Source organism: Tachyglossus aculeatus, chromosome 8 (genome assembly GCF_015852505.1).
Source record: "Tachyglossus aculeatus isolate mTacAcu1 chromosome 8, mTacAcu1.pri, whole genome shotgun sequence".
Classification (NCBI taxonomy): Eukaryota; Metazoa; Chordata; class Mammalia; order Monotremata; family Tachyglossidae; genus Tachyglossus; species Tachyglossus aculeatus.
In genome coordinates, this window is record NC_052073.1 from 28,109,442 (window position 1) to 28,231,337 (window position 121,896).

Consider the following 121,896-nt stretch of genomic DNA (forward strand, 5'->3'; position numbering starts at 1 on the left):
ACAGTAAGTGCTCAAAAAATTGATTGATTGAGGAGGTCAGTAGGGGGCTGAGCATGCCGACGGAGGATTCTAGATAGTCCCAAGGACAAGATTTGCCTGTTCACCTGGGTCCCAATGTAACCTGTCTAGGGTCAGAAGGTCTTAGAGATTCTTGGGGAGCACTTGCTCTCTCCCTGCCCCTTTTCTCTCTGCTGCTAACCAAGGGCATCATGCACAGTGTGACATCATTATTATTATTATTATTATTATTATTATTATTATTATCATCACTATTATTAGTATTAAGCATTTACTGTTTGTCAAGCGCTGGGGTAGATACAAGATAATCAAGTCAGACACTGTCCCTTATCTTCAATGGCTCAGAGTCTAAGTAGGACAGAGAACGGGCATTTTTCTTTTCTTTTAAGGGCATTTCTTAAGCACTTTCAATGTGCCAAGCACTGTATGAAGCAATGGGGTAGATACAAGCTAATCAGGTTGGACACAATCCATGCCCCACACGGAGCTCATGGTCTTAATCCCCATTTTACAGATGAGGTAACTGAGGCACAAAGAAGTGAAGTGACTTGCCCCAGGTCACACAAAAGACAAGTGGTGGAGTTGGGATTAGAATCCAGGTCTTTCTGACTTCAGACCAGTGCTCAATCTACTAGGTCATCGAGAAGCAGCGTGGCTCAGTGGAAAGAGCCCGGGCTTTGAAGTCAGAGGTCATGGGTTCAAACCCCGGCTCCACCAATTGTCAGCTGTGTGACTTTGGGCAAGAAACTTCACTTCTCTGTGCCTCAGTTACCTCATCTGTAAAATGGGGATGAAGACTGTGATTCCCACGTGGGACAATCTTATCACCTTGTATCCTCCCCAGCACTTAGAACAGTGCTTTGCACATAGTAAGCGCTTAACAAATGCCATTATTATGAGCAGCAAGCCATGATTTTACAGATCAGGAAACTAAGGCAAAGAGAAATTAAGTTAGAGAAGTAGCATTCTAATCCCAGCTCTGCTAATCATCTGCTGGGTGTCACTGGGCGAGTCACTTAACTTCTCTGTTACCTTGTCATGTAAAATGGGAAAAAATGCAAGCCCCATTTGGAACATGGCCTGTGTCCTGATTAGCTTGTATCTACCCCAGCACTTAGAACAGCACACAGTGAGTATTTAAGTACCATTTTTTTAAAAAGTGACTTGCCCAAGATCTCAAATAGGCCTGTGTTCTTTCCACTTGGCTCTGCTGCTCCCATGATGATATCAAGTCCCAGACAAGAGGCCCTGCAAAATCTGCCAGCGTAAGGCCCACTTGTGGGGTGATATGACTGGCCCAAGTTCCATCTCACAAATGGGAATCTCACAGTCTCTAGACTGTAAATTCAATGTGGGCAGGGAATGTGTCTATTGCTACATAGTGCTCTCCCAACCACATAGTATAGTTCTCTGCACACAGTAAGCACTCAATAAGAAGCAGTGTGGCTCAGTGGAAAGAGCACGGGCTTTGGAGTCAGAGGTCATGGGTTCAAATCCCGGCTCCGCTAATTGTCAGCTATGTGACTTTGGACAAGTCACAACTTCTCTGGGCTTCAGTTACCTCATCTGCAAAATGGGGATTAAGACTGTGAGCCCCCCATGGGACAACCTGATCACTTTGTAACCTCCCCAGTGCTTAGAACAGTGCTTTGCACATAGAAAGCGCTTAATAAATGCCATCATTATTCATTTATTATTATTAAATAGGATTAGCAGGCAGTGACAAAGGGAAATAAAACAGTGTGATATTTACATAATACAGGACTAGCTTCTCCCCAAACCTAAGGTTCTCCATGATTCTAAGTGAGTTTTTAGAAGGCTGCAAGTGGCCTAACCAGCCCTTAGGCTGGGATATGCTGATACCGAGATTGTTTAAGAAGGAGTGAATTCAGCTTCCCAAGGACTAGGCCTATGGCAAAGATTAATTCTGAGGGCCCCCTCTAATTTCTGTGAATGCTCATAGAGCTGGGAAATCCAGAATTCCATTCTCCTGGATCTTCCCTCGACTTCTGCCTCTGCTCCAAACTAAGAAGGGCTAAGGATTAATGCAAATCATCGTATGAGTACTTAAGTGATTTTACTTACAATTGGTAAAAATCTAATTTCCAAAACCTTATATTACTGCAATAAACTAGCATTTCATTTATGTTAGCAGAATTGGGGACGGATATAGTCATTTCTAAACAGTTTTGTCAGCAATATCAGAAAGCATGTCTGTATTGTAATTAACAAGTGCTCTCTTTAATGCTTTACTAATAGCATGAATGAGCTAGATTTTCCCAGTGCTAAGCTACTCCCTGGATCTGACCTGATTAACTTGTATCTACCCCAGCCCTGAGAACAACAGTATGGCCTAGTGAAAAAGCCCAGGCTTGGGAGTCAGAGGACCTGGGTTCTAATCCAGGCTCTGCCTCTTGTCTTTTGTGTGACCTTGGGCAAGTCACTTCACTTTTCTGTGCCTCAGTAACCTCATCTATAAAATGGGGATTAAGACTGAGCCCCACATAGGACATGGACTTTGTCCAAACTAACATATCTATCCCAGGGTTTAACATAGTGCCTGGTATATAGTAAGTGCTTAACAAATATCATTAAAAAAAACAGTGCTTGACTTATAGTAAGTGCTAAACAAATCTAATAAGAAGAAGAAGAAGAAGAAGAATACTACATAAGGGAAGACCCTTTGGAAATGGTATGAACTTGACCAGATCTCCAGGACTCCAGTGAGGGCTCTTGGTTAACCCCACTTTACAGATGAAAGTACCAAGGCACAGAGAGGTTAAATAATTATTCCAAGATAAAACAACAAATAGATGGCCAAGTCAGAATGATAAATCCTAATCTAACTCCCAAGCTTCACTGTCTCTCCCAGAGAAAGGAATCAATGCCATTTACAAAGCCCTTTGAAGTTCTTGGATGAAAGTCTGTTTCTGGACTGTTTGAGGGAATCATCCTAGGTCTGCTAGAACATGATGTGGCTCTCATCACAGGACCCTTCTCCTATTACCTCAGAAACTGTAACGTTTCTCAGAGCTTTGTATAGTGTGTTGCATGCAGTAAGCGCTTTAATACTATTACTACTACCCCAATGACCCAAGCCTATAATTTTAGGTCTCCTCTCGGTGGTTTTCCCATTAGTTCACATAAAGTGGGAAGAGGCCTCTGATTTGGCTCCAACTAATCTGCCCTTTCTTTTCTAAAATAAAACCAATTCTCAGCCTCATTGTCACCCTCTCACCTAGCTCACGATTAAGGGCAATCTGAACAACTATCATTAAAGTTGTGGAGGGGCTATCACAGCCTACATTTGCCTTAATAAATAAGTAATGGACAATAAGCTGAGAGATAATTATGTCTAAATGCTGAGCAAAGAAGAAGATAACATGGAAACAGGGAAAAGTGCCTAGGAGTATGGAAAGAGGGAAAGGAGTGGCTCACACTTTCTCTCAGGTCAGTCAGGGGAGGCATTTTGGTTAATTTTCCTGGAACACTGGAGTATAGTGGCTGCCCATTCACTAATCCAAACCAATTTGTAAAAGGGCTGAGGAGAAACTGGACAGAGAAGGGGGCAGAGGGCCAAGAGTCAAAATAACTATTCAGGAGGGATCTTGGTTTTCAAACTAAAAGAAAACAGAGCTTCTATTACAGTGACGCCCAGGCATGCGAAGCTGGAGGGTCTGGAGGGTTCAAACCTGGGGAGATCTGACCTCAGTGGAACATTTAGCATCAAAGGGGCTGGATGCAGACTTGGAGAAACTGACTCCATGGGGATTTTCCAGTTTCACTTGAGCCCTTGAGAGATATTAGCCGAGGCTCACGCACGACAAACTTGTAAGGTCAGGAAGGGGGGAATAACAGTGCCAACCGCCAATCCAAACAGCAATCCCGGGAAGCAGCATGGCCTAGCAGAAAGAGCACGGGCCAAGGTGTCAAGGGACCCAGGTTCTTAATCCACCTCTGCCACTTGCCTGCTGTGTGACTTTGGACAAGTCATTTAACTTCTCTATGCTTCAGTTCCTCATCTCTAAAGTAGAGATTAAGACTGAAGCTCCATATGGGACAGGGACTGTGTCCAACCTGATTAGCTTGTACCTACCCCAACTCTTAGTACAGTGCCAGGCACATAGTAAGTGCTGAACAAATGCAAAAATAACAATACTAACAACATTGGGGATTCCCTTCCACTTAGACCATGAGCACCAAGAGGGACAAAGACTGTACTCAACCTGATTATTTTATATCAGTGCTTAGTACAGTGTGTGGCACATGGTAAGTGCTTAACAAATACCATCTAGAAACCAGACATACACACATAAAAAAGATATTTGGATCAAACAATGTGTCAGGGTCATGATAAGTCAGTAGTTGTGTCATGTAACATGGTCACGCTGGGTTGAAAAGCAGCATGGCCTACTGGATAGACCTTGGGCTTGGGAGGCAGAAGACCTGATTCTAATCCCAGCTCTGCCACTTGTCAGCTGTGTGACCTTGGACAAGTCACTTCAGTTCCCTGTGCCTCCATTTCCTCATCTGTAAAATGGTGATTAAATCCTACTCCATCCTAGATTGTGAGCCCCATGTGGGACAGGGACTGGGTCCAACCCAGTGCTTAGCACACAGTGAGTGCTTAACAAGTACCATAATAAAAAAAAAAACTAAAAAAATCTGCCAACCTTCCTAATCTCAGTCTCCTGCTTCATTTGCCATACTTAGTTTTCCTCCTTAAACACTCTGAGTGATAGAAATTTAGCCCAATTACATCCAATCTGTCACACCAACTCAGGGCAGGACCCACCTGTTACTAACCTCCAATAAATCCAAATTGCTGATGCTAAAATCATCTGCTTTGCCTGACCCCTCAATCACATCATTCCTCTCCTTAAGAGCCTTCCATTGCCACTCTTCTATAACTCCCTAGCATAGCCAAATCCATCATTTCTTCAAGACTCCCTATCCATCTTTGCCATCTCTCAACCCTTTGCTCACCTCCTCTTACTCTTCTCACCTTTCCCTCCACTAATGCCGGGCTATTTGTCTCTCTGCCAAAGTCAATCTCAACCCCATTTCCAAGTCTTCGCCTTAGAACAGAAGCACAGCCCCATCCACACCCACTGACCTGGTTAATAATAATGCTGTTGTTAAACGCTTACCATGTGACAAGCACTGGGGTCAGACACAGTCCCTGTCCCACAAGGAGCTCGCAGTCTAAGTAGAAAGGAGAACAGGTATTTCATCCCCATACTGAACATTCATTTTTAATGTCATTTGTTCTGGGCTTACTATGTAGCAGGCACTGTACTAAGCACTGGTGTAGATACAAGATAATAAGGTTGGACACAGTCTCTGTCCCATATGGGGTTCACAATCAATCTCCATTTTAAAGATAAACTGAGGCACAGATAAATTAAGAGACTCGCCGAAGGTCACACAGCAGACAGGTGACAGAGCTGGGATTAAAACCCAGTTCTTTCTGATTCCCAGGCTTATGCTCTTTCCACTAAACCATGCTGCTTCTCAAGCTGCACATGAGGGAACAGAGGCACAGAGAAGTGAAGTGACTTGCCTAAGGTCACACAGCAGGCAAGTGGGGAAGCCGGGATTAGAACTCAATTCCTCTGACTCGCAGGCCCATTCTCAATGTTCTTTTCATTAGGACGCACTGCTTCTCACAATGCTGGCTGTTGCTACTACTACAACTATTACTACTGCAGCTATTATTACAACTACTACTACTACTTCCACTTTGATTGACTGATTCCAAGAAATAAAAAATAAATAGCAAAAACCTCTCCCCCCTCTAACACCAACCAAGGATGTGTTTCCCAGCCTTTCTTCTCTGTCCTCCAAAAGAGTTCCCAGCTCTGAGGTCTAGGGATGTATGAGGTGAGCTAGATTCAACAGTACAGTACTAAGTGTGGCTAGAGAAGCAGCGTGGCTCAGTGGAAAGAGCACGGGCTTTGGAGTCAGATGTCATGGGTTCAAATCCCGGCTCCACCAATTGTCAGCTGTGTGACTTTGGGCAAGTCACTTAACTTCTCTGGGCCTCAGTTCCCTCATGTGTAAAATGGGGATGAAGACTGTGAGCCCCACTTGGGACAACCTGATCACCTTGTAACCTCCCCAGTGCTTAGAACAGTGCTTGTAAGCACTTAAAAAATGCCATCATTATTATTATTGTTATTATTATTATTGAGTAATCGCTAAAGAAACGGAGGCACCATTATGACAGGCATTCCAGTCGCCCATAGGGAACAAAGATGGCAGAGACTCTGCTGATCCCCCTCCCATTAAAGCCCATCTCTTCCTCTCTTCTTTTACGGTATTAGTCAAGCGCTTACTATGTGTCAAAACACAGGGATAGGTACAAGTTAATTAGGTCAGACACAGTGCCTGTCCCTTATAGGGCTCACAGCCTAAATAGGAGGGAGAACAGGTATTTAATCCTCATTTTACAGTTGAGGAAACTGAGGCATAGAGAAGTGAAGTGACCTGCCCAAGGTCACACAGCAAGCAATTGGCAGAGTTGGGATTAGAACCCAGGTCCTCTGACCCTCAGGCCTGTAGTCTTTCCACTAAGCCACTCAAGCTTCTGCTCTCCAGATTCCTCAACCCCTGGAAATTCCTAGCAAGGATAAAAAGATCCCAAAGCAAGAACTTCAGTGCCAGACCTCAATTCCTCTCTCCCCCTGTGCTTCCCCTCCCAAAATTCCTGGCCAGGCTGCATGCGTCCCACCCTCGGGCCCAGCCAGGTTGCGAGAGACACAAAGAAGATGGTGAAGAGGAGCTTCCAGGGAAATGTCCTTTTTCTTTTTTAAAGCCCTTCGCCAGCCCAGCTCATCTGAGCTCATCGGCTTCTTGCTGATACGTCTCACTTTATTAGTGAGTTTGGCCTTCAGCGTCTTGGCTGTTTGATCAATACAGCAGGGGGTCAGTGATATTTTCTCACTTTTAGTGTCTCGCAGCCTTTAACTTTGTCACCTGATGAACAGCGATACCGGGAACGCTTATCTCGTATTGATTTTTCTGCTCTCCTACACTCTTTCCAGCTGTCCCGCCATTTCCTCCCCTGTCACTGGGTACCCATTTAATGCTAACTTATCCGCTCTGTCCCAGGTTCCTCATTTTTACAGGACAACTCCCCCCACCAGGTCCCCTCTACTGCACAGCACAGTGTCAAAAAAACAATTTCCTTTTTCTCCAGCCTGACTCATTGTCGCCCTTCTGTCATTTGTTGTGTGTCATCTGGACCGTTTCTTTGTGTCCCCCTCCACCTTTTCACCCACCTGCAGGGTAAAGAGGCTGACCTGGAGAGAATGGAGAGCTTTTCTTCTTACTTTATCCTAATAATAATAACAACTGTGGCATTTGTTAAGCGCTTACTACACGCCAGGCATTGTACAAAGTGCTAGGATGGATGCAAATAAAACCCTGTCCCACGTGGGACTCACAGTCTCCAGATGAGGGTGCTGAGGCCCAGAGAAGTGAAGTGACTGTCCAAGGTCACACAGTAGAAAAGTGGCAGAGCCGGGATTAGAACACATGTCCTTCTGACTCCTGGGCCCGAGCTGTAGCCATTAGGCAAGACTGCTTCTCCTCTTCCCTGGCCCCAAAGCCGTTGTGTCTCTGCTTAGGTGTCCGGCTCCTCCTGGGATCAGACGCCAGACAAATTCATATTATTCTGAGTGTATTTGGGTATATTCCCCCAACTCTTATTTAGGCACTCTAAGGATCATATTCAATGACAGCTTGCAAACCAAACAACCAGTTCATCAGTAGGATTTATGGAGCATTTACTTTTTTTTCTTTTTTTGGTATTTGTTAAGCACTTACTATGTGTCACACACTGTTCTAAGTGCTAGGATAGACACAACCCAATCAGAACGGACACAGTCCTGTCCCAAACTGGGCTCAGAGTCTAAGAGGGAGAACAGATATCGAATCCCCATTGTGCAATGACTTGTCCGAGGTCAAATTCAGGGAAGTTCAGTGACTTGCCCAAGGTCACACATCAGGCAAGTGGCAGAGCCGGGATTAGGACTCAAGTCTTCTGGATCCCAGGCCCGTGCTCTGTCTACTAGGCCACGTTGCTTCCCTATGATAATCACCTGGGAGAATGCAATAGAATTAGTGGATACAATTCCTGCCATCAAGGAGCTTACAAAATGGATAAGAACAGAGTGGAGTATGATGTAGAAGCCTCAGAGATGGTCCGTTTTGAGGCTGGAGAACACAAACCATTCTTCCTTCCAGCCGCCTCATAACAGGAGCCACTGGGCCAATTCATTCAATGATTCGTCATATTTACTGAGCGCTTACTGTGTGCATGGCACTGTACTAAGCACTTAGGAAAGTTCAATATAACAATCCACAGACACATTCCCTGCCTTAGTTAATGGGGACCAGGCAAGAGAGTACTCATGGTGAGCATGGCCAAGTGGATAGAGAAGGACCTGGGTTCTAATCCCAGCTCAGCCACTTGTCTGCTGTGTGACCTCGGGTAAGTCACTTCACTTCTCAGGGCTTCAGTCACCTCATCTGTAAAATGAGGATCAAGATTGTGAGCCCTAAGTGGGACAGGGATCGTGTCCAACCTGATTAGCTTGTATCTACCCCAGGCACACAGAAAGAGCTTAACAAATACCATTTTTAAAAAAGGTGCAAGCCATCACTAATACTGTCAAAACAACTCAAAAGTGCATCCTCCCTGGCAGTTGGATAGACTCTTCCTCCCTCAATAAATGGTGCCAGTACTTTGCTCACCCAGAACAGCAGAGGGGCCGAAAAGTTTATTTTCTTGAGCACAGGGTGCTTGGCTATAAAGAGGTTCTCACCCCCAGACTTTGTGTCATCTTCAAGCCAAAGGACAATGCTACTGTGGCTGCATGGGGCTGCCCTCTATTTTAATAATAATAATCGTGGTGTTCGTTAAGCACTCACTATGTGCTAGGCACTGTACTAAGCCCTGGGAGGAATACAAGCAAATCGGATTGGACACAGTCCCTGTCTACAGTCTTGGACAGTTTTAATTCCCATCGGGCTCACAGTCTTAATCCCCATTTTGCAGATGACGTAACTGAGAAACAGAGAAGTGAAGTGACTTACCCAAGGTCACATAGTGAAGTGGCCTGCCTGCTTCAGTCTCTCCAGATTCCACTTTTCAGCTCTTTTCCCATGCCTTTAAATCATTTGTTTAGCCCTTCTGGCATGGGTGTGCCCCCTTCCAGTTCTCCAAACAGGAACTGCTAGGAGATGTTATTAAACTCCAGTTTTCTCACAGGGACACCGCGTTGCCGTGATTTAATACCGCGGCTCCGAGAACAACCCTAACCAGAATGCGGTCCCTTGGGAGACTGGGAAGCCTAAGTGGGAGGTCAGCTTCTGATCAGGAGCCCTCTAAACCATAAGCTCCCTGTGGGCAGCGACCGTTTGTACCAACTGTATTGCAAGAAAGTTTCCCAAGTGCTTAGTACAGTGCAGCATTCAGCAAATACCATCGAGGCTGTAAGCTCATTATGGGCAGGGAATGGGTCTGCTAATTTGGTTGTATCGTACTATCCCAAGTGCTTAGTACAGTACTTGGCACATAGTAAGTGCTCAATAAATGCCACTTATTGACCGACGTGGTAACTCGGCCCTCCGCAACCTGAAAGTTGCCAATTTGAGGTTGTAGCAAAGTAAGAACTGACCCTTAAAGTCAGTAAGATTTCCTCCCAAAGCAGTGTGGTCTAGTGGATTAGAGTATGGGTCCGGGAATCAGAAGAACCTGGGTTCCAATCCCAGTTCTACCACTTGTCTGGCTCTTTGGCAAGTCACTTACCTTCTCTATGCCTCAGTTACCTCCTCTGTAAAATGAGAACTAAGTATCTGTTTTCCCTCCCTCTTAGAATGTGAGATAGGAACTGTGTCTGATCTTCTTGTATGTACACCAGAGCTTAATGCAGTGCTTGGCACATAGTAAGTGCTTAATACTATTATTATCATCCCCCAACCCCAAGCCAAAGCAAGCTGCAAAATTAATGGTGTGCAATCTTTTGTCTTGTCTGGAATGATCTCTGCTAACATTCCAAAACAGTGCCTGGCACAGACCAGAAGCAAAACTTGATTTTATTTGTGAATTTGAAATTTGCTTGAAAAATCATTCTTGTTCCTCGTAGACAAGGCCATTGTCCCCTAATGGTCTGGGCTAACCACTAGACCAAAGAATTTTGCCATTTAATTAATGTAATTAATTCTTCTCTGTAAGTCATTTTGATGCCTCCAAGGAGAGCATACTCTGCAGTGATGTGAACTGCTAGGCACTTTATATTCCCTTAAATATAGAGAGACTGAAGAATTATGGACCTTAAAATGAATACCGTTTTAAAAGTAAAGCAGTGGTTTTGATTTTTAGTATCTGCCAAAGATCCTCTCCCTCCTGCAACATCCTATTGGATTTATATGTATGTCCACCAGTCCCACAGCATGTATGTACATACCCATAATTAATTTGAATATGCTTCCCCCTGTAGATGCTAAGGTCCCTGTGAACAGGATTCATACGTACCAACCCTACTGTACTCTCAGTGATCCGCACATAGCAAGCGCTTAATAAGCATCATTGATCGATTAACTGGTCTGTATACACCAATGGCAGCAGCTGAAAAGAGGTAGACATTTTTCCATTTGTCTGGGGTAGAGGTTGACCTGGGCTGAGACAGGACTGATCTGAAGCCCAGATGATTCTCTTTGATGCATAAACTCTCCTTTCTCCTATCCCCCGGCTCACACTCTTTGCTCTTTCCAATTAGAAGTCTCCATATCTTGCTCACAACTCTTTCTCATCTCTGACACAATCTGCTCATTTTCCACCTGCATAGAACTCCCTTCTCCCATCACCAGGACACAATTCTTCCTCAGAAAGAATGACCACCTTCCCCCAACTACTTGGCCACTCCACCTCATCAGCCATCCATGTTTCTATTTATTTAATGACTTGTCCTTTTTATTCAAAGGAACCTGTGTTCACCCAACAACCACGCCTAACACTTATTATATATATATATATATATATATATATATATATATATATATATATATATATATATATATATGTACTGCATGTACATCCTAATCCTCCTCTACCTCTCAGCTGCTTTTGACACTGCGGACCATCCCGTTCTCCTGGATACATTATCCAACCTTGGCTTCACTGACTCTGTCCTCTCCTGGTTCTCCTCTTGTCTCAATAGCTGTTCATTCTCAGCCTCTTTCGTGGGCTCTTTCTCCCCCTCCCATCCTCTAACTGTAGGGGTCCCTCAGAGTTCGGTTCTTGGTCCCCTTCTATACTCCATCAACACTCCCTTGGAGAACCCATTGGTTCCCAAGGCTTCAACTAGCATCTCTATGCAGATGACACCCAAATCTACATCTCCTCCCCTGTTCTCTCTCCTTCTCTCCAGGATCAAATCTCCTTCTGTATTCAGGACATCTCTGTTTGGATGTCCTCCCGCCACCTCAAATTCAACATGTCCAAAACAGAGCTCCTTATCTTCCTTCCCAAACCCTATCCTCTCCCAAACTTTCCTGTCACTGTAGACAGCACAACCATCCTTCCCGTCCCACAGGCCCGTAACCTTGCTGTCATCTTTGACACCACTCAACCCACATATCCAATCTGTCGCCAAATCCTGTTGGTCTCACCTTCATTCATTGTCATATTTATTGCGCACTTACTGTGTGCAGAGCTCTGTAATAAGTGATTGAGCACTGTACTAAGCACTTGCCTTCACAACATCACCACATCCACTCCAGCCAAACTGCTACCACATTAGTACAATCACTCATCCTATCCCACCTAGATTACTGCATCAGCCTCCTTTCTGACCTCCCAATGTCCTGCCTCTCCTTCTCTCTAGTTTTTGTCTACTGGCTCCGGTAATAGATTGTAAGCTTCTTGAGAATAGTAGCTGGCAATTCAATCAGTGGTGAACACAGCAGCCATGTAGTTGGCTCGCTATTTTTTTTCTAAATGGTATTTGTTAAATACTTACTATGTGCCAGACACTGTTATAAGCACCAGCAAGCTAATCAGGTTGGATTACGGATAAGGCTCACAGTCATAATCCGCATTTCACAGATGAAGGAAGTGAGGCACAGAGAAGTGAAGTGACTTGCCCAGAATCACACAGAGACAAGTGGCGGAGCAGGGATTAGAACTCAAATCCTTCCAACTCCCAGGCCCTTGCTCTGTCCACTAGGCCGTGCTGCTTCTCTGTGGTCCCAAGTGCTTAGTACAATGTTGTGCTCTCATAGGAACTCACTAAATGTAGTTCCAGTGATGGGCACTAAGACAGTAGACACTGTGAATGTCATCCGCTGGGATATGGCAGGCTCTACTTCTTGCACTCCCCTCTCAGGGTCGCACCTGGAGAGTTTCCAGTACTCTACCAGTCTCGACTAGGGGAGGGAGAGTCAAGCAGAGGCATATCCATTCCATTCCCAGCTTGGGTAATGGCTAGCGAGTGGAAGGCAATCTGCTACAAGTCAAAACTCACCTGTGCTGGGCAGCGGCAGCATGGGAGAGAGTCAAAGGCGGAGACTCGAGTTTACTGCAGGGTAAGAGGCAATGGTAAACCACTCCCTATTTTTGCCAAGAAAACTATGGGTACACTACCAGAACAATTTCAGATCGAGGTGGGGCATTCTAGGAGTCGCTACGGGTCAGAGACGATTTGACAGCATAAAACAAGACAAAACTTCCTACACACCCTCCCCATAACCTTGTGAGAACCTCAATCCCAGGCATCTATTACACTCGCTCTGGTGTTCTCGGCCAGCCAGTGAGGTGCTCAGCACCATGTTCTCTGATTTAATGCGGAGAGACTCTTGTATTTCTCTAACATGTTCATTCCTTTGTCAGATACAGGCTCATCTCACCGGGTTTCACGGAGACAAGCGGACGAGGAATTTATTGCTGTACCGGGTTTATTCTTACAACAGCTATTCATTTATACATTCTCCCCTTTATTGGCAACTCTGTGCATAAATGGGCCAAGGCAGGCTCCCGGGCTCTGTCTTCGGAACAGAGCGTGAACCTCCAGTGCTCTCTACTGGTCAGGCTCCACACTTGGAATCACGAACATTAATCATAGCAGCAGGAGTGTAAAATTCAATTTTACCTCTCCATTCATTCTGAGATGAGTTGAAGGCCAGCCTTGTACATAGAAACCACACTTTACTTCATCAGAGTCCTGGTAACAAATGGAGTGTCTTCTTTGGGGAGTTTAACCATCAAAAAATACCGCGCCATTTAATTCCACCCATGCCTAGGGTCAGAACTAGAGCTCTGAGCATCAGCAAATGCCTCAGCTCTCAACTACGCAGTAAACTATGTTTTAGAGATTGTTCCTCAATATGAAATGATCAGTCCATTTATCTACTAAAGCAGCCTGTCTCTTTGCTCAGCCTTCCAATATTTTTTCCGCTGACCTGATCTGGACAATAAACCAGAGTCTTCTTAAGGTATTCGCCGTTCAATTTGTTACTTTCGTGCCTCTGAGTCCGGCTGTCATCCTGGAGGGTGCAGTCATCTGTGTGGGACTGGACTGCTGAGCTTTTCTTTTATGGTGTTTGTTAAGCACTTACTGTTCTAAGCGCTGGGGTAGATACAAGCTAATCAGATTGGACACAGTCCATGTCCCACATGGGGCTCACAGTCTTAATCCACATTTTACAGATGAGGTAATTGAGGTCTAGAGAAGTGAAGCGACTTGCCCAAGGTCACACAGCAGACAACCGGCAGAGCTGGCACTAGAACCCAGATCCTTTTGATTCCCAGGCCCATGCTCTATAATAATAATAGTGGTATTTATTAACTGTTGGAGTAGATAGAAGATAATTAAATTGGACTCAGTCCATGTTCCACATGGGGCTCACAGTCTTAATCCCCATTTTACAGATGAAGCAGCTGAGGCACAGAGAAGTTGTGACTTGCCCAAGATCACACTACAGACATATGGCAGAGCCAGGAGTAGAACCCAGGTCCTTCTGAGTCCCAGACCTGTGCTCTATCCACTAGACCACACTGCTTCTCCAAGAGACTGAATGCTGCTGGAGAAAATAAGTAGCCAGGGAGATCAGGGCCAGGTGGACTGGCAACATTTGGGGTTGGGAGCTGGGGGCTTCTGAAAAACAAATCTGCAAATGTGACTTTTTTTTTATTATGGCATTTGTTAAGCGTTTACTATGTGTCAAGCACTGTTCTAAGCTCCGGGGTAAGTACAATTAATTAGTTCAGACACAGTCCCTGTCCCTCCTGGGGCTCATGGTTTAAGTAGGAGGGAGAAAAGGTATTTATTCTCCATTTTACAGTTGAGGGAACTGAGGCCCAGAGAAGTGAAGTGGCTCACCAAAGATCACAGAGCAGGCAAGTGGGTATTAGAACCCAGGTCATCTGGCTCCCAGGCCTGTGCTCTTTCCACTAGGCCATGCTGCTTCTTGTACTCTCCCAAATGCTTAGCACAGTGTTCTGCACACAGTAAGTACTCAATAATAATAATGATGATGGTATTCATTAAGCTCTTACTATGTGCCAGGCACCATATTAAGCAGTGGGTGAGATGGATAGAAGTAAATCAGGCTGCATACAGTCCCAATCCCCACTTGCCAGATGAGGTAACTGAGGCCCAGAGAAATGAAATGACTTGCTCAAAGTCACACGGCAAAGTGGGGGGACTGGGATTAGAACCCATGACCTTCTTACTCCCTGGCCTGTGCTCTATCCACTACGCCATGTTGCTTCTCATAATAATTATGGTAATTGTTAAGCACTTGCCATATGCCAGGCACTGTACTAAGTACTGGGGTGGACACAAGCAAATTGGGTTGGAAACAGTCCCTGTCTCACATGGGGCTCACAATCTCAATCCCCATTTTACAGGTGAGGTAACTAAGGCCCTGAGAAGTGACGTGACTTCCCCAAGGTCACACAGCAGTTGATTGGTTGATACTACTTTGGATTATTGGTTGATTAATTGATCAATTAGCTGAGAACCAGATTATTTTATATTTCCCCCAGTGCTTAGAGCAATGCTTGACACATAGTAAGCGCTTAACAAATTCTATCATCATCATCGTTGATTGATTGGGTAGTGGGAGTTGTCCAGAATTTTTGTTCCCCTCCCCGAAACCTCTCCAGTTAGTGGATTCACTTCAGATCAGGTGACAATGTGGACGATGGAAGCGGGAGAGAAGGATTAGGAGGAAGAAAAGGGCATTACTTCTACTCCTTTTTTTTCCTGTGGTTTTTGTTTACTGCTTACTATGTGCCAGGCACTGTACTAAGCACTGGAGTAGTTACGAGTTAATCAGGTTGGACATAGTCCCTATCCCACTTAGGGCTCACAGTCTTAATCCCATTTTACAGATGAGGGAACAGAGAAGTCAAGTGACTTGTTCAAGGTCACACAGCAGACAAGAGGCAGAACCAAGATTAGAACCCAGGTCTTTCTGACTTCCAGGCCTGTGCTCTAGCTACTAGTCCACTTTGCTTCTCAATCCTTCCGAGCAGAGGAGCCGGGGTCCCAGCCTTAGTCGTTTTTCTAGACCGGCCAAAGGCCTTATCAAGTCTTCTCCCGATCACCCCCTTAAAGGAAGTGTTAAATGATCAATACCTGCAATTTCCTTGAAACTGAAAACATTTCGAGGAAGACAAGTTCCTCCAAGACCCACTTTACAGCTCTCAGCTCTGTGTAATTTAACTCTGATCTACATCCTAGGTTCTCCTCCTCGCCAGACTCTCCCCCTGGGAGCAATGAAGAAGCCCTTTCAGCATTGAAACCAATTGGATGGCTAACAGAAGCTGTCAGCCCCACTCTTTTATACTGTCTCTGCCGGTATTTACATTTCAGGCCTGCTGGGGTGATCAATGCACCACGGAAACACTACACCTAATCTATGACCACTTCATAATGCCAGAGGACCAAGGACTTCTGTCCCCTGATTCAACTCCCAACCAAGAGCCCTTTCGTAAAGCACGGACACCTTTCCCACCCTGGGAGATGGATCTGCCGACGGTCCCGATTTCTGATCATTCATTCTCAAGGTTCGGATTGTTTCATGGCACCTGTGGCTGTGAAATCCTCGACGCACACATTTCTCTATCACTCTCCCATCACCTCCTTCAAAATGTTCTACCCAGTTCCTAGGAAGTCAGGAATCTGGCAGTATCTCCTAAGAATGCCCTGGCTTGGTATCAATCAACTAATCAATTTATTGATCAATGGTACCTATTGAGAGCTCAATCAATCAGTGGTAATTACTGAGCCTTTACTGTGTGCAGAGCTCTCTACATCTGAGTACATATTTGTAATTTATTTATTAATATTGATGTCTGTCTCCCCCCTAGCCTATAAGCTCCTTGTGGGTAGCCACTTGCAGTCCAGGGGGGTAGACAAACATTAATATAAATAAATTAGGAAGGTGTACGTAAGTGCTGTGGGGCTGAGGGTGAGTGAATATCAAATGCCCAAAGGGTTTAGAACCAAGTCCATAGACAACACCGGGAAAAGTAGTAGTAGGGGGAAACAGTAGTAGGGGAAAAGAGGGCTTAATTGGGGAAGGCCTCTTGGAGAAGATGTGACTTTAATAAGACTTTGAATGTGGGGAGAGGGGTGGTCTGTTGTATATGACTGGGGAGGGAGGTCCAGACCAGAAAGAGCATGTGGGAAAGGGTTGGTGGCAAGACGGATGAATCAAACAGTTAATCATGGTATTTATTGGGTGCTGACTGTGTGCAGAGCACTATACTAAACACCTGGGAGAGAATACAAGACATAGTGTTGGTAGACACAGTCCCTACCCATTAGGAGCTTACAGTCTAGATGGCGAAAAAGGCTCTGATAGGATGGGGGACTCAGAGCAGAGAACCAGCGAGCCCGGGCTTGGGAGTCAGAGGTCATGGGTTCTAATCCCGACTCTGCCTCTTGTCAGCTGTGTGACCTTGGGCAAGTCACTAACTTCTCTGTGCCTCAGTTACCTCATCTGTAAAATGGGGATGAAGACCGTGAGCCCTACGTGGGACAGCCTGATTACCTTGTATCTACCCCAGGGCTTGGCACATAGTCAGCACTTAACAAATACCAACATTATTATTGTCAGATTTCATTCAGGAGAGGCCCCTCCACCTGCCTCGACTGCTTTCGACTATGGGATAATCGCCCACCTCCCTCCTGACATTTTAGTGGAAAGTAGAAATGAGGGCCATAGGCATCTGACAAAGGGTTGTGTATGACATGGTCACATTTCAGTGCATAATCTGCATGACATTCGGAATACTGCGTAAATTTGATACTCCAAGATCAGCAAAGTAGCCTCCTGTATCTTTGAGTCCTGTCAGTGGCCACCCTAGGACCCACTGAAGGACTTAGGGCCAGAGGTCCTCCCTTCCTCCCAACCCCCGGACCATCAGAACATGAAGTTCTAAAATGCAATGCTCACACCCACCCATTAGCGTAACTGACACTGAGGCTGGGGCGTATGCAATCGATATATATACACACAATATTCGGGGGATTCAACCTGATCATACCGGGGAATGAAGACAGTCAGTCAGTCAATCATATTTACAGAGTGCTTACTCTGTGCTGAGCACTGTATTAGGTGCTTGGGAGAGTACAAAGTGATGTCATGTTCCCTGCCCATAATGAGCTTACAGTCAAGAGTTGGGGAGACAGACATTAATATTAATAAATAAAATTACAGATATGTACATAAGTGCTGTGGGGCTGAGAAGGGAAATGAATAAAGGGAGCAATTCGGTTAGATGGGGTGGGGCAGTTTGTCACTGGCAGTGACACAACAACAAATAAAACCCAAGTAGGATGGGATTAAGACATTTACAGGGAAAAAGGAGACAGGCAATCAATCAATCAATTGTATTGAGTGCTTACTGTGTGCAGAGCACTGTACTAAGCCCACAACAATAGATAATCTCACCATCTCTTGGAGGAGTATTGAAAATAGGCAAACACCTCCAAGTCCTCCTCTGCTACTTGGGCAAATCACTTTACTTCTCTGGGCCTCAGTTCCCTCCTCTGTAAAATGGGGATTGAGACCGTGAGCCCCATTTGGGGCAGAGACTGTATCTAACCCGGTTTTCTTTTATCCATCCCAGTGCTTAGTACAGTGTCTAGCACATAGTAAATGCTTCACAAATACCATTATTATTATTACTATTATTATTTTGTCCCAGACTGCCCATGGAAGAGGAAGTCCACCTTTGGGATGGAACCAGAGAGCGACAAGTGATGTTCAAGGTGAAAAAAGCAGGAATCAGAGGGCAATAATTTTTGGACTGCAGGGCCCAAGCCCCCTGGTCTGTGCACTAGTATGGGGCGAGCCAGGAAACATCATGGCTTGGGGTCTTTTTTTTGCATCAGCTGGTTCTTGGATTGGTAGCTCTATGCTGGGGTGATGGGTAGATTCTTTCCATTTTTAGGGGGACAGTCCATTGATGAGGGAGGGATTTGTTAGAATTACCTCCCTCTGCAATAAATTGCTGTTGGCCCTGCCAGTAGCCTGCTCTGTGACCTTGGATCAGTCACAACTTCTCCGTGTTCAGCTTCTTCACCTGTAAAATGGAGATTCTATACAGGTTCTTCCTCCTATTAAGACCGTGAGCCCCATGTGGGACAGGGACTGTGTCTGACCTGATTATCTTGTATTTGCCCCAGAGCTTTGTGTTTGACATATTGGAAGCTTTTAATAAACATCATTACTATTATTAACAGTAGCATTAATAATGGTGGCATTTATTAAGCACTTACTATGTGCAAAGCACTGTTCTAAGAGCTGGGGAGGTTACAAGGTGATCAGGTTGTCCCACAGTCTTAATCCCCATTTTAGAGATGAGGTAACTGAGGCCCAGAGAAGTTAAGTGACTTGCCCAAAGTCACACAGCTGACAATTGGCGGAGCCGGGATTTGAACCCATGACCTCTGACTCCAAAGTCTGTGCTCTTTCCACTGAGCCATGCTGCTTCTCTAGTAGTAGTGGTAGTCCCGGAGCAAGGATTATATCCTAAAGTATTAGACAACTGTCTTCCCACTCTTGACCAATCTGTCCAGGAAAACAGGGCATGAAACAGGGATTGGGATTGGGTCTCACTTGATTATCTTGTCACCCTTTCAGCACTTAATACAGTGCTGGGGGCATAGTAAATGCTTAACATGTATCACAATTATTATAATTGGCTATGAAATAAAAGATAACCCGGTACATTTGAAACATCTGACTACCTAGATCGTCTTTCTCCTCCACAGTCCTTGCATCAACGATTGCTTGTTGGGTCTTTTGATAGACATGTTCTTTAGTTCAGCTATTAGAAACTCATTAGATGGTCAGGGATCATCTACTGATCAGTAGGGAAGCAGCGTGGCTCAGTGGAAAGAGCCCGGGCTCGAGAGCCAGTTGTCATGGGTTCTAATCCTGGCTCCGCCGCTTGTCAGCTGTGTGACTTTGGGCAAGTCACTTAACTTCTCTGTGTCTCGGTTACCTCATCTGTAAAGTGGCGATTAAGACTGTGAGCCCCAAGTGGGACAACCTAATCACCTTGTATCCTCCCCAGCGCTTAGAACAGTGCTTTGCACATAGTAAGCGCTTAACAAATGCCATCATCATTATCCACCCAACAGACAGCAAGAGTTCCCACGATTCTCTGGTCTACTGAAGTCGGGTCCAAAAAATGTCCACACCAAGGCACTTACCGACAGAGTTTTAAACATCGCTTATGAACAGGGAACACATAAACGTTATGGATTGAAGCAGCAGTCATTTTCCTGCATCTTTAATAAGTACAATGTGTTTTATACGGTTCCATAAAACTTTCCTGCCTCCAGGTGCCTATCCCTTATCTAACAGAATCACTTACCATAATCATCCAATTGTTTTTTTTCCCCCACCCCCCAGCAGAAGCGTGTGTATTCCTGCTGCTATTCAATTAAATATGTAAGCAAACTGGATCGCAGACAGTATCAAATCCTGAGGAAGCCCAGTGGAGTTGGACAAAGTCCGAACCCAAAAACTGGATCGTGATTCTCCTGGCACAAGCCAAACGACTTTAGATTGAATCACTGGGTTAGCAGACGGTTTTCAGCTCCTGCTTAATCCTCTGTGCTGCCTGAGTATTTAAGGCACTGCATCTTACCTGGCATAGCTGTGATTGTTACATTAAGGCTCTAGGTTCCTAAAAGGCGCATGCTTCATTCATTCAATTCAATTGTATTTATTGAGCACTGTGTGCAGAGACCGTACTAAGCGATTGAAAAGCACAAACTTGGACGTGGGTTCTAATCCCAGCTACACCTCTTGTCTGCTGTGTGACCTTGAGCAAGTCACGTCACTTCTCTGGGCCGCAGTTACCTCATCTGTAAAATGGGGATGAAGACTGTGAACCCCAAGTGGGACAATCGTGTATCTACCCCAGTTCTTAGAACAGAGCTTGGCACATACTATAATTATTATTATTATTAAAATTTGGCAAATTCATGCTTCCCTCTGGAAAAGGCAATGGAAAGAGCACAGGTCTAGAAGACAGAGGACCTGGGTTCAAATCCTTGCTCCACCACTTGTCTGCTGTAAGACCTGAGGCAAGTCACTTCACTTCTCTGTGCCTCGGTTTCCTCATCTGCAAAATGGGGATTAAATCCTACTCCTTCCTATTTCGACTGTGAGTTCCATGTGAGACAAGGACTATGTCCAACCTGATTATCTTGTATCTAACCCAGTGTTGGCACAAAGTAAGCACTTAAGTACCTTTAAAAACAAAAAAAAAAGGAAAGAGAGAAGGCCCCATCTGCTTCAGGCATGTTTTGAACCCACGCCACTCCTGGGCATGAGAGCTGGGTGGCAACTTGAAAGACGTCTCCTTTCCCAGAATCAAATGGATCAATACCAAGGGGGTGTCACAACCCAAGGGTGAGGCTGATAAATTTCAGGCTCTTCAAGCTGGCTCAGTCTTCAGCCCTCAGACATAAATTGGCCAATGGGTTGACCGCTTTGTTGAGTCGGGGGCCCCAGGACATCCAGTACATTCCCTTGAAGATCAGCCATGGGTCACGCTGGACTTTATTTTATTTTTTAATAGTATTTGTTAAGTGCTTACTATATACTAAGCACTCTACTAAGCGCTGGGGTAGATACAAGATAATCAGGTTGGACACGGGCCACATCCCACATGGGGCTCACAGTTTAAATCCCCGTTTTACAGATGAGGTAACAGGTACAGAGAAGTGAAGCGACTTGCCCATGGTCACAGAGCAGACAAGTAGTGGAGGTAGAATTAGAACCCATCTCCTCTGACTCCCGGGCCCCAGGTTCTTTCCACTAGGCCACGCTGCTTCTTAACTAGACTTCAGACAAATTCTTTGGCCTTGTTGGGTCTCAGTTTCTCTATCAGCAAAATGGGAGAATATCGGAATACCAACAAGCTTTTAAGTGCAATGATGTTGCACCTTCCATTTCAGTCTCTAAAAGTAAATTATCCTAGGTCACTGGCTGTCTTACAAGGACAAAAGTGTGGCCCTGACTTGGGAAAGTACTGATTCTGCTTTCTCCACTAATATCCTGCTAATCTCTGCCAAGTTTTTTGGTATCTTTGTGCCTTTATGAGTGAAATTTTAGACTGTGAGCCCACTGTTGGGTAGGGACTGTCTCTATATGTTGCCAACTTGTACTTCCCAAGCGCTTAGTACAGTGCTCTGCACAAAGTAAGCGCTCAATAAATACGATTGATTGATTGATTGATTGATTGAAATAAGATCATCTAGTATCCAGAGGTCACGGGGCCAGGTGCTTTAGAAAGAGAGCAAACTCAGAGTTGACTGAGCTCCAAACAATCCCCAAGAAATAACAATAATAATAAGAATTGGTGTACTTGTTAGGTGCTTACTCTGTACCAAGCACTGCACTAAGCACTGGGGTAGATGATACAAGTTAATCAGCTCCCACACGGAGCTCAAAGTCTAAGTTAAGAGGGAGAACAGGAATTGAATTACCCATTTTTCACAGATGGGGGAACTGAGGCACAGAAAAGTCAAGTGACTTGCTTAAGGTCACACAGCAGACAGGAGATGGAGATGGGGCTGGAATCCAAGTCTTCTGATTCCCAGTCCCATGTTTTTTCCACTAGGCCACGCTGCTTCACTAGTACCTTCACATAAGCAAGGGAGCAGGGTTGCATTAGTGATTAATGTAATAGGATCATCGAGGGGAAAACTCCAAGTTGTAAATCTCCAGGGCTCCGTCATGGAAGCAGACACTGACAGATCCAGAATTTATCTGCTTGCTAAATCTTTATTCCTTTCCAGGACATCATCCCAAGCGTAATTTCCAAACATGTCTCTTCACTTCGGCTGAAAGACCAGCATCAAGGATCCCCTGATGGAGAGGTAGATTTAAGTTAGTTTCCAAGACAGTAGCTATCTACTGCGACGAAGCAGTGGGAAGAGCACAGGCCTAGGAAGTAGAGGACCCAGTTTCTAATATGGTTCTGCCACTTATCTGCTGCGGGACTTTAGGCAAGTTACTTAACCTCTCTGTACCTCAATTCCCTCATTTGAAAAATTGTAGATTCAATACCTGTTCATGCCCCTACGTAGACTGTGAGTCCCATGCGGGGGCTGATTATTTTGAATATACCCCACTGCTCAGTTCAGTGCCTCGCCTATAATAAGCATTTAACAAACAACACAATTATTATCTATTTAAAAGAGGAATCTGGGGGTTTAGTGGGGTTTTTTGTTTGTTTTTCCTGTAAAACCCAGACTAGCTTTCATTCACTCATTCAATCATATTTTTTGAGCAATTAGTGTGTGAAGAGCACTGTACTAAGCACTTGGGAAGTACAAGTTGGCAACATACAGAGACAGTCCCTACCCAACAACGGGCTTACAGTCTAGAAGGGGGAGACGGACAACAAAACAAAACATGTGGACAGGTTTCAAGTCATCAGAATAAATAGAAATAAAGCTAGATGCACATCATTAACAAAATAAATAGAATAGTAAATTTGTACAAGTAAAATAATAGCTTGCCCCCTCTGCTTCCATCCCATCACTCCTCCCTGTTAATTATGTTGTTTGCAGCGCTGGCTCGGTGGAAAGAGCACGGGCTTTGGAGTCAGAGGTCATGGGTTTGAATCCCAGCTCAATCAATCAATCAATCGTATTTATTGAGCGCTTACTATGTGCAGAGCACTGTACTAAGCGCTTGGGAAGTACAAATTGGCATCACATAGAGACAGTCCCTACCCAACAGTGGGCTCACAGTCTAAAAGGGGGAGACAGAGAACTGAACCAAACATACCAACAAAATAAAATAAGTAGGATAGAAATGTACAAGTAAAATAAATAAATAAATAGAGTAATAAATATGTACAACCATATATACATATATACAGGTAAGCTCCACCACATGTCTGCTGTGTGACCTTGAGCAAGTCACTTAACTTCTCTGGGCCTCAGTTACCTCATCTGTAAAACGGGGATTAAGACTGTGAGCCCCAAGAGGGACAACCTGATCACCCTGTATCCCCCCGGTGCTTAGAACAGTGCTTTGCATATAGTAAGCGCTTAACAAATGCCATCAGCATCATTATTATTATTATTATACTCTCCAAAGCACTTAGTAAAGTGCTCTGCAAGAAGCAGCATGGCTCCTCTAGTGCTTACCTTCTCAATGTGCCTCGTTTTCGTCTAGCTCGCCTCCGACCCCTAGCCACATCCTGACTCTGGCCTGAAACACCCTCCTTCCTCAAATCAGACAGACAATTACTCTGCCCCCATTCAAAGTCTAATTGAAGGCACATCTCCTCCTAGGCCTTCTCATCCTAAGCCCCACCTTTCCTCTTCTATCACTCCCTTCTGCATTGTCCTGACTTTCTCCCTTTGTTCTTTCCCTCTCCGGGCCCCACAGCACTTATGTCCATATCTGTAATTTATTTATTTGTACTGATGTCTGTCTCCCCAGCTCTACACTGTAAGCTCATTCTTGGCAGGGAATGTGTCTGTTTATTGTTGTATTGTACTCTTCCAAGCTTAGTACATTGCTCTGCACACAGTAAGGGCTCAATAAGTACAAATGAATGAATGAATTATTAATGGAAAGAGCATGGGCCTGGGAGTTGGAAGGATGTAGAAGCAGCGTGGCTCAGTGGAAAGAGCCCGGGCTTTGGAGTCAGAGGTCATGGGTTCAAATCCCAGCTCTGCCAATTTTCAGCTGTGTGACTTTGGGCCGGTCACTTAACTTCTCTGTGCCTCAGTTCCCTCATCTGTAAAGTGGGGATTAAGACTGTGAGCCCCCCGTGGGACAACCTGATCACCTTGTAACTTCCCCAGCGCTTAGAACAGTGCAATGCACATACTACGTGCTTAATAAATGCCATTATTATTATTATTATTATTATGAAGGTTCTTATCTTGGCTCCACCACTTGTATGTTTTGTGTGGATCTTGGGTAAATCACTTAACTTCTCTGTTCCTCTGTTCGCTCATCTGCAAAATGGAGATTAAGACTGAGCCCTGTGTGGGACAGAGAATGTGTCCAACACAATTATCTTATTGGATTACCCCAGAGCTTAGAACGGTGTCTGGCACATAGTATGCGCTTAACAAACGCAAGAATTATAATAATAAAAATAATAATTACGGCATTTGTTAATTATTATAGTAAGCGCTCAATAAGTATCTTCGATTGATTGATTCTTCCCTTGCACAATCTGGGGTGAATCACAGGCAGTCAGGGATCCCTGCCCACCTCACTACATTGGGGACAGAGAAACACTCTCTCTGATAACATGGAAAAGGTCCAGCTGGCAACAGCGATGTGATCTGAAACGTGGGCAGAAGTCCTGTGCCAGGTTTGGCGAGTCACAGAGTGGCTCCCCGACAAGTCATCTCCACGGACTCAATGCTCTCCCAGCTGCCAGGATCTAGTCGGCACTGAGATGGGAAGGAAAGGCAGCAACGAGGGAAGGGAAACTGACTGGCAATTTTAGGGGGGGTGAAGAAATAAAAGACAAAAAGGGATCCCTAGGGAAGTTTAGAAACCTAGAATGGCTGGGGACTTGATCTGGACACCTTGCAGATCAGGTGACTAGATATTTTTGTTGGATCTCAGAAAATAATAGACTCTTACAGTGAGATGGGACCTCAAAAGGCCAAAATAATGATAATTGTGGCATTTGTTGAAGACTTACTATATGCCAGATACTGTACTGAACACTTGGGTAGATACAAGGTAATTGGCTTGGACACAGTCCTTGTCCCACATAGGATTTACAGTCTTAATCCCCATTTTTCAGATGGGTTAACTAAGGCACAGAGAAGTTAAGTGACTTGCCCAGGGCCATGCAGCAGACGTGGGATTAGAACCCAGGAACTTCCAACTCCCAGGTTTATGCTCTAGCCACTAAGCAATGCTCCTCTCATATGTGAGCAGGGAATGTGTCTGTTGTTGTACTGTACTCTTCCAAGCCCTCAGTACAGTGCTTTGCACATAGTGAGCACTCAAATAAATGCATGAAACCCACTGTCCTGACTACAGATGGGAGAATGACTAACCCATCCAAGACAGATGATTACAGATTTTTTTTATTAAGTCCCCATTTATGTAGGTCCCATTGCTTTCCTTAGTAGCCAGTCCTAAGGTGTTCTTCCTTAGGCTGAAAAATGAGTGTTTCAAATGAAAAATGAGAAAGACTGTTATTTGGACAATTCAGGCTTAAAAATGCACTTTGGCTTCGAGATCCAACAGTTTAAGGTGCCACCGTCGTTCCCTCCCCACCCCCAACCAAAAAGATCCCTGAAATAGATAGATAATAATTTCTGGTGTCTGTAATTTACTCGTGTAGATTTAGCCACTACATTAGGAAGAACAACAATAACAAAAAAACTTGTTCTAATTCTTAACATGTTTCTGGAAAAACATTTTGGAAAAAAAACAAAAAAGTCCATTCTAACTCCGATCTGGCTAGTAAAATTCATACTAATAATGAAAATTGTGGTATCTGTTTAGCAGTTACTCTGCACCAAGCACTGTACTATGTGCTAGGGTAGATTGAAAATGATCAGGTTAGACACAGTCCCCGTTCCAGTCAGTAGGAGGGAGAACAGAAACTGAATCCCCAGTTTGCAGGTGAGGGAATTGAGGCATAAAGGACTTGAGTCAACTTGACTAAGGTCACTCAATAGGTAAGTGACAGAGTCAGAATTTGAATCCAGGTCCTCTTGACTGTAAGCTCTTTGTGGATGGGGAATGTAACTGTTATATTGTTATATTATACTCTCCCAAGAGCTTAGTACAGTGCTCTGCACACAGTCAGTGCTCAGTATATATGATTGATTGGCTGACCAACTGTCATCCCAAGATAGGTGCTCTTTCCACTAAGCCATGCTGCTCCTTACTAAACACAGGTCTGACATTATTGGGAATTTGGTCAATTGCACAGGTTCAGTTCTCATGGTTCCACATACTCCTAGTCTTGCCATCCAAGCCTTCCTTACCATCCCAGACATCACCTGGATAAGAGGAAAACTTTTCAGTTTAGCCTTCTCCTGGGTGCCCAGGGATTTTATCAGGATGGGGATTAGAGGGGAAGAAGGTGGGGTCAGGAGAAGAAGAGAACCTTAGGCGCCCTTGGGCAGCAGCTATCAATCAGGAAGACTTCCCAGCCAGGGAGACACATAATGATGCAATCCCATCATTGTCCATACTTATCGCTTTTAAGCCCTTTGATGCTGAATTGCAACAAAAAATGCTAGTCAGAAGGCCTCCTTTGTTACCTAACGAGTGTGGTCATGTCCATACCTTATGAAACAGATGGGTTCTATGACCTTTTTTTTTTTTCCACCTGACACTGCCAGGTGTGCCCGGGCAAACCCAAGCAATCTGCTTCCCCAGGGTGTCCTCGAGAAGGAACAGAAATACACGGCAGAGAGTAGGCTTAGGCAGTTTGCTGCCATAAGGAGTTGTGCAGGCAGAAAGAAAATATCAGCAAGTTCAAAGGGGCTTGGATTGATACTTGGGCCAGGAAGTCCTTAATGGGTTGCTAGAGGAAAAAGTAGGGAAATTAGATGGTCCATTTAAAAAGGACATCCCAGATCCACCACTTGCCTGCTGTGGTGGATGGCCTTTAGTGTGCTAGGCCTCAGTTTTCTCAGCTGTAAAATGGGGGTTAAATACCTGTTCTCCCTTCCCCTTAGATTGTGAGCCCCATGTGGGACAGGGACTGTGTCTGACATAATAATCGTTTTTCTACCCAGCACTTAAATACAATGTCAATTCTACCTAGAGAAGCAGCGTGGCTCGGTGAAAAGAGCCCAGGCTTTGGAATCAGAGGTTGTGGGTTTAAATCCTGGCTCCGCCAATTGTCAGTTGTGTGACTTTGGGCAAGTCACTTAACTTCTCTGTGCCTCAGTTCCCTCATCTGTATAACGGGGATTAAGACTGTGAGCCCCCGTGACACAACCTGATCACCTTGTATCTCCCCAGCACTTAGAATAGTGCTTTGCACATAGTAAGTGCTTAAATACCATCATTATTATTATTTTTACCTTCACAATGTCCCTAGAATCCACATCTTCCTCTCCATCCAAACTGCTACTGCGCAGATACAAGCACTTAGGATATCCCACCTCAACCACTGCATCAGTCTCCTCATTGACCTCCTTTCTGCCTGTCTCTCCCCACTCCAGTCCACACTTCACTCTGCTGCCCAGGTGGTTTCTCTAAAAAAGTCTACTGTGCACATCTCCCTATTCTTCAAGAACCTCCAGTGGTTGCCTGTACTTTGATGCATCAAACATAAACTCTTTACCATCAGCTTTCAGGCACTCAATCAGCTCTCCCCCTCCTACCCAATCTTGCTAATCTCCGTCTTCAACCCAGTCCTCACACTTTGTTTTTATGGTATTTGCTAAGCACTTACTAAGTGCCAGGCACTGTACTAAGTGCTAGGGTAGATACAAGATTATCAGAGTGGCCACAGTCCATGTCCCACATGGGGCTCAGTGTCTTAATCCCCATGTTATAGATGAGGTAACTGAGGCCCAGAGAAGTTACGTGACTTGCCCAAGTTCACACAGCAGACAAATGGAGGAGCGGGGATTCAAACCCAGGTCCTTCTGACTCCCAGTCCTGGACTCTATCCACTAGGCCATGCTGCTTCCCTTGACACCACTAAACCCAGGCTCTTTCCACTGAGCCACGCTGCTTACTATGTGCAGAGCACTGTACTAAGCGCTTGGGAGAGCATAATGCAAATTAGCAGACACGTTCCCTGACCAGAACAAGCTTTCAGTTTAGAAAGGCAGACAGGCATTAATGTGAATAAATAATTTATAATATATAACATAATGCGGTCCCTGTGGATGAACCCACAGAGACCAGCTGATTTGTTCAAGTGCATATGAATGGAAAAAGTACAGCACTGAGTCGGGGGCGCAGGTTCTAATCCCAGCTCCACCATTCATTCATTCATTCAATCATATTTATTGAGCGCTTACTGTGTGGAGAGCACTGTACTAAGCGCTTGGGAAGTACAAGTTGTCAACATATAGAGACGGTCCCTACCCAACAAAGGGCTCACAGTCTAGAAGGGTCACACACCTGCTGTGTGACTTTGGTGAGTCACTTCACTTTCCTGTGCCTCCAACTCTGCAACTGTACTTGTCTTATGCTGTCAAGTCATCGCCGACCCATAGCAACGCCATGGACACGTCTCCTAGAACACCCCACCTCCATCTGCAATCATTCTGATAGCTGATCCATAGAGTTTTCTTAATAAAAATACGGAAGTGGTCTACCATTGTCTCCTTCTGCAGTAAACTTGAGTCTCCACCCCAATTCTCTCCCGTGCCGCTGCTGCCCAGCATGGGTGAGTTTTGATTTATAGCAGATTTCCTTCCACTCGCTAGACACTGCCCAAGCCAGGAATGGAATGGGTATGCCTCCGTTTGACCCATATTGCCGAGATTGGTGGAGTACTGGAAACTCTAGGTATGACCCTGAGAAGGGTGCATTTATACAGTGGGGATTAAATATCTGTTCTTTCTCCCTTACAGGCCCCATGTGGAATGGGGACTGTGTCCAGCCTGCTTATCTTGCACTTAGTCTGTGCTTGTCTCATATTTAATACTTAATAATGTTGTGCTGTAATAATAATAATAACGGCATTTATTAAGCACTTACTGTGTGCAAAGCACTGTTCTAAGCGCTAGGGAAACTACAAGGTGATCAGGTTGTCCCACAGGGGGCTCACAGTCTTAATCCCCATTTTACAGATGAGGTAACTGAGGCACAGAGAAGTGAAGTGAACTTGCCCAAAGTCACACAGCTGACATCTGGCAGAGCCGGGATTTGAACCCATGACCTCTGACTCCAAAGCCCGGGCTCTTTCCACCGAGCCACGCTGCTTCACCCAAATGCTTAGTACAGTGCTCTGCACATAGTAAACACTCAATAAATACGATAGCGACTGATTCCTTCTATCTCAGACAGGCACAGGATACCCTTCACTCCATTTCCCCCCAGATTCTTTTTATTTGATGGCGTTTTTTAAGCAGTTACCTTGGGCCAAGCACTGCCACCCATGCCCTGACTCAGCTGACCAGTTGAAAAATAAATAAAAAATAAACCAACAAACTAAAGGGATGGGTGGGATGATACCCAAATTGGAGAATGTGTCTCACCCAAATTGGGCTGTCTTGTCGCCTCTCTCGGAAATTATTCTTGGAGCCTGGAGGGTAAAGTCTCCAGAACTTTCAGGATCACCTGTGCCCTCTGGACATCCCCTCAGACCCTCCAGAGCTGAAGACCAAACCACTTGGTGGACAGAGAGCCTCCTATTTGATGAATGCCAACCTTCAAAACATTGCTAGGGTCACATCTCCTCCAAGAGACCTTCCCCGATTAATCCCTCTTTTCCCCTGTTTGCTGTCCCTTCTGTGTCGGCTGTGTGATTCGATCTGTGACCTTTGGACGTTTGATATTCAGCCCACCCACAACTCTACAGCACTTATGTCTGTAGCTTTAAATTATAGATTATAAATTATTCATTCGTTATTAATGTCCGTCGCTCCCTCTATACTGTAAATTTGATATGGGCAGGGAATGTGTCTGCCAATTCTGCTGTATTGAGCTCTCCCAAGCTCTGCACATAGTAAGCGTTCAATAACTACAAGATTGTCAGATTGTCCCTCTTCTCATCCAGGGATGCTAACCGATTCTCTTCGCCCAACCCCACCTCCTTCCACCGTACAACTGGAGCAGAAAAGCTGACAATTTGAAGCAATCAAAGTGGCAGCATCAGCCGGGTGACATAACCCTCCAAGGAGGAGCCACCTTCGAAGATATCATTTAAGCCGGCAGGTGCTCGGGAGATAAAGAAGCTCCAAAAATCAGTGTTTTACTGTCATCTAGAGACCACTTTCTGGAACTGCCAGCATAGCTCAAAATAACAGGGAGGGGGCTCAAAAAGGAAAGATGATTTGCTGCCAAAACTCTTTCATTCATTCATTCGATCGTATTTATTGAGCGCTTACTGTGTGCAGAGCACTGTACTAAGCGCTTGGGAAGCGCTGAACTCCTCTTCAGCGACTGCCAAGTTGTTTGATCCAGAGTCCCCTGATTCTGGTTTTCCTTTATCCTCCCCCACTTAAAAGCATATCTCCTAAGCCTTTCCTTACCATTTCTCCTGCTCCCTTCTGCATCACCAGGACGTGTTCCCTTTGTTCTTCCCCCCTCCCAGCCCCACTGAATTTATGCACATATCTGTAATTTATCCCAGCGCTTAAACAGTGCTCCCAGTGATTAGAACAGTGCTTGGTGCATAGTAAGTGCTAAACAAATATCATAATTAACATTATTTATTTATATTCATGTCTGTCTCCCACCCGCTAGACTGTAAGCTCATTGTAGGCAGGGAATGGGTCTGTTTATTGCTGTATTGTACTTTCCCAAGCACTTAGTGCAGTGCTCTGCAAACAGTAGCACTCAGTAAATGCCACTGAATGAATTTTTTGAGGGAAGGAAAGGCCCCGGGACATTTCCAGTCTTGGATATTGGGGTGATGTGAGAATTTTAGGAGCCAGGTTATAAGTACGGCCCACGACTCTGCCACCAGGAGAAATAATAATAATGATGGTATTTGTTAAGCACTTACTATGAGCAAGGTACAGTTCTAAGCTCTGGTGTGACTACAAGCAAATCAAGTTGGACATCGTCCCCGGGAAAAGTGGTCTAAGCCTGTATGGGAGTTGGCCAAGAACTTTTTGGGTCCTTCAAAAGCCTCACACTTAGGCCTGCTCAAAAAAAACACATCAGAAAACCTCAAAAGAAATCAGCATCAACTATCCTCCAGGAAAGGCACACCCTATTTTCTTGTCCAACTGAAAAACAAAGCTACACATGGAACACAAACTTTCCTGAGCCCAGTTCACGACATGAAGGGAAACTGACAAGCAGTATTGTCTAGTGGAAAGAGCGCGGGTTTATGAGTCAGAGAAACTGAGTTCTAATTCCGGCTCCACTCTGAAACCTCAGACAAGTCACTTATATTCTCTGTGCCTCCGTTTCAGCCTTTGTAAAATGAGAAGTAAATAACTGTACTTCCTATTAGACTGTGAGCCCCGTCTGGAATAGTGCTTGACACATAAGTGAGCATTTAGTTACCTCATCTGTCTCTCAACTCATCTGTAAAATGGGGATTGAGCCTGTGAGTCCCATGCAGATTATTGACTGTACAACTAATTATCTTGTATCTACCCTAGCACCCAATATAGTGCCTGATACATAGAAAGTTCTTAACAAATACCTTCTTTTTAAAAAAAAAACACACCCATTTGTGTATTCTTTACCAGTGTTTAGTAAAGTGGCTCAGTGGAAGGAACACTGCTTTGGGAGGCAGAGGTCATGGGTTCTAATCCTAGCTCTTCCACTTATCAGCTGTGTGACTTTGGGCAAGTCACTTCACTTCTCTGTGTCTCAGTTGCCTCATTTGGAAAATGGGGATTAAAGACTGTGAGCCCCACATGGGACAACCTGATTACCTTATATCTCCCCCGGTGCTTAGAACAGTGCTTGGCACATAGTAAATGTTTAACAAATGTTTAAGCGCTTAGTACAGTGCTCTGCACTCAGTAAGCACTCAATAAATATGATTGAATGACCAAATACGAAAATTAGTATTACTCTTACCACAATTATTATTAAACTGAGACCACTGTAGATCCAGAAATGGTAACTCTCCTTCTGCTCCTTTCGGCATTCTCCCGTCTCTGGGCTGAAGATACTGTAACTTCTAAGCATCTGCCCTCTTCAATTTAGGGAGCCAGAATACATTTTTCTTGCAGTTGATTCCAAACAAGGTCTGTTAGTGCCTCTCACTGTGGAATGCTCTAGAAGCTTCCCCCTTGCACGTGAGTCATTATCTGAAGGAGAAAAAGGTGGACACCCTGGGACGTATGATTAGTTAATTATGCTTCTCTCAGGTGTACTTCCTGAATCACCAGTCCCTCTTTACTCCCAGATGACCTCAGGTAAATTGACTTTTCATTCCAATTTTTCTACGCAGGAACCCTTCCTGCCTCAACAAAGACGACACAGCAGCTTTTGTTTCAAAAGTGTAACGGATTCTCCAGACCCCACCTTCAAACCTCTCTCAATTCTCAGAAGAGATTTTTCCTCTCCCCATAGCCCAAGGGATAAGCATCCTGGCAGTGAGGAAAAAAACAACCCTTGACGATGGGCAGATCCTTTGACTATGTAGCAGGGTTTACCTCAGCCTTTCTCATGCTGCCCCAGGCCACCGCAGAGGGTGTGTGGATCAGAGGAATCTGGGGAACAAAGTTTTCATTTATGTTTAAGTTCTTCTCTTTTAGGAGTCTGAGCTCCTAATTTCTTTCCTTCGAGCTTGCGCTAGTCTGCTTGAATGGTTTATTTCCTCCTCTGCAGGACTACATGTCCCTTCTGTGACTAAGCTTTCAGCCAGATTAAATGATTTCGCTTTCCTTCAAGCCTCTGCTCTGCTTTCTTATGTTTCTGCGGGATCTTTAGTGGACCGGAACCTCCCGGGGTGTAAGTAATACGGTGGAAGCCACTGACCTTGTGGAGTCAAATGAATCATAAAATGGCCTAGGGCAGTGATTTCCTAAATGAGCCCCCACGGACCTGAAAGGTCAATTTCTCTCCCAGAGATCAGCAGTTCATTCCCCAGTCCCCTGGAGAATGAGCTTAGCCTGAAGAAACTTGATAATAAAAATAATGATGGCATTGGTTAAGTGCTTACTATGTGCAAAGCACTGTTTTAAGTGCTGATGAGTTCTCTGTAGCATCATGTGAAAATGACCTAATAAGAATAATAATTGTGGCAGGTGTTCAGCACTTGACAATGAGCCAAGCACTGTGGTAAGTACAACATGAGCAAATCGGAGCCAGCTCCCATCCCACTTTGGGCTCATAATCTAAGAAGGAAGGAGGTCAGGTATTTTATCCCCATTTTACAGATGAGGAAACTGAGGGACAGAGAAGTGAAGGGGCTTGCCCAGGATCACCCAGCAGGCAACTGGTCTAGCAAGGATTAGAACCCAGGTCCTCTGATTCCCAGAGGCCCATGCTCTTTTCACTAGGCCAAGCTACTTTCATTCATTCAATCGTATTTATTGAGTGCTTACTGCGGGCAGAGCACTGTATTAAGTGCTTGGGAAGTACAAGTCGGCAACATATAGAGACGGTCCCTACCCGACAATGGGTTCACAGTCTAGAAGGGGGAGACAGACAACAAAACACGTAGACAGGTGTCAAAATCGTCAGAACAAATAGAATTATAGCTCTATGCACATCATGCTGCTGCTCATATGGTCTGTTCATAGGCCAACTGGACCATGAACCTCATTCGTTATGCAGAAAACAAGAAACAGCCAGTAGGCAAGAAGCAGCCAAGGTGGCGATCAGCTTCTTTACGTTTTTTAATGGTATTTGTTAAGTATTTACTATGAGTCAAGCACTGCTCTAAGCGCTGCGATAGATACAAATCAATCAGGTCAGAAACAGCCCCGTCTCACATATAAGTAGAAGGAAGAACAGGTGTGGAATCCCCATTTTATGGTTGAGGAAACTGAGGTACAGAAAAGTAAGGTGACTTGCCTGAGGTCATCATCATCATCATCATTATCAATCGTATTTATTGAGCGCTTACTATGTGCAGAGCACTGTACTAAGCGCTTGGGAAATACAAATTGGCAACACATAGAGACAGTCCCTACCAACAGACAAGCGGTGGAGCTGGAATTAGAACCCAGGTCCTCTGATTCCCAGGCCCAAGGTCTTTCCCCTGGGCCACACATACACAATCTGTGCTGCAATCAATTCATTCATTCAGCACTATTTATTGAGCACTTACTCTGTGCAGAGCACTGTACTAAGTGCTTGGGAAAGTACAATGCAGCAATAAACTATGCATAGAGAAGCAGCGTGGTTTAGTGGAAAGAGCACGGGCTTGGGTGTCAGGAGATGTGGGTTTTAATCCCAGCTCCACCACTTGTCTGCTCTGTGACCCTGGGCAAGCCACTTAACTTCTCTATGCCTCAGTTACCTCATCTGCAAAATGGGGATGAAGACTGTGAGCCCCCCAAGGGACAACCTGATTACTCTGTATCTACCCCAGCGCTTAGAACAGTACTTGGCACATAAGAAGCACTTAACAAGTACCATCATCACCATTCCTGGCAGTTGTCTGGGAACAGGCAGAGGGAGGAGGAGAAGGGGGTGGAAGTCTCTCAGATGCTGGATCTGGACTGGCCATAGCTTCACTTGGCAAAATGGAGATGCCCCAGAAAAAAAAGATAAAGACTGGTCCTGCAGATATGTTGTAACTATCATCCAGGGTTGGACTTGGCAAACAGTGCCTGAAGAGAAGGGAATATGTTTTGTAGAACTCACTCCATCATGAGAACTCCCGTGGGACAACCTGATCACCTTGTGACCTCCCCAGCGCTTAGAACAGTGCTTTGCACATAGTAAGCGCTTAACAAATACCGTCATTATTATTATTATTATTGTTATGAGAAGCAGCGAGCCTCAGTGGAAAGAGCACGGGCTTTGGAGTCAGTGATCATGGGTTCAAATCCCGACTCTGCCAGTTGTCAGCTGTGTGACTTCGGGCAAGTCATTTAATTTCTCTGTGCCTGTTACCTCATGTGTAAAATGAAGTTTGACTGTGAGCCCCCCATGGGACAACCTGATCATCTTGTAGCCTCCCCAACAGTTACAGTAGTGCTTTAAACAGAGTAAGTGCTTAATAAATGGCATCATTATTATTAGTATTATCACCTCACCCTCTCCTACTTCGCCTTGCTACTCTCCGACAACAACCCAGCCCGCACACTTTGCTCCTCTAAATGCCAAGCTTCTCACTGTTCCTTCATCTTGTCTATCTTGCCACCGACCTCTCGCCCACCATGCTTCTGCCCTGAAACCCCCTTCCTCCTCATATCTGACAGACTCTCCCCTCCTTCAAAGCCTCACTGAAGGCACGTCTCCTCCAAGAGGCCTTCCCTGACTAAGCCCTCTTTTCCTTTCCTTCCACTCCCTTCTGCCTCACCCTGAGTTGCTCTCTTTATTCATCTCCCACTCCCAGCTCCACAACACTTAAGCACAAATCTGTGATTTTTCTACTTATATCAACGTCTGTCTCTCCCTCTAGACTGCAAACTCATTGCAGGCAGGGAATGTATCTGTTATATTGTACTCTGCCAAGCGCTTAGTACAGTACTCTGCACACGGTAAACACTCAGTAAGTACAATTGACTGAGTGGAAAGAACACAAGCCTAGCAGTCAGAAGACGTGGGTCCTGGGTCCTGTCTCTGCCACGTGCCTGCTGTGTGACCATGGGCAAGTCGCTTCAGTTTTCTGTGCCTCAGTTTCCTCATCTGTAAAATGAGGATTAAAAGCCCGTTCTTGTGAGCCCAATGTGGGACAGGGACTGTGTCCAACCTGTTTATCTAGCATCTACTCCAGCACTTGGTGCAGTGCTTGGTGCATAGTACTTGCTTAACAAATACCATTGTTATTATTGGTTTGGACACTTTCCTAGCAGGGAGGGGCGGGGAAAGAGGATCAACAGCTTCTCCAATCTGCCATGAAACTGTTCTTTGGGATGCCATGGATCCCCCAAAGCCTCACCCATGGAAGTGCCACCCAGTGGCCTAGTATCCCTGGAATCTGCCCTGCCTGCCTGCTTAGGAGGAGGTAAACTGACCCTACTTTCAATCCCATAGCCTCTTGAGCAGTATCAATGCCATTATTTTTGCACCTACTTGATGCAGAACACTGTCCTGAGGCACATATCAAAGGAGCAAAGAGAGAAGCAGTGTGGTCTAGTGGAAAGAGCAGAGACCTGGGAGTTGGAGGACCTGGGTTCTAATTCTGATTCTACCACGTACCTTCTGTGCGACCTTGGGCTCGTCACTTAACTTCTCTGAGCCTCCGTTCCCTCATCTGTAAAATGGGGATTCGCTACCTGTTCTCCTTCTTACTTAGACTGAGCCCCATTATCTTGTTTCTACCCTTGCACTTAGTGGCACATAGTAAGTGCTTAACCAATACTACAACTATTATTATCATTATTGTTATTAATATTACCACTATTAAACAAAGGGTACAAAGAGGAAAGAGCACAGGACTGGAAGTCGGGAGACCTGGGTTGTAGTCCCCACCTGCCTGCTACGTGACCTTGGTTCAGTCACATAAATTTTCTGTGACTCAGTTTCCTCATCTGTAAAATAGAAATAAAATTCCTGCTCTCCCTTCCTCTTAGACCATGAGCCCTTTGGGGGCCAGAGTCTGTGTCAGTTTTGATTTCCTTCCAGTGCTTAGAAGAGCACTTGGCACATGGTGAGGACTTAATCAATGCTATCGTCATTATTATTATTACAAGTTAATGGAAGAGGCAGTAGAAAGAATCAATGACAATTATCTGCTAGCTTGGAAGTTAGGGCTTCCTGCTGCTTGGTGATCCCAGTCCCATCTCAGCAGGGATGAAACACTACGTCCGAAGTGTTAAAACATCAGCGGTGCTTGCAAATGATAGAGGGAACTGTGAGTCGGAAGAAATATATCAAGCAGGAATCTGCTGCTCCAGAACATTTTATCTGCCTCTAGATTCATTAAACCCCGAATGCAGTCTGAAATCTACCAATCAATCAATCGTATTTATTGAGCGCTTACTGTGTGCAGAGCACTGTACTAAGCACTTGGGAGGTACAAGTTGGCAACATATAGAGACGGTCCTTACCCAACAGTGGGCTCACAGTCTAGAAGGGGGAGACGGAGAACAAAACAAAACATATTAACAAAATAAAATAAATAGACTAGATACATACAAGTAAAATAAATAAATAAATGGAGTAATAAATGCATACAAACGTATATACATATATACAGCAACTTGACTGGCTCCACCCAAAAGCCTTTTGTAGGAAGAGATCTGTGGGCCCACAAGACCAGTTTATTTTCCACTCTGATTCACTGGAACGTTATTCTTATGTCCGGTTTTCCCCCTTCCCCTATCGGATCCACCGTGGCTCAACCTTGCTGGAATTCCAGGTCCCGCTGGGACGGGATAAGGGTTGGGGCCCGGGGCCTGGCTCTGCTCCTGTTTGTCTTTCAGCGGGGCCCATCGGAGCCTGGCCGGCTCTGGGCGTGGTGGACACGCTGAGGCCTCCCTCTGCAAGGTCGACTGGGTACCCTGCTGGCATCTCATGACACGTTTGAGGCATAGAGCACATATGAAGGAGGCGTGGTGGGAGCCAATCCTAATTAATCAATCAATGGAATGGTGCTGAGTTGAGAAGCAGCATGACCTAATGAATAGAGCACTGGCCTGGGAGTCTAAAGGTCATGAGTTCTAATCCCGACTCAGCCACTTGTCTGCTGTGTGAGTTTGGGCAAGTCACCTCTCTTCTCTATGCCTCAGTTACCTCCTCTGTAAAATGGGGATTAAGACTGTGAGTCTAATGTGGGACAGGGACTGGGTCCAGCCTGATTTGCTTGTATTCCCCCCACAGAGCTTAGTACAGTACTCGGCACATAGTAAGCATTTAAAAAATACCACAATTATTATTATTATTTCTGTTTGCAAAGCGCTACACTAAGCACTTGTATGGAGTATATCACAACAGAGATGATACACCTGACCCATGTCATACAGTGTAGAGAGAGAAACAGACATTAAAATAAATTATGAATTAAGTGCTGTGGGGCTGAGGTTGGAGTGAATATCAAGTGCTTAAAGAGAACCGATAATAATAATAATAATCATGATGTTTGTTCAGTGCTTACTACGTGCCAGGCACCATTTTAAGCCCTGGGGCAAATACAAGCAAATTGGTTTGAACACAGTCCTTCTAGACTGTCCAAGCGCTTAGTACAGTGCTCTGCACAGTAAGCGCTCAATAAATACGATTGATTGATTGATTGATTGTCCCACAAGGGGCTCACAGTCTTAATCTCCATTTTCCAGATGAGATAACTGAGGCACAGAGAAGTGACTTGCTGAAAGTTGCACAGCAGACAAATGGTGGAGCCAGGATTAGAACCCAGGACCTTCCGTCTCCCAGGCCCATGATCTATCCACGAGGCTACACTGCTTCAGATCCAAGTGCATAAGCGACACAGAAGGGGAAGGGAGTAGAGGAAGTGAGGGCTTAGTCAGGGAAGGCCTCTTGGAGGAGACGTGATTTTAATACAGGCTTGAAGGTGGGGAGATTGGCGGTTCTGTCAGATCTGCATGGGCAGGGAGTTCCAGGATGTGGGCGAGGGCCAGTTCATGCCTTCAGGTGAGGCATGAAGTAGGTCAACAGAGAGGCTTGGGCATCGGAGGAGCAGCGTGGCTTAATGGCCAGAGCACGGACCTGGGCGTCAGAAGGACCTGGGGTCTAAACCCGTTTCTGCCACACGTCTATGAGAAGCAGCGTGGCTCCGTGGAAAGAGCCCGGACTTGGGACTCAGAGGTCATTAATGCTGGCTCTGTAACTTGTCAGCTGTGTGACTTGGCCAAGTCACTTAACTTCTTTGTGCCTCAGTTACCTCATCTTTAAAATGGGGATTAAGAGTGTGAGCCCCACGTGGGACAACCCGATTACCTGGTTATCTCCCCCAGTGCTTAGAACAGTGCTTGGCACATAGTAAGCGCTTAACAAGCACCCTTATTATTATCATTATTTAGTCACTTCACTTCTCTGTGCCTCAATTAACTCATCTATAAATTGGGGATTAAGAGTGGGAGCCTTTTGTGGGACAGGAACTGTGTCCAACCAGATTAATTTATATTTACCTCAGAGTTTAGAATAGTTCTTGGCACACAGTAAGGGCTTAACCAAAACCATTACAATTCCTCCTCTAGACTGTGAGTTCGTTGTGGGCACGGACTGTCTCTCTTTATTGATATAGTGTACCTTCCCAAGTGCTTAGTGCAGTGCTGTGCACACAGTAAGCGCTTAATAAACATGACTGCATGAATGAATGAAACCAACCCAGCCAGGAGGGCAGTTCAGGCCTTGTTTTTGGAATCACTGTTGGATGGTGAACCCGGGAGGGCTGTGAACGCCAACAGAATGGACAAGGCATTTAAAAAGGAGAATTACGGGGCCGCTCCTGTGATGGAAGAGGAGCAGAGCTATGCATGGGCCCAGGCCTGGCTCACAGGTACAGACCAGGCCTGGCTGGTGAGCCAGGCTACAGCAGGAAGCAGCATGGCCTAACGGGAAGAGCAATGGACTGGGAGTTAAGAAGCCCGGCTCTAGTCCTGCCACTTCCACCACTGGCCTGCTGTGTGACCTTGATCAGGTTAGTTAACCTCTCTGAGCCTCAGTTTCCTCATCAGTAAAGTGGGCATAAAATACCTGTCCAACTTCCCTCTTAGACCATGAGCCCCAGGTAGGGCAGAGTCTGTGTGTAACCAGATTATCTGGTATCTACCCCAGTGTTTCTTGTATTTGTTCATTCAATCGTATTTATTGAGTGCTTACTGTGTGCAGAGCACTGTACTAAGCACTTGGGAAGTACAAGTTGGTAACATATAGAGACAGTCCCTACCCAATAGCGGGCTCACCGTCTAGAAGGCTCACAGTCTAGATTGTATATTAAATGCTTAATAAATGGCCATCACCATCATTATTATTCCTAGGCCAAGATTGGGGAAGGGGAGTTGTGGCTTGTGGGCAGCTCGGTGACTCTGTCTCCATGGTGCAGTTCAGTATGAGGAAGTCCCTGGGGGCTCCTAAGGACTGCTTCGGAGAAGTCCCACAGGAAAACCACACACGTGTGATGCATAGCACACGTCTTACCCTGATCTCCTCCCTCCGCCCTCCAAAATTTGGGTCAGGTTTGGCCCTGGATCCAGGTTCCACCCTCAGGGGGTCAGCTCGGGCCCAGTGTGGTGTGGTGATGTGATCCAGAGGGGCTGTCTGAGAGCGAGAGGCGAATCCGCAAAACACCGGATGGACGACGTCCTATTCTCCGGCCTCTGGCTCTCTGGCTTCGACCCCACCTGGGCCCAGGGCAGGAGTTTGCCGGTGGTTTCACTACAGACCATTAATCCTACCAGTTACAATCCAGTTTTGCACAGTCTCCAAAGGCCCAGTACAACAATGGGCAGTGGGACTCCATGCCAGATCAGCTACTTTTTAAATGATATTTGTTAATAATAATTGGGGTATTTGTTAAGTGCTTACTATGTGTCAAGCACTGCCCTAAACTCTGGGGTGGATACAAGCCAATTGGGTTGGACACAGTCCCTGTCATTCATTCATTCAATCGTATTTATTGAGCGCTTACTGTGTGCAGAGCGCTGTCCCCCATGGGGCTCACAGTCTCAATCCCTATTTTATAGATGAGGTAACTGAAGCCCAGAGAAGTGAAGTGACTTGCCCAAGGTCACGCAGCAGACATGTGGAGGAAGCAGGATTAGAACCCATGACTTCCTGGCTCCCAGGCCTGTGCTCTATCTACTAGGCCATGCTGCTTCTCACTGAGCCTTTATCCCAGTGATTTACCCAGGTGCACTTAAGCACTTACTATGTGCCAGGCATGGTTCTAATAACAATGATGATGATGATAATAATAATAATAACTGTGATATTTGTTAAGCACTATGTGCCAGGCATTGTACTAAGCTCTGAGGTGGATACAAACAAATTGGATTAGACACATTCCCTGTCCCAAGTGGGGCTCACAATCTCAATCCCCATTTTACAGAAGAGGTAACTAAGGCCCAGAGAAGTGCCCAAACTTGCCCAAGGTCACACCATAGACAAGTGACAGAGCCGGGATTAGAACCAATGACCTTTCACAGAATAATCAAGTTGGACACAGCCCATGTCCCACATTCATTCATTCAATCATATTCATTCATTCAATCATATTTACTGAACACTTACTGGGTACAGAGCACTGTACTAAGTGCTTGGGAGAGTACAAAATAACAATAAACAGACACATTCCCTGTCATCATCAATCGTATTTATTGAGCGCTTACTGTGTGCAGAGCACTGTACTAAGCACTTGGGAAGTACAAGTTGGTAACATATAGAGACAGTCCCTACCCAGCAGTGGGCTCACAGTCTTAATTCCCATTTTACAGATGAGATAACTGGGGCCCAGGAAAGTGAATTGACTGGTCCCAGGTCACACAGCAAATGAGTGGTGGAATCAGGACTAGAACCCAGATCCTTCTGACTCTCGGGTCCGTGCTCTATCCATTCGGCCAGGTTGCGTCTCATTGAGCTTCTTTCTCAGTGACTTACCCAAGTGCAGAGTGGTGCTCCCTATGCCCCTGGACTCCATGGTGGCCCAGGCCTGCCAAAGGGACTCGGGATAGCCCCCTCTGATCCAGGCACTCCCAGGAACAGGCCAGGGGAAGACTCGACTGGGAAAATCACCTCTGTTGAAGATTGAACCACGAGGAAATGTCTTAAACTGCAGTAAGAAGGATTGAGGTTAAACCTAAAGAGGAATACCCAGGCAGTGAGAGTTGGATGACTTTGGAACAGGTTATGGAAGGAGGCCGTGGATCCCTAAAAAGTAGGCTTCCCATTTTTCCGGAGGCGGGGGATGGACTATCCAAGCTCTCCCAGTCATCCCAGCCAAAGGATTCAGAGGAACTGGGGTTCCAAGAGTAGAGTCTGAGGCTAACGAGGAATTTTAAGGGAGGAATTTCAGCAGGAAAGTGAATCTATCAATCAATGCTATTTATTGATCTCTCACTGTACCAAAAGCTTGCAGCATGGCCTTAGAGGTTAGAGCCCCGGCTTGGGAGTCAGTGGACCTGTGTTCTAATCCCGGCTCCGCCACTTGTCTGCTGTGTGACATCGACAGATCATTTCACTTTTCTGACCCTCAATTCCCTCTTCTGTAAAATAAGAATTAAGACTGTGAGCCCCATGTCAGACGTGGATTATATCCAACCTGATTAGCTTGTATCCACCCCAGAGCTTAGAACAGTGCCTGGCATATAGTAAGTGCTTAACAAATGCCATAAGAAAGAAGAAAGAAAGGAACTGATTAACAAATACCATCATCATTATTACTAGTTTATTCCTGGGACCTGGTCTCCCACACCATCAGAGTCTGAAGGCAAGAATCTCAAGGAGAAAAAGAATTCTTGCCGATGAGCTTCTGAGGAGAGCTCTAGGCTCTAAGCTGGTTGTGGGCAGGGAATATGTCAGTTTATTGTTATATTGTACTCTCCCAAGAGCTAGGTACAGTGAGAAGCAGCGTGGCTCAGTGGAAAGAGGCCGGGCTTTGGAGTCAGAGGTCGTGGGTTCGAATCCCGGCTCCGCCAATTGTCAGCTGTGTGACTTTGGGCAAGTCACTTAACTTCTCTGTGCCTCAGTTCCCTCATCTGTAAAATGGGGATTGATTGTGAGCCCCACGTGGGGCAACTTGATCACCTTGTATCCCCCCCAGCGCTTAGAACAGTGCTCTGCACATAGTAAGCGCTTAACAAATGACATCATTACTCTGCACACAGTAAGCTCTCAATAAATACAATTCATTCAATCATATTTATTGAGCGCTTACTGTGTGCAGAGCACTGTACTAAGCACTTGAGAAGTACAAGTCGGTAACATATAGAGACAGTCCCTACTTAACAACGGGCTCACAGTCTTGAACGGGGAGACAGACAACAAAACAAAACATGTAGACAGGTGTCCAAATCGTCAGAACAAATAGAATTAAAGCTAGATGCACATCATTAACAAAATAAATAGTAAATATGTACAAGTAATAAGTAGAGTAATAAATCTGTACAAATATATATACAGGTGCTGTGGGGAGGGGAAGGAGGTAGGGCGGGGGGGGTGGGGAGAAGGAGAGGAAGGAGGGGGCTCAGTCTGGGAAGGCCTCCTGGAGGAAGTGAGCTCTCAGTAGGGCTTTGAAGAGAGGAAGAGAGCTAGCTTGGTGGATGAGTGGAGGGAGGGCAATCCAGGACATGGGCAGTACGTGGGGACTGAATGAATGGATGAATGAATGAAATGAAGCTTTATCTCTGGCTGAGAATGAAGGAGTCTCAAGGATAGTCCTCCTGAGCTGGAAACTACCCTGAAAATGAGTTAAGTGACCACTCCTCCCTCCTCATATCTGACAATTACTCTCCCCTGCTTCAAAGCCTTACTGAAGGCATGTCTCCTCCAAGAGGCCTTCCCTGACTAAGCCCTCTTCTCCTCTTCCACTCCCCTCTGCATCGCCCTTACTCCCTTTATTCATCTCCACTCCCAGCTCCACAGCACTTCTGCCCATATCTGCTAACTTATTTATTTATATTGATGTCTGTCTCCCCACCTGTAAACTGTGAGCTACTTGAGGGCAGGGAATGTGTCTGTTTATTGTTCTCTCCCAAGTGCTTAGTATAGCACTCCGCACACCGTAAGCGCTCAATAAATCCGATTGAATGCATGAATGATGCACAACAGGTCAGCTGCCACATGCCTGGGGTGGGTAGGGCCAAGGTTCACACCCACAGACACGGCTCTGATAATTAAGACTTCAAGAAGATGGAAAAGAATCGAAACAACCCAACGCAAACACAAACCAGGGAAGTTGACAGGACGGAGAGAGTGAGTGGGGCCAGGGTGAATCACACGATCTCATCACTGATCTCATCTGCCATTTGGAAGTAACACATTTTTTGTGGTATTTGTTAAGTGCTTATTATGTGCCAGGCACTCTAATAAGCGCTGGGCAGATACAAGCTAATCTGGTTGGACCTGGTCCCGGTCCCGCATAGAGCTCACGATCTTAATCCCCATTTTACAGATGAGGTAACAAGCACCGAGAAGTTAAGTGACTTGCCCAAGGTCACACAGCTGACAAATGGCAGAGACAGGGTGAGTACCCAAGTCCTTCTGACTCCCAAGCCCGTGCTCTATCCACTAGGCCATGCTGCTTCTCCATCACTCTGCCTGATGGTACTGTTTAAGGAAATGGGGGATACTGAGGCTGACGGATAACGGCTTATAAATGGAACCAAGGGAAGCCATCTCTGAAGTCCAAACTCAGTCCACGAGGCATTCTGGGTCCGACTGATGAGCAACTCCTGAAAACCAATCAGCTGAACGGCAAACACACTTGACAACGCTTTTCCATTTCCAAAATCAAGGTTCAGTCATTAACCAAATCGCTCCCCCAAACTATGTTGGAATTAAGACAGGTTAAGAATTGGGCTGGAACCATTAAAAGCGGTGATTTGATTGTACTTCCTGGTAGAAGTTGGATTTTCTTTATTTTTAAAAAATGTGCTATGAGCTTACTATGTGCCAGGCTTTGTAGTAAGCACTGGGAAAGATACAAGCTAACCGGGTTGGACACAATCTGTGTCCCATATGGGTCTGCCAGTATTAATTCCTATTTGACAGATGAGGTGGCTGAGGCACAGAGAAGTTAAGTGATTCCCCAGGACACACAGCAGACAAGTGGCAAAGCCGGAATTAGAACCCATGCCCCCCGACTCCCAGGAAAATGCTCTTTCCACTAGACCATGCTACTTTTCCTTCTGTGATAGGATTTTTCCAGCTGTTTGCACAATTATCGGCACTAAGTGAGCCTCTACTTTGGGCAGAGTACTGGTATTAATCACTTGGGGAACATGAAGGAGAAATAAGAGAGAGGGTCCTTGCTCTCCTGGAGCTCACTGTATAATAAAGAGACAAGTGGACCCCATTATACAATAGGTTAATCAAAAGAAGAGCTACAATTGCTGCAAATTGCAAGCGATACATAGACCCACATATATTCATTCAATTGTATTTATTGAGCGCTTACTGTGTGCAGAGCACTGTATTAGCGCTTGGAAAGTACGATTCGGCAACAGATAGAAACAATCCCTACCCAACAACGGGCTCACAGTCAGGAAGGGGAGTTAACCAATCAATCAATTGTATTTATTGAGCACTTACTGTGTGCAGAACACTGTACTAAGCGCTTGGGAGAGTACAACCACCGCAGCGTGGCCCAGTGGATAGAGCATGGCCTGGGCGTCAGAAGGACCTGGATTCTAATCCTGTCTCCGCTACTGTCTGTTGTATGACCCTGAGCAGGTCACTTAACTTCTCTGCGCCTCACTTGCCTCTTCTGTAAAATGGGAATTAAGACTGTGCGCCCCATGTGAGACAGAGACTCTGTTCAACCCAAATTGCTATCTACCCCAGCTCTTAGTATACTGTATCTAGCACATAGTAAGCGCTTAAATACCACAATTACTATTATTGTTATTATTACAACACAACAGTATAGTAGGTACATTCCCTGCCTACCATGAGCTTACAGTCTAGAGTGAGTTAGTTAAGGTTTTGTCTCCCTCTCACTCTTGCAATCAACTCATGTCCTCCCTCCTGTGTGGAACTCCCTCATATTTGACAGACCACCATTCCCTCATTCGTTCATTCAGTTGTATTTATTGAGCACTTACTGTGTGCAGAGCACTGTACTAAGTGCCTGGAAAATGCAATCCAGCAATAGAGACAATCCCTGTCCACACCAGGCTTACAGTCTAGAAGGGGGGAGACAGACATCAAAACAAGTAAACAGGCACGAATATAAATAAATAGAATTACAGGTTTATACATATATACAAGCCACCACCATTCTCCCCAACTTCAAAGTCCTATTACAATCTTACCTCTTCCAAGAAGCCTTCCCAAAGGAAACTCTCATTTCCCTTCCCTATTCACCCTCTCTCCTGCTTTTCCTATTCCCTTTAGGTTTGTGCTTCGGAAACACTTCAATCCTCACTCCACTCCCAGTTCCATAGCACTTAGGGAACCAGTGCACCCAATGGAGAGAGCAAGGACTTGGGAGTCAAATGAACTGAGTTTTAATCTTGGCTGCAGGCAAGCTACATAACTTCTCTGTGCCCCTCACCTGTAAAATGGGGAATAAATTCCCATTCTCTCTCCTTCTTCACTGTAAGTCCCATGTGGGACAGGGATTGTGTCCAAATTGATCATCTTGTATCTACCCCAGTGCTTAGATCAGTGCTTAGCACATAGTAAATGCTTAACAAATGCCACAATTATCATTATTTTCTCCTTGTACTCCACTGCTTCCCTAAATCTAATTTATTTTACTATTTCCCACAATAGACTGCAAGCTCCTTTAGAGCAAGGAGTGTGTTTACCAATTCTATCATATTATACTTGCTCAGATGCTTAGAATACTGCCTGTGCAGAATAAGCACTCAATAGTCAGTCAATTGTATTTTTTGAGCACTTTCTGTGTGCAAAGCATTGTACTAAACGCTAGGGAGAGTAGAATATAACAGACACATTCCCTGACCACAACGAACCTCCAGTCTAGAGTGGGAGAAAGGACATTCATATAAATAAATAAAGTACACATATATACACAAGTGTTTTGGGGCTGGGAGAAGGGAATGAGGAGATGGGCCTTCAATAAGACTTTGAAATGGGATGGGGTGATGTTGGGGAGATTCCCTGGAATGGGTGGCTTCAAAGGAGGGAGCCTAATACTAATAATAATAATTTGGCATTTGTTAAGCACTTACTATGTGCAAAGCACTGTACTAAAGTGCTGCAATAGAGATATAAGATAATCAGGGCCAACACAGTCCCTGTGCTACATGGGGCTCACATCTGAATAAGAAAGAGAACAGGCATTGAAACCCCATTTTATGGAAGAGGAAACTGAGTCCCAGAGAAGTTAAATGATTGGCCCAAGATCACACAACAGACAAGTGGCAGAGTCAGAATTGGAATTCAATTCAATTCAATCGTATTTATTGAGCACTAACTGTGTGCAGAGCACTGTACTAAGCGCTTGGGAAGTACAAGTTGGCAACATATAGAGACGGTCCCTACCCAACAGCAGGCAGGTTGTCTGACTCCCTGATCTGCGATTCTCCAGAAAGTTGGAGAGAAGAGGGGCCCAGCACAAGGAGTGTCTTTAGACACCTCCCCAAATTCGCTGTGGGACATTGAGATAAAGGGTGCAAGCCCACGCAAGAGAGGAGGTGGCTCAGGGGAGAGCAGGAGGAGGATGGGGGCTGAGCCCACAAGAAACAAGAAGCCCTGCAAGGACCTAGAGGATGGGGGGACGGGACCAACCACCTGGACCATGGCCCCAAGAATCATAGATGTTGGCCTGGTCCTGAAGGGTGATTTTAAGGAGGAGTTGGAGGTCATCCTGGCAAGGAGTCAAGGCTCAGGGCTGTGGGGAGAGGAAGGGCTGAGAGGAAAAGGAAAAGACAACAGCTAGCAGTAGCCATCCTCCCACCCCTGTTCCCTCTTTGCCATCACTTTTCTAGCTCAACAACAGCTGTGGGGAGATACCAGCCCTGGTCAGAGCTTAGGGCACGGGAATGGAAGCCCAAGAAGGAGGGAGAGGGAGACAGAGAGGGAGAGATGTATACAGATAGAGGGAAGGGAAGGGAAAGAGAAAGGAAGAGGTAGAGAAAGACTGAAAGGGAGGGATGGGAGAAAGACAGATGGGGGAGAGAAAGGCAGAGAGAGACTGAGAGGGAGAGAGACAGAGAGGGAAAAGGAGGGACAGAGAGAGAGACAAAGTGGGAGAGGAAGAGAAGGGGAGACACCGAGAGGGAAAAAGAAGGACAGACAGAGACTAAGGGGGAGAGACAGAGGTTGGAGGAGGAGAGGTGGGAAAGGGAGATAAGGGAGAGAGAGATGGAGAGGGAGAAATAGGGGGGGGGGGAGATAGAGACAGAGAAGTCCAAGTAGGTGGTGGTGAGCTTCTAGCAGAGTCACGGAAGGCCACCTCAAATAGGTCCCCAGCATCATCATCATCATCAATCGTATTTATTGAGCGCTTACTGTGTGCAGAGCACTGTACTAAGCGCTTGGGAAGTACAAGTTGGCAACATATAGAGACAGTCCCTACCCAATAGTGGGCTCACAGTCTAAAAGGGGGAGACAGAGCACAAAACCAAAAAACCCCAGCATCATGTGTGCCTCCCACCCCTAAGACTGAGGCTCGATAAATGGGGGATGCAGGGGACACTGGTAGGTTGGCTTCCATTCTACTCAGCTAGAAATAAGGCCAACCTCTCCACTGCCTGGGAGTTCCCTGGGGCTCAATATACCCATTCTTCTCTAGAACAAAGTCCTGTCAGCAGTCATCCAACTCACCCAAGAAACACCACCGAGACATGTCTGGAATCTTCATTTGGGGGTGCTCTAGGGAAAACAGCACAGCTTTGGGAGTTGGGGGGCTTAAGTTCTTTGCCTAGCTCTGCCACTGGCTTGCAGTGTAGCCTCAGTAAATTAGCTTACATTTCTTCATCTGTAAAATGGGGATAGCGATACTCTCCTTTCTCTTCCTCCAAGGGATGGGTCGTAAGCATCAGATGTGAACTGAAAGTGCTTTGGAAAACCTAAGGCACTAGGCTAAACGAGGGTTACTCTCCTTTCTGTGAGCTTGTTGTGGGCAGAAATGTGTCTGTTATATTTTATTCTCCCAAGAGCTTAGTACAGTGCTTTGCACACAGTAAGCACTCAATAAATACAACTGAGTGAATGAATGAATTTCTGCTCCTGGGTTGGGGAAGGAAGAATCAATGACAGAAAGAACTGAGTAATTGGAGAGCTAAGGATGTGTCTCTCTGAAGACTACTTATAGCTCCCATGAGATCTGAATCAGCTGGGACCATTTTGTTTTCCCTTCTAGACTGTGAGCCTGTTGTTGGATAGGCACCGTCTCTATATGTTGCCGACTTGTACTTCCCAAGCGCTTAGTACAATGCTCTGCACACAGTAAACGCTCAATAAATACTATTGAATGAATGAATGGTAGTGAATCAGTCAGTGGCATTTCTTGAGAGCTTACTGTGTATACTGTTTAAAAGGGTTATTAATAATAATGGTATTTGTTAAGCATTTACTATGTGCCAAACACTGTTCTAAGCACTGGGGTAGATACAAGTTAATCAGGTTGATCACAGTTCCTGTCCCACATGGGGCTCACAGTCTTAATCCCCATTTTAGAGATGAGGTAACTGAGGCTCAGAGAAGGTAAATAACTTTCCCAAGGTCACACAGCAGACGTGTGGTCTTCTAGACTGTGAGCCCACTGTTGGGTAGGGACTGTCTCTATATATTGCCAATTTGTACTTCCCAAGTGCTTAGTACAGTGCTCTGCACACAGTAAGCGCTCAATAAATACGATTGATGATGATGATGATGACCATCTCTATATGTTGCCAACTTGTACTTCCCAAGTGCTTAGTACAGTGCTCTGCACACAGTAAATGCTCAATAAATACGATTGATTGATTTATTGATTGATGTGGTGGAGGTGGAATTAGAACCCAGATCCTTCTGACTCCCAAGTCCATGCTCTACCCACCAAGCCACGCTTTTGGAATAGAAACAAAAGCCACTGAACACGCCTTTGGAAACAGCACAGGCTTTGGAGTCAGAGGTCATGGGTTCAAATTCCAGCTCCACCAGCTGTGTGACTTTGGGTAAGTCATTTAACTTCTCTGTGCCTCACTTACCTCATCCGTAAAATGGGGATTAAGACTGTGAGCCCCCCTTGGGACAATCTGATCACCTTGTAACCTCCCCAGGGCTTAGCCAGTGCTTTGCACATAGTAAGTGCTCAATAATTGCTATCATTATTCTTATTAAATTGATTAGGATTTTTAAACTATTTATTAAGTGTCAAACACTGTTCTAAGCACTGGGATAGGCACAAGTTAGGTGGGGCACAGTCCCTGTCTCACAAGGGGCTCGGTATAAGTAGGAGGGAGAACAGGGAATGAATCTCCATTTTATAGTTGAGGAAACTGAGGAACAGAGAAATTGACTTGCCTGAGGTCATACAGAAAGCAACTGACAGAGGCAGGAATGGAAACCAGCTCCTCTGAATCCCAGCCCCATGCTCTTTCAATCAATCAATCAATCAATCGTATTTATTGAGCGCTTACTGTGTGCAGAGCACTGTACTAAGCGCTTGGGAAGTACGAGTTGGCAACATATAGAGACAGTCCCTACCCAACGGTGGGCTCACAGTTTCCAGGCTGCTTCTCAAGAATTAGTCAGTTATGGGCCCAATGTCAAACTCCCCACACTTTGTCTTTCCTCTTCGCTCAGCCCAGTATCTTCTCCCATTTCCTAATCTAGCCACGCACCACTCAGTCCCCACTCCATGAGCTCAATTCCCCATCTGCCTGCTCTCACCCTTTCATCCCGCTTTGGATTCTAACCCTTTTTTCCTTGAACCCTCCGGCACTTCTTCCCCTGCAAAAACTCCTCTCTTTGTTACTTCCCACCGCCTTCTGCCATATTCTCGTCTCCAGGGAAGCAGTGTGGCCTAGTGGAAAGAGCACAGGCCTGAAAGTCTAATCCCTCTGCCACTCGTCTGCTGTGTGACTCTGAGCAAGTCACTTAACTTCTCTGTGCCTTAATTTGCTCATCTGCAAAATAAGGGTTCAATACCTCTTATTCCCTCCTACTTAGACTGTGAGCCCCATGTGAGACCTGATTACCTTTTATCTACTCCGGCACTTAGTACAGTGCTTGGCACATAGTAAGTGCAAAACAAATACCATTATTATTACTATTATTATTATTCATTCAGTCAGTCAGTCATATTTATTGAGCGCTTACTGTGTGCAGAGCACTGTACTAAGCACTTGGGAAGTGCAAGTTGGCAACAATATAGAGACGGTAGAGCACAGGCCTGAGAGTCAGAAGGTCCTGGGTTCTAATCCCATCTCTGCCACTTGTCTGCTGTGTGACCTTGGGCAAATCCCTTCACCTCTCTATGCCTCAGACACCTCATCTGTAAAAAGGGAATTGAGATTGTGAGCCCCACGTCGGACAGGGACGGTGTCCAACCCGATTTGCTTGTATCCACCCCTGCGCTTAGTATAGTGCCTGGCGCATACTAAGGTCTTAACAAATACCATAATTATGATTGTTATTATTATCAGTATCTGTAAAATGGGGATTAAATCCTACTCAGTCCCATTTAGATGGTGAGCCCCTCGTGGGACAAGGACTACATCCTACTTGATTATCTTGTATCTACCCCAGCACTTGATACAGTGCTTGGCACATATTAAGCACCTAAAAAATATCAAAATTGTTACTATTATGATTACAAACACATATCCACCCTCCTTCAGCCTGCTTCTGACCCTCATTCCACCCTTCATATGCTTAGCCCCTCCTTGCTTTTAATAATAATAATAATAATTGTGGTATTTGTTAAGCGCTTACTATGTGCCAGACACTGTACTAAGCACTGGGTAGATACAAGACAATCAGGTTGGACACCACCCTGTCCCACATAGGGTCAATCCCCATTTTACAGATGAGGTAACTGAGGCACAGAGAAGTGAAGTCACTTGCCCAAGTTCACCTGGCACACAATAATAATAATAATAATAATAATCTTGGTATTTGTTAAGCGCTTACTATGTGTGAAGCACTGTTCTAAGCGCTGGGGAGATTACAAGGTGATCAGGTTGTCCCACGGGGAGCTCAAAATCTTAATCCCCATTTTACAGATGAGGTAACAAGCACAGAGAAGTTAAGGGACTTGCCCGAAGTCACACAGCTGACAAGTGGTGGAGCCGGGATTTGAACCCATGACCTCTGACTCCAAAGCCCATGCTCTTTCCACTGAGCCACGCTGCTTCTCTAGACAGGAGGTGGAGCTGGGATTAGAATCCAGATCCTTCTGACTCCGGGGCCCATACTCTATCCCAGCTCTGCCAAATGTCAGCTTTGTGACTTTGGGCAAGTCACTTAACTTCCCTGAGCCTCAGTTCCCTCATCTGTCAAATGGGGATGAAGACTGTGAGCCCCCTGTGGGACAACCTGATCACTCTGTAACCTCCCCAGTGCTTAGAACAGTGCTTTGCACATAGTAAGCGCTTAATAAATGCCATTATTATTATTATTATTAGGTCATGCTGCTTCTCTGTGCCTTTGTGATTACAAAACCACATTAGGAGGATAAAAATTAGGAGGATAAGTGCTTGTCCCCACAGCACTTATGTATATATCTATAATTCTATTTATTTATAGTAATACCTATTTACTTGTTTTGATGTCTGTCACCCCACACTTTAGACTGTAAACCCGTTGTGGGCAGGGACTGTCTCTCTTTATTGCTGTATAGTACTTTCCAAGCACTTAGTACAGTGCTCTGCACCCAGTAAGCACTCAATAAATACAATTGAATGAATAAATAAATAAATAATGCCCCAACATCCTTTTCCATGCCTCCAAGTCAAGCCAGTCCCTCAATCCCAATTTTACTCCTCTGGTTAATAACTCAAAAGGAGGCTACCTTGGGGGTGCTCCTTCATCAGCATGTCTTCTAGAGGGCAAAGGGATGGGAAGGTGAGGTGGTGATGCTTTAAAAGGGAATCATCAAGGAAGGCCTTATGGATTGTAGTTCGAGACTCTGTAGGAATTTTTATAAGAGGAACGAACCATGGAAATGATTAAAGTAAATATTTGGCTAATGCTCAGGGCCTTCATTCCTTCAAACTTCCCTGAAGAACCATAAAAATGTCTTTCTCTTATCTGGTAAAAGGCACCACCGCCTTGGCTCTGCGCTTTGCTGGGAATTAATTACAAGAAGGTTTTTAGCCTCAGGGGCCACGCTGAACATCAGCTCCTCTCAGTCAGTGTCTCACTTTACTGATTATTTCTCTCATCCATTGTTGAACTCTTAGTTCTATCCAAGCCTATTATTTCTGGGAACTGCCGACACAGAACATCCCAGCTGTGAGATTGCAATGCGGAATTATTTTTAAAAATAAGCTCACCAGCCTGGTCTGGATTCACAATCGTAACCAATTAACTCCAAATCCTAATCAATAAATCAGATGTTATTCACTTATTTTTTTTAATGGTATTTAAGCACTTCCTGCACGCTAGGCACCGTACTAAGAGCTGGGGTAGATACAAGCTGATCATCATCATCATCATCAATCGTATGTATTGAACACTTACTATGTGCAGAGCACTGTACTAAGCGCTTGGGAAGTACAAATTGGCAACATATAGAGACAGTCCCTACCCAACAGTGGGCTCACAGTCTAAAAGGGGGAGACGGAGAACAAAACCAAACATACCAACAAAATAAAATAAAAGTGACTTGCTCAGGTTGGACACACTCCCTATCCCATATGGGGCTCACAGTCTTAATCCCCATTTTGCAGCTGCGGTAACTGAGGCACAGAGAAGTTAAGCAACCTGCCCAAGGTTACACAGCAGATTAGCTGGGATCAGAACGCAGCTCGTTGTAAACAGGGAAGGTGTCTGTTTATTGTTATATTGTACACTCCCATGCCTTTAGCAAAAGTGCTTTGCACACAGTAAGTGCTCAATAAATACAATTGAATGAATGAATCAAGCTTCTTCGCACTCCCAGGCCTGTGCTGTACCTACTGGGCCAAAGCGCTTCCCCTGAGCACTATATTGAGCACTTACCGTGTGCCCGGCACTGTACTCATCAAAATGGACTAATTCAAAATGTTTGCCTTGGCCCTGTGATTTAAAGGGAGTTACCCAACCTCCAACCCACACCCCTAACTCTCCAGGGCCTCAAAGATAGGGGCCTCCTGACTCCAGCTACTGCAACTGTCTTTCAGGGAGGACCAGTGTCCTCTGTGACTCCGTTGCCCAATTCTAGGGCCTGGAGCCAGAATCCCATGGAAGCAGCCAGAATCCGCATGGAGGCGGGTGCCAGTCTTACCAGATAAGGGAGAGCTTGTAAAGCGCTTTCCCAACACAAAGTGCATACTGTTGGCTCAGGAGCACATACACCAGCTAACAATCAAAATCTGTTCAGAGGGATGTTCCCAGACCTATGAGAGCATGGGACTAGGGTTTTATGGTGCCTGCCCAGGGCATCTTCTTCCTGTAAGTTTCTTGAGTCTGCAAAAAGGCTCCAGGCAAAGAACTGCTTAATTGGAAGAGAAAAAGAACTGTGTTTTGTTTTGTTCCACTCCTAGTACAGTTCAATCAGTAAGGGCTCAATAAATACGATTGAATGAATGAATGAATAAGCAGGTGGGAAATTTGTGAATTTATTCATTCGTTCGTTCAATTATATTTATTGAGTGCTTACCGTGTGCAGAGCACTGTACTAAGCGCTTCAGAGAGTACAGAAACGTTCCCTGCCAACAATGAGCTTTCAGTCTAGTGAATGCTTTTGGATGAAACTGCCACTTGCGCGTTTCTGTCTATGGTTATCTTTCACCTCCATCTCCATATGTTGCCAACTTGCACTTCCCAAGAGCTTAGTACAGTGCTCTGCACGTAGTAAGCGCTCAATAAATACGATTGAATGAACGACATGTTACACGTGCATCCGTGTGAAGGGATAACGTTTTTGACTCGTAGCAAGACATGGCAGAAATCCAAAAGAATCTGCACCAGCCATGCCAGCTCCATAAACTGGCTTGGGGGCTCACAACTGAAAGCAGGGCATGCGGTGATTGAAATACTGAAATACTGAATCCTGAAGTCAAACCCCTTCCCCTGTCTTTTTCTTAGACATTCAGTTCTTAAGCAATACAGGGCTTAGGGGTAGGACCAGGCTAGGTCTGGTAATTAGTGCTAGATGACTTAACTGCTCTGCCTCCCTCTGACAGGGTCATGCTAATGGAAATTTCCCCCAAAAAGGCTGACAGGAGCCAGAGTGAGAGGGAGGACAACATTTATTCTATGTATAAAGTTTTACTATTATTTACACATTTAAAAAATGAAAACCAAAACAAGAATACATGTCGATGCCAAAAGCGGCATATTCCCCAAACAAATGTCTATACAAAAATAAGTTTTCAAGCTACATGTTTTTAAAACAAATCTTACTGCAACGGTAAGAAAAATAAATACGCCTACGTCAACTGCAGTATTTAACCCACACTCTGGTATGGTTGAGGAGCTCTGGGGTATCAGTGCGTGAAAAGGAAGTGTACCCTTCCTATTTCACAAAGATTCTTTCTCTCCCTTGCCCCCCCTTGCCCCAAAACCCCAAAAAGCAAACCTTTTAGAATCCTAATCGCCAGAAGAACAGAGCACCTGCTTTTTGGTTCGGTCTCACTCCAAGGAGTACTCCCACGAGATTTTTTCATGAGATTTCACTAGTGTTAAGCCGGTTGTACCGAGTCTAAGATTTCTTATTCCAAAATAAGAAGCTAAGCCCACTTGTGAAAGCGCATAAATCCTGTGCTACAGGGAATGTGTACGCATATGTCACGTGTGTCAATCACAAATCATCCCTAACTCTCTCAAAAGTTAGGGCGAAAGGGTCAGAGAAGGACCCAGTGATCAAAGAGAGTTCTCTGGTGTAGATAAATTATTCATCCTCCCTTTAAATTCAAGGCCATCTAAAAGTCCTCCCTGGGGCCAAAGAAGGACAAAGGGCCTAGGAGAAGGTGGGTAACTATTACTTTTAAAGCTCTCGGCCAATTAGGCATGCTCGGTGTGTGTTTTCCTCACCCTGAATCCATCCTTGCCAGGCAAGATGAAAGTTTATCTGGGACCCAATAGGTGGGAACTACAGTATATAAAAAAATCCCTTTCCCTCTTCTGCAGGGAACTAGAAGACGAAGGTTTTCTTTCCTTCCCGGACTCCCTAGTGATTATAAATTTGTGGCCCTGTTTTCCGATTGTCTATCTATTTAAAAGGAGCGACATGCCCCGGTTAACAAGCCCAGTTAACCAGTGTGGCGAATTCAGCCAGGGAGGAAAACATCCCCAATGCAAGCTCTACTTAGTTTTGCGATGTACTGCTCATGCGTAAATTCCTAAAGGATCCCGGCAGGCATTTAAACATCGAGGTGAGCAGGGAGCGGGTTAATGGTTCATGACTGTGCAGGGGGACAGCAGAAGGCTCAGAGATGACATCTGTGGATCGTGGCACGTAAGGGGCATCAAGGAGGGCAGGGCCGGGTCCTTTCAGCTGCAGCTGGCCAGCTGTCACTGGTCATCTACCTTGACCCTTTTGGCTTTCAGGGAAAGATGCTACAAAGGCAAAAGAAAAAAAGAGGATTTTAGGTACGGGAAATAGCATTTCATAATTACTCAGCTATCACAATCACTTCTTTTTTTCGATGCTATTTGTTAAGCACTTACTATGTGCCAAGCACTGTTCTAAGCACTGGGGAGGATACAAAGTAATCAAGTTGTCCCACGGGGGCTCACGGTCTTAACCCCCATTTTACAGATGAGGTAGCTGAGGCACAGAGAAGTTAAGTGACTTGCCCAAAGTCACACAGCTGACAAATGGCGGAGCCAGGATTAGAACCCATGACCTCTGACTCCCAAGCCCATGCTCTTTTCACTGAGCCACACTGCTTCTGCTTTGCACACAGTAAACACTTAAATGCCATTATTGTTATTAAGCATTTACCATATGCCAGGCACTGCTCTAAGCACTGGGGTAGATACAAGATAATCAGATTGGGTACAGTCCATGTCCCCCCATGGGGCTCGCAATCTGAATCCCCATTTTACAGACGAGGTAACTGAGGCACAGAAGTGAAGTGACTTGCCCAGAGTCACGCAGCGGCTAAGTGGCGGAGCTGGGATTAGAACCCGCGACCTTCTGAATCCCAGGCCCCTGCTCTACCCACTAGGCCACGCTGCTTCTCATGGGCCACCTGAGGGAAGAGCATGTGCCCCCGTTGTCTTCTTCCAGTTCCATAATGGTGCACTCCGTGGTGGCCCATGATGTGAACCTCTCCTTCCGATAATTATGATAATCGTTGTGGCAATTGATAAGTGCTTGCTGGGTGCCAAGCACTGTGCTAAGCGCTGAGGCTTGGGAGTCAGAGGTTATGGGTTCTAATCCTGGCTCCGCCATTTGTCAGCTGTGTGACTTTGGGCAAGTCACTTAACTTCTCTGTGCCTCAGTTACCTCATCTGTAAAATGGACATGGGGCTAATACTCTCTCTCATGAGCAGGTTTAAACCTCACTAGCTACCAGTGGGGAATTATTTCCGAGCGGTGAAAGACTTGGCAACTGTCCCCGAAGCTCTCACCTAAGCGCTTCTAGGTGCTCGGGGAAGATGTCGAGGGAGGTAGGTGGGAGAGCGGCAGCAGCAACTGAACCCCTGAGAAGCAAGAGGCATCTTATCTTCGGCCCCGTGTAACCTGGGCCCAGGTAGACACTGATAAATGCCATCATTACTATTATTATTATTATGCTGAGCCTACGAATCACTGAGTTCTAGCACCAGTTCTGACTGGCCAGCTGTGTGACCATAGGCTAATCACTTAATCCCTCTGCACCTCAGTTTCCGCATCTGCAAAATGGGATGAGATACCTGCTGTCCTTATTTCTTATTCTGTGAGCTCCATGTGAAACAGAAACTAGGTCAGATTAGGCTATGTCTCTAGCCTAATTTTCAGCCAATTCTAAGGTAAGGTCACCTAAATGCTGGACTGAGAAAGCCAATGTTTGGCACTTAACCAGTTTCACCACATTATTATTATTATTACTATTATTATTATTATGGATTTGGGAATATTATGAAGGTTAAGAAGCAGAGACTGAGATAGGAGGTTGACAGAAAAATGGAGGAGCTTACTTAAACAACAAAGTAGTCTTTGGGTAGATATCAATATCCAGTGTTAGCAATGGCTTTAAATTGAGGAATGGGGGAAAGACATTACACATCTTAGCGAAACCATTGTTCTCTGAATAAGCAGCCACTGCTTCAGAACTGTTTCAACTCTCTTTGTAGAGTAAAAACTGACATTCTGAACAGTGAGGGTCAGGCAAGGACAAGTCACTCATTCCCTGATGTTCTTCAAACATCTAGGACAGTTCAGCTAATTTGTTTGCTCAATTTGTGAAATTTTCCAATTCCTTTTTTAAAACATGTGCCTCTTCCACATTACCAACTAGTGAGTTAAAAATAGACCTGACCTTTGCCAAAGTAAACCAATTTGAAATCTGCATGGATTTGGAGTCCGTTAGTTCAAGTGCGCTCAGAGAGTGGTCAAAAAAAAAACCCAACATTTAGGGACCTTGAGAGTATCAGTGAGATCTATAACCCTCATCAAAGCGTTGATTTGTGTCAAGAATCACTGAGTCTGAAATTTCTAAAATAATTGGGTTTAAAATCCCAAACCAAAGAGGATTTTTTAAAAAAGCAGTTCTAGATAGAGAGAAGCTCAAGTATCTTCTTTGCCTCAGGTGTCGGCTGGGCTGGGACAGTTTCTGTCCCTGGGTTCTGACGAGGCCATTGCAGTCAGCCCCAGGACCGGCCTGCCCACCAATTCCATTCAATCAATCAATCAATCGTACTTATTGAGCGCTTCCTGTGTGCAGAGCACTGTACTAAGCGCTTGGGAAGTACAAGTTGGCAACATATAGAGACGGTCCCTACCCAACAGTGGGCTCACAGTCTAGAAGACAACAGTCATCTCCTAGTTGGGACCGTAAGCTCCTGTGTCTACCAACTCTGTTACACTGTACTCTCCCAAGTAACGTGGAAAGAGCACAGGCCTGCGAGGCAGAAGACCTGGGTTCTAATCTCAGTTCGGCTCCATCCCTGCTGTGTGACTTCAGGAGAGTCACTTCACATCTCTGTGCCTCAGATCCCTCATCTGCAAAATGGGGATTCAATCCCCGGTCTCCCTCCTACTTAGGCTGTGAGCCCGCTATGGGACCTGATTATCGTGCATCCACCCCAGCGCTTTTGGCACATAGTAAGCACTTAAACACCACAATTATTATTATTATTACAGTGCTCTGCACATGGTAGGTGCTTGATAAATATCACTGGTTGACTGGTTTCAGCTGAGCACTCACCCAGGAGCTACCTTTGCCACAGCTGAAGCTCTGGTTGCAGGGAGCAGATCAAATTGCTGTTCCACCCTCAAAACTGGAAGGAACAGTCACTTCTGAATGGCTGGCCAAGTGCTGACAAGAGGCATGTCAAGTTGAGATGAAGGTCAGCTCCCCAGTGGTCCCTCTTCTCCCTCTCTACCACTTTGGCAATCAGATCCAATTGCCAAGTTCTCAAATCCCGTTGTCAGGAACGCATCTGCCGTGGGGAAGCGGTACGCCAGTGGGAGCCCAAGACCATCTTTCTAAATTGGACTTCCCTCGGAGCTGGGAGTTAGGGGAAAAGGCATTTTAAAGAAGATCGGCTAATACGGTGGGAAGGTGGGAAGCAGTATGACCTAGTGGAAAAAGCACGGGCCTGGGACCTGGAGGATATGGGTTCTAATTCCAGCTCTGCCATTTACCCGCCGTGTGACCTTGGGCAAGCCACTTCACGTATCTGTGCCTCGGTTCTTTCGCCAGCAAAATGGGGGCTTAAGACCTGTTCTCCCTCCCACTTAGAGAAGCAGCGTGGCTCAGTGGAAAAGAGTCAGAGTTAAAATCCCAGCTCTGCAACTTTGGGTAGGTCACTTAACTTCTCTGTGCCTCAGTTACCTCATCTATAAAATGGGGATTAAGACTGTGAGCCCCCGTGGGACAACCTGATCACCTTTTAACCTCCCCAGCGCTTAGAACAGTGCTTTGCACATAGTAAGCGCTTAATAAGTGCCATCACTATTATTATTATTACTTAAGGGACCTACTCCAGGACTTCGTACAGTACTTGGCATATAGTAAGTGCTCAACAAATACCGCAAGTACTATAAATGCCGTTTCAATGGCTGCTGATCTATCGCATGCTTATTAATAGGAAAGGTTTAACTTTTGTGGTGGGGAACTAATCAGGGATCTCCAAACGAAGATGACAAACCGAAAGCTGGATACTGCACAGAAGTGCTGTGAGAAGAAACTCTGGCTCCAGTTCATGGCCCTCTGCCGTGAGCTAATCATCAGAGTGCTGAGGGGGGAGAAAGCTCAACCAACAGCAATAATGAAAACCAGACAATAGCTTGGCCCCAAGCTTCCAGCTGGATCTAAAATAGATGAATGCAGCTGTTAATAGGCACAGCTACACTCCACTCTGGTGGAGACTTGTCATGCTCGCTCAGATCCTCGGAATATCATCATCATCATCATCAATCGCATTTATTGAGCGCTCACTGTGTGCAGAGCACTGTACTAAGCGCTTGGGAAGTACAAGTTGGCAACATATAGAGATGGTCCCTACCCAACAGTGGTCTCAGAGTCTAAAAGGGGGAGACAGAGAACAAAACCAAACATACTAACAAAATAAAATAAATAGAATAGATATGTACAAGTAAAATAAAGAGTAATAAATATGTACAAACATATATACATATATACAGGTGCTGTGGGGAAGGGAAGGAGGTAAGATGGGGGGATGGAAGAGGAAGGAAGGGGAGGGAAGGAAGGAAGGAAGGAAGGAAGGAAGGAAGGGAGGGAGGGAGGGAGGGAGGGAGGGAGGAAGGAAGGAAGGAAGGAAGGAACACTGTGGGAAGCAGTGTGGCCTAGTAGAGAGAGAACGGGCCTGGGAGCCAAGGGACCTAGGTTCTAACCACAGCTCTGTCACTTGCCTGCTGTGGGACCTTGACTTACTGACTGACTCAGTTTCCTCAACTGCAAGGTGGGGTTCAATACCTGTTCTCCTACCTACTTAAGCTGTGAGCCCCTTACGGGACAGGGACTGCGTCCGGCCTGATTAACCAGTATCTATCCCAGCGTTCAGAACAGTGCTTGACACATACTGAGCACTTAACAAATACCATCAAAAAATAAAATAAAATAAGCATCACAATCCTATGCACTGAAAATTCCTTTGCCCGACGATCTCCAAGTACATGATGGGAATATATAGAGCTATATATAAATCTGAGAAAGCATTTTGCCCATGCAACTCTCTGGGGCGAAAAAAGGAATTAGCAATTCTTTCTAAGAGTACTTATACATAATAATAATAATAATGGTATTTTTGAAGGGTTTACTATGTGCCAGGGACTGTACTAATACATATATACTCAATCTCCATTTTACAGATAATATATATACATATGTGTATATTCCTATATATAGGAATGGATAATTCCTTTATTTTCCCAGGGAGTACCATGAGTACTACAGATGTACTTATAGTACTTACAGATGTACTTCATCTGTACTTCGTATGTGTGTGTGTGTCTTCCCCTTTTAGACTGTGAGCCCACTGTTGGGTAGGGACTGTCTCTATATGTCACCAACTTGTACTTCCCAAGCGCTTAGTACAATGCTTTGCACACAATAAGTGTTCAATAAATATGATTGATTGATTGATTGATTATGTATACTCTTAGAAACAACTGCTAATTCCTTTGTTACCACAAGGAATAGGGTGGGCATAATGCTTTCCCCGGTTTATCTGTAAATATATACATGGAATTAAAAGACCTATAGTTCAAACGGGAATTAGAGTCCCTGATTCCTATTTGAATTGCTTGTTCTTTCTTGCCTCCATATATTTCATCAGTTTTACTTCAAGAGAAGCCACCTGTTCACTTTGGAGGATCTTATTTCTTTCGCCAACTCAAAAGTTAACTTCCCCAACCGGTTGAAAATACAAACTTTAGTGAACAAGACCAGTAAAAGTGGAAATTTCTGCGATGGATGGGCTCTGGGGATTCGTACCGTTCCTTGTTGGTAGAAGTGAGGGGCCAATTCCAGGAGCCATGAAGATTCAATAGCAGTCACATCTCTCATATAATATTTTGAAGTCTGAATCACCTCATTGTAGACCACCCTGAAATCAGAGAGCAGCACCACGGTGTTTTAAGCAGTAGATACTGAGAAGCAGCATGGCCTAGTGGATACAGCACAGTCCTGGGAGTCAGAAGGACCTGGGTTCTAATCCCGGCTCAGTCACTTGTTTGCTGTGTGACCTTGGGCAATTTATCTGTCCCTCAGTTACTTAATCCCCAGTAAAATGGGGATTAACACTGTGAGCCCCATCTGGGACATGGACTGTGTCAAACCTGATAAGCTTGTATCTACCCCACCACTAAGTACAGTGCTTGGCACATAGTAAGCACTTAACAATACCATAAAAAAATTCTTAAAAGCCATGATTCACCAAAAATTTTACATTTCTTGGGGCCTTCAATCTACAATTGCTGTGAGATAGGAAGGACAATTACTGCACTTTGAATGGAAAGGTAATATTCTAATTCAATCAATATGGGAACAATCACAATTTTTTATTATTAATCTGTCCCACCTACCCTTTGGCTAATAAGGTGACTTAGATTGGTTCTGCATTCGGTAAATCACTGTTTTCAAAACAAATCCTGCAATTCCTGCAACCACCCTGTTGTGATCGGAAAATTGAACCAAACTCCATTTGAAAATTTCATATGAAAAATCCTCCCTCATCATTCCATGAGATTATATGACCGGGATGGGGTTTTCCATGAAATCTGAAGTTTTGTGATTTTTCTGAATGCCTCCAAAATACTTTAAAACTATTACACTCTTGCATAAATCCACATCACGAAGAGACCAATCTGTGAATCGGAGCCTTTTGGGTGGGATTAAAATGAATCACCCTTACTAGTGGGAATGTCTGGCCAAGCACTTAGTTTAGTGTCTGCACACAGTAAGCGATCAATAAAAACTACTGATTGATTCTCAGTAGGTAGGTAAATCCCGAGTGTCACAATCTGATGTTTTGTATTTAAAGTGCCTTTTACAAAGATATAATCTCAACTGCGATTCTCCTTAAAATAATCAGTCCAGTCTTCCTGTTGTAGAAATGGAGCTATAATAATAATGATGGCATTTATTAAGCGCTTACTATGTGCAAAGCACTGTTCTGAGCGCTGGGAAGGTTACACGGTGATCAGGTTGTCCCACGGGGGGCTCACAGTCTTAATCCCCATTTTACAGATGAGGTAACTGAGGCACAGAGCAGTTAAGTGACTTGCCCAAAGTCACACAGCTGACAGTTGGCAGAGCTGGGATTTGAACCCATGACCTCTGACTCCAAAGCCCGTGCTCTTTTCCACTGAGCCACGCTGCTTCTCTAAATTGTTAATGATTGAGCATCAGAGATTAACCAGTGCAGCACATCTTACCAGCGAGGTGGTTTCTCTGCATACAGCACTGAAGTGGGATGGATGTGCAATTCATGGTCATCTCGAATGGTCCTTGAAAATAAAAGAATGTTATGCAATTTACATTTAAGACTCGTTTAGCGGCGCAAGAGGTCTTTTGGCAAATGTCTGCAACCACACAAAATATGTAAATGATATGAATTACCTAGATATACGATGAAATAGACACAATTTGGGCAAATATTTCTTCCCCACCTTCGATTCCCTCAGCCTATCACTGGGGTTGCTTTCTTTATTCCGCCCCCAACCAAAGGCCAAGAATATTTACTGAAGGAAGGAGGGTAAAAAAAAGAAAAAAAAAAGATTAACTTGTGGATAACTCCTTTTTCTTCTAATTATCTAACAATACAGGTCTCACTACTTGAGCCTAGACTTCTGAGTTTGTTATTGACCTAACACTGTAAGATGGTACATTCCCAGAATCCCAGAACTGAGCTATGTCCAATCTTCCACCTTCCAAGTGCAGAAGATTTATCATTTATCTCAGAAACAATCAAAAACCCCTGGCAGAATGCCTTTCCTAGACTTCTGAGAATCAGTTTTCAAAACAGAAAAATAATTAGCTTAATCCAATATATGGAATGGCAACTCTATAATCATCTGCCTGCGGTAGACCCTGCCTTTGAAAGGAACAAAAACCTTTAACATTTCTCGACAGCACTTATATATCCATAGATTTATCTGCTCTCTTTCAGACACATATTCATTTTTCCATTCCCTTGTTAGTTCGGTCCTTTTTCACTCTTGTTCCCACTGTTTGTAAATGATTTATGTCTCCCAGACTCCCACGTTAAGACTGTAAATTCCTCCATGACAGGAGCTGGAGGAATTCCTCCCATACTCACTCAGTACAGTGTTGTCTGCATTCACTGGGTGTTCACCCAATAAATGCAATTACTGATTGATTAAGAGAACAATGGTACCTATAGGCTCCAGTGGAGTGGAACTTGGCCGCATTGGCAAAGAATCCGGAGACGATACACCTCAGAACAGGATCTGGGTCACCTGAATTAAGAGAACCCATACGTGAGTCTGGGAAAAGATGTACTCCTTTTTATGTGCTAAGTGATCAAGAACTTTTCCCTTCACAGAGAAATGGCATGGGGGAGGACACTCGTATGAAGTTGAAAAGGACGGAATTTTTAAGCACAAACTTATCCATTCAAGCATACCAAATCACTTACATTCTTCCAGTTTCCAAAGTAGCTCAGCCCAGGATGGGGCAAAAACTGACTCTGGGAGAATAACTTAAACAGAACTTGCATCTATCATTTAATTTGCCTGCTTCAATTATTCAATTAGGATGACCCCGAATCTTATGGAGAGAACTATAGGCTTTAGTGGGCCCTAAGTCTGGCAAATATATTTGAGTGTGCGCAAATTTATGTACACATTCTCACGCTTACCCTACTGACTCATATACTTAAAAGAGACACTAAGCACAAAACCAATGAACCACAGAAAGCAGGAGTTCTGCAGCTAATATACTCTTACCTTCACTGGATTTCTTTGGTACTTTAAACTTGACAAGAAGCTTTTTCAGTTGTTCCCTCACTGTAGTGGCCCTGACCAGCCCCTTGTAATTAAGGAAATGCTCTTGACACCACTGTGAATTCCTACTATGCTGGAAGGCAAACAAGACAATGGTAAAATTACAAACTGAGAGAAATGCTTTTGCCACCCAGGGATTGCAGCATTTGAGAGGGCTATTTTCTCTTCCCTCTAATTTTGCTTGCCCAATGGACTTCAGATTTCCTGGTCGGGTTAGCAATTGGGCGCTTCCCATTTCCACTGATTCCCAATACACACAGTACTTTCTTAATCATGCTTTTGTAGCAGAACTGTCAATCAGGAGGATTCTGTTCTTCCATAAGTAACTCGGGTATATATGAAAGAACATTGACAAAACATTTAATTTTTTTCTACACCTCCACTTATCCAAACTGGAACTGTAGTCATATATGTTCTAAGGGCGCAATAACATCTTTGTAAAGAGTGTTTAAGAAGAAAAGAAATGCAGAACTGTAGAGTACCATTACTTCCAAACTCAGTCAGAGGGAAGACAGGTGGAAAGCACAGTGCAACAGCCTGTGTGTGTGCATGGCAGGTTCAGCTCTAGATCAGCCTTTGCAAACTCACTTTTTAAAATAAATTTCACCTCTGAAGGGATTATCTTCAATTTAAGTTTCCCTCCCTCCCTCCCTCTCTTCTTCCCACAGCAGATTCAATTATTTCTAGTTCCAGTCTTAAAACAGAGTCTTATTTCTGCCTAGTATTAATGCCAGCAAGATTAAGGTTTGGAACACGTAAGCACCTGGAGAAAATTCTTAAGGTTTCAAAACAGAGTGCCAAGAGTGCATGGGATAAGTGGCACGTGCACCATAAACCCTTGTATTGTTGTAACCTACCAGGCTGTTGGGTAAGTTTTGTGGGGTGCGATTGCCGTTTGCAGGCACACCCACTTCACTCAGCCATAAAACCCAACTGAAACACACGTGGACACATTTAGCTCAGAATCTAAATGCAAAGAATTTCAGGTTCAGGTCCGATAACTCCGTAGCAACAAGAAGACACGGTCAGAAAAGCTGGGGATATGTGTGGCTTGACAGGCAGTCAGTCAGCTTTAGTTGCGTTAAACCATCTCAAGTCAGAAAAACTTGAAGACTGCACGGAAATAAGTCAACTCCCTGTTCTGTCAGTCAGTATCACACTTCTAGGCTGAGCAGGTGATGCACATTAAACAGGGCTTATGATACAAAAAGAGGTGCCAGGAAAAAAAACAGCTACGCTGATCATCATGTGCATAATCCTAAACTTCTAGGGCTCTCCTGTTGCTTACTTTGACAAAAGCTTCATACACATTAAGCATAGTGAGATGGTCACCTTCTTCCACAGCAAATTTTCGGTGTTGCCGGATCTGAAAGAAGATGGTGTACTTTATCAATGTTTATCCGGCTATATTTTCACTCAGATATTCAAATGTAACCACTGGGGTTTACTTTTCTTCATTCCCAAGTTTTACTCCTAGGCTAAATCAACAATATTAAACAACTTCAGAACTCTCCTCAATTCACTATGAAGATTGATTCTGACTTTCTAGGGGGTATTCTAATTTGCAATGGAGGGTTCCAGATCTCAGAAGTTTCCTTGGGGAACTTTTTGAAAGTCTAATGAAAGTTCTGGGATTAGTGACTTGCCTGAAGGGTAACAGTAGTAATAGCATGTATTAAGGGAAAAATCTAAATGTTTACTTCTTGCAAATCTCTAAGGTATTGTTAATTTTTCTTGAAAGAATCCCAGTATATTACCAATTCATTCTCTTCAAGTTCTCAAAGGTGCTACTGGGCACCCTTAGGAGCTGCAGCAGAGGGAAGAACATCTTCCTCCCTGATTTTTTTTTTTTAATGGTATATGTTAAACTCTCACTATGTGTCAAACACTGTAATAACCACTGGGGTAGACACAAGATAGTCAGATTGGACAGATTCCCTGTCCCCCCCGGGACTCACAGTCTAGACAGCATGGAAGAGGCTTTAATCTCCATTTTACAGATGAGGTAACTGAGGCACAGAGAAGTTAAGTGACTTGCCCTAGGACCTGCAACAAACAAGTGCCTGAGCTAGGTTTATAGTGCAGGTCCTCCAACTCCCAAGCCTGGGCTTTCTACTAGGCTGCACTGATTCTTTGCTGGAAGAAAGCGAAGGTGAAAAATCACTTTCCAGACTCCTCCGAAACACCCTTCAAATTCTCATGAGAGGTGAAGTGGGAGAATGGAATGGCAAGTGGGAACGAGCTGGGCACCCCCACCCCCAAATGACATGAGGTCAGATTACATCCCATCCCTCTTGCTACGAGAAGCAGCGTCGTTTAGTGGAAAGAGCACGGGCTTGGGAGTCAGAAGTCATGGGTTCTAATCCCGGCTCCACCATTTATCAGCTGTGTGGCTTTGGGCAAGTCACTTCTCTGTGCCTCAGTTCCCTCATGTGTAAAATGGGGAATAAGATTGTGAGCCCCATGTGTGACAACCTGATTACCTTGTATCTACCCCAGTGCTTAGAACAGTGCTTGGCACATAGTAAGCACTTAACAAATACTATTATTATTATTATTATTATACAAGACCCTGTAAAGAACCCTGACTTCCAAGGAAAGGGAGTGAAGCGTTCTGCCACCCTTTCTAAAGCCAGCTGGGAGGGCAGTCTCCATGGATACGATCAACCCCCTTGTAAGGGGGAGTTTGAGCTCCCCAAATTCTTTTCTTGTTCAGAGGAAACCTGGACATTCTCTTTATTTGAACCTGATGGGTTGCAGATCTGAGTTCTCCTATATTAAAAAGAGATGAGGCTATCTGAGAAAGATCCTCTCAGGGTCGCACCTGGAGAGTTTCCAGTACTCTACCAGTCTTGGCTGAGGGAGGAAGAGTCAAGCAGAGGCCTACCCATTCCATTCCTAGGTTGGCCAGTAGCTAGCGAGTGGAAGGCAATCTGCTACAAGTCAAAACTCATCTGTGCTGGGCAGCAGCAGCATTGGAAAGAATCGAGGGCGAAGACTCAAGTTTACTGCACGAAAGGAGGCAATGGTAAACCACTTCTGCATTTTTACCAGGAAAACTCTTTGGATACACAACTAGAGTGACTGCAGATGGAGAGTGGGGCGTTCTGGGAGAGACGTGTGCTTGGCGTTGCTATGGATCGGAGATGACAGCATAAGAGAAGACAAGATTTGAGAAAGAGCCTTCTTTTCTAAATCAGATACACAGTAACCAAAGCACCTCTCAAGTAGTCTTTGGTTGGTGATGCTCTGGCATGGTCCAGAAGCTGGGTGGTCTAGTGGAAAGAACAAAGGCCTGAAGGGGGACAAAGGACCTGGATTCTAACTCCCACTCTAATACTTGCCTGCTATGTGACACTGGGCAAGTGACTTCACTTCTCTAGGCCTCAGTTTCCTTACCTGAAATATGAGGAGTTCTCCCTGTTCTCCCTCCATCTTAGATGGTGTGACCCATGTGGAACAGGGACTGTGTCTGACCTGATCATCTTGCACGTACCCCAGCACTTAACAAAGTGCTTGGCACCTAGTACGTGATTAACATCGCTAGTTTTATTACTACTATTATTATTATTATTATTATGACTTTGTTGGTGACCTAATGGACACATTAAACAAGGGGCAGAATTAAATACACTGAATTGATGTGAGAGTTGAAATTGAACTCACAGCCTGAGCCTTCTGATTTGGCGGGATCACAAAGACATTCTGAATCTGCATCATGGCTGCAATGCTCAAAATTTCCTGGGAGCAGCCAAAGTTTCCTGCAAAATAGGTAGCAAAACAATCTTAATTAATAGCTTGGGATGACTCAGTGTGAGGACATGGATCTTCTTCCTCAAGTCTTCCTGCTACTTGAAGGACATACCTAAGTTACATTACTACTGCTGTAAAAGGAAAATTTCCAAAGCTAAAAGATCCTATTTTGCCACGTGAGGGAGTATTTGTGGTATAAGAGGTGTGGGAGGCATGAAGGAATTTTAAGCCGATAAAGGCTGCTATTCTCCGGTTAACCAGGAAGTGCCAGGAAAGGCCTTGGAAGTATTTGCGTTAAACTCCTGATGCTCCCAGCCATGATGATCTGGCCTCCAGGTTCCAGCAGACGAAGGGGTGGGTACATGCGTGCGTGTGCATGTGTATGTGCGTGTGTACACATCATGGTGGGCTCCATCAGTGGCCACTGCTGGAGATTCAAATCTTGAATCAAGATCTTGAATTTGGGGAAGTCTTGTACCCTCCTCCCCAGAGGGAAATGTTAGAGCCAGGAAACAGATGCCCTGGGCTCCCTCCCCTGGGAATGGGGGTGGCGGGGGCGGAATGACCGGACCCAGGGAGGTAGGGGCAGAAGGAGATGAAGGTAAAATAGTTCCGAGTCCCGGACCCTCCCTATCCCCAAATCTATTCCACCCGCCTCAGTTGGGAAGAGGGGTTAGTAATGCCCCACCCCGCCACACCCCATTTTGTCTCCCATTGCATTGCGGTTAAGCAATATCCCAGGGTATTTGGGGCATCCAAGATCGGAAATTTAGCCATCCTTGACTGGTCTTAATCATAATCCAGAACATTATGTTCTGTCAGTCAGCAATAAAGGCAGATGGTAGCAGATAGAAGGTTTCATTTGCATGTTTTTGATTCATAATGCCACTCTTTTTTTTTTCATAATTAACTGAGATCAGACGTGGTGGTGGCCTTGTAGAAATGCTTATGGTGCTCCCTCCCAAAAACTTCAGCTCTCCACACATGATTTCAAGCGAACAACAAATCGGGGCACAGCAGAATGGCTCAGTGGAAAGAGCCAGGGCTTGGGAATCACAGAACCTGAGGCTTAATCCTGGCTCAACCACTTGCTTGCTGGGTGATCCTGTGCAAGTTATTTTTTTTTTAATGGTATTAAGTGCTTGTTATGTGCCAGGCACCATTCTAAGGGCTGGGGTAAGATACAACGAAATCAGGTTGGACACGGTCCATGTCCCACATGGGGTTCAAAGTCTTAATCTCCATTTAACAGATGAGGCAAATGAGGCACAAAGAAGGTAAACGACTTGCCTAAGGTCACACAGCAGATAAGTAGTGGAGCTGGGATTGGAACCCAGATCCTTCTGACTCCCAGAAGTCACTTTAATTTCTCTGTGCCTCAGTTTCTTCATCTGTAAGAGGGGGATGCAATACCTATTTTCCTTCCCACCTAGAGTGTGAACCCCACGTGGGTCTGGGAGTGTGTCTGGCCTGATTACCCTGTATCTCTACCAGTGCTTAGTACAATGCTAGGCGTTTAGCACTTCTCAAATACCAAACTATTATTTTGAGTAGTAGAAGTAGCAGCAGCAGGAGCTCAATAAATACTCTTGTGTGACTGGAGGCAGTTGCTATTCACCAACATTCCCGGCTTTAATTGAGCCTTAAAGAGCTGACAGTCCTATGAATACAGCAAATTGTACACAATACTAATATAGCAAGGATGGCAATAATCAGGAAGCCTAGACATGCAGAGCAGTTTCAGCCCAATAAGCATCCCGTTCTCCTCCCAAGCGTTTAGGACAGTGCTCTGCACACAGTAAGCGCTCAATAAATACGACTGACTGCTCCCTTGTTTGTCCACTGCCCATCCTCTCCAGCAGTCTCTCAATCAATGATATTTATTGAGTGCCTCCTAGGTGCACTGTATTAGGCACTTGGGAGAGTACAATAATACCAAGTTAGCGGACACATTCCCTACCCATGACACGCTCCCGCGGCCCACCTGTTTGAACCACTGGCTAGCTCTGCTGTATGTCCAACCCGATTTCCTTGTGGCCACCCCCGTGCTTAGTACAGTGCCTGGCGCATAGTAAGTGCTTAGCAAATACCGTAATTATTATTATTATTATTGTAAACCAGAATCCAAGGCCACTTCACAGGTTTGAAGTCTCCAATATACTGGAACCAATCTCTCCTCTACCCAAATAAAATGACCAACCCCTGATGCCTTACCTGATTCGAGAAGCATTTTTGCAAACATGGGATTCAAGGGGAATTCTGCTATCCTTATACCGAGAGGTTCGGTTAAATGACAGTGTTTGTCCAACCCTGCCGGAGAAATAAACCTTGCAGTTAGAAAGCAGAGTCACTTGTTCATTTAATCATATTTATTGAACACTTGCTCTGTGCAGAGCACTATACTAAGCGCTTGGGACTGTACAATACCTGTTTGAATGAAACTGGGGGAAAGGGACCGCTGGATTCCATTTAATACAACTCAAAAGTTCCCAGGAAGAACTGAATTCACTGTCCTGTATATCTTACGGGAGGGGTTTTTTTTGCTTTTTTTTAAACCGGAAAAAAAAAAAAACCTGTTCTGTGGCCAGGTAGTCAATTGCATTTATTGAGTGGTTACTAGGTGCAGAGCACTGTACTAAGTGCTTGGGAAAGTACAATATAACAACATAAAAGACACATTCCCTGCCCACAACAAGCTTACACTCCAATACTGACTATCATCCCTAAGAATCAAGTTATGAAAGGGGCAAAAAAGCCGATACAGATACTGAAGTCACAGAGACAAGCTTTCAAGAAACATACTGCAAGCAAAGTAACTTGGCAAATTACATTTAGCCAAATCACTCTTGGGTTGTCCCAGAGATAGAAAAATACAAGAAAATAACCTCCACATTATTACCTTACCAAAGGTGAAATGGTTACTCAGTGGTTACTCAGGTTCAGCATTCCTGCAAACCTCTATTTCCTGTGAGTTCCGAGTCACACCTTACTGTACTAATCCAAACGTGGAATACAACCTTCACAATAATTCAGGAGAGTAACATCTTTTCTGACTCCCTGAAGATGCAAAATTTCAGCCTGTAGACTAATAGTAACTGATGCCCGGGATACAACTGGATATTACACTATAACTCTGTTCTATTGCACTCTCCCAATCACTTACTATAGTGCTCTGCTCCCAGTAAGCCCTCAATAAATGGGATTGACTAACTGATTGATGCCTCATTTAAGGTACTAAGCCAGATCTTGTCAAACAACTAATGCTTAAGCATCAACCCATCTAATAAACAAATGTTAATTTTGTAACCCACAAGAATTGATCAAACTAATCATTAAATCTTTAGAACAAACCCATGTCCTAATCCCAAATCCAAAACATTTACACCTGTTCTGGCTCGAAGCATATCAATGGCTCTGGCTTTAACTCTGCTTGGCTTAACTCTAAAGGGTTTTTCTGACATGATTTCTGTTGATGCTGACACCGTTGATGAACTGCACTTGTCGGTACTTGACATTAGCTGTTTTCCTGGGTGTGTTATTTCATTTACTGTTTACAAGAGCTTTTTTTTCTCCTCATGAGACACTCTTATATGCATTTGCACCGAATAATTCAGACAGAAAAATGGGCAGCCTCACAAATTTCTAAAAATGACAGTGGCCTGTTTAGCAAAAAGAAGAAGAAATATGCCAGATTGACTCTGCAAACCATTTTTAATCGCAACTGCCTCTTTTAAGAAATGAGTTTTCAGTACTTTAGGTCTTTTTCTTTGTTTAGATTCAAAAAGACTGCCGGTCTTACTAAATTCTAAATCAACTCAGTCCCTAAGCAAAATAGAACTAGTGTTTAGACAGTCGATTAAAATAAAGTGAAAGGTGACAAAAATGACTTGGAGGCTAAATTCAACAACTCTAAGACATCCCAGTACACTTTAAATAGCTTGAGTCCACTAATAAATTAAGACGTCAACTTATTCTGATTCACCTTTTAAAGAAGGCAGGGTCAAATCTACTAACTCTATTGTACTCTCCCAAACACGGCTCTGTATAGAGTGATTACTCAATAAATACTATTGATTGGGGACAGGGCTAACGGAGGTCCAGCAACCACCATTAATTTATTAATTGATTTATTAATTTATTGGCAGCAAACTGCCAATAAAGAACAATCCTAAAACACTAAAAATGTTCTATATTTTAAGTTCTGAGCAGAGGTGGGAGGGTGACCTACCTCAGGATATTCTGTTCCAAATTCTATTTTGGTTATAGCTAAACTAATTAGTGGCTACAACCAAATCTCAGATGGCCCTCATTGCATAATAAATTCAATGTCTAAATAATGTCAACCAATCAAGAAACCAAACCCTAGGGAAGAAACAATGTACTGTGTTTCACATTAGAAGTAAGGTGCCCTGACAAAAAATGGGTCTTTAGAACACCTAGAGGTTTCCAGAATTAAGTTCCCAGAATTAACTTTTCAAGACCCCAAAATTAACATTTAGTCAAACTTAAAATGCATCCATTTTAGGGAAGAGTTACTCTTAGTCAACATTACTTGAGCAGAACAAACAAACAAACAAATCCTCACCTCCCAGTGCATACAGTAGCTCCAAAGCCTGAACCATTGACTGGGCTGGGGGAGGCTGTGAAGAAACCATTATCAGAAAAAAAATATTTCAATGCCGATATGAAAAGACTAAGAGGCCCTGTGAAAACTGCCATGATCTTGGATGAATCAACAGAAGCACTTGGTTACAAAACTACAAAGGAATCTTTGCAAATTGAGGAAGATGGGATGGAGTCAAATTTCCAGAAATGTTCACTATTATAGAAGATGGGTAGTAATTTTGAGTCTCGAGGAGGTTTATCAAACAATCCCACTGACATTTTTCACAACAATCTAATTCTACTACCTAACTTCATCAACTCTCTCCACTTTGAAAAGCACTAGACCACACAGCACTGTGGTTTGGGGTTTTGTTTTTTTTATGGCATTTGTTAAGCTCTTCCTATGTTACTATATCAAACACTGATCTAAGCACTGAGGTGGATACAAGTCAATTAGGTTAGACACAGTCCTTGTCCCACATGGGGCTTTCAGTTTAAGTTGGAGACAGAATGGAACTGAACAGAGAAGTTAAGTGACTTGACTAAGGTCACACAGCAAGCATGTGGCAGAGCCAGGATTAGAACCCAGGTCCTTGGACTTCCATTCACTCAGTTATTCATTCATTCATATTTACTGAGCACTTACTGTGTGCAGAGCACTGTACTAAGTGCTTGGAAAAGTACAATATAACAATAAGCAGACACATTCTCTGTCTACAATGAGCCCAGGCCCATACTTTTTCCACTAGGCCATGCTGTTTAACTCAGTTGATCAAAACTGTGAGAAATGAAGTAGGAATGTGGCCTAGTGAAAAAAGCAAGGGACTGAATTCAGGAGACCTGGGCTCTAGTGTTAGCTACTTTCCTGTTATATAATCTTGTATGTCACTTAATCTTCTTGTGCCTCAGTTCCCTCATCTCTAAAATGGGGATAAAATACCTGTTCTCCCTTCCTCTTACAGAGTGAGCCTCAGGAGAGACAGGGACTATGTCCAACAGGATTATCTTGTATCCACCCCAGTGTTTAGTACAGCGCTTGGCATATGGTAAATGTGAAATAAACACCTTCAGTATTAAAATTAATGACCGTGGGTTTTTGCATCAAGGAAATCATTTGTAAACCCAAAGATAAAGGGTGGTTTTTTTGCTCCCCTTCCAAAAGGCACGAAATGTCTTCTAAGTTTCCCGTGTCTTCCAGAACTCACCGACATGAAGTGGAATCGGAGCACGTTGTCGATTCCTAGTGCTTTGAGCTGCAAGATGACAGGAGCCAGGTTACTGCGTTGCATCTCGGGCACAGTGGATTGAGGCAATTTGTCAAAGTCTTCCTCTGCGGGTGAGAAATCCACATTCTTTGAGAACAATATTTCAAATCAAATGAGTCCTTCACTTTATAACCAAATTTCAACTATTTTTTAAGGGCTATTTTTTAAGCGCTTACTGTGAGCCAGGCGCTGGGGTAGATACAGAAAAATCAGGTCCCTGCCCCATATATGGCTTACAGTGGTAATCCCCATTTTACGGATGAGGTTTCTGAGGCACAGAGAAGTGAAGTGACTTAATAATTTAATGGCTTAATAATCATGCCTTAATAAGTGACAACCCAAGGTCACACAGCAGACAAGTGGCAGAGCTGGGATTCGAACCCAGGTCCTGATTCCCAGGCCTGTGCCTTTTTCTACTAGGCCACGCTCTTCTTTCTTCACTTTCTTCAATGAGAAAGTGAATCGGCACCGAGTTTTATTTACCAAAGTTCTTCCCCAGAAAGTATCTCATTCAGTCCTGAGGAAACTGAGGAGCAAAGGGGATAAATGACTTGCTGTAGGTCACCTATGGACCAGTAGAAGAATCAGGGCTCTTTCTATTAAACCACACTGCCTCCTAAAAGAGTGAGGGCAACTGCCCCAGATCTATATCATTTAATGTTTCCAAAACCATTTATGCATACTGCTGACCTTTAATAGAGATTTTCTTTCTTTCTTTAAAATGTTGCTCTTTTGAAAATACTTTCTTTTCACGTGACCGTAACTGCTGTGGGCTTTTACAGAAATAATCAGTGCCTCCTCAAAGTCTACAACACGAAAAGAAACCAAGGGGTATGCGTCAGTGAAGAAATTGGGTCTTGTACGTGCCAGTCCTGGAGAGTGAGGGTTTTGTTGTTGTTGTTTTTAAAACACAGAACTAGTTTCTTCTATCCCCCAGAAAACTCTAAAACTCTAAAAACTCTAAACCCAGTTGGGTTTTAGCCTATTTTTTCCAATAAAATCTTCAGAGTTTGCTTCATCGTAATGTAGAAAAGAACTCTGCCCCATAATGTGTCCACCCCAAGCCTGCTCACTTGTTTCTAGGGCTCTCCCCAAAGGAGTATCAAATGTGATGTCAAATGAAGCCATTATCAAAGAGGATGCTATCTACATCTGGGTCGCTGGCAGAAAAGTGCCCCAGAACTAGGGCATCCCAAGAATCTGGGACGACTGAAAACTACCTAACCCACTCACAAAACCATCAAGTCAAAAAGCACATTCCATCGGAGGGGCACAGCCGCAGAGACTTCAACCTAGCTAAAAAAAACCAAGCAGCCACATCAACAGGCAAGTTGACTGCATTACATTATCTTTAAAGTCTAATGCATTCAATTAAAGTATGGAGAAACTACCCAGGCAGTGGAGACTTGGCAAGGTTCCCTCCTACCAAGTCACACCTCCTCTTTAGCCAGAGCTAAATACACCTGGTCTCTTGCACACGACACAACTAAAACTGCAACTTCTGCACAACCCAAAAGCCCAATGGCAGACCACATATGACCGTATTTTAGAGCTTCAGGGAAACTGCAGTCAAGCTTTGGGATGAAAGTTACATCACTGGTGCAAAAGAAGGATTGCCCTGAGCTACCCACTCAACATTTTGAAATCTGGTTGATAGAAATTGTTCTCCCTCTTTTTCTCCTGCCCTCCCTCACTCTCTTTCCTTCACTCCTTCTCCTCTCCCACCCCCATGCATATAAATACAGTGCTTTGCACACAGTTAGCACTCAATAAATAAAACACGTGAATAGAATATGAATAGAGTGAGACTAGCTCTCTGAGTCACAAGCAAGCAGAGGGATTGGTGGCTTGGAGGGCTTCACACATGCCTCCCCTAAGCCAGTCTACCCCTCTAGACTGTAAGCTCGTTGTGGGCAGGGAACGTGTCTACCATCTCCGTTCTACTGTACTCTCCCAAGTGCTTAGTGCAGAGTTCTGCACACATTAAGCACTCAATACGATTGACTGACCTCTCCCCTGCTGTAGTCCCTTCTTCTGGGGGTGCTGGGGAGTAGGGGGGGATGTAAATGGACCCCTGGATAGGTCTTGCCTTTGCCCCTTCTATCTCTTTGCTATTTCTGCCACAAAACTACCCACCCCCCAGTGACCAAGCTTTCCTGCTCTCCTCCAAAGATCCCATTCCTCCTACTCCAGGATCTAGAGACCCTGTAGCAACAGTGATCAACCCCTTCCTCCTGTTTTTCCCCCAGCCAAAGTGCCAGTGCCAAAGTGCCATTCCCATCTGTCTGTCCCCATTTGTTCTAAAACTCTGGTATCAGAACTGCCAAGGCAGGAGTTTCTTCTCCTCTCCCCACTTCCTCACTTCCTGTTCCTGCCAGCCCCAGTGAAGATCCTTGGCAAGGAAAGACCCTTCTGGTGATGATGATGATGATGGTATTTAAGTGCTTACTATGTGCCAAGCACTGTTCTAAGCGCTGGGGTAGATATAAGGTAATCAGGTTGTCCTATATGGGGCTTAGAGTCTTAATCCCCATTTTATAGGTGAGGTAAACTGAGGTGCAGAGAAGTTGTGGCACACAGCTGATAAGTGGTAGGGCTGGGATTAGAACCCACAACCTGTGAATCTCAAGCCGCTTCTCTTTCCACTAAGTCATGCTGCTCCTTCTGCCTCCTGACTGACCCAGACATCCACTCGGGTATTTCCTTTAGTGTCCGTGGGCCTGTGACTACACTCATTCATTCATTCAATCAATTGTATTTATTGAGCGCTGTGTGCGCTTGGGAAGTACAGGCTAATCAGAGGGTGGTGGGGTATTAATGGGACAGGGTGAGTGTGAATATTCCAATGAGAGTAGGTATAGGAGTATATGGGAAAGTGACTATTTGGCTGTGCATAATAATAATAATAATAACGGTATTTGTTAAGCGCTTTACTATGTGGCAGGCACTGTATTAAGCGCTGGGATAGATGCACGGTATTTGGAATAGACAGAGCTCCTGTCCCACAAAGGGCTCATGGGAATGAGGAATGAGGAATGGGGAATCTCATCCCCAATTTACAGATGAGGGAAGTGAGGTGCAGGGAAGTGAAGTAACTTCCCCGCAGTCACACAGCAGACAAGTGGCAGAGCAGGGATTAGAACCCAGGTTCTACCAGGCCCAAGCTCTCACCACTAGGCCAAGCTAATTATTATGCACAGGGGTGGGGGTGACTAGTCAGCCCACGTGAGTGGGCGAGTGTGGATGTGTACGGGTGAGGGGTACCGTGGGCAGCTAAGTGGAGGTGTGTATGGATGAGCGAGAGTGAGTGTGCGTGGCTGAGTATGGGTAAGAGCGTGCAAGTAACTGTGTGGGTGGGTGGGTGTGTAAGGGGGAGTGACAGTATGGCTAAATGGCTATGGGAGTGTGGCTTGCTCAATGGCAGAGTGAGACCCTGGGTTTGTACTTGTACTTCCCAAGTGCTTAGTACAGTGCTCTGCACACAGTAAGTGCTCAATAAATACGATTGATTGATTGATTGATTGGGCAGCTGATTGTGGTTATGTGGATGTGTGCATCAGTAGGGAGGGCTGCCTCTATCTACAACTCCTTAGCCCCAGGCAAGGTGAGGCATATTCTGTTAGCTATCTCTGTTTCCTATGAAGAAATTCTGTATCATTTCCTCGATTCCGTTGCGCTGCTGCTGAATTCAACAGCCAGGAGACTTCTCCCTCCAATGCCACAGTAGAACTAGAGTGCGCTGAAGTACTTGAAGTACGATTGATTGATTGATTGATTGAAGTAGCATTGGCTCAGTGGAAACAGCACGAGCTTGGGAGTCAGAGGTCATGGGTTCAAATCCCGGCTCCGCCACTTGTCAGCTGTGTGACTTTGGGCAATCAATCAATCAATCGTATCTATTGAGTGCTTACTGTATGCAGAGCACTGTACTAAGCGCTTGGGAAGTACAAGTTGGCAACATATGGAGACGGTCCCTACCCAACAGTGGGCTCACAGTCTAGAAGGGCAAGTCACTTAACTTCTCTGGGCCTCAGTGACCTCATCTGTAAAATGGGGATTAAGACTGTGAGCCCCACGTGGGACAACCTGGTCACCTTGTAACCTCCCCAGCGCTTAGAACAGTGCTTTGCACATAGTAAGCGCTTAATAAATGCCATCATTATCGATATTAGTATTTATTATTAAGTAGTATCGGTAGCCATTTCAGGTACTTCAGGTGGGCCTATCTCTGTGCCCAATATGGAGGGGTAGGAGTGGCCATGAAGGTTTGCCGTTTCTTGTTTCAGGACCAGACGGGATACTGGAAGACGGTCAGTGGACATGCCATCGTTAGCACACCCCTTCATGGGAGGCAAAGATACAAGCCCTACCCTGGCTACAGGTCGCTAACCTCTGGATTGGACAGTTTCTCCTCCACTTTCTGCTTGGCGGCCTAGAGAGACGAAGCCGAAGGCTGATTACCACATAATCTCCTCCGCTGGGTGCCGATGCACAGATGGTAGCCGTGACTCTCAACACTCAAACGCACTGCCATTGTCTGTCTGTTTTTCCTACACCCTGTCTTTATTCTTTTACTCCTCCTCACTTCCTTCCACCCCGCCTGCTTTCCTCATGTTAACTGATGGATTCTAAACACTTCAGGGCTCAAAAATGCCTAGGGCGACTCCCGTTTTTCAGATAGATTTTTATGCCCACGTCATTAGGAAAAGATTTGCGGTCTCTGAATGAATTAGAGGACAGATACAGTTTTGAGTCTATGAAAGAAGTCTAGAATAACTCCAGTAGACAATCTCCAGTTTGGTCCTCCACGATCAATCAATCAGTGGTAGTACTGAGCATTTACTGTATTCAGAGCACTGTATTAAGTGCTTTGGAGAATATAGCAGACCCATTCCCTGCCCACAAGGAGCATATAATCTAGAGGGCGAGAAAGACATTCATATTAACAAATAAATTACAGGTATGTACATGAGTGCTGTGGGGCTGAATCTTAAGTGCTTAAAGAATACAAATCCAATGCCTAGGCAACACAGAAGGAAGAGAGTAGGATTAAAAAAAAAAACCAGCTTAGGGAAGCCTTGCTGGAGGAGATGGGATTTTAAGGTTTTGAAGGTGGGGAGAGAGGTGGTCTGATGGCAGAGCCGGAATTAGAACCCAGCACAACTTACTCCCAGGCCCCCTGTGCCCTTTCCCCTAGGCCACTCTGCTTCCCTGAATTGCGGAGGATGTTTAAGTGACTACAGGAGGTCAAAGGAGAGGAGAGGGGGAAGCCAACAACCGAATGTGGTGGTCAGGGAAGGAAGAGGGGAGGGAACAAATGTTCTGATGAGGTATGGGGTCAAAGGAGCCAGGCAAGGGGGTAGATTTTGAGAGGAGGAGAGGGACTCCCTCTTGAGATACTGCTGGCAAAGATGACATGTTGAAGCGTGCTAAGACCCGGCCTTTCACCCATGACACACTAACCTGTGTAAAGCCTGAAGCATTTCCCGGAGCGGTTCCGGCCCCCTCGCCCTGCTCGCTGATTGGCCGACGCCTGGGACACCGGGACCACCACGAGACACTCGATAGCTGTTTTCGGGTTATAGGCTCGAAGTTTCACAAAGCCGCAATCTATCACAAACACAATCCCGTTGATCGTGATCGATGTTTCCGCGACATTGGTGGCTACTATCACCTGTGGGAGTCCAAAGACCGTGTGAGGCTCAGTCCGGCTCCCCACGCTGGTCAAATCTAGGGCAATATCATCAACGGCTATACAATTCATTCATTCATTCAATCGTATTTATTGAGCGCTTACTGTGTGCGGAGCACTGTACTAAGCCCTTGGGAGAGTACAACAATAAACAGACACACTCCCTGCCCACAGTTCGGCTGCCCTTACTGTTTTCACTTTCACTGGGCAAGATTCATGATCTGGGGCTGCACTTACAACTGCTTCGATGGGTTTGACTACAGATTTTTCAATGATGCAATGAAACAGTTGCAGTAGTGAAGGAGAGCCATTTAAAATCCTTGCATATTTATACTTCCATTGGCAAAGCTGCCTCATTCTTAGCAGCAATTTTACAGTACATGCTGAAAATGGCATCGGGGGTCTCCTTCTGCCAGATATCTCCATGCCTGACCCTTCCTGAAGAGCCCGCTTCCTTTCCCCCTTCCACTTCCCCGACCCTGGTGGCAGGGAAAAGTGGCACCCAGAAGACCTTGGGTAAATCCATGGGAGGTGCCGGTGTCTTCACCTCTCTTTTTCCAGGTGGGGCTGCCCCACTCTTCCTGCGCCCCATTTCTCTCACCTGGAGCTCTGAGCGGTCTGAATTTTATACCAGAAGCAGATCTTAATTCTCTGTAGGATGTTGAGAAACCGCGCCAGCATCTGCAAAGGACTATCTACCTTTCTAGTTCTCCACATTCCACGTGGAGAGCCACACTTGTGTCACTTTCTGTACCCAGGTGGTAGTTTTGTGGTGTACTCAGGTCAAGAAGGGGAAGCAAATGAGTGAAAATGCTGGATTTACAGCATCTAACGAGTTTTCACTTCAAGCCCATCTAGCACTATTATCTATACGCTTCAAAACTAGTACAGTTACCACAGGATACATAAACTCAGCAGGCCCACGGATGAAGTTATCAAAGAGACCACTACCCAACGTATGCTGAGTCTTAAAGAGAATTACATCCTCATCCTAAGAAAGTCAGCAGGGATCTCTGGAAGTTTTACCTTTCTGACGCTGTGTGACACCCTTTCAAACACTTTCATCTGCTCATACGAAGGAAGCCCAGCATACATGGGAAGAACCCGAAGATGTCTTTTCATCCCAACACGTGACAGGGCTCGGGCCTGTTCTATAAGTAAGGAAACCACAGCCTCCACCTCTTCCTAAATTAAAAAAGAATAAATAAATGAAAAGTAAAAGAGCTGAATAATCAAATACACATTGGGGTTCCGGAAGAAAACGCAAATCGACTTTAGCCTCAAAAAGTCAGGCTCAGTAGATGCAGGTAGTTATGGTGCAATTTAAGTGAAATGCCAGCACGGACACCCGCCAGGCATCAGCCAGTGTGGTCAAGGTTTTCTGGTGAAATCCTAATAAATGTCCTTACGTTCTCCTGTGCTGCTTTCGGATTTACGACAAAACATTCCACACTCCCTGAAGGAATATAGTGTGCAATAAGCTTTTTTCTTGACAGTGATTTCCCCTACCGTGCAAAAGAGGAAAGGGTTGCAACTGGAAGATATATTTGAGGAAGATTCCTATACTTCACCAGTACTCGGGCCCAGGAAAATCAGCTGGCTTTTGTGGAGGTGAAGCTGTTTAGCATCATCAGCATGTGATGAAAGGATTGTCACGGGAAAAGCAGGATGGAGCAACAGGGATTTAAACAACAAAGACCAGATACGGAAACATTAACTTTCGGTAAACAAAAAAGGCCAACTGAATTTAAAGAACATTGTTCAAACCAGTTCATTCTCACCATAAGGCAAGCTACAGTAACAAATCTGAAACATGACTAATCACCTCAAACTGAGACTCCCAGAACTAATGACTCACTGACAATTAAGCAGTGTTGTGGACTACATCAAACTACAGAGGTTTGTCGGTTTTGTAGAGAATGAGGTATGTGCATATGGTGTAGACTAACATCAGAAGAATGGGTAAACACAGTACCAAGAATATTATTGTTGGCTCTTCATGATGATTTGATTATGTTAAAGGGGGGAAAAAAAGGGCCCAGTGAGATTACCTGACCAGTAAGAAATGCCAGTATATCCCCATCACCCTCGGTCTGATGAATTTTCATCACTGTTTCCACAGTCGATTTGACATAATCTGGAACAGGGCTGGAAAGAAGTAGGGAGGTAAGTTTGAGAATGTTTGTTTCCCTTCCCTTTGGGAGCAGGAAGATCCGACATTACCTCACTTCTAGTGTATCCATCTTCATAAAAAAATCACCTGTCTTGCTAACAACTTAGACCTGCAGTTCCACAGGTAATAAATATTGGAATATAGTTAATGACGGCACTTTGTCTGCCCCTTTAACGGAACTGTTATCATTATGTAATAATGATGACATTTACTAAGCGCTTACTACGTGCAAAGCACTGTTCTAAGCATTGTGGGGGTTACAAGGTGATCAGGTTGTCCTATGGGGGACTCTCAGTCTTACAGATGAGGTAACTGAGGCACAGAGAAGTTAAGTGACTTGCCCAAAGTCACACAGCTGACAACTGGCAGAGCCGGGATTTGAACCCGCGACCTCTGACTCCAAAGCCCGGGCTCTTTCCACCGAGCCACGCTGCTTATTTTTATGATCTGAGAATGGAAAATGACATTCTTCCCTTTCTTAATTTTTGACAAATTAAACTGAACAGGTTTGTTCAAACAGACGCAGAGCCAAATGCTATAAATGTCCCTTGTTCAGGAATTCAGGAGTTCAATTCTATACTAGTCATATCCTGACTTGCCTACTGAACCTGCCTTCTCCCATCTCTCCTCTCTCCACTCCCTACCTCAATTTTGCCCTCTGGCTTATTTTCCCAAAGCACCGTTCTGCACACATCTCCCCGCTCTTCGAACGCCTTCAAGGGTTACCAATTCCTCCCCACAACAAGCCAAAATTTCTGATCATTCAGGAATCACCCCATCCGTCAATAGCATCAATAGCATTTTCTGAGTGCTTGCTCTGTGCAGAGCACTGCACTAAGAGCTTAGTCGAGTACAAGAGGAGTCCTGCCCTCAAGAGGGACACATGCAACGGTGGCGAATGAGCACCCAAGTGATTAGGTGACAACAGAAGGGCTGAAGTGGCAGTTGGAGGGGATACAGATGGAGACATAAGGGATTAATCAGAAAAGGCCTCCAGGAGGAGATACGGTTTCACAAGAGTCTTGAAGATGTGAAGAGAGAGAGAGCTTCAGAAGGATGGAAGGTATACAAAAGTTATCCATCCTCAGCCCAGCACAGTGGCATTTAATAATGGCATTTATTAAGCGCTTACTATGTGCAAAGCACTGTTCTAAGCGGTGGGGAGGTTACAAGGTGATCAGGTTGTCCCACGAGGGGCTCACAGCCTTAATCCCCATTTTACAGATGTGGTAACTAACTGAGGCATAGAGAAGTTAAGTGATGTGCCCAAAGTCACACTGCTGACAATTGGTGGAGGCGGAATTTGAACCCATGACCTCTGACTCCAAAGCCCATGCTCTTTCCACTGAGCCACGCTGCTTCTCTTCAGTGGCTAGAGCACGGGCCCGCGAGTCAGAAGGTCATGGATTCTAATCCCCTCCCCGCCACTTGTCTGCTGTGTGACCTTGGGCAAGTCACTTCACTTCTCTGGGCCTCAGTTACCTCATCTGGTACAATAGAGAGTACGGCTGTGAGCCCCATGTGGGACAGGGACTGTTTCCAACCTGATCACCTTGTATCTACCCCAGCACTTAGAACAGTGCCTGGCACATAGTAAGCGCTTAACAAATACCATCATGATTATTATTATTCACTCCTACCAGGCTAACCTACTTACTGTGCCTCACTCTCCCCTCTCCCATCTCCAACCTCTTCCTCCTCTCTGGAACCGCTTTCCTCTTCATATCTGCCAGATCATAGCTGTCCCCACCTTCAAGGCCTTCTCCACTTAATTCCTCCTCTTCCCTGGTTTCATCCTCCCATGGACCACTCAAAGTTCTCGGACCAACCAATCAATCAGTCAATCAATGGTACTTATCATACACTTGCTTATGTGTCGAGCACCGTACTAAGGACTTGGGAGAGAATAACACAACAAAATTAGCAGATACGTTCCCTGCCCAAGATGAGCTTACGGTCTAAAGCTGCTCACTTGTGCACCTGCAATCACCTGAAGCATTTTGGTATATGCCTTAATTACTTAAGCACTCCCCAAAATATCCATCTCCTTCAAATCCCAAAACAGTAAATTATTTTAGCATGGGACACGTCACTAAATTGCAAGCATCTTGAGGGCAGGGATAGTGTCTCAACTCCTTTATATTCTCCCAAATGCTTAGGATAGTGCTTGTCCCACCGTTGGCACTCAATAAGAACAACCGATAGACTGACTGAACGTCAAAAACCAGCACAATGATGGAATAGAGAACGGTGCTCTTGCGTATTTCCTACTTACAGGAGGGCAGAAAGTCTTTCGACAGGGAAATGGAGCATCTGAAGCTTCCGTTACCCAATCCTTTCCCCATCTTCTTCACTACCTCTCTCCTGCCCACCAAAGTAATTTTATATTAGAGGGTAGAAAACTTCTGTTTGAAAACAGATTAAAAATTTACCCAAGAAACTTACACGAATTTGCTTTGGGTCCAAAATTTGCAACATTCTCTGAATGGTGAACTCCACTGGAACTGCATATAATTGTGGTACTTGTTAAGCACTTACTGTGGGCCAGGTGCTGTACTAAGTGCCAGGGAAGATACAAACAAATCAGGTTGACACAGTCCCTGTCCACATGGGGCTCACAGTCTCAATCCCCATTTTACAGATGAGAGAACTGAGGCAAAGAAAAATCAAGTGCCTTGCCCAAGGTCACACAGCAGACAAGTGACGGAGCGGGGATTGGAATCCATGACCTTCCGTCTCCCAAGCCCGTGCTCTATCTGCTTCTCTATTTAATTGAACTATTTCATCCTGCAGCATAGAAACCTTCTTCAAATCAGCATTTATAAGGATTAAACAGGAGAGTACCTCTGTAAGTAAAAGATGTCCACCGGAAACATTCTCCCTTCCACTGTAATGATCACACATGTGTCCTTGTTGGGATCACTGGTCTCATTTTGATTAAAGAAATCCCTAAATTTCTGTAATGTTAAAAAAATATATATCCATTTCTACGATGACTAGGAAAAGTTATTCCTAGGGACATTAGCTTAACGGATATTTAAACCTTCTAGACTGTGAGCCCGTTGTTGGTTAGGGATTGTCTCTATCTGTTGCCGGATTGTACTTTCCAAGCGCTTCGTACAGTGCTCTGCACACAATAAGTGCTCAATAAATACGACTGAATGAAGGAATGAGTGAACTACCCAGGTTACTGGGAAGGACGGCAACTGTTTTACATTACACAAGCATACCATGGCAACACGAAAGATTATGTGTACAATTATCATTTCATATTATATTTTAAATTTTATAGAATATTATATAATATTTAATAAGATTGTGTGCATAATTATTATTTTATTTTATATTATTTTGTTCTCTGTCTCCCCCTTTTAGACTGTGAGCCCACTATTGGGTAGGGACTGTCTCTATTTGTTGCCAACTTGTACTTCCCAAGCTCTTAGTACAGTGCTCTGCACACAGTAAGCGCTCAATAAATACGATTGATTGATTGATTGATTGATTGATTATTAAATAACTCTATTTTTTCCTTTGAAACTACAGCTTGTGAGGCTGCATTTCAGTTCCAGTGTCTTCAATGAGGATTTGGTAAGGTGTCACTAAAGGTCACCCTTCAAAACAACATTCGCGTGGCACGCCCAAATTAATACGGGGTTCATTAATTAGAAAGCACATAAGTAGATATGTAAAAATAAATAGCAGACCTAACCACATAAGGTGCATAGGTATGTGTGAATTTAAACCTACCTTTGTGAAAGCTCTTTTAAATATCAAAATGTGTTTGCGAACGTGACAATGAAGGGGGATCTGTAGTTTACTGAGCATGAGTCTCCCTATCTGGAAATCAATCAACGAATCAATGGTATTTATTGAGTGCTTTCTGTGTGCAAACCACTATAATAAGCACTCAGGAAAGTAAAATATAACAGAACAGGCAGACACATTATCTGCCCACAGTGAGTTTACAGTCTAGAAGGGGAGACAAACATTAATATAAATTATGGATATTCATTCAATCATATTTACTGACTGCTTACTTTTTGAAGAGCACTGTACTAAGCGCTTAGAAAGTCCAATTTGGCAACAGATAGAGACTGTCCCTACCCAACAATGAGCTCACAGTCTAGAAGGGGGGAGACAGACAACAAAACAAAACAAGAGCATATGTACAGATAAGTACAAAAGTGCTGTGGGGCTGAGGGTGGGGGGAATAACAAGTGCACAGGGGGAATAAGGTCAGTTGACAGGACGGGTCTGGAGTGAAGCTGTCCAAATATAACACAGTGACAGTTAATCTTTTTCCCAATCAATCCTGCAGAGCTGAACATTTAAGCCATGAAATGTAATGAAAAAAAAAAAAATCAAGTCAATTCAGTTTTAATTAAGTCATTTCTGCTAAAACATTCATTCATTCAATTGTATTTATTTAGGGCTCAGTATGTGCACAGCACTAAACTAAGTGCTTGTATGAAAGAGTAGGTACAGACAATTCCTGTTTACAAGTATTTTACAGACTAGAGGAAGGAGTTTACAGACTAGAGTGAATGTTGACTAGATTCAGTAGTTACGCACAATGCTTTTTTTCTGAAAAATGCACAAAAAGAGGTATTAAAGAACATTTTCCCTGTTTAACTCTAGCCCACACTAGAGCTACAGGAGCATCATCTCCCTTTACCCATCACTTCCCAGTAGCTTTCACACATCCAGATATTCAGACTTGGGAGTGCCAAAACTTTCGACTTTTTTTAGCAGGGGAAAAAAAAACCCACCAGGTCACAGAACTGAGCGTGTAACACATGATGATCATTTTTAGCTGGATTCAGGATATCCTTGAGTTTCTACAAGTTCATCTGGGGCAGCATTAGAAGAGAGCAACCTTGTTACCATTAAGTAAATGGACCTTTAACTTCTACAGAATTGTAAAATTTTTGTTGAATAAAATAATTGTGTTTCATATATTCTTGTTAAAAGAGACATTTTCCCAGCCTGACTCGAGTTTGTGTGGTTCAGCGTTAATAGGCACGAATGAGGAGGGGCAGAAGAGTTGGAAAGGAACCAAGACTTGGAAAGCTTTGGGATTAGAGAACTGATCAGGAGATCAATCGGATCTTTCCCTGGACCTCCTTTCTTTCCGGGCCCACGCTCCCCTGGCCTGGCTCTCTTGGTAACCTTCATACACCTCCACCACAGAGCCCTTAAAGCTGCTCACTGTTTGAGCACCCCTTTGCACGTTTGGGAGCAAACACATTTCATTTGTCTCAAACTTCAATATTCATGAACCATCCTTGGGGGCTTCACAATCCAAAGAGGGAAAACTAAAAGCTGGTACAGTGCTCATTAAATACTTCTCCATTACATCTCCTAAGGGTTTGTTGGGAAAGAAGCACTGGCAAAGCAGCTAAACTAATTAACGCAATCATTTTCTCCTTCTCCCCTTCCCTGGAGGAAACAAATAAGACTTTGTTCGGGAATATCCACCTAAATCAACAGTCCCTAAACAGTAAGTGAATTTGGGCGGGGGGACGGGGGGGACGGGAGGGGAGGAGGAGGGTGGTGTGCTAATTCTTTTAAATTATAAGCAATTAGGGCAATTAGAGAGCAGTTTATGAATGATGGAAATTCAAAATAAGGTAAACATCACCAAAAGCCACAAGAAGTGAAACACTATAACTTCCATTCAGCAGCACAACAAACAGGATTTCCAGAGTTTTGTAAAATACCTTTAATATCGTATGGGAAAGCTCGGGCTCAACTGTCATAAAAATGAGATGAACAGTGAAGTATCTGCCCCTTTTGGCAGGGTTAAAATAGAGGTTGAGCAATATCTCATTTGCACAAAGAGTCCCAATTATTTCAGTGGTCATAAATAAATAAAAGATAAATGCATTCACACAGAAGACAATAAACCACAACTGTCATGTACGTGAGGGAGTGAAAAAAGTATGTAGAGAAACGAGATAAATAATCATGCATCCATTTGATTAATTACAGGCTAATTTCCACCCACAAGCTGAAAAGGAGGATCTCCCAATCGGAGAGAATCTAGGACATCAGATAGCCTAACAGACAAGTCAGGTCATTCTGCTGAGTAACTCCTTTGCTAGAAGTAAAGTTTCCACTTAAAAGTTCCTAAACAAGAAAGTCCTTATTTTAGATCGACTAAGAAAAAAAAATGGGCTTTACCTCTGCATCCAGAGTGGCTGAGGCAACAATCAATCTAAGGTCTCCTCGCTTCCTCTGAATCTACAAATGAAGGCAACAAGAAACAATGATGAGGAAAATATTTTTTCCCTAACAGCTTATTTTTTCATCTTTCTGCCCTCCGTTCAAAGGATCAAGAGAAATGTGAAATTCTGTAACTTACAGAGAATTGTATAGGGCGAAAGCAGATTATTGCAAATGTGGACTGTATGTCCACAGCACTTTTCAGATCATTCGTTGTTGACACAAATCACACGGAGGAGAATTTTAAATGGAGGCCAATCGGACTAAAATCAGGTAGTTGATTGGAAGACTAGCAAAATCCCAGCACCGGAGGGTGGCTCTCTATTTGGAGCTGAACAAATAGCGCGATGAGAGAATAAAAAAGAAAAACCTAGAGCAAGAGGAATTACCTGCTCAGGATTCTCACAAGTTGTTCAAAGTTCATAAATATCGGTTTTTCCTCCTACTCCCACTGAATGTATACAGTCTGTGGACTGCCTGGACCCCCACTCCTTAATGGTAAGGACTGTGACTTTTAATTTTACTGGCTTCTTCTCCCAAGAGTTTAGAACTGAGTTCTACACACAACAGGCCCTCAAAAAATACCACACTGAGTGTATGAATTCATTCATTCAATTCAATCGTATTTATTGAGCATTTACTGTGTGCAGAGCACTGTACTAAGCGCTTGAACTTACCTTTTTTAACAAGCCAATAGCAATGTCAGTGTACAAGGTCCTTTCGTGGGCTTCATCCAGCATGATGACACTGTTTAAAAATAAACAAATTTTAGCAATGTTGAAACAAATCTTCCAGATTTTCAAGGGAGTTTCTCAGATTTTAGCCAGACATTATCTTTTAACAGCACTTAAACCCAATAAACCCACTTGGAAAAAGAAGTGATCACTAGATGAAAAGATACATGATATTTGTTAAGAACTTACTGTGTGCCAGGCACTGTGTACTAAGTGCTGGGGTAGCTACAAGTTAATCATGTTGGACACAGTCCCTGCCCTACGTAGGGTTCAGTCTTAATCTCCATTTTAAGGATGAGGTAACTGAGGTACAGAGAAGTTAAGTGATTTGCCCAAAGTCACACAGCAGACAAGTGGCGGAGCCGGAATTAGAACCCAGGTCCTGTGATGCCCAGGCTCGTGCTCTTTCCACTAGACAACACTACTATTCGTTCCTGTACCTGCCATCGTCTAAAAAGTCTGCATCTTTAAAGGGAATCAATATCTTGGAACTATTACTAACAATCAGCGTGGCTCAGTGGAAAGAGCCCAGGCTTTGGAGTCAGGGGTTCAAATCCCGGCTCTGCCAACTGTCAGCTGTGTGACTTTGGGCTGGTCACTTCACTTCTCTGTGCCTCAGTTACTTCATCTGTAAAATGGGGATTAAAACCGTAAGCACCCCGTGGGACAACCTGATCACCTTGTAACCTCCCCAGCGTTTGGAATAGTGCTTTGCACATAGTAAGTGCTTAACAAATACCATCATTATTATTATTATTAATCATAAACAGGCAGTTTGGGATCCTAATGAACATCACTGGCTTAAAGTACACCAGCCCCTCTCAGGATGGCAACTGGAGAGTTTCCAGTACTCTACCAGCCTCGGCTGCGGGAGGGAGAGTCAAGCGGAGGCCTACCCATTCCATTCCTAGCTTGGGCAGTGGCTACTGAGTGGAAAGCAATCTGCTACAAGTCAAAACTCACCCATGCTGGGCAGCAGTGGCACGGGAGAGAGTCGAGGGGGGAGACCCAAGTTTACTGCGCGGAAGAAGGCAATGGTAAACCACTTCCGTATTTTTCCCAAGAAAACTCTATGGATACACTACCAGAACGATTGCAGATGGAGGTGGGGCACTGTGGGAGAGATGCGTCCATGGAGTCGCTACGTGTCGGAGACGACTCGACAGCGTAGGGTAAGGCAATTATGCCACAGTGGAAAAGCCGTTTCACAGATCTGCCCTTTCTTCTCTATACCTACTCTTAATCATCATCAATCGTATTTATTGAGCGCTTACTGTGTGCAGAGCACTGTACTAAGCGCTTGGGAAGTACAAGTTGGCAACATATAGAGACAGTCCCTACCCAACAGTGGGCTCACAGTCTAAAAGGGGGAGACAGAGAACAAAACCAAACTTACTAACAAAATAAAATAAATAGATATGTACAAGTAAAATAAATAGAGTAACAAATATGTACAACATATATACATATATACAGGTGCAGTGGGGAAAGGAAGGAGGTAAGATGGGGGGGATGGAGAGGGGGACGAGGGGGAGAGGAAGGAAGGGGCTCTTAAGTTCCAGTTAGACTAGAAAAGCAGCATGGCCCAGTGGAAAAGCATGGGTCTAGGAGTTTGGAAACCCATGGACCAGAGTAGATATTATAGATAGTATGTACACTAGACTAGATATAGGAGACTAGATACCATAAGACTAGATTCCGGTCCTAGTTCTGCTACTGGTCTGCTGGGTGACTTTCATTTAACTTCTCTGTATTTCAATTTCCTCATCTGTAAACTGGATATAAAAATACTTGCTCTTCCTACTTCGTAGATGGGAGCCCTTTCTGTGTCTGATCTGATTATGTTATTTTGATTCTAGTAAAGGGCTTTGACCCAGAGTAAGTGCTTAATACCAAAATCATCATCATCATGACGGTTTTTGATAAGCACTTAATATGTGCCAGGCAGTGTTCTGAGCACTGGGGTGGATACAAGCAAATTGTGATGGACACAGTCCCTATCCCACATGGGGCTCACAGTCTTAATCTCCATTTTACAGATAACAGAGTAGCACTCAGTAGAGTGCTCTGTACAATAAGCACTCAATAAATACTACACTGCGTTGGATTACTTTAACGGATTCTTTGTTGGGTCTCTCTGCCTCCACCTTTTCCCCAGTCTTTGTTTCATCCAATGGCAGGAATCATCTTTCCAAAGAGCTAATCTGATCATTTTTCTTCCAAAGATGAGAAGCAGCATAGCCTAATGGTTAGAGCCCAGGCCTGGGGGTCAGAAGGACCTGAGTTCTAATCCCAGCTCTACCAGTTGTGTGACCTTGTGCAAGTCACTTAATTCTTCTGTGCCTCAGTTAGCTTATCCTTAAAATGGGGATTTAGACTGTGAGCCTCATGTGGGACGTGGACTGTGCCCGATTTGATTAGCTTGTATTAGCGGTGCTTAGTACAGTGTCTGGCACATAGGAAGCACTTAACAAATACCATAAAAAAAATCCGCGGAAGCCTACCATTTGTTTCTACTTTTAGCAAATTACAGCCCTTAATCATTGATTAAAAAACAACCCATTAGCTGGCTCTTTCAAGCCTAAATATCCTCCTCTCTGCTTCTTTCTTCTCTAGAAAGCATTTTTCCCTACATATCTCAGAACTACAAATGCCTTGATAACATTCTCTACCTCTGCTCAAAGACCTTCTAAAACTGCATTGCCTCCAAAAGGCCTTCTCTGATGAACTCTCATTTCCCCACCCCTTACTGCCATTTCAGCATTCTGGGTCACACACGTCTTCCCTGATAAACCCCTAATTTTCCCATTATATCCACCCCTACTTCTGCATCGCCTATGCAATTGGGTCTGCACTTTCAGCACTTATGTACGTGTTCCTATACTCTGGCATTTCCTCCTTTGCCTGCTCTCATGGGGAATGCAAAAAAAAAAAAATCCAAAACGAACAAAAAAAAAACCATAACACCCTGAAAAGAGCAGAGGATTGACAGGTAGAACAGCCAAGTTCTTGTCCCAGCTCCATGACAACAGGTAAATAACTCAACTTCTTTGGGCCTCAGTTTCCTCACCTACAAAATGGGGACAAGAATCCTGCTCTTTCAAACTGGGACAGGAATTGCACCCGATCTAATTATCTTCAATCTACTTCAGCACTTAGCTCACAGTGAGTGCTTAAAAAATACCATCATCATCATTATCATCAGCATCATTGCCTGGCTAGATGTTAGGAAAGTTTTTTTTGGAGAAAAATCATATTTACCTGTACTTTGTTAATAATGGGTCAGCCATCATCTCCCGGACCAGCATTCCGTCAGTTAAAAACTAAAAGCAAAAATATCGGGGAATGTAAAATTGATCATTTAGAAGACATCTTTGTGAATCAGATCAAATGACAAATACTCGGTTTACCACAAACTCTCTCTCTCTTCCCCCATAAAATAGAAATATAGTACACACACACACTTTTCTTTCCCAGGTGCTTAGTAGAGTGTTCGGAACACAGTAAGCACTTCAATAAGTGCCATTGGATTGACAGATCGATAGAAAGATGCCTTTACAAGCAACCTTTCATATATATAAATTTATATTATATATGCTTACATAAAGATCTATACTGCATGTATACTGGATTGATTTATATAGAATATATATAAGGTTGCTTGTAAATGTATTTTCCCATCAATCATTTAATCAATCAATCCAAAGGTATTTACTAAGTGCTTCCTATATGCACAGCAGTCTACTAAGTGCTTGGGAAAGTACAACACAACAGAGTTGGTAGACATGATCCTGGACCATAGTCTACAGGGGAGACAGACACTAAAACTGATTAGGGATAAGGGAAATAGTAGAGAATCAGACTATTTATAAAAGTATTGTGGGGCTGGGGTAAGTATTAAAATGTTTAAGGGGTACAAGACCAAGTGCACAGTCATCACAGAGGAGAGGCCAGACAGGAGAAATAGAAAGCTTAGTCTGGGAAAGCCTCTTGGAGAAGATGTGATTTTAAGAGGGTTTTGAATTTTTGGAGAGCTTTTCCTATGTGTTCAGATAGCATTCACATACCACTCTATAGGCACTGACATTGTCAGTACCTGAAGGGTGACAGAGATACACTTGCAGTTTGCACTGAAGCAAGCTGATTAGCCAGCCCAAGATAATGACATTTATAATACTAAGCCAGGGCATTCGGTACAATCGATTCTCCCACAAAAGGTTTTTTCACTTTTTATGAACTACGTAAGGGAATTACAGAATGTTCTTCCTACACGCTTCTCTTGAGAAAGAGGGTGGGGTGCTGACCAAAGAAACGGCTATGCACATGTGCAAGACGTGAGTACTAAATTGTGTGTTTTCCTTAACATGGAGTTCATCAAGAACGTACCAGCTGCCTTACTGGAGATCAGACTGTACTTGTAACAGATTGCAGAATGAGAGTTCTGCAAACTGAAGCTCTCTTTTTAATTAGATTGTTGTAACTGGATTAATGAATGTTTGTAAAACGTGGTGAAAATGTGCTAAATACCTAACGGTATTATTCTTCCCTACTGGGCAAAGCAGTTACAAGGCTAACGCCCAGTTTATCTAATAACAATAATAATAATAATAATAATAATGGCATTTATTAAGCACTTACTATGTGCAAAGCACTGTTCGAAGCACTAGGGAGGTTACAAGGTGATCAGGTTGCCCCATGTGGGGTTCACAGTCTTAATCCCCATTTTACAGATGAAGGAACTGAGGCACAGAGGAAGTTAAGTGACTTGCCCAAAGTCACACAGCTGAGAATTGGCAGAGCTGGGATTCGAAACCATGACCTCTGACTTCAAAGCCCGGGCTCTTTCCATCAAGCTACACTGCTTCTCTACCTCATCCATGTTCTTTGGAGACTTTTAGGAGAGTATCATTCCATACACAGCCTCCCAAGGAAGCCTGTCAATGATATTAGTGACAGTTATCAAGTGGATTATCTTCTAGGAGCTCAAACGAAAGACCTTGGACATTTTCAGCTCTGTGGGTATGAAATCAATTAAAAAAAAACACTTTAGCTTTATTCTAAACTGGAACTGGAGTCACAAAAACAGTCCACTTACACAAGCAGTCCTTAATTTCACTCCTTCCCCTCTCCTCAGGCCTCTAATTTTTCCTTATACGTACGTCATCAGTTCCCTCTCTCCTTTATTCTGAGATTGCAAACCCCCTACAGGGCAAGGAACATGTCTAATTCTCAGCTATATATTCTCAGTGCTTAGACCAGTGCTTTGCACACCGTAAGCACGTAGCAAATCACATTTCTACTCAGTCCTACTATTCAGTTGGAAAGTTAACTGATTTAAGTATGTTTTAAAAACAGAGGGGAAAAAATCCAATATAAAAAAGTGTGCTGTCCCCAGGAAAACGAATAAAATAGCTTGGCAAAACCCCCTACCTAAATCACTCTAATACCACCTTTATCTATTTTGTGTATTCCCTAATCTTGTTGGGGAGGTTAACTCTGAGGTTAGACTCGGAAATTTAAACTTCAATGCAGCATTTCTGTTCCCATTCCATTCATAACCAAGATTCCTCTAGGGCTGTAGCATTTCATCACCTTACCAGTCTCCTTCCAGTCACGGAATGGTGGCCGTTGAAGACGAAATGCTAAAATAGGATGTCCTATTTGCTCTTTCTTTAAACATAATTGGGACTAGAGCAAATTAATAATAAGCAAGAGCAGTTCTTTCCAATATAAATGTGGAATATGCTGACTATATGGTGGCAAAATGTAAATTCCAGTGCAAATCGCTGGTCTAAGCATCAGGGTGTAATTTCCAGAAATGAACAATATGCCTGCTTCTCCTTACTGTCTTTATTAATAAGTGATGAGCTGTTAATAAGAGCTGTTCAAACTCTGCTTTAACATTTCACCTTAATTCTTGTGGCCTGTGGGTCGGTGCAGTCATCAAACCGAATACAATAGCCAACCTCATGCCCCAGCATGGCACCCCTTTCCTCGGCAACTCGTCCTGCAACCTTTGAGGGGGAAAAAAAATTACATTCAGACACATCAAGGGAAAAATGATTCATTCGTTCATTTATTCATTCAATCGTATTAATCGAGAGCTTACAGTGCAGAGCACTGTACTAAGAGCTTGGAAAGTACACTACAACAATAAAGAGAGACAATCCCCGCCCACAACGGGCTGCATTTCAGCCCAAATTTAAATTCCATTCAAAAAGGATGTATACCAGGTCAGGGGGAAGAAAATCAATCAATCAATTCAAAGGTATTTATTGTTTACTATATGCACAGCCCTGTACTAATAAGCACTTGGTAGAGTATGATATAATCAATCATATCTAATGAACGCTTATTATGTGCAGAGCACTCATTCATTCATTTATTCAATCGTATTTATTGAGCACTTACTGTGTGCAGAGCACTGTACTAAGCACTTGGGAAGTACAAAACGGCAACATATAGAAACGGTCCCTACCCAACAATGGACTCACAGTCTAGATGGCGGGAGACAGACAAAAAAACAAAACACTCCTTGGGAGAGTACACTACAACAGAATTAGCAGACATGTTCCCTGCGCATAATGAGCTTACAGTCTAGAAAGATATACTAGATAATTTTATTCTAATGCCTTCTCAAGCATTTAGTACAGTGCTCTGTGCATGGTAAGCCTTCGATAAATACTGTCGTTTGAGAACACTGGCTATTGACCTCTGCAATCATAAGATATTGCTTAACTGAGCAAACAAATCCAACAAGCTTCATTTCAACAAACAATTCTTAACAAGATTCTACAAGTAACCAAAGCCTGTTAACTTGTCATCACCTTATGTGGAATATTGATGACTTGTGCAGTTGCCAGACCTCAATAAAAACCTCCTCATGGACAAGCCAAAAAGTAGGAAAGTACTGAAAGAAAAAGTTGAGGTGCGAAATTTTCTATCAGTTAGCAGAGGATGATAATTTGAGACATTTTCTTCCTTAATCAGGGAAGTGAAAATGCAGCAGATTAAGAGAAGGGTTCCTTTGGTTCCCTGAATACTCATAACAACTGTACTTAATCTTTTTCCTTCAAGGGTATCATAACCTAGTTGTAGATTATCTAATTTTCATTACATTGCTACATGTTGCATTGGAAAAAAAAATCAACTTCATGTTCTCGGAGCATGATCTAATGGGGAAAGCATGCGCCTAGGAGTCAGAGGACCTGGGTTCTAATCCAGACTCTGCTGCTTGCTTGCTGTGTGACCTTGGGAAAGTCACTTAACCTCTCTGTGCCTCAGTTTCTCCAACTGCAAAATGTTGGTTTTGTTCTCCCTCCTACTTAGACTGTGAAGCCCCATGCGGGACAGCGTTATATCGGGCCTATATTCAGCCTGACTCACGTGTACTTACCCCAGCATTTATAACAGTGCTTGATACATAGTGAGCACTTAAACACCATTAAAAAATTCTACTTACACATAGTCTACATAATCATTTTTGACCAACTAGCAAGCTTTTACAAGGACTACCTGGAACAAAATGAAGTGAAATAGTTTTGCCTAATAGAAAGAGCACAGGTTTGGGAGTCAGAAGACCTGGGTCCTAATCCCAGGCTCCTTCACTTCCCTGCTGCATCAGTTTGGACAAGTCACTTAACTTCTCTTTTCCTTAGTTCCTAATCTGTAAAAGTGGGAATAAAATACTTGGTCTTCCTCTCCCTTAGACTCTAAGCCCCATGTTGAATGGGGACTGTGCTCGATCTGCTTATTTATACCTAACCTGGGTCCTAATTCCAGGCTCTTCCTGCTGCATCAGTTTGGACAAGTCACTTAATTTCTCTTTTCCTTAGTTCCTAATCTGTAAAAGTGGGAATAAAATACCTCTTCTTCCTCTCCCTTAGCCTCTGAGCCCCATGTTGAATGGGGACTGTGTTCGATCTGCTCATTTATATCTACCCTAGTGCCTGGATCACAGTAGTGCTTAAAAATATCATTATTAGTAGCAGTAACAGTCGTAGCAAAAAGGATGGCCTACGTTATGAAGTACCATTTGCTCTAAATCTCTTCCATTAATTATTCATACTATACCAGTGCAGCTATTGTACTTTAAGTAAAGCAATTATTTGAAATAAAAATGAAATGACAGGAGCCACTGAGTGCCATTATTGGGCCAGTCCAGTGGTCTGGGCAGTCAGTTTCCAACAGTGGCCAAAAAAAAAAAAAAAGGCTTGGGCTTCTCATAGAACACAGCTACCAAAGTGAAAATTAGGCAAGGCACAAATAGTCACAGAGTTTTGTGCAGTTCTTTAGGACCCCTGGCTCCCACTTTCTCTCTGAATTAAAAGATGAGGATGTAGCAAGAACCACCCATTTATGTACATATCTTCAATTTGCTTTTATGTCTCTCTCCCCCTGTAGACTGTAAGCTCCTTGTGGGCAGGGAATGTGTCTGTCAACTCTTCCGTATTCTTGTATTCTTCTCTCCCAAGAACTTAGTAAGGTGCTCTGAACGTGGTAATCACTTAATAAATACCACTGATAAGTATTTGTGTACTGAGCAATCTATGGGCAGAAAGGACATTTACTTACACATTTTACAATTGGCAACCTGCTTCCAACTCGTTGGTTTTGACTTCTTGGCACTAGCCTCCTTTGTAGCACTGTCTGGTTCACCACTTAGGACATCAGATATAAGAAGGAGGAGCTGAAATTTCCTGTTGACTCCCCCGGGGATCCGATAATCCCCTCTCCTGACATTTCTCAACACTTCCAGCTCAACTCCTCTTTAAATTTTCCCCACCAACTCCCCTGGGGGCGTTGGGGACACGGAATCAGGAGTGCAGGCAGTGGGTGCACGAAGGGAGACAAATGTTTTAGAGTTGCGGTTGAGGGGAAGGGAGTGGAAAGAGCACAGGCTTGGGAGCCAGAGGTCAAGGGTTCTAATGTCGGCTCCACCACTGATCAGCTGTGTGACTTTGGGCAAGTCACTTGACTTCTCTGTGCCTCAGTTACCTCATCTGTAAAATGGGGATTAAGACTGTGAGCCCCATGTGGGACAACCTGATTACCTTGTATCTACCACAGAGCTTAGAACAGTGCTCGGCACATAGTAAGCACTTAACACATGCCATCATTATAATTACTATTATTATTAATATGGCTAGTTGCGGGGAAGAATGGGAGAACAGAGGGAATGGGATTGCCCTGATCACCAGAGTCAATAAAGAGGGGCGCCATGCTTTCTTAGGTCTGATGAAGTAAAAGTCTATCATGGAACCTCTCTGACAACATAAATGCATTAATATATTAGTCATCTAAAACTGACAGAGTACAAAATTCCATGTGATTTTGATAAAAATAGAGCATGGCCCTGGGAGTCGGCAGCTCTAATCCCGGCTACAGCGCGTGCCTGCTGTGTGACCTTGGGTAAGTCACTTCACTTCTCTGGGCCTCTGTTACTGCATCTGTAAACTGAGGATTGAGACTGTGAGCCCCGCATGGGACAGGGACTGTGTGCCCAACCTGATTTGCCTGTATCCAACCCAGCGCTTACTACAGTGCCTGGCACGCAGTAAGCATTTAACAAATACACAATTATTGTTATTATTATCATTGTTAACTTGGTCCTGGAATCAATCTCCTGTTTTTCAAAATGTTTCCAAGAGAAAACTGGTTCTAACTTAAAAAAACATTTCAACTGAAAATCCAGTTTTCAGGAACCAGTGGTATCATAAATCCAAGGGCTGCCTGCAGTAAATTCCCTAGCTCAAATTTCTTCCAAATGGTCTTTGATCATTGATGATGATGATGGCATTTATTAAGCACTTACTAAGCACTGTTCTAAGCGCTGGGGTGGTTACAAGGTGATCAGGTTGTCCCACGGGGGGCTCACAGTCTTAATCCCCATTTTACAGATGAGGTAACTGAGGCACAGAGAAGTTAAGTGACTTGCCCAAAGTCACATTTGAACCCATGACTCCAAAGCCCATGGTCTTTCCACTGAGCCACGCTGCTTCTTTAATTCTGACTATTTGCATTTTACCCGGGAGCTCTACTTAATCATCACTTCTGCTGTCCCACCCTGATACATTTTAGGTTGTGATCAGATTAGAAATCAGGAATTCTTTTCATTATAAGTCGGCAGAACTCTGCCATTCTCCTTTCAGTTTCAATTATTTTAGGAAATTATACCCGTTTCTTTTAAGTGACATGAATGAACCACAGAAAATCTATTCAGATTGGTTTGGGTGAACTCGGTGGAGTCCATGAGACTGCAAAATCCATTTTTACAGAGATGGATATGGCAGAATGAAGGATTTTAGTTTATCACAGATAAACTAATACTGAAAAAAGAATATGACTGAAATAAATTCCTCTGATACAATATCTTAGTTCAGAAACCGTGCAGTAAGACTGGTTTTAAAAGCAAGGCGTTGAAAGATTTTTTTTTAAGAAAACTTGGAAGACTGGGTCTAATCCTATGTTCTACACAGTGACAAGCACATTGTCATCACTTACTAATAAAAATAATACATGCTCTTGATCTTCCCTCCCCCGGCTCAATTTGGCAAATGTACTCAAAGCTCAAATGGCAGAGGTCCAAGTCATTGTGTGACAAAGCATAAAATTGCTTCCTCAAGTTGTTCAATGAGCCACAATTCAAAAATGGTGGATTCTGTCACTTACAAAAGTTCCCCAAATGAACCCAACCTGAAAATCGTTAGAAAGTGGGGCCCCAGAGAGAGATGATTTGTACACTTACATTTCAAGTTGGATAAGAATTGAATTGTTCAGAATGTCCCCAGCAGACGTGTGATATATAACTTTGCTTAGCCTTGGGATTTTAAAATAGCTGTTATTGGGAAGGAATTGGCTCTTCCAATCTGAAGAACCAAAGACCCCCCCACTTTGAGGTAAATGCAAAAATTGGCGTTCGCTGAAACTCACTGAAACGGCAGCAACTCTGCGTGGCTGGGTCACGCCCACTACTCTTCCTTCTGCAGTCCAGCCAGCTTCTGCCAGATACTGGAAAACAAAAAGCCAAGTGTCATCACACATCTGAGAAAAGGAACAGGTGATTCATCAAATTCGGAGATTCTTTCCCTTCCTTAATTCCCCTGGTGCACCTTTGCTCGGTGGCTGTAATTTCTGAAGTGAAAAATGTTTAGAAACTTAGAGCAGATACACTTCGGAGCTTGTGGAATCGTTTACAATTATAAATGTAGGTATTTTAGAAAATCTGTTGAACTACTGGCCCTAAAACTTCATTTTTATGAAGGTAGCAAGTAAAACCACTAAAGTGGGCGTCTCCAGTCCTACAGTGATATCAAGATTAGACCTTTTGTAGACGTTTTTAAACTAAGGTAAGCAATTGCAAACAGTCTCTGGAAACTGACCCATTCGACCTCCTCCGCCCTCCCTTCTCCTTTGATTCTCTACTAGAAGAGTGAGCCGAGAGCTATAATAATAATAATTATTATTATTATAATTATTATTATTATGGTACACAGGTGTTGGAAAAACCACTTCATTCCCATTCTCTCCACAAGCAACTAGTGTTCAATACAAGTAGGTCTTTAGGGCATGAGAAAGACCAAGATTATATTAGCCTTTTGCTTTCTCCTTGCCTACCTGCTTACTGCACTCACGAGAACATGGCTAAAAGGGAACGAAAAAGTGCGAATGACAACGTATAAGCCATTAGTACTATTATCAATTCCTCTGCCTGAGTTCTAGGTCCTCAATTCTCACAAAAGGCAGGTGAATAACTCAACTGTCCCTACATGGACAACATCTTTACTCTCAAAAACACCTGTTTTCTCTCCATTTCCTTCCTCCCCTCCCCTGCCTCCCACTCCTCCATTTAGGAGTCTCTCTCTACCACTGGCTATTTCTCTTTTTAACTCTCTCTGGCTCTGTCTCACCATCTTAGGTTCTCTTTAATTCTCTCTCTCTCTCCCTAATTCTCACCAGCTAAGAAATAGAAAAGGAAAGATGAAGATTCAGTAGGAACTATTAGTACAGAAAAAAAATGGGAGTTACAATCCATCACAAGTCACATATGATTCAGAAAGGAGCTGAGTTACTCCGAACCTTGCTACGGACCTGGGATATCCAAACAGGAATTAAGAGTGGAAAATACTTCTGCCTTACTCAATCCTGATCACATATAATTAGAACACTATGCCCCATTTTGGTCACTTGGTTTACAAAGAAAACATGAAGAAATTGAAGAGGGTCCAGAGAAGAAAAAAATAACTTAATAATAATAATTGTGGTATAATGATAATGTGTGCGAAGCACTGTACTAAGTGCTGAGTTAGAAATGAGATAATCAGGTTCCACATAGGAATCACAGTTCACAGTCTAAGTAAGAGGGGGCACAGGTACTGAAGCCTCACTTCGCAGATGAAGGAACTGAGGCCCAGAGAAGTGAAGTGACTTGCCCATGGTCACACAGCAGGTATGTGACAGAGCCAGGATTAGAACCCACATTCTCCCAGGCATGTGCTAAGGGATCAAAAACAGCTTCTGGGAGAAAAGGTTAAAGCTAGAGGAGAGAAGGTTAAAGTGATTTTTTTAATAGTATCTGTTAAGCGCTAACTATATGCCAGACACTGTACTAAGCGCTGGGGTAGATACAAGTTAATGAGGTTGGATACAGTCCCTGTCTCAATTAGGGCTCATAGTCTTAATCCCCGTTTTACAGATGAGGAGACTCAGGTACAGAAGTGAAGTGAATTGCCCAAGGTGACACAGCAGACTAGAGGCTGAGCTGGGATTAGAACCCAGGTCCTTTTGACTCCCAAACCCATACTCCATCCAGTAGGCCATGCTGCTTCTCTACCTTAACTGGCTTGAAGAATGAAAACGATGGAATCTTACGGAGGATCTTTTCCATGTCCACCAAAGCTGGACCAGGGGAAACAGGCAAATATTACAGAAGGAAAGATTTCAGTTGGACACAAGAGCAAGCTAAGGATTATGAAACATTGTAACTGACTTTCAAGGGAGACTACGGGGTCTTCAACCTTGTAGATATTCCAAAAAGAAGGGTAATCATCCCACCTGCCCTAGACAGTTAGCCATTCAGTTGCCTTACAGCAGAAGGCCAGACCAGATGGTCTCTCGAGATTTCAAGATTCTGCTTTATTATGCTTTCCCAATCACTTATTTCAGTACTCTGCACTTAGTCAGTGCTCAATAAATACTACCAATTGATTGATCTTTCCAACTCTAGTCTGATTTCTCTCTCTTCTAATTTCTCTCTTTCTCTGGCTTTCTTCCACTTCTATCCTTCTCCCCTCTTCTCTCACCTTTGTTCTCTCTCTGCTTCCTTTCATTCATTCATTCAATTGTATTTATTGAGCGCATACTGTGTGCAGAGCACTGTACTAAGCACTTGGGAAGTACAGGCTGGCAACAGAGACGGTCCCTACCCAACAACAGGCTCATAGTCTAGAAGAGACAGACAACAAAACAAAACATGTACACAGGTGTCCTCACAGGTGTCTCTTTGCACCTCCGCTCTCCCTGCTTGGATTTCTCTCTCATTTGTTCCTTTCTCTTTCTCTGTGTGTGTGTGTGTGGGTGTGGGTGTGGGTGTGTGCGGGTGTGTATGTTTGTGTGTCACAGATGAAAAATCATGAAAGGACACAAATTTGGATTCCAGTTCCTAGTGATTTCAAATCTTGATTTGTTGTTTGGTTCACCTGGTTAATTAGTCCACTATTAAAAAGGAAGATTGGGAAGGATTCAACGGATGACTGGATTGATCACGAGAAGCCACTGAACAGTAACTTCTTAATAAGCTCATTTCAACAACAGATCGGTGATCTCGTCCCTTAAAAATGAAACCGCTCCAGCTCAAAACACATTTTGTAGGTTTTCTGAAATGTAAAGTCGTTAGTAAGCACCCTGGAGAGTGAGTGCCTAAATAAGAAAATCCCTTTCCTGGCAGGTGGGAGCCCAGGGGCTGCTGTATAATGGGAGGAAGGAGGAAGCTGCCCTGACAGAGAACCCTTGTGACTTGGAACCACAAATGTTCCTTCCCTCCCGCTATTACTGCCCTGTTCGCAGCACCTCCTTAGTGCTCTGCTCACTGGGAGGGGTAAGGACCCCAAAGTTACGGGGGTCCAGACCAAATACCTCAAATGTCCCATCTTATGGATAGCCCTGCCTCCACCGACCTCTGGTTTCAGCCACATTTGGACACAGATATCAAAGTTCTGGGACTTGTATTTTTTTTGGGGGTGGGGGGACCTCTTTCTATAATTACATAAAAATAAAAAGCGGGTGAAACTTATTACCTACTCAGAAAATGAGCAAAACGGATGAAATTAGATGATGTAAAATCCTTGGTCGGTGAATTAAAATCTTTCTTAACCATTTGTTTTTCAAAGTTGGGAAAGAGGCAACCAACAGGGAGAAGGAAAATTATGTACAACGATTGATCTTTCCTGAAAAATGTCATCCACATGTAAATCATTCTTGCTAGCACATACTAATTCCATACTCACTTGTGGAATTTGTGTCGTTTTCCCACATCCTGTTTCTCCAACAATCACCACTGTTTGATAGTTTTCTACCAAGTAGAGGATGTGATTTCTAATCTGAAATGGAGGAAGATAATCATGGGAAACTGATAGTCTTAAAGAAGGCTTCTTTTCAAAAAAGATAAATGCTTAACTGTGAAATTTATTTTCAGAGGAAAAAATTATTTGAACAAACAAGCTCCTCTACACAAGTAAAATACGTACATTCGTCCTCTGGACTGTAAGCTCGCTATGGGCAGGGAGCACGTCTGCTAATTCTGCTGTATTATCTCCCAAGAGCTTAGTACAGTGCTCTGCACATATTAAGTGCTCAATAAATACGATTGATTGATTGATGTTTTAGAGTAAAATCTTTAAAACAAATCATTCAAAGCCAATTGAGCACTGCAGAGCCAGTGATTCTAAATACTGTGTTTGGGAATTTTTCAAACGAAAGACAACTCAGAAAATATTGCTTAACCAGCAGTAAACCATACAATATACCCATCAATGTGGTTGATGGAAAAATCCTTTCAAAAAACTTAGCTGCAAACTCCCTTTCGTGGTGCACAAGACCCAACTGGAGAGTCATTTTTTAAGATTTTTATCAGTTTACAATACTTCAAGCCTTGTCAGAACTTGTTCTAGATGTGGGGAGTACTCTCCAAGGTACACACCCACCCAAGCCAAGATGTGATCTTCAATACCTCGAATACGTTTTAAGAGAAGGGGTTTACGATCAAGGCATGATACTATACGGTTGTCAGCAGACTAGGCTTGTGATTCACATGCTGGAACCTTCCATTATACCTTGAAAACTGGCAGCTTTTGTCTCTGTTGTTCTACAGAAAGGGCAGCATGAGGGTTGTAAATCACGGTGGTTTCAGTGCTTTCGGCCACACTCTGCCTCTCTTCTGAGATGCTGATCCCCGGGCCTTCACTGCCTGGAAGATAAATAATATATACGGCATTGCCCTTGTGTAAGGATCTGCTGAATGTGGAAAAATTCATCCAGTTTTTCTCCGCGTTAACCTTCTAAGCATGTCTTATTTTTTCACCCAGTAATTAACCACCTAACCAAACACATCACACCACACTGAGGTTTCAAACTTGAACTGACGGAAGGTCCTTGAGATGAGAATAGAGGATGACCTGAGAAGAGACACATAAAATCCAGCCAACAGTACAATGACCATTTGTCTCTCAATGATATCAACCACCCGTGAATGACTTTGAGGCTTATCTTCACTTTCACCTTTCTACCCTCAGTCCAACCCTACGACTCAACCTTGATCATTAAAATTAACGAGTCAAAAGTTGACCTTATCTTTTCTTCCAAGCCCTCTTGCTTTGCTAATGATGCACCATCATCCCTCTTATTCCCGATTTACAAAGAGAGTGTACTTCTTCATTCTTCTTTCATCCAACCTACTGCTAGATCCAGCTTTTCTTTCCTTAACATTTTCAAGTATGTTTCTCCCATGCAATTGTTTTTTCACTAGATTACTGAAATCTTCTACTCCTGTCCTTCTGCATATTTCCCCTCTCACGAGTCCTGCCAAGAATTCATCCCCTTCATTCCAGTGCAAGTACCCCACCCTCAGAATTTCGGCTCTGCCGCCTTTCAAAAACAAATTTAAACCTTTTCCTCGTGTTTGAGATTTTCTTTCACTCCTTCTCCCTGTACCAATACCTCAATTTCCTCCTGCATCAACTCCCTTTTTGCCCCACCCAAGTTTCCTCTCCATCACTACCCCCTTTGTCTCCTTCATCCAAGTTCGCCTCTCTATCTCCTTTCACGGTATCTTTTATGGGCATAACAGCAACCAGTCAATATATGCCAAGTAACCACCTATCAAAAGGCTCCAACCAAAACAGAGGCCCTGTGAAGCTCTCCACTTTATAAATTTCCCAGCCCACTCCGATGTTTGTTTATGGTCATTTTTCACTTGGGAGCAACATACATTGGTTTGATTCCCCTACCAGTCCTGCCACTTACTCACTGGGTAAACTTTTATAAACTAATTACAGCTCAAACGCTTTGATGTCTTCATCGGAAAGCTCGAGCTGATAACAGTAGCCTTCACGCTGCACCTTATAACTGCACTTCATGTTCTTCTGCTTCTATCATTAGTATTTAAAAGCTGCTGCCAAAAATCAGTGAAATCACTGCTTTCGTATACTGCCCTGTACACTTTTTTTTTGGGGGGGAGGGATATATGTTGCACTGAATTCATAGGAACTCAATACGGGAAATGTCATTCCTGAAGCCAAATGGATGAGCTATGCAAATCAGCATATGCTCAGTGCCTAGAAGAAATCAGGCATTGGATCTAACTTATAAGCTTTAGTATCTCGTTACCTTTATTAGTCACATAAATAAGAACACAAAAAAATGCCAATTACCCTTAAGCCTACGATTCACGAAACCTAAGATTCTATCTCCAATAGAGGTAGAGGATTTTTGGAGGAACTGTACTGCCCTCCTCATCACTCATCACAATGATTTGGGGTGTCTCAGCTAACACCCCTAAATGTTGTCTTTTGCCATCATTATTGTGTTCTAGTGAGTGCTTATGGAACTCTTGTCCATGAATGTAACCAAACTCTTCAAATCTACTCTCCAAATATTTTCAATCCACACGACGCCCTGTGGTAATCAAATTCCCTATGCTTCACCACTCTGTGTGAAGTGAAGAAGCCCTAGTGTTTTTGTTCGTCCTTCTATAGAAGGTACCCCATCCTCCTCATTTTCTTGGGGTTATTTTCTGTGCCTTTTTTAGCTTTTGTAAGATATTCCTAAAATGTGGCAACAAATCAATAAATTGATGGTATTTATTATAATGCACTTATTGTGTGTAGAGCACCGTACTAAGTGCTTAGGAGAGTACGCTTCAATGCCAGAACTGGACATATGTGCAGCATTCTGTGGTTTTATCTAATGGCAAAAAAGAAGCATTTCGTTTTCTCTGCCTTTCTCGATAATGTCCAGGACATGATTGGCCTTTTGGCTGTCACTGGGTTGGGGTCGCTGGACTTCCCCTCTAGACTATAAGCTTGTTGTGGGCAGGGAACAGCTCTACCAACTCTGATGTACTGTACTCTCCCAAATGCTTAGTACGGTGCTCTGTACACAGTAAGTGCTCAACAAATACCACTGATTGATTGACTGATGCCTTGAAGGACAGGTAAACAGTGATTCCAAGCTCTCTTTTCTGAGTCACAAGCAGTATCACTCTGGAGTTTGGATTATTTTTCAGTCCTTTCAATCAATCAATGGTAGATTTAATGAGCAATTACTGTGTGCTGTGCACTTGGGAGAGAAATCCGTTGAGATGATGCACGTGTTTCTTGCCCCTAAGGAGCACCTCTCACTCAACTTTAAGAAGACTCTCTATAGTTTATTCCCATCTGCCAGGCATTTCACCATCCAGAAGGGTCAAGTATCATCTACAAACTTGGCAATTTCACAACTCATTCCCCCTTTCTAATTATTAATTAACAGAACCCGCCTCTGAAGTATTTGGCCTTCTCCACTGCATAGTGATCACTTATTGCTACTCTTTGTTCTCTTGCCTCCTAGCCAGGTTTCTGTTTAGGAGTGAACTTTCCTCCCATTCCTATGAATTCTCAGCTTTTTGTGGAAATTGGTCAATTTGGTAAATTTGTGGGTAAATTTGTGGGTGTCACTGGCTGTTAAATAAGCCATATTTAGTCGTGACAGGTGTCTCGAGGAAGTGGACAGTACTTGGTATGCATCTGTGCTGAACCAGTGAAAATATTGGTATAATGATCTACGAACCAATTTGGGACGTTTAGTGACGCTTATTGGAGGGAAAACTGATAAGGAGTTGAGAGTTGAGAGTTGAGAGACCTAACCTTTAGTGCCAACTGGATACTTACTGATACTTACTTACTTACTTACTTACTTACTTACTTACTTACTTACTTACTTAAAAATCGCTCTCTGCATGGTGCTGTTGATACACAAGATTTCTCTGGTGAGACCATATTATGCAATACTTTGGGTAGCGCCTACAGGAAAATGTGATGGCTCACTATAGAAGGGCAGATATTATTAAAAGATAATTCTAGAACAAGGAGAATATCTGATAAAAATCCTTCAGAATGACAAAAAAAAAAATATTTCATGTACAGTTTAAGCACTTCTCCAACCCAAACTTATCATGCTTGTTCTTTATTTCTTTTTGGGAGGGCATTTTATTGGCCACCTGGGGTTTGTTGGCTCTGTAAGCTTCTGTGGGTCAACTGGTTGCTACAGCTGAAAGTCCGTTTAACATTTACTGAAAATTTAGGGTTATTTCCAGATGCCAGAAACCAAAATTCTGTGTATATAGAAGGAGGCTTCTGGCATTTTCAGAACCAGTCAATGAAAGAAGACTGGATACATGACATGCTGCTGTTGAAGAAAATAATAATAATAATAATAATAATGATGGCATTTGTTAAGCGCTTACTATGTGCAAAGCACTGTTCTAAGCGCTGAAATGAAAATAAAAGAGAAATGATCTTGCAAGCCCCGATTAACTTATATTAAGGCGTCTCATCATGATCATTCATTTCTTCTTTGAATTAAATGAGGTTTGGAATAGGTTCACACCTTCTTATTCAATGGGGCCCTCATGTTGGATCTAAATTTAACTCAGTAACCCACAAATCGTTTGAGTTATTCCCCGTTTGTTATTGTAAAATTAGACAGCTTAAAATGCTGACTCGTAAAAATGCAGTTAAGAGCAATAATATAGTGATTTAAGATCTAAGCCCATTTCACTCCCAACAATTATATAAAGGATATGGGCTGGAATTCCCTCACTTGGGTGTTTTCTCTTCCACATTTTACATACCAAACATCACCGTGAAAGAGCTCTGTGCAAATTACTCCAAACCCTTCCATCTAACTGTACTCTGCTGTATGCTATATTGCTTATCTGTCATTTCATTAGCACTGCAATCCATTTACCAAAGCAGAACAGCTCACCAAAGGAAACGTGCTGTATACAGCGTGCACACAAAAGGAATCCGATCCTCTAAGTACTGAAGATCCCTATGATTAGCCCAAATTGAGAAAAGGATAATCCACGGTGCATGTCAGGGGAAAAAAAAACAAAACTTCCTGACAGGGAGATTTATTAGACTGCACCAAAGGAAAGAGGGTGACAGGCCTGAGTATCAGAGTCACTCTCCCGGAGAAGGCAATGGAAGTTAGGCTGGAAAAGAAAATCTTGCAGATTAGTTTGTGGGAGAAGGAGGAGAAGCGGGTGTTTCAGAACAGGGGACTGTGAAGATGTGAGCAAAGACTGAGCCCCAAATGGGACGGGGGCTCTGTCCGATCTGCTTCTATCCGAATGTAAGCTCCCTGTGGACAGAGAAAAGTGTCTACCAATTCTGTCTACCAATACTGTACTTCCCCAAGCGCTTTGTACAGTACTCTGCACACAATAAGCAGTCAATAAATACGATGAATTGATTAGCCTCAAATTGAGAAAAGGGTAATCCGCGGTGCATGTCTGGGGGAGGAAAAAAAGCAAAAAACAACAAAAACCTTCCTGACAGATTTAGTAGACCGCACCAAAGGAAAGAGGGTGACAAACCTCAGTGTCCGAATCACTTCCCTGGACAAGGAGATGGAAGTAAGACTTGGGAGGAAAATCCTGCAGGATATATTCTCCCCCTCTACCTCCTTCCCCTCCCCGCAGCACCTGTATATATGTTTGTACAGATTTCTTACTCTATTTTACTTGCACATATTTACTGTTCTATTTATTTTATTTTGTTAATATGTTTTGTTTTGTTGTCTGTCTCCCTCTTCTAGACTGTGAGCCCGCAGTTGGGTAGGGACCATCTCTATATGTTGCCAACTTGTACTTCCCAAGCACTTAGTACAGTGCTCTGCACACAGTAAGCGCTCAATAAATACGATTGAATGAATGAATGAATATATTTTAAAAAAAATAATGGCATTTGTTAAGCGCTTACTATGTGCAATGCGCTGTTCTAAGTGCTGGGGGGGATACAATGTGATCAGGCTGTCCCATGTGGGGCTCACAGTCAATCCCCATTTTACAGATGAGGTAACTGAAGCTCAGAGAAGTTAAGTGACTTGCCCAAGGTCACACAGCAGACATGTGGCGGAGGCAGGATTCGAACCCATGACCTCTGACTCCAAAGCCCGTGTTCTTTCCACTGAGCCACGCTGCCTCTCTAAGGGGGGTTCGGGACGGAGGACTGAAGATGAAGATGGTAAAGACTGAACCCCAAAAGGGACAGTGGACTGTTCCTGACCCACTTATATTTAATTAATGATGGTATTTGTTAAGCGCTTACTATGTGCAAAGCACTGTTCTAAGCGCTGGGGGAATACAAGGTGATCAGGTTGTCCCACGTGGGGCTCACAGTCTTAATCCCCACTTTACAGATGAGGTAACTGAGGCACAGAGAAATCAAGAGCTTAGTACAGTGCTCTGCACACAGTAAGCGCTCAATAAATACGATTGAATGAATGAATGAAGTGACTTGCCCAAGGTCACACAGCTGACAAGTGGCAGAGCCAGGATTAGAACCCACGACCTCTGACTACCAAGCCTGGGTGCTTTCCACTGAGCCACGCTGCTTCTCTATATTTGAAAAGAAGCTTGCTATGGACAGGGAAAGTGCCTACAGATTGTTACAGTGTACTCTCCCAAGCGCTTAGCACAGTGCTCTGCACACAGTAGGTGCTCAACAGCGGCATAGCACATGAAAAGCGGCGTGGGGTAGTGGATAGAGCACGGGCATGGGAGTTGGAAGGTCATGGGTTCTAATCCTGGCTCTGCCACCTATACGCTGTGTGACACTTCATTTCTCTGGGCCTCAATTACCTCATCTGTAAAATGGGGACTGAGACTGGGATCCCCACGTGGGACAGAGATTGTGCCTAACCTGTTCAACGTGGCTCAGTGAAAAGAGCCTGGCTCTTGGAGTCAGAGGTCATGGGTTCAAATCCCGGCTTGGCTAATTGTCAGCTGTGTGACTTTGGGCAAGTCACTTCACTTCTCTGGGCCTCAGTTACCTCATCTGTAAAATGGGGATTAAGACTGTGAGCCTCCCGTGGGACAACCTGATCACCTTGTAACCTCCCCAGCGCTTAGAACAGTGCTTTGCACATAGTAAGGGCTTAACAAATGCCATCATTATTATTATTATTCAGCTTGTATCCACCCCAGCACTTAGTACAGTGCCTGGCACATAGTAAAGACTTAACAAATACCATTATTATTATTATTATTATTACTATCATAGATACCACTAATTGACTGAATTACCTCCAGCGTTTGAAACATTCATTCATTCATTCATTCAATCCTATTTATTGAGCGCTTACTGTGTGCAGAGCACTGTACTAAGCATAGTATGGGCTTAACAAATTAATATAAAAAGGAAAGGCAGTGAGGGGATACAAGGGAGAGACCAGAAGGCAGATTGGAGCCTCACAGGCTGAGGGAGAAAGAGAGACCTCCGCCTTTATTGGTTTATTTAAATTTATTTATAATGATGTCTGTCTCCCCCACCCCTCAATCATCATCAATCGTATTTATTGAGCGCTTACTATGTGCAGAGCACTGTACTAAGCGCTTGGGAAGTACAAATTGGCAACATATAGAGACAGTCCCTACCCAACAGTGGGATCACAGTCTACCCTCTAGAATGGAAGCTAGTTGTGGGCAGAGAATGTCACTCTTTATTGTTGTGCTGTACTTTCCCAAGCGGTTAGTACAGCGCTCTGCACACGGTAAGCGCTCAATAAATATGTTTTGTTTTGTTGTCTGTCTCCCCCTTCTAGACTGTGAGCCCGCTGTTGGGTAAGGACCGTCTCTATATGTTGCCAACTTGTACTTCCCAAGCGCTTAGTACAGTGCTCTGCACACAGTAAGCGCTCAATAAATACGACAATGAATGAATGAAAAGACCCCTGCCTTGGGCTAAGGGGGAGCAGACACCACCGCCTTTATTTGTTTATTTATATCGATGTCGGTCTCCCCCACCCCTATAGACTGCGGAGTAGTGTGGCTTCATGGAAAGAGCACGGGCTTGGGATTCAGAGGACGTGGATTCTAATCCTGCCTCCGCCACTTGTCGCTGTGTGACCCTGGGCAAGCCACTACCTCATCTTAAAATGGGGATTAAGACTTTATTTTGTTAGTATGTTTGGTTTTGTTCTCCGTCTCCCCCTTTTAGACTATGAGCCCAATGTTGGGTAGGGACTGTCTCTATATGTTGCCAACTTGTATTTCCCAAGCGCTTAGTACAGTGCTCTGCACACAGTAAGTGCTCAATAAATACAATTGATGATGATGATGATGATGATGATGACTGTGAGCCCACGTGGGACAATCTGACTACCTTATATCTCCCCCAGCGCTTGGAACAGTGTTTGGCACGTAGTAAGCACTTAACAAATACCATCATTATTATTAGTACTGGACTGTGAGCCCGTTGTGGGCAGGAATTGCCTCCCTTTATTCCTGTACTGTCCTCTCCCAAGCGCTCAGTCCAGTGCTCTGCACACAGTAAGCGCTCAATAAGTATGACTGAATGACTGACTGAATGATGGGCTGAGCTGGAAGAGAGACCCCGCCATTATTTATTTATATTTATTTATATTGATGTCTGTCTCCCCTCCTCTAGACCGTGGGCTCATTGTGGGCACGGACTGCCTCTCTTTATTGCTGTACTGCCCTCTCCCAATAATAATAATAATAATAATGGCATTTATTAAGCGCTTACTATGTGCAAAGCACTGTTCTAAGCGCTGGGGAGGTTACAAGGTGATCAGGTTGGCCCACGGGGGGCTCACAGTCTTAATCCCCATTTGACAGATGAGGGAACTGAGGCGCAGAGAAGTGAAGTGCCTTGCCCAAAGTCACACAGCTGACAATGGGCAGAGTCGGAATTTGAACCCATGACCTCTGATTCCAAAACCCGGGCTCTTTTCCACTGAGCCACGCTGCTTCCCAAGCGCTTAGTGCAGTGCTCTGCACACAGTAAGCACTCAATAAGTACGACAATGAATGAAAGAAGAGACCCCTGCCATTCTTTATTTATTTAGATTTACTTATATTGAAGAGGACAGGCTTGGGAGTCAGAGGTCACGGATTCTAATTGCAGCTCCACCACTCGTCTGCTGTGTGACCTTGGGCAAGTCACTTCACTTCTCTGCGCCTCAGTCCCCTCGTCTGTAAAATGGGGATGAAGACCGTGAGCCCCACACAGGACAGCCTGATCACCTTGTACCTACCTCTGCACTTCGAACAGTGCTTGGCACATAGTAAGTGCTTAACAAATACCAACATTATTATTACATTATTATTACGTCGGTCTCTCCCACCCCACAGACTGTGAGCCCGTTGTGGGAAGGGACTGCCTTTACTGCTGTACTATCCTCTCCAAAGCGCTTAGCCCAGTGCTCTGCACACAATAAGCACTCAGTAGGTATGACCGAATGAATGAATGGATGAAGAGCTCCCGCCTCCCCATCCTGGGCTCTGCCTTTATTTGTTTATTTCTTTATATTTACCTCAATCAATCAATCAATGGTATTTATTGAGCGCTTACTGTGTGCAGAGCACTGTACTAAGTGCTTGGGAAGTACAAGTTGGCAACATATAGAGACAGTCCCTACCCAACAGTGGGCTCACAGTCTAAAAGGGGGAGACAGAGAACAAGACCAAACATACTAACAGAATAAAATAAATAGAATAGATATGTACAAGTAAAATAAATAGAGTAATAAATAAGTACAAACACATATACATATATACAGGTGCTGTGATTGCTGTCTCCCCAGCTTCCCCCCACAGACTGTAAGCCCGCTGTGGGCAAGAATCGTCTCTATTGCTGTGCTGTCCTCTCCAAAGCGCTTAGCCCAGTGCTCAGAACACAGTGAGCTCTCCAGTGCCTGGAACAGTGCTCCAGAGCTTAGAACAGTGCTCGGCACATAGTAAGCACTTAACAAATACCAATATTATTATTATCATTACTATTATTAAGTATAAATGAAGGAATGAAGAGACCCGACCCCAACCCCCACCAGGCTGAGCGGGAAGAGAGAGCCGGGCCTTTATTTGTTTATTTATTTACATTTATTTCTACGGCTGTGTCTGTCTCCCCTGCCCCTCTAGACTATAAGTTCCTTGTGGACAGGGATTGCCTATCTTTACTGCTGTTCTGTCCTCTCCCAAGCGCTGAGTCCAGTGCTCTGCACACAGTAAGCGCTCAAAAAGTACGACTGAATGAAAGAAGAGACCCCCGTCTTTATCTGTTTATTTATTTATATTTATTTCTATTGATGCCCGTCTCTCCCCCCTACAAAATTCTGAGCCCGTTGTGGGCAGGGATTGTCTCCCTTTGTTGCTATACTGTCCTTTCCCAAGCGTTTAGTCCAGTGCTCTGCACACAGTAAGCGCTCAATAAATGCTTAAACTGAATGAATTAAAGTAAATGCATAAACTGAATGAATGAATGAGGAGACCCCCTCCATGATTTGTTTATTTCTATTTCTTTCTAAGGCTGTGTCTGTCTCCCCTGCCCCTCTAAGCTGTGAGCTCGTTGTGGGCAGGGACCTTCTGTCTGTGCTGCTATACTGGACTCTCCCAAGCGATCAGCCCAGTGCTCTGCACAGAGTAGGCGTTCAATAAATGCATAAGCTGAATGAATAAATGAATGAATGAATGACAAGCTCCCCACCATGATTTGTCTACTTCTATTTATTCCTAAGGCTGGGTCTGTCACCCCTGCCCCTCTAGGCAGTGGGCTCGTTGTGGGCAGGGACTGTCTATCTTTGCTGCTGTACTGGACTCTCCCTAGTGCCTAGCCCAGTGCTCTGCACACTGTAGGCGCTCAATAAATGCATAGATTGAATAAATGAATGAATGAAGAGCCCCCTCCATGATTTGTCTATTTCTATTTATTTCTAAGGCTGGGTCTGCCTCCCCTGCCCCTCTAGGCCGTGAGCTCGTTGTGGGCAGGGACCGTCTGTCTTTGCTGCTATACTGGACTCTCCCAAGTGCTTAGCCCAGTGCTCTGCACAGAGTAGGCGCTCAGTAAATGCCTAAACTGAATGAATAAATGAATGAATGAAGAGCCCCCTCCATGATTTGTCTATTTCTATTCATTTCTAAAGCTAGGTCTGTCTCCCCTGCCCCTCTAGGCCGTGAGCACGTTGTGGGCAGGGACTGTCTGTCTTTGCTGCTCTACTGGACTCTCCCAAGGGCTTAGACCAGTGCTCTGCACAGAGTAGGTGCTCAATAAATGCATAAGCTGAAGGAATAAACGAATGAATGAATGAATGAAAAGCCGCGCCCCCCCCCCCATGATTTGTCTACTTCTATTTATTTCTAAGGCTGGGTCTGTCTCCCCTGCCCCTCTAGGCCATTAGTTTGTTGTGGGCAGGGATTGTCTGTCTTTGCTGCTGTACTGGACTCTCCCAAGGGATTAGCCCAGTGCTCTGCACAGAGTAGGCGTTCAATAAATGCATGAGCTGAATGAATGAATGAAGAGACACCCCCCACCCCCCTCCACGATTTGTCTATTTCTATTTATTTCTAAGGCTGGGTCTGCCTCCCCTGCCCCTCTAGGCCGTGAGCTCGTTGTGGGCAGGGACTGTCTGTCTTTGCTGCTGTACTGGACTCTCCCAAGTGCTTAGCCCAGTACTCTGCACAGCGTAGGCGCTCAACAAATGCATAAGCTGAATGAATGAATGAGGAGACCCCCCCCCCCCCCCCATGATTTGTCCATTTCTATTTATTTCTAAGGCTGGGTCTGCCTCCCCTGCCCCTCTAGGCCGTGAGCTCGTTGTGGGCAGGGACCGTCTGTCTTTGTTGCTCTACTGGACTCTCCCAAGTGTTTAGCCCAGTGCTCTGCACAGAGTAGGCGCTCAATAATTGCATAAGCTGAGTGAATGAATGAATGGACACCCCCCCACCCCCCACCCCCATGATTTGTCTATTTCTATTTATTTCTAAGGCTAGGTCTGCCTCCCCTGCCCCTCTAGGCCGTGAGCTCGTTGTGGGCAGGGACTGCCTGTCTTTGCTGCTGTACTGGACTCTCCCAAGCGCCCAGCCCAGTGCTCTGCACAGAGTAGACGTTCACTAAATGAATGAATGAATGAAGAGAACCCCCACCACCACCTCATGATTTGTCTACTTCCATTTATTTCTAAGGCTATGTCTGTCTCCCCTGGCCCTCTAGGCCGTGAGCTCGTTGTGGGCAGGGACTGCCTGTCTTTGCTGCTGTACTGGACTCTCCCAAGCGCCCAGCCCAGTGCTCTGCACAGAATAGGCACTCAATAAATGAATGAATGAATGAAGAGAACGCCCCCCTCCCCATGATTTGTCTACTTCTATTTATTTCTAAGGCTGGGTCTGCCTCCCCTGCCCCTCTAGGCCGTGAGCTCGTTGTGGGCAGGGACTGCCTGTCTTTGCTGCTGTAGTGGACTCTCCCAAGTGCTTAGTCCAGTGCTCTGCACATAGTAGGCACTCAATAAATGCATAAGCTGAGTGAATGAATGAGTGAATGAACGAATGATAAGACACCCCACCCCCCATGATTTGATTTGTCTGTTTTTATTTATTTCTAAGGCTGGGTCTGCCTCCCCTGCCCCTCTAGGCCATTAGTTTGTTGTGGGCAGGGACTGCCTGTCTTTCCTGCTGTACTGGCCTCTCCCAAGCGCCCAGCCCAGTGCTCTGCACAGAGTAGGTGCTCACTAAATTAATGAATGAATGAAGAGAAACCCCCCCCCATGATATGTCTACTTCTATTTATTTCTAAGGCTATGTCTGTCTCCCCTGGCCCTCTAGGCCGTGAGCTCGTTGTGGGCAGGGACTGCCTGTCTTTGCTGCTGTACTGGACTCCCCCAAGTGCTTAGCCCAGTGGTCTGCACAGAGTAGGCACTCAATAAATGTATAAGCTGAGTGAATGAATGAATGAATGAGTGAATGATGAGACCCCCCCCACACACACACACATGATTTGTCTATTTCTATTTATTTCTAAGGCTGGGTCTGCCTCCCCTGCCCCTCTAGGTCGTTAGTTTGTTGTGGGCAGGGACTGCCTGTCTCTGCTGCTGTAGTGGACTCTCCCAAGCGCCCAGCCTAGTGCTCTGCACAGAATAGGTGCTCAATAAATGAATGAATGAATGAAGAGAAAACCCCCCACCATGATTTGTCTACTTCTATTTATTTCTAAGGCTGGGTCTGTCACCCCTGCCCCTCTAGGCCGTGAGCTCGTTGTGGGCAGGGACTGCCTGTCTTTGCTGCTGTACTGGACTCTCCCAAGTGCTTAGCCCAGTGCTCTGCACAGAATAGGCGCTCAATAAATGCATAAGCTGAGTGAATGAATGAATGAATGATGAGACACTCCCTCCCACCCCCCCCATGATTTGTCTGTTTCTATTTATTTCTAAGGCTGGGTCTGCCTCCCCTGCCCCTCTAGGCCATTAGTTTGTTGTGGGCAGGGACTGCCTGTCTCTGCTGCTGTAGTGGACTCTCCCAAACGCCCAGCCCAGTGCTCTGCACAGAATAGGCGCTCAATAAATGAATGAATGAAGAGAACCCCCCCTCCATGATTTGTCTATTTCTATTTATTCCTAAGGCTGGGTCTGTCACCCCTGCCCCTCTAGGCCGTGAGCATGTTGTGGGCAGGGACTGCCTGTCTTTGCTGCTGTAGTGGACTCTCCCAAGCGCCCAGCCCAGTGCTCTGCACACAGTAGGCGCTCAATAAATGAATGAATGAATGAAGAGAAACCCCCCCCACCATGATTTGTCTATTTCTATTTATTTCTAAGGCTATGTCTGTCTCTCCTGCCCCTCTAGGCTGTGAGCTCGTTGTGGGCAGGGACTGCCTGTCTCTGCTGCTGTAGTGGACTCTCCCAAGTGCTTAGCCCAGTGCTCTGCACAGAGTAGGCGCTCAATAAATGCATAAGCTAGGTGAATGAATGAATGAATGAATGAATGAATGATGAGACACCCCACCCCCCCATGATTTGTCTGTTTCTATTTTTATTTCTAAGGCTGGGTCTGTCTCCCCTGGCCCTCTAGGCCGTGAGCTCGTTGTGGGCAAGGACTGCCTGTCTTTGCTGCTGTAGTGGACTCTCCCAAGCGCCTAGCCCAGTGCTCTGCACACAGTAGGCGCTCACTAAGTTCGATTGAACGGTTGAATGACTGACTGACAATGACTGAATGAATGAATGAATGACGGGCTGAGGGGGGGCGCGCGACCCCCCCCGGCCCCCCACGCGCGCGCGCGCGCGCGCGCGCCTTACCCGGCTTCCAGAACCTCATCGTGCCCGCGGGCGCGGCCATGTTGGGGTGAAAGGTCACCGCCAGAGGCTCCTCCCCGGGCCCGGGCGCGAGCACGCAGGCGGAGCGGGGGACGCGGGCGCGCGCACGCCGGCGTAAGGACGCCTCTCCCCCTCAGCGCGGGAAGCCTCGTCCGTTGCCATGGTGATGCCTCCTCACCTCCCCTCCGCTGACATGAGGGCTCCCCTTTTTAAGCGCTTCGTTCATTCATTCATTCGTTCGTCCATTCTTCATTCATTCAATCAATCAATCAATCGTATTTATTGAGCGCTTACTGTGTGCAGAGCTCTGTACCAAGCGCTTGGGAAGTCCAAGTTGGCAACATACAGAGACAGTCCCTACCCAACAGTGGGCTCACAGTCTAGAAGGGGGAGACGGAGAACAAAACCAAACATTCTAACAAAATGAAATAAATAGAATAGATCATCATCATCATCAATAGTATTTATTGAGCGCTTACTATGTGCAGAGCACTGTACTAAGCGCTTGGGAAGTACAAGTTGGCAACATACAGAGACGGTCCCTACCCAACAGCAGGCTCACAGTCTAGAAGGGGGAGACAGAGAACAAAACCAAACATTCTAACAAAATAAAATAAATAGAATAGATATGTACAAGTAAAATAAATAAATAAATAAATAAATAGAGTAATAAATATGTACAAGCATATATACAGCTGTCCCTATGCAGCAGACATATGGCAGCAAACCTTGTGACTCCCAGGCCCATGCCCTAACGCTATGCAGCCGACAAATGGCAGCAAACCTTCTGACTCCCAGGCCCGTGCCCTGTCAATCAATCAATCGTATTTATTGAGCGCTTACTGTGTGCAGAGCACTGGACTAAGCGCTTGGGAAGTCCAAGTTGGCAACATCTAGAGACGGTCCCTACCCAACAGCGGTCTCACAGTCTAGAAGGGGGAGACGGAGAACAAAACAAAACATACTAACAAAATAAACTAAATAGAATAGATCAATCAATCGTATTTATTGAGCGCTTAATGTGTGCAGAGCACTGTACTAAGCGCTTGGGAAGTCCAAGTTGGCAACATGTAGAGACGGTCCCTACCCAACAGCGGGCTCATAGTCTAGAAGGGGGACAAAAAGAACAAAACAAAGCATACTAACAAAATCAAATAAATAGAATAGATCAATCAATCGTATTTATTGAACGCTTACTGTGTGCAGAGCACTGTACTAAGCGCTTGGGAAGTCCAAGTTGGCAACATAGAGAGACGGCCCCTACCCAACAGTGGGCTCACAGTCTAGAAGGGGGAGACAGACAACAAAACCAAACATACTAACAAAATAAAATAAATGGAATAGATCAATCAATCGTATTTATTGAGCGCTTACTGTGTGCAGAGCACTGGACTAAGTGCTTGGGAAGTACAAGTTGGCAACATACAGAGACGGTCCCTACCCAACGGCGGGCTCACAGTCTAGAAGGGGGAGACAGAGAACAAAACCAAACATTCTAACGAAATAAAATCAATAGAATAGATATGTACAAGTTAAATAAATAAATAAATAAATAAATAGAGTAATAAATATGTACAAGCATATATACAGCTGTCCCTATGCAGCAGACATATGGCAGCAAACCTTGTGACTCCCAGGCCCATGCCCTAACGCTATGCAGCAGACAAATCGCAGCAAACCTTCTGACTCAGCCCGTGCCCTGTCAATCAATCAATCAATCATATTTTTTGAGCGCTTACTGTGTGCAGAGCGCTGTACTAAGCGCTTGGGAAGTCCAAGTTGGCAACATAGAGAGACAGTCCCTACCCAACAGTGGGCTCACAGTCTAGAAGGCGGAGACGGAGAACAAAACCGAACATACTAACAAAATAAAATAGGTAGAATAGATCAATCAATCGTATTTATTGAGCACTTACTGTGTGCAGAGCACTGTACTAAGCGCTTGGGAACTACAAGTTGGCAACATATAGAGACGGTCCCTACCCAACAGCGGGCTCACAGTCTAGAAGGGGGAGACAGAGAACAAAACCAAACATTCTAACAAAATAAAATAAATAGAATAGATATGTACAAGTAAAATAAATAAATAAATAAATAGAGTAATAAATATATACAAACATATATACATATATACAGCTGTCCCTATGCAGCAGCCATATGGCAGCAAACCTTGTGACTACCAGGCCCGTGCCCTATCCCCATGCAGCAGACAAATGGCAGCAAACCTTCTGACTCCCAGGCCCATGCCCTGTCAATCAATCAATCATATTTATTGAGTGCTTACTGTGTGCAGAGCACTGTACTAAGCGCTTGGGAAGTCCAAGTTGGCAACATCTAGAGACGGTCCCTACCCAACAGCGGGCTCACAGCCTAGAAGGGGAAGACAGAGAACAAAACCAAACGTACTAACAAAATAAAATAAGTAGAATAGATCAATCAATCATATTTATTGAGCGCTTACTGCGTGCAGAGCACTGTACTAAGCGCTTGGGAAGTACAAGTTGGCAACATACAGAGACGGTCCCTACCCAACAGCGGGCTCACAGTCTAGAAGGGGGAGACGGAGAACAAAACCAAACATTCTAACAAAATAAAATGAATAGAATAGATATGTACAAGTAAAATAAATAAATAGAGTAATAAATATGTACAAGCATATATACAGCTGTCCCTATGCAGCAGACATATGGCAGCAAACCTTGTGACTCCCAGGCCCGTGCCCTGTCAATCAATCAATCGTATTTATTGAGCGCTTACTGTGTGCAGAGCACTGGACTAAGCGCTTGGGAAGTCCAAGTTGGCAACATAGAGAGACGGTCCTTACCCAACAGTGGGCTCACAGTCTAGAAGGGGGAGACGGAGAACAAAACCTAACATACTAACAAAATAAGTAGAATAGATCAATCAATCGTATTTATTGAGCGCTTACTGTGTGCAGAGCACTGTACTAAGCGCTTGGGAAGTCCAAGTTGGCAACATGTAGAGACGGTCCCTACCCAACAGCGGGCTCACAGTCTAGAAGGGGGAGAAAAAGAACAAAACAAAGCATACTAACAAAATCAAATAAATAGAATAGATCGATCAATCGTATTTATTGAACGCTTACTGTGTGCAGAGCACTGTACTAAGCGCTTGGGAAGTCCAAGTTGGCAACATAGAGAGACGGCCCCTACCCAACAGTGGGCTCACATTCTAGAAGGGGGAGACAGAGAAAAAAACCAAACATACTAACAAAATAAAATAAATAGAATAGATCAATCAATCAATCATATTTATTGAGCACTTGCTGTGTGCAGAGCACTGGACTAAGCGCTTGGGAAGTCCAAGTTGGCAACATCTAGAGACGGTCCCTACCCAACAGCAGGCTCACAGCCTAGAAGGGGAAGACAGAGAACAAAACCAAACATACTAACAAAATAAAATAAGTAGAATAGATC

At 44.3% G+C, this 121,896-nt stretch overlaps 1 protein-coding gene and 3 non-coding genes across 4 annotated transcripts; 3 read left to right on the forward strand and 1 right to left on the reverse strand.

Moving 5' to 3' along the window:
- Positions 1 to 12,403: 12,403 nt before the first annotated feature.
- LOC119931942 lies at positions 12,404 to 12,541 on the forward strand. The gene has a single exon (XR_005452238.1). It is a non-coding gene; the product is annotated as a small nucleolar RNA SNORA7 (small nucleolar RNA).
- Positions 12,542 to 55,256: 42,715 nt separating this feature from the next.
- Positions 55,257 to 118,501, reverse strand: DHX35 (DEAH-box helicase 35). Its single transcript, XM_038750649.1, has 22 exons — positions 118,442 to 118,501; positions 104,935 to 105,068; positions 104,110 to 104,202; positions 100,538 to 100,615; positions 95,515 to 95,619; positions 92,867 to 92,928; positions 89,549 to 89,618; positions 88,830 to 88,889; positions 85,491 to 85,603; positions 82,525 to 82,621; positions 81,500 to 81,658; positions 80,245 to 80,455; positions 74,722 to 74,846; positions 73,497 to 73,551; positions 71,126 to 71,221; positions 68,825 to 68,919; positions 66,447 to 66,524; positions 65,102 to 65,231; positions 64,531 to 64,612; positions 63,569 to 63,640; positions 62,127 to 62,238; positions 55,257 to 56,574 (listed from the first exon to the last, which is right to left on the reverse strand). Exons 1-22 carry the CDS (start codon positions 118,479 to 118,481, stop codon positions 56,530 to 56,532), a joined length of 2,112 nt encoding a protein of 703 aa, XP_038606577.1. The 5' UTR covers positions 118,482 to 118,501; the 3' UTR covers positions 55,257 to 56,529.
- On the forward strand, positions 67,965 to 68,102 carry LOC119931941. Its single transcript, XR_005452237.1, has one exon. It is a non-coding gene; the product is annotated as a small nucleolar RNA SNORA7 (small nucleolar RNA).
- Positions 90,421 to 90,558, forward strand: LOC119931956. The gene has a single exon (XR_005452250.1). It is a non-coding gene; the product is annotated as a small nucleolar RNA SNORA7 (small nucleolar RNA).
- Positions 118,502 to 121,896: the final 3,395 nt, after the last annotated feature.

What these genes read in the sequence shown, in the direction of transcription:
- DHX35 (XM_038750649.1), bottom strand. Translation starts at nt 118,481, where the DNA reads ATGGCCGCGCCCGCGGGCACGATGAGGTTCTGGAAGCCGG. An exon ending in AAACGACACAAATTCCACAA is followed by an intron (nt 100,616 to 104,109) that starts GTGAGTATGGAA and finishes TTTGTTTTCCAG; the next exon opens with TATCTGGCAGAAGCTGGCTG. An exon ending in GACATCTTTTACTTACAGAG is followed by an intron (nt 82,622 to 85,490) that starts GTACTCTCCTGT and finishes ACTTCTTTCCAG; the next exon opens with CCCTGTTCCAGATTATGTCA.